The sequence below is a fragment of the Haliotis rubra genome, unplaced genomic scaffold, assembly GCF_003918875.1.
Source record: "Haliotis rubra isolate DU_JTF1 unplaced genomic scaffold, ASM391887v1 Scf240, whole genome shotgun sequence".
Classification (NCBI taxonomy): Eukaryota; Metazoa; Mollusca; class Gastropoda; order Lepetellida; family Haliotidae; genus Haliotis; species Haliotis rubra.
The window spans coordinates 403766-547944 of record NW_025766448.1 but is presented as its reverse complement, the minus strand read 5'-3'; the positions used below and the strand labels follow the sequence as shown (position 1 = coordinate 547944).

The 144179-nt window shown below is 40.5% G+C and overlaps 3 protein-coding genes and 1 long non-coding RNA gene across 6 annotated transcripts; 3 read left to right on the top strand and 1 right to left on the bottom strand.

Annotated features, from left to right (window-relative positions):
* Window positions 1-67398: 67398 nt before the first annotated feature.
* LOC124278688 lies at window positions 67399-82777 on the top strand. The gene is made up of 6 exons (XM_046714459.1): window positions 67399-67484; window positions 68402-68917; window positions 72485-72581; window positions 78083-78202; window positions 79921-80022; window positions 81699-82777. The coding sequence occupies exons 1-6, from the start codon at window positions 67421-67423 to the stop codon at window positions 81751-81753; spliced, it is 954 nt and encodes a 317-aa protein (XP_046570415.1). The 5' UTR covers window positions 67399-67420; the 3' UTR covers window positions 81754-82777.
* Window positions 82778-84446: 1669 nt separating this feature from the next.
* Window positions 84447-117592, bottom strand: LOC124278707. Of its 3 annotated transcripts, none has more exons than XM_046714480.1 (13): window positions 117218-117592; window positions 104723-104821; window positions 102195-102412; window positions 99787-99848; window positions 98290-98394; window positions 93971-94061; window positions 93489-93656; window positions 92932-93027; window positions 89894-90041; window positions 89138-89283; window positions 88245-88378; window positions 86621-86767; window positions 84447-86087 (listed from the first exon to the last, which is right to left on the bottom strand). In XM_046714480.1, the coding sequence occupies exons 1-13, from the start codon at window positions 117305-117307 to the stop codon at window positions 85699-85701; spliced, it is 1893 nt and encodes a 630-aa protein (XP_046570436.1). In that variant the 5' UTR covers window positions 117308-117592; the 3' UTR covers window positions 84447-85698. The 3 variants fall into 3 exon arrangements, with proteins under 3 accessions (XP_046570436.1, XP_046570435.1, XP_046570437.1); XM_046714479.1 differs by lacking the exon at window positions 117218-117592 and adding an exon at window positions 112915-114271; XM_046714481.1 differs by lacking the exons at window positions 104723-104821; window positions 117218-117592 and adding an exon at window positions 103499-103627.
* Window positions 102346-105170, top strand: LOC124278709. Its single transcript, XR_006899154.1, has 2 exons — window positions 102346-102484; window positions 104996-105170. It is a non-coding gene; the product is annotated as an uncharacterized LOC124278709 (long non-coding RNA).
* An 8702-nt stretch (window positions 117593-126294) lies between the features above and the next one.
* LOC124278708 (von Hippel-Lindau disease tumor suppressor-like) lies at window positions 126295-132035 on the top strand. The gene is made up of 3 exons (XM_046714482.1): window positions 126295-126394; window positions 128951-129295; window positions 131065-132035. The coding sequence occupies exons 2-3, from the start codon at window positions 128965-128967 to the stop codon at window positions 131187-131189; spliced, it is 456 nt and encodes a 151-aa protein (XP_046570438.1). The 5' UTR covers window positions 126295-126394; window positions 128951-128964; the 3' UTR covers window positions 131190-132035.
* Window positions 132036-144179: the final 12144 nt, after the last annotated feature.

Sequence of the window (144179 nt, the reverse complement as noted above, 5' to 3'; positions counted from 1 at the left end):
AATGCCGTTATCATGAACACAGACACCACATCGTGAACACAAACTGGAAAAAGACATCAGATCGTGAACACAAACTGGACGCAGACACCAGACCGTGAACACATACTGGACACAGACACCAGACTAAACCTTAGGACACATATTAAACGGACAAAATGTCACATAAGGGCTATTTCTTTCTTTTTCAGAAGACAAACATCTAATGTAGGGGTGAAGCTATATCTACGTTCCCGTCGCCGTAATAAACACGAAGAGCAATCCAGCCTTTCATCGACAGACATCATTGTAATGCACGGCCATCAGCACAAATTCAACAGTACCAAACCAAGTAATGAGCATCCATTCATTTCTTGAAAACACACTTAGAAACTGAATCCCTGTCTGTTACGACGATTGCTGACTCCCTACATGCCGAGACCCTGGGGCGTGGTGACATGCACGGGCACAAAAAGTTTATGTAATGTTTTCGTGGCCCCACAAAAATTCAGCCACAAAACCACAGCGCCATCTGGTGTCTCTGTATCCTTCCGCGTCGGAGCACGGCATGTCGTGCTGCGAGATAGATCCGACAACACAGATACCATACGCTCGCCTCAAATACTGGTGGTAAAGTACTTCTGTAGTTTTAATGTCTCGCAAAAGCCAGGGGACTTTGATGGAGAAAACTGTTCCAATATTATCCATGGAAAACAACTTAGGTATTCATTTCAATATTTATTTCAATATTTTGGGGGAAATGTTATTTGAATGACACATATATATAATATTGATATGTGACGTGATATTATGTAAATTCACATTAGGCGTTGACGTGACACACAAATACACAAAAAGATTCCTTATCTGGAGATGTAATCGGAATCAACGAACACAGTAAAGTTAGCGTGGGATTGAAATAGTTCCGTTAAAGGTACAGGATATTAATTCCAATTTTTAAATGTATTTCATTCAAGAAAACGCGCGTAAAATTATGCAATTTATTGTCTTGATTTATCGGGAAACAAACTAAAGACGTGAAACTTCAACAGCACTGTCGGCTAACACAACACAGACATGACATTAAGCTTGAACGTGACGGACCTGTCTGTGTAGAATTCGTAGTACTGCGGCATTCGTAAAATAATGGTAAACTATGGAGTTACGACAGGTCGTATCGTTACGAACGCTGTGTGGATCGCAACCCAGAATCTGTCAACACACATAAGAGTGACGTCACAAGGAAAATCGTATTTATGAGGAAACATAATTTCCGAACGCATTTAAAGTTATTAAACCTCGGAGTGAGTGAGGGAGTGAGTTTGATTTTACGCCGCTTTTAGCAATATTCCAGCAATATCACGGCGGGGGACACCAGAAATGGGCTTCACACCTTTTGCCCATGTGGGGAATCGAACCCGGGTCTTCGGCGTGACGAGCCAACGCTTTAACCATTAGGCTACCCCACCGCCCCCTTAAACCTCGGATGTCTCAGCAAAGGGCGGGTGATTTTCATTCGTGATAATTCGGATATACAGTTGAAGATAAAAGTGTCATCTTACTTCTTATCATCAGTATTGAAAAGTCTTTTGAAGAACCTTTGTTATCGTCACATAGTGTAAGTGTGCACTTGCTTTTCATCATCAGTATTTGAAAGATCTTTAAGGGAGTCTTTCTTATCGTCTTTCTTATCGTCTTCCTTATCGGTGTGAGTGGGCACTAGCTTCTCATCGTCAGTGTATGACATGTCGTTTGAAGAGCCGTTCTCATCTTTATGTCGATGACATCATTGTTTTCTATTCGACCCGAGTCATTTAAAGAACCACACCCTACCGTCTACCCCAGCCCTGAAGGACGAGCGTCGGATCTGGATTTCGTTTTACGATACAGAACCGACCTACATTTCACTGCCAACACTGCCAAAAAGTTATTTTCATTTTCGTTTTGAATAGTTTTTGCTAAAAAGTTTGGGCGTTTTCCGCTGGTATGGCAAGGTGAGGGACCTTTCGTTATTAACGTGTGCTGTTGGTAGTGATGATTTTACTGATGGCACCCCACATCCATTCCTCATCACTGTGCCCCAACCAGACCACCCTCGACATCCACAACCACATCCACAACCACATCCACAACTACATCAACAGCCACAGCCACATCCACAACTACATCCACATCCACATCCTCATCCACAACTACATCCACATCTACAACTACATCCACATCCACAACTACATCCACATCTACATCCACATCTACAACCACATCCACAACTACATCTACATCCATCCACACATCTACATCCACATCCACAACTACATCCACATCCACAACCACATCCACATCTACATCCACATCTACATCCACATCCATATCCACAACATACATCCACATCACAACATCCACATCCATCAACTACAACAACCACATCCACATCCACAACTACATCCACATCCACATCCACAACTACACATCCACAACTACATCCACATCCACACATCCACATACATCCATATCCACAACTACATCCACATCCACATCCACAACTACATCCACATCCACAACTATCCATATCCACATCCACAACTACACAATCCACAACTACATCCATATCCACAACTACATCCACATCCACAACTACCACATCCACATCCACATCCACATCCACAACCACATCCACATCCACAACTACATCCACAACCAACATCCACATCCACAACTACATCCACATCCACATCCACAACTACATCCACAACTACGTCCACATCCATCCACATCCACATCCTACATCCACAACTACATCCATCCACAACTACATCCACATCCACATCCACATCCACATCCACAACTACATCCACATCCCACATCCACAACTACATCCACATCCACAACCACATCCACATCCACATCATCACTACATCCACCACATCATCCACATCCACATCCACACATCCACCACATCCACAACAACATCCACATCATACAACTACATCCACAACCACTACATCCACAACTACATCCACATCATCCACAACCACATATCCACCATCCACAACCACCAACCACATCCACATCCACCTGATACAACTACATCCACAGTCGTACCACATCCAATCCGACAACTGTATCCACAATCTAGAGCGTTCATTAGAAATAAAATTTATTGACCCTTGAAAAAAACTCTTGAACAGAGTAAGTGGCTCTGCTGAAAATCGTCACTGCCACTCTAGCTAAAGACCGACGAAAGTTCACAAACTGAAGGACCCGAAGAACCCGAATTGCGAATTAAGGTTGTTTGAAAGTCCTATATTCATAACCGAAAGACATGGCCTTTCTTGTGTAGAAACCTGTAACCCGCTCCCTGACTACACCTCCACACACTCACCACAGCTCATGTCCCACAGAACATGTGGCCAAATCATGGCTGACCACATGTGCGCCCATTGGTATAAACCAAAGAATATTTCAACCGTTTCCACATGACGAATGTTAGAATTGTCAAGGGACTTCCCCTTTATTGCATTTGCACAATATTTACGAAGTTATGTATATAAAAACAAAATCAAAGTTCTTCGGTTCGAAAAAATACACGGTGCGAACATTTGGCGGCCATATGGTTTTAGTCATCCACACAAGTTTCGTATTAGTTCAACGTGGAGCTGATCAGCCGTTGTTTCGAAGCACGGGGGCCAACTGGAAGATGTTAGTTTTTAAACGCGCGACTCACTGCAGGAGGTGGGAGGAATAGAAAGAAGAAGGAAATAGACAGAAAGTGAAACTGTTTCATTATGAGGAATTAATTCGCTGAATGGGGGCGAAAAAACAATTATTGTAAAACAAACATGAGTCCATCGTAATCGCTTCCTTCAGGCAGGCGAGTACGGTCAGCAGGCCTCTGTTGATGGTTAGGCAACGTCTAGAACAGCCATGACTTGAGTCGAAATGTTAACCACTCTCTGTAATACAGGACCTCGTTAAACTGGTTTCCTTGAGTTTCATCACGTTTAATAGGCCTTTCTAAGAAAGTTATGACTTGTCAGTAGTGTGTATATTTCTGACACTCTTGTTACTCAGGACAGCTTAAGAAGAGTGAGTGAGTGAGTTTAGTTTTACGCCCCTTTTAGCAATATTCGTAAGTTCTCGGATGGGTGACCGTGTTTGGCAGTTGACTCCATACAACGATCTAGGACTTCAGTCCTGCCCCACAACGAAACACATGGAAGCAAGTGAGTTCTTTCAAAATTGCCTCTGTTCACCCAGCAGAAAATGGGTACCCGGTGGGGTTAGTCATGTACCATTAACCTTCTAGCCCTTAACAGGCAGCTTGGGTTATCCGGGGTAATAATAATATATTGTTTGGGCCCTTCGAACATGCATGGTACATGGGGAAATGCGCCTGATAAATGGACTATTATTATTATTACAGCAATATTACGTCGGGGGACACCAGAAATGGGGTTCACACATTGTGATCATGTTGGGAATCGAACCCGGGTCTTCGGTGTGACGAGCGAACGCTTAAACCACTAGGCTACGCCACCGCCCCGGACAGCCTAAGAGAAACTACTTGTCTAGGGTTATGGAGAGTTCGGGGCAGTGGTCTTAATACGCTGTAGTGTTCATGTTCCTTAGGGTTATACCAGAACCTGTTGGTACTGGGTTCGAATCACCGATTGACGATCCTTGGTTTCTTAGCACCAAGCTAGGTCGTGTCGATGTCATCAAAGTGCTACACATGTGGGCCTGCATCACGTTTCTCTCACATCAAGATGGCGAGCGCTTTGACTGAAATCATGTCCTCAGCGCCGTTCAACCAAACTCAATTACCGATGTTGGACGGGAGCTTTATGTTAATATGTCAGTCCTTTGGTGCAACTAGTGGAATAAATTAGGTTGCCGTAGGAAGTATGGTTCTCTAAACATGTTCTTCACCCTTGAGTGAAATGCACTGTAATTATTCTCAGGGAAAATGTTGATTATTTTGAAAACCGTCCTATCACTCTTGCTGACAGTTGGGATGGAAGGTTCAATGTCCTCGTTAGACTAACAGCTAGTCTCTGAAATTCGCATATTTTACAGAAAATAAAAGTTTTTAAATCAAAATTATAAATGCAATAAAAAGGATCCAAGCGATTTGCTTCAGGGTCTGTATGACAGACTAGTTCCTGGTGAACAATCAAATGAAAACTGGAATGTTTTTTCAAAAGCAATATTCAGTTATCGGTATGAAAAATAAGAAATTGGGAAATTAACGTCTACGATATGAAACGTTCTCGAGAGCGCATATTAGCGAAGTTCGACTTACTGCGACTCATTAAACCTTGTCTCTCGTGGAAACCATAATTTAAAAATGAAATGTCAGCGTTTTCAGTTCAGTGTGTCTCGGTTAGAACACCCGGTGCTTGGTGTCTCTAACACGTGCTAAAGCAGATAACATTTGTCTTGCAATCTAAACACACACAAGTCTATAGTTCATAGGCCCGAACCAAATGTAGTTTTTTTTCTTTTGTGGAAGTGTAGTAATTCCAAATGTTGTGAAAAACTTTTCTCCGTGCACCAGAGAACAATGGCTATTGTCAGCTGGGCTTGAACAACGGACGGGATTGCCGCAGCACGTACGGAGAATTTGGTGGATCCCCATCTGGAGAACACGGGACGCGGAAAAAAACATTAAATGCATCTCGTGAACTAACAAGTCAACATGCATCAAGTCTCACAACAAAACAAGGAAACACGATGTAGTGTTCGTAATAAATACCTACATTTCTGTTCTAAGGAGGGGCGGGGCTGGTACGTTGTAACAATTGTTTTACAGAATATGAAGGTGTGATTAATGCCAATAAATACTTTGCCATTGACAGCTGATATGTGTGACGCAACAATTTTCGTAGTTAAAAATATTGGAGTATTCTTGGCATAAACAATAAAAAATATCTTTTGGCATATTTTTTTCAGCATCTACCCCTTCGTAAGCTCTGTTTTATAAGAACCTGTTAAAGTATTTTCAACACGCACATTTACAGACAATACCATTTGTTGGATGCCATTTAAAAACTCCCATTAGATTAGTCCTAGCACTATTTGGATGCTGCTCTCATTCTCATAGACTTATGATCGAAGGAAGCAGACAGAAAAACACAGCTCGAAAATTTGTGAGCAATGTTATTTAAACGTGATTTGAGATGAGTTTTGCTTTCTTGTTTGTGTTGTTTTAAACATATTTTATTAATGAGAAGAGGATTGGGTACAAGTTATACAACTTAGAACAGCCTCTCCGTAGTATTTACATAATATTATTTACAATCATTCTACAAGATGGACAGAGAAGAACAGAAAGATGGGAAAGGAACAATAGCAAATTAAGAAAATCGTTTTGATTGAACAATTTTAAATGTGTTTTGATTTATGTGAACAGTCAGATCTGCATTGCCATGTAATAGTAACTCACAGTTTATATTCACATTGGTAACACTGCGTAAATTAGTCATCATGGTAGTTCTCTGTACCGTATATAATTGACACTCAAATAGGTAATGATAAGAATTTTCACAAACATTTCCACAAAAACAACTTGGGTAATCTCTCATACCCGCACGGAATAGATCGTAATTCAATTTACTACACATGCAACGTAGTTTTGTAAGGATGATATCAGTGTTTCTTGGTCCAAAATCAAAGTATTGAGGAGCAGTTTTATGTTTTATAACAATATTAGATTTAAAAGAATTCAATGACACGCTTTTTCTCACTTCAACTGGAAGTTCATTCCACATTCTAATTGTGGATGGAAAATACGAATCATACGAAAACTGTAATCGTGAGAAAGGAAGTGAGACATCATCAGAGTTGCTAAGCTTATAGTTACATTTAGATGCTACGTTCCCAGGAACAAGATCATAAAGATACGATGGTGCCTTATTATTCTGTATTTTGTAAAAAGACAAAGGTTGCGCTTTCTCCTACGTTCTGCTAAAGATTCCCAACCAGTTTCATAATACAGATGTTCATAATGAGTATATGTAGGTAAACCTGTTACAATTCTTGCTGCTTCTAATTGCAGTTGTTCTAATTTATTTGCTTGATATTGAGCACATCCATCCCACACTTCACACGCATACTTCACACGCATATTCCACACGCATATTCCAAATGGGGTCTTATGAACATTACGTAAATTCTATTCAATACAGAGCGCGGTTTCCCCCTGTGTCGGGTTTCTCAAGTTTGCACTTCCATAGAAAACAAACTCGGTATCGTTTCTTTTGCCCCTCAGTATAGTCACCAATATCTATAAACTTCGAATGGCAGTTGTCCATTAAACAGAGGTTCAAATCTATCAGATTATTTAATTCATGGAACTTTATTCTTGGGTGTACTGGGATAATTGAAAATATTGTTGCTGCATAAACAAACTACCAGGCAACATTATTGGTAACATGACAACGATTTAACTAATATCAAGAATACTCATACACTTAAATAGTGAAAACGGAAAACCTGTTTCACATACCTCACAAGAAGCTAATTAATTTTGTCATTGTACAGTTACCCTCTATAAATACGACAGAATTATACTTTGTTTAAAAATTGTATTATCTGTTGACAAGATATCACAAGACTGAAAAGATCAAATAGCTTTGAGCAACATCCAGTTGACGAGAAAAATAGGGAAGAGTTTTTTCGCAAAATATTATGCTGTATACCCTGCACTAAAATCGACAAACAAGCTGTGGTATTAGTCACGTGTTCCATGTCAACAAAGTACCCGGATGTGTCTGGAAGGCAAGACGTCGTGTGTGTTTGTTGGGGGAGAAGGAGTGGCGCCCGGGGGGTGGGGAGGCGTGGAAGGGATAGGGGAGGGGGCCCGGGGGTACCGTACAAGTGTACAGATCAGTTCCTCAGGGGTCAGAGGGCTTCCAAGGTTGATTTCCGACCCCCGGGGCCCTTAGTTGACCTTTGGTTAGGAGTCTATGGACCCTAGGGGTCTCCTTGTCGGCAGACATCAAAGGCCTGTTATCATTGTTTACAGCGATGAGAAGGGTTCGGCTTATCGATTAACAACGTTGGAAATGTTGTATTAGTTTAGTGTGTGAATGAAAATGACCACTTATCTCGAACATCCGATGTGTACTAATGTAGTCAAATACAAAAATATTCAAAAATAGGTTATTTCAGACGACACTGCTTTGGTGAATTGACACTGCCGAGAGATTTTAAAGCCCACCATTTCTCTGTAAAACGATACCCCTTTTTATGTTAGCTGTCAAAGCCATCGGTCCGCACTCTGTTTTCAACTTGGGCGCTCACTCAACCACGCAACCAAACCTCTCGCCCAATCAACCACCAACCAAAACCAACAACTAAAACAACAACTAAAACAACCCTCAACCAATCACTAAACAACAACTAAAACAACTACTCAACCAACCACTCAACCAGCCACTAAACAACTAAAACAACAACTAAAACAAATCCACTCAACCAACCACTAAACCAACTAAAACAACTCAATCACTAAACAAACAACTAAAACAGCAACAACCACTCAACCAACCACTCAAAATCCAACAACTAAAACAACAACTAAAACAACCACTCAACCTAAACAACTAAACCAACAACTAAAACCAAACCACTAACCAATCACTAAACAACAACTAAACCAACAACTAAAACAACCAACCACTCAACCAATCAACTAAACCAACAACTAAAACAACCACTCAACCAATCACTAAGAACTAACAACAACTAAACCAACAACCACTCAACCAACCACTCAACCAGCCACTAAACCAACAACTAAAACAACAACTAAAACAACCACTCAACCAGCCACTAAACCAACAACTAAAACAACCACTCAACCAATCACTAAACAACAACTAAACCAACAACTAAAACAACCACTCAACCAATCACTAAACAACAACTAAAACAACCACTCAACCAATCACTAAACAACAACTAAACCAACAACTCAACCAACCACTACCAACCAACCACTAAACCAACCAACTCAACCACTCAAAGCAGCCACTAAACCAATCACTAAAAACAACTAAAACATCAGCCACTAAAACAACAACTAAACCAACCACTAAAACAACCACTCACCAGCCAAAAACCAACTAACTAAAACAACCACTCAACCAACTAAACCAATCACTAAACAACAACTAAAACCAACAACACTAAACAACAACTAAAACAAATCCACTCAACCAATCACTAAACCACTAAACCAACCACTAAACCAACAACTAAACCAACAACTAACCACTAAAACAAACAACTAAAACAACCACTCAACCAGCCACTAAACCAATCACTAAACCAACAACTAAAACAACCACTCAACCAGCCACTAAACCAACAACTAAAACAACAACTAAAACAACCACTCAACCAGCCACTAAACCAATCACTAAACCAACAACTAAAACAACCACTCAACCAGCCACTAAACCAATCACTAAACCAACAACTAAAACAACCACTCAACCAGCCACTAAACCAATCACTAAACCAACAACTAAAACAACCACTCAACCAATCACTAAACAACAACTAAACCAACAACTAAAACAACCACTCAAACAACCACTAAACCAATCACTAAAACCAACAACTAAAACAACCACTCAACCAACACTAAACAACAACTAAAAACAACAACTAAAACAACCACTAAACAACCCAACAACTAAACCACTCAACCAGCCACTAAACCAATCACTAAACCACTCAACCAGCCACTAAAACAACCACTCAACCAATCACTAAACCAACCACTCAACCAACCACTAAAACTAAAACTAAAACAACCACTCAACCAGCCACTAAACCAACAACTAAACCAACAACTAAAACAACCACTCAACCAGCCAAACCAATAAAACCAACAACTAAAACAACCAACCAACTAAAACAACAACCAAAACTCAACCAACCAGCCACTAAACCAATCACTAAACCAACAACTAAAACAACCACTCAACCAGCCACTAAACCAATCACTAAACCAACAACTAAAACAACCACTCAACCAATCACTAAACAACAACTAAACCAACAACTAAAACAACCACTCAACCAGCCACTAAACCAATCACTAAACCAACAACTAAAACAACCACTCAACCAGCCACTAAACCAACAACTAAAACAACCACTCAACCAGCCAATAAACCAATCACTAAACCAACAACTAAAACAACCACTCAACCAGCCACTAAACCAATCAAGGCAACCAACCAACAACTAAACCAGCCCAACAACCCAGCCACTAAACCAATCAACTAAAACAACCACTCAACCAATCACTAAACAACAACTAAACCAACAACTAAAACAACCACTCAACCAGCCACTAAACCAACAACTAAAACAACAACTAAAACAACCACTCAACCAGCCACTAAACCAATCACTAAACCAACAACTAAAACAACCACTCAACCAGCCACTAAACCAATCACTAAACCAACAACTAAAACAACCACTCAACCAGCCACTAAACCAACAACTAAAACAACCACTCAACCAATCACTAAACAACAACTAAACCAACAACTAAAACAACCACACAACCAACCACTAAACCAATCACTAAACCAACAACTAAAATAACCACTCAACCAGCCAATAAACCAAGAACTAAAACAACCACTCAACCAGCCACTAAACCAACAACTAAAACAACCACTCAACCAATCACTAAACAACAACTAAACCAACAACTAAAGCAACCACTCAACCAATCGCTAAACAACAACTAAGCCAACAACCAATCAACCAACCACTCAACCAGCCACTAAACCAAGAACTAAAACAACCACTCAACCAGCCACTAAACCAACAACTAAAACAACCACTCAACCAATCACTACACAACAACTAAAATAACCACTCAACCAAACACTAAAACAACAATTAAAACAACCATTAAAAATCTGCATGCAAAATGTCAGGTCTGCAGAAAGCAGAATTTATCACTTCACAGGCTAGTGGCTAGTTTCTCTCACAGTCTCTGAACCGCATTATCTCCCCTTCCTCTCAGCCCTTTCTGCACTGGTTAAGTTTAAATGAAGCAAGTCTAGATTTCCTCAGGTTCAGGTTCTGATTCTCACCCCTCACTGGAGCTCCTTTGCAATTAAAAGTAATTAATTGTTTCTGTCAAAATTATATATATTCGTAGACTAAGCGTAAGTCTAGCTAGTGGCCACTCTCTCCCCCTGCACCATATTATATTCCCTTCCGCCCAGCTCTGTCTGTAATGCAATAGCCACAAATGAATTAAGTGTTGCAAGAGGTAATTGTTTCTATAAAACGTATACATATCTAGAGACTAAGTTTTAACCAGTGCCCAATACTCCGTTCCTGGTGGATTTCGATATAGATATAGACTGCACAGATATTGTCAAACTGGTACACATTGGAAAATTGGAAATATGTCTTCCGTGACTTCAAGGGGAGACGGTCTCCACAGGGGTGGAAATAACCCATTGCCCGACGCCCGAGTCCAGTGGTTTTTTCTGTTGGACAAGCAACACTGTACGGTGTCCAGTTGACTTTCCAGTATTAATTTGTTGTTTATTTAAAAAATCAACAAGAAAACGGCCGGTATAGTGGAAAAAGTATCAGGGCAAGTGATTTTACATGTGCCACTGTACCGGAGTACACTAGCAATTTTAAAGTTATTTCCACCCCTGCTCCATTGGGGGATCGGGGGAGTGGATTGGAACCCTTCCCCTCTCTCTCCTTTGAAAATGACTAAAGACCACATTGAGGTTTTAAGGTGGGGTACCTGGTTCCACCTATAGTCTCAAGTCAGTATCTTCCAAGATTATTCCTCAGACAGAATATACGGTAACTGCTGTCCTTCGTCGTATCAGTACCCTCAGAACATGAGCTAAACGTGAAGTTATGCCAGATTTACATACGGGACATTGATGCTGTAACAGGAAGGAAGAGCTATCACCCTCCACATGTACTGATGGAGGCCTTATCAGTACCCTCAGAACATGAGCTAAATATGAAGTTATGCCAGATTTACATACGGGACATTGATGCTGTAACAGGAAGGAAGAGCTATCACCCTTCACATGTACTGATGGAGGCCTTATCAGTTCCCTCAGAACATGAGCTAAATATGAAGTTATGCCAGATTTACATACGGGACATTGATGCTGTAACAGGAAGGGAGCTATCACCCTTCACATGTACTGATGCCGGCCTTATCAGTACCCTCAGAACATGAGCTAAACGTGAAGTTATGCCAGATTTACTTGATGCCAGGCCTTATCAGTACCCTCAGAACATGAGCTTAACGTGAAGTTATGCCAGATTTACATACGGGACATTGATGCTGTAACAGGAAGAAGCAGCTATCACCCTTCACATGTACTGATGCTGGCCTTATCAGTACCCTCAGAACATGAGTTAAATATGAAGTTATGCCAGATTTACATACGGGACATTGATGCTGTAACAAAAAGGAAGAGCTATCACCCTTCACATGTACTGATGGAGGCCTTATCAGTACCCTCAGAACATGAGCTATATATGAATTTATGCCAGATTTATATACGGGACATTGATGCTGTAACAGGAAGGAAGAGCTACCACCCTTCACATGTACTGATGCCGGCCTCTACGAAGCCCACAGACGAATTGTACAAACCTAATTACCTATTGCCATACAGACCCTGAAACAAACATATCCAAGAAAGCCCTTGCAAGTCTAGATTACGTGGCAAGTCTAGATTTCCACAGTTTCTGAAGAAAATCTCAGCGCCGCTTTTCAATATTTTTTTTTTTATATGTTCATTTCAGAGACTAGTTGTTAGTCTAAATTACCTACATCACTGGTTGAAGGAGACCTCCAAGGACAGAGGACGACGACCAAGAGCAACACTCCCTTCATGCTCATAAAGAAGGGACTGATGACAGACTGATTAAGTTTAAGATAACATAAGATAGAGGTCGAAACCAGAAGAAGGTAAGAGAGTATACAGACAGATGTACTCGAACCATGGTCGCCAGAAGGAACAACTGCTCTGAAGAAGGAAGACTCCAAACAGGTTCCTTGATGCAGTCAGCCAGTGGTTGAGTGAGTGAGTTTAGTTTTACGCCGCACTCAGCAATATTCCAGCTACACCCGAATACAAAAGTTGTTTAACAGACGAGGTGTGCGAGTTGTACGTGTGAAATTGAAATTACACTAAAGGCTTGTTGTGTATCTGGCTGGTCCCCTATCGTAAAAATAGAGAAAAGTGACAACAAAATAATGATCGTTTGTGAAACAACTTTTTTATTCGGGTGTCCAAAATTATGAGACTATTCATCAGAGTTGGTCTGTCGATTTCATGTGTCTGTGCAAAATTTGGTTTTGTTGCAGTTATTAGATTTTGTGTTCGTGAGCAATTCACCGGTCTCAAATGGAATCAAACGGACAATAAATATGTTTAATATATAACATAACACTTTCTCAGCTAAGTACAGCTTCTTCTACTTTCGTTAGGTTGAGTCCCTTGCGGGTGAGGCACCTAGTCGCCAAGACACAAAGTCAGCCATCTATCCCACTCACTAACCCTGCTGACTTGGTGTTAGTCGGTTTCTTTATTAAGGCAGAGTGTAAGGAGAAGTTGTGTAGGCAGATTGAGCTGTAGGCAGAATGAGCGCGCTTGTAGGCAGAATGAGAAGTCACCAGGTGAAACCACTTGACCCAGTTCCCATTAAACTCACTGGGAAGCCAATTTGGATTAATAGTTCAGCTAGTCGTTTATTAATATTTAATACCGTAAATTCGTAATCTGAATGATTTCAGTGGAAATGCAACACTGTGACGGGGTTTCTGTATATCCGATATATGTATTCAATATGGCCGGACAAACCACTAATTAGATAGAAGCGTGAGTGAGTGAGTTTAGTTTTACGCCGCACTCAGCAATATTCCAGCTATATGGCGGCGGGCTGTAAATAATCGAGTCTGGACCAGACAATCCAGTGATCAACAGCATCAGCATCGATCTACGCAATTTGGATACGATTACATGTGTCAACCAATTTTGCAAGTCAGCGAGCCTGACCACCCGATCACATTAGTCGCCTCTTACGACAAGCATGGGTTACTGAAGATCAATTCTAGTGAGTGAGTTTAGTTTTACGCCGCTTTTAGCAATATTAGAGCAATATCATGGCGGGGAACATCAAACATGGGCTTCACACGTTGTACCCATGTGGGGAATCAAACCCTGGTCTTCGGCGTGATGAGCGAAGAAGATCAATTCTAACCTGATCTTCACGAGCCCGACGATATACGATAAGTCAAACCTAACTGTCCTCCATTGTGGCCGACCATTTGGATCCGTTGTTCTTGTTCTTGTTCATTAAACAGGAACTTCTTACTAAATATGTGATTATTGTTTTTTGGGGTTTTTTTGCTTTACTACACTTATACATAGTATACTCCCATAGCAAAGCATCCTTATTCATCTAGTACTTATATCTCCATCCTAATGTAAAGAATAAGGCTGTTCTGTGTTGTTCTGTACCAAAGTATCCAGAGTGTATTTCAAGATATAATGAAAATATAATAAACTGGATTATAGAAGATGATATTAAACATACAACAAGTATCACTGTATGGAGCTGTTATCCTAGTTTTATATCTTCCTAACTTATCGTGTAATAATCCACAAATAAACATTTCAATGTGTTGAAACCTCGTAATAATAAAATATCCACGAGTCTGCTAATAGGCGATAAACTGTCACGGCACTTCTGTTTAGTGTAATCGAGGGGGGTCGTAAATATATCATAATTTTGCGCCTTAAATTTTGTTAATTTGAAAAATATGTCAAATGGGCAGACGCAGCTAAGATTTATTTTCGAAAAGCGCTAAAACCAGAAATACGAAACTTCAAAAGTGGAAGTAGCTTTGTCCTTTTCATATAAAAATGGCCGCCATTTTCTTCGGTTATACCTTGGGCGTTGAAAAACAGTTCTCTTGATTGATTTAAATGCACTGTAATTGAAAGAATATGCTTGATAATGAATTGCAATGCTTGTGGCTGTTAAATTTATTTATGAATGACTGAAAGCAGCAAAATAAAGACGCAAAGATGAAACAAATTCGGCTCGTCTAAATGATTAACATGTGTATTCATACGCGCAGTACGAAAATCAAATAATCAGTGCGGACCACGGACAAACAAGTCCATAATGTAAGATGTAAGGTGCAGTGAGAGTGTGAGGAATAGTCACCAATGGATATATGTATTTATTCTTAATATCCTAAAGGTCTTCATTAAACACGCTTGAGCCGCTATTTATATATCATATTCTCATTAATAATGTTCCCGATTGTTTTTTGTTCATTTTGTTCGTGTTTCTACAAATCTGTCTGTGATCTTTATTTTCAGCTTGCCATGACACCCCGTTTATGCAGATGGCACTGCCACTGAAATAACGGACAACTATATTACGGGTACATTGGTCCCGAATAATGTCACCTTGACTACACTTAAGTGGGGTTTCGGTTTAACAGTTTCCTGGCTGAAAAATAAATAACGAACCCGCTGCTAACATCAGGCTGCTTATATGTTCATTCGTCATTCATATATGTTGATACCTGTGTTGTATGTATGTCTGTCCAGGTGTGTCTCGTATCTGTCTCAGTCGTATGCCTGTGATGTCTGTCTGTCCGTTCGTCTTCCTTGCGTTTCTGTGTCGTATATGTACAGCTACCTGCCTCTCTGTCGCATGACAAATATGTATGTATGTATGTATGTATGTATGTATGTATGTATGTATGTATGTATGTATGTATGTATGTATGTATGTATGTATGTATGTATGTATGTATGTATGTATGTATGTATGTATGTATGTATGTATGTATGTGTGTCTGTCTCTCTGTCCATCTGGCAGTCACATTATTGTGTTGTCTGTTTGTCTGTCCACATGTGTCTTGCTCAGTGACATGTCCACCCGTCTGTCCACTTTTCTAACCCCCTGTCGTCAGGCTGCGTTATATCCCCTTCTCCATGTCGACCGTCCTCAATTTCTGTTTTCTGTCTCCCATCCTCACCCTCTGTTTATGTTTCCGCTGGTCATTATCCTAGGCACTGTCCACTCCGTCTGTAAACCAGTGTATATAATCCTTTTCGTATCTGGTCAAGATTAACCCCAAATATTTGTCACCTTCACAATCAGATTAGTAACTGGTATTTTGCCTTTATCTCGACAAAACCAGCTTCAAAGTAATTCAGACTAAGTTAAGACTATCGTGCCTTTTGAGTAGCATATCAAAGGCTAATGAGCGGATCCGTTTATACCATTTTCACATTGAGTCAAGGAGATATTAAAAACAACTTGTATACTGCACACAAAGACACAAATCCCTGAAAGGCCCCTGTGTTGATCCAGATTGGGATTAATTCACACAAGTTCCCCATCCTCACCACGACAGTGGCGGATACAGAAAGGAACTGAAGCAATGATTGGGAATCGATACAACTAGAAAACTGTTACGTGTTCATATCAAAGCGATCATCAAACGAGCCTGCTAAATCCATAGCAAAACGGACATCTTTGAAATTTGAAAAAAGGCTTTTGAAATAAAATCAAATGTTTTACAATGAGGAGCAACAGGTACAAGGAAAAAGAGATAAATCAGATTTTATCAAATTTCCTCTGAGTACATCTCAATCAAAGTTTCATTCTATAACGTGAAAGCTTCTTTTATCGTCAAAAGCTGGCCGTTTGGAATGGAAAATCGAATAATTTGTTTGAGAAAATCTATTGAATATTAGAAACACAGACATAAAAAGCCTCCAACCCATCTCTCCCGTGGAGAAACATGTGTCTTTATCGATTGGCCAAGACTTTCTCCATTGTCCAATCATCTTCACTCTCTTCGAGTACTCTCGAACCAGTTAGGATTCTGTGCAAAATGCGCCCTATCTCAGTCATTTACTGGTCGGGGAATGAAGCTCCGGAAAAATGTCACCACTCATGACGGTAATTAAGGGCTCTTACGACTTTCCGTCATTCGTCTTGCGCCTTCCGGTCGATGAAGGGCGACCGCTGCGCAGCGTGACTCACGGCTGGCGCATGCGCATTGACACCTCTGAGTGTCGGAGCTATAATTTATAAGTGACAGTCGGCGGAGCGTCCTGCGGTGAGAACAAATTGTGGCACTTAGCCTGTGAGAGGTGAACAACAGACACAGAAATGTCGTCGTGAAGTTTTGGGCCGGGGGGTGACGCTGAAGCGTGAGACGTAGATCCGACAATGAAGCACGAATATCCAGGCTGACACTGTCGACAGTTTGTAGTACATGTACGACATGCAGTTCTTTGGATTGAAATTTACACCAGAAATTTTAAGCTCAATTATCATAACGGGTAAACGTATTCCGTTCTGACTTCGATTCCAACTTTTTAATTTCCAGCTGGTGGCAATCTAATGCTCTTAAGGAGATTTTAACGCCGTGTCCTTGACCTTTAGACACGCGTCTGAGAATGAATACACCATGGGATAGCATGAAGTCGTGATCTAAAAGGGAGCACACAAAGGTTAGGACCCGGCCATTTGTAATTCGGGGGATGGGGAGGGGGTCGAGTGGTGCTGTGATTTTTTTAGACAATATAGGACCAAAATTATTTGACTTCACTTTGTTTCAAACAGAACAATAATTCAAGTGAAGACGTTACAGATGGATATTTTGGGGGATTGTTGTTCGGGTCAGCTTTAGAGGGTGAGCTAGTCGAGAAACAAGGGGGACTGGATCAGTGTTGCAGGTGGGATACAATGCTGGGGAGGAAATCTTGGCCATTGAGGGTAGGAACTATTTCGTCTTCATTCGCTGTTTCTTATCAATCAGCTTGCTCACGTCATATCATGTAACCATGGTAACAGAAGCTGAACATCCATCCCTTACAGCTAATTAAAGCGTCAGTCCTGTATATCTAATCTTTTCGGCAAACGTAAACAACAATATATGACACGTCACCTTTTCATAGGAAACGTAAAGACTTCCAAGTTTTCCGAATTAATGAAAAGAACTTACCTCAGACACGTCATGTTTTGCAACGCTGACGTAAACAGTTCCTGACAAGATGAAAATTGGCATTATTAAAGTTTGCTGTTATAAGAACTTTATACTGGCGCTATTTGTTTTCATTTCTATTTCACACAAACGCACGCAGGTGACATAATAATTATACGGTTTTACCCCGCATGCATTTTAAACGCAAACTGTTTTCAATTATTAAGAATGAATCATTCAGTTATTCCGAAAATTGCAAAAAATTGCACACAAGATGCGGGAAGAACCTATTTGAAGCGCGATGCCATTTACTGAAGACTTACACACTTTATAAGAATTGTAATATGTCTTGGATAAAATGTATTGGAATATATATATAGAGAGAGAAGTTTATTCAGTAGTATTTGGGCCATAAGGCCTATGATACATTTGAAAAATACAATTTAAATTACACGTGATCATAAACATTTGAGTTTCATACTGATCTTATTTTGAATATCTCATTGAGATAGATATAGCTGTTAGATGCTGTACATTACTATTTTGTGACATGAAAATTGCCTGAATGGTTAGTGGGCCTCTGTAGACTGATTTTAGGTTCTGTAGATAAGAGTTCTGGCTTGATTATACTTGTCACAAACAACAAATACATGGTTCTCATCTTCATTAAGGTTATGATTACAAAGTTCAAGAGTATTGGAATATAATCATATATCGACACTGATTTGAAAGACCAGAAAAGAAAATATTAATCGTAAACATTTCAGTTGTGTAACATTTAATAGTCTTCAAAACTACAGCTTATAAGAATATGATAACCACGATGACCGCAGTCCATCACATCATCACACATGAAAAGTAATGACTAATGTTGACGACGATGATGATGGTGTTGGTGATTGGTCGACGACGACAATGACGACATGGGATATGGATGAGGATTGTGTTGTTTTGACAACGAGGAGGAGGAAGAGGAAGAAAAAGAAGAGTGATTGAGTTTAGTTTTACACCGCTTTTAGCAATATTTCAGCAATATTACGGCAGGGGACACCAGGAGTGGGCTTCACACATTTTACCCATGTTGGACTCGAACCCGGGTTGTTAGCGTAACGAGCCAACGCGTTTGGAAAGGGAAAGAACATGTGACTTCTTGCCAATTCTCGTTAAAACTGCATCCAATTTCCTTTGTCAGGAAAATAGTTTCGTGTGACAAGTACATATACATGTAGTACATAAAGAACTATAGTCAATATCGTCAAAATTTAAATATTTTTTATAAAAGAATAATTCATATGAGCTCGTACTTTTGCCGCTGACTATATAATTTTTAAAGTCATAATAACTCTTATTATTTTCGCGAATATAACTATGAAAATAAATTCACAATTATCAGCCAAATAACCTCTTTATTCCTTATTTGAGCCGCTCTGTTTTAAGTATATCTCGGTGTGTCAGCTTGGTATAGAAGCTGCGTGAAGTGATGAGGTGTTAGACGTTCACCTTGGTGAAACCCACACTCACGGGTATGGTGATGTCTACCCGGGAAATATTATCAAAGCGAATTTGGGATCCGAACCCACGATCATATTTTTCTCGCTTGCCTAACTGACACAACTCAACGAATGACGGTACCTTAAGTAACTGGTCCACCCGTAGTCCTTCCTTGCTTGAATATAGGGTGTATGGCCACGCAGGATGACCACAGAAGTCATGCAATACGCTATCCATCTTATCAGACTTTCCCTCGTTCCTCCATTTTACTGTCCCCGCGGGCCGCCATTAATGAACCCGCCATGTTAATTGTAAAATAATTGGGGAGCTTGTCCGACTCGTAAACTCCATATCAGTCGTAACAGATACGAGTCTATGGGCAATAAAGTTTGAAAGCAGCCATCAAAACTTCCCGGCATGCTTTTCGTCACTCGGAAAAGGCTCGTTAACTTCCGAGAGCGCTCGTAAATTTCCGACATGTCGGTTCTCCTTTGATGATGAGAGTGGAGGTGTGGCGACTTATCTTTGTGATATGGAAATCCTGTCCACACATTGAGTAAATTGGACGTCCTCGCTGTTGGGTTCGTGTCCACCTTCGCCGTAAAGATTCCAGGTTAGGCGGCTCTCATGTTAAATCCTTGTGGTATCTTTAATGATACGAAATGGAAGAGCCTTGTAAGGAAGTGTTAATCGGACATACACTGTCGATCCTTCGGGATGTCGGAAAATATCAAAATGGAATCCTGGAATGGAATGGAATGGAGGGTGATCCTCTTTTGGTACTACTGTGGTGTTGCTGGAATACTTAATACTGAAAATATTTATAACGCGCCTTTTCCAGGCTAGATATCCTGCTCAAAGCGCGCAATCTGATCATTATTACCCCGGATAACCCAAGCTGCCTGTTAGGTGCTAGAAGGTTAATAGTCTCACGACTTATTTCACCGGGTACCCATTTTCTGCTGGGTGAACAGAGGCAATTTTGAACGAACTCACTAGCCTAAGGTGAGACCACATGTATCACATGTGCTTCGTTGTGGGGCAGGACTGGAGTCCTAGAAACTCTCAGGAGTCAAGCTGCCAAACACGGTCACCCATCCTTGGACTCTCCGCGCCCAACGTTGCTTAACTTCAACTGATTTGTGACCTGAGCTCTACGCACAGGACCAACACACCACCACTTTTATCATTAAACCGTCTCCACTCACTCACTCACTCACTCACCTCCACGCAATTAATATGATAAACGACTTTGACCCTTTCGCCATTAGTGATTCAATTTGAGCTTTCTGGAAAGTGAATCGATCCGAGGTATTTATTATAACTGAATGAAAATACAACGCTCTGGTTTATCGAGGATGGGTCCAGCGTAGTGTGTTATCATGTTACAATGAAAACATATAACTCTGGTTAATCGAGGGTACTGTATGTTGTATCGTGTGGATATCATAATGTGCAGGTATGTAGGTACGGGTGTGTACGTCACACTGGTCACCTGACTGATGGTGGGGGGGAGGGGGTGCTACTGCTACTGTTGATTACCACGATGACGAGACCAGACACAGACCAGGCAGACTTCCATACCGGTATTTCCGCACAACTATTTGTCATTAATGTCAGCCCGAGATAGGCGTTATCTGAATGACATAACACTGTCTCTCCGGGAGTACACCATGAAGTCTTGGCATCTCCGACGCTGGGGCAGATGGGCAGGGAGAGTGTGCAGATGGGTTCGGAGGGGGTCGGGCAGACTAACAACTAGTCTCTGAAATAAACATATTTTACAGACAAAAAACAACATTTCGTAATAATATATATATAATGAAAAGGATCCCTGAGACTTTCTTCATTTTCAGAAATTGAAACTGGAAATCTGGACTTACAACATATTCTAGACTTGCATGGGCTTTCTTAGATTTATTTGTTTCAGGGTCTGTACGACAGACAAGGGGTCGGGTTGGAAGACTAGCGTGGGGATTGGCAGGGTATATAGATGAGGCGGCAATGAGATGGGGTGGACACAGGTTAGACGCAGGGGTGGGGAAGGTGTTAGGGCTATGGTGCAGGAGAAGAGTCGACCCGAACGTTGGCTGGGTGGATGCAGCAATTTTGAGAAATCGGGTCAGATATTGGGATGGGGGCTGTAGATGGAGGAAGACTGGCGGGTCCTAGGACGTCGAAGGGCGCACCTGAGGCGTTTTGACTCTATATTGGTAAGAAGTATCAATAGCAATGTTTGCCTGTCGTTGTCAGCAATAGTACATCTACATCATGGCCTTTGCGAAATGATTTTTCATTTCTTTGTTGTTGTTGTTTATTTGTGTGTGTGTGTGTGTTTGTGTGTGTGTGTGTGTGTGTGTGTTGTAGGTGGGGGTGTTTTTGGTTTTTGTTGGATTTTGGTTTTTTTGTTTTTTTGTTGTTGGATTTTTGTTTTGTTTTTTTAAATTAGGATTTTGGGGGTTGTATTATTTGTCCCAACAGAATATTGACTGATTCAGGGTACGATTACATGCAGTTGCAGAGCCATTCTTCCAATACCAGTGCATTCATGGGCCCCTCCAGCATGAGGTCTTTAGGGCCACGGGAAATGAGGGTAGGTGTCTGTGTTGGGGACCGGAGACCCTGAGAAATGTGGGAAATAAAGGTGTGTGATGGAGAAACCACGAAAATCTGTTGATTCCGGAAGAAGAATCGACGAGCCTCGATCCCCGTAATATACCACCACAAACCACCTCACTGTACATGCGTTCTCTGTCACACTGCACGATGACCTTCCAGCATCAACTACAACAGAAACAAACGTTGTGTCATCATTATCGTATTGCAGATGTCTATTTGCATGCGAAACATAGGGTCAATTAGTGCTTTCCGTATAGTTGTACTGTACCCAGAATAATTTGAAAAATACCAAATCCCTGGCATCTAACAATGGTCCACTGTCAATAAATATATGTTTTATCAGGAACCTACCACGGGCTGAACAACGAAGACGTGGCATATGTTTAAGGAAGCTGTGTGCGATTGACAGAAGACAGGTGTTAGAGTGGACGTGATTTAAGGAACATCATTACACGCCTGTTCAGGCTATAAACATTTCGATAAACGGATAATTGGATGTAAAACACGGAAGCTCCCCAGCGAAAACGGAAGATATTACTTTTTACAACAAGCCACCAGGCCACGGGGGGCTCAGTGATCAGAAGCGGCTCGATATGCTGTGGAGAGTTGCATCTCCTTGTCGCATCAGGATCCGTTGTTTAAGGTATAAATGCCAAATTCGCATGGTCTTGTCTGTCACACCATATCCGATCCGGATTTGAGCGAGTCCTTTAATAAGTGAGTTACGCCATTTCATCAGTATTCCAACATTTTATATTCAAAATTGGCCTCCACACATTTTATCCATGTGAAGATTCGAACCTCCGGACTGCTTTCACCACTGGGCTGCTCCAACGCCCCCCGTCCAGGGGCTCCTTTCACGAAGCAACCTTTAATGAGGTTAACCCTAACTCGCATTCTTTCACATTGCACCAAGGTTACCTTAGTGAGTTACGATCACCTTAATTAGTGCTTTGTCAAAGGAGGCCCTGATATATATAGATAGTGCACTTGGAAAATGTTCCTGCGAGACATTTCGCACGCACGAAACTCACACACATACATAAACGGGGATATTCCCGTCAAATATAACAAGTACAACTGATAGATAGTTCAACCGGATTTACAATTTTGCCATGACGCCTGATAACAACAATAAATGTAGTCCCTCAATAATTCCTCCGCCAGTGTGACAGATCTGTATTTCCAGAAGCAGACGACAGGCTAAGTCACGTGGGTTGTGGCGCGTGCCCGTGAGACAGTGTTTGGTGGTGGGTGTACGGAGACAAGACAGAAAGTCCGTGATGCACGTGCGAGACAGATATAACTCGTTCATCATAAGCATCCAGGTATCGATGGCACCAGAGCGGATATCTCAGGTCATCGTTGACGAACTCCCAACAGCGCGGGTCTCTGTAATGAGTTCTTGGACATTGGGAATCGATATGTGGATTTTGAAGTAAAGAACGACATCGATATATTTCTGTTAGCGCAATTTGTGCAAGGGTATTATTTCCCCAAACTGCCTTGTTTACACATTAAATAACCACGAGCAGTTATATCAGAGATGAGTAGTTCATTTAATGTGTTATTGTTTTGGATAAAAAAAATGTTTTAAAGAGTTTTGTTGTTGGGGATGATGATATTTATTGTGTTTATTTCTGTGGTATTTTTCCGTGGATGTGGACGACATAACGAGCAGGGATTGAGGGGTGTTTTGTGTGCATGAGGCAATGGGAAAGTGGTGTGTCTGTTTGTGTCTGTGTGAGTGAGTGTGTTTAGTTTTACGCCGCGCTGAGCAATATTCCAGCTATATGTTTGTAAATAATCGAGTCTGGACCAGACAATCCAGTGATCAACAGCATCAGCATCGATCTACGCAATTGGGATACGATTAGGCTACATGTGTCAACCAAATGAGCGAGCCCGACCATCCGATCCCGTTAGTCGCCTTTTACGACAAGCCTGGGTTGCTGAAGATCAATTCTAACCCGGATCTTCACGGGTCCTGTGTGAGTGGGTACGTGGGTAGTATGTGCGCGCGTGCGTGTGTGCGTGTGTGTGTGTGTGTTTTCATGTGTTTGAGGCCATGTAGGTTGCCAACAGTTACAAGGTTCATGTTACAGTGATTGGTGTTCTCTGTAGGGACTTATACATCCGAATGTCGTGGGCTATATTTGGATGGACTTTCGTGAACCGACATGATGTGAAAGATAAATTTATTGATTGCCTGTCAGCTGAAGCTCTTCCTGATTTATATATATTGACCAAAAACTAGCTGGTGTCCAGAGTGTCTGCCGAGTATTGATTCCAGTACCCATCAACTATGTCACTAAGCATCGTTATGAGCATCAAGGACTTCACGACTGATTGTCAAAGGATGCAGAACTGTTGTCCTCATCTCCCTCTGAGAGGGTAGGCGATGGAACACCTGCAACCATAATATAACCGTCGTATACTACTCGGTACCCATTTACTGCTTGATCAACAGACTTGACCAGGTCAGGTATGTATATTCATGACTGTACGGTTTGGTAGGGCATCCAAAAATATTAACTGTTGAATCTTTGTACATTCGTCACACCTTGTGCTTTGCAAACATATCCTGATCTATTTATATATTAATTATATGCACTTACTTATCATTCACCCGACGAAAGAGCAGGAAGTAGCTCTGAAACGTCGTGATAAAGAATAGAAGAAATTGTTATTCACAAAAAGTGCAGTGCATTCCTGTTATAGATACCCAACAACTTCATTGCTTTCCACTTAATCACGACCGTGATAATACCGCAGTACAACCATGATAAAATCGTATTGTGACCGTGATATTACCGCAGTCAAACCAGGATAAAACCAAATTGTGACCGTAATGTTACCATAGCCGAGATATTACCGTAGTGCGACCGTGATAAAACTATATTGTGGCCGTGATATTACCGTAGTCAAACTAGGATAAAACCATATTGTGGCCGTGATATTACCGCAGTCAAACAAGGATAAAATCATATTGTGGCCGTGATATTACCATAGTCAAACCAGGATAAAATCATATTGTGACAGTGATATTACCGTAGTCAAACCAGGATTTAAAACCATACCGTGACAGTGATATTACCGTAGTGTGAACGTGATATTACCGTAGTCAAACCAGGATAAAATCATATTGTGACAGTGATATTACCGTAGTGTCAACGTGATATTACCGTAGTCAAACCAAGATAAAATCATATTGTGACAGTGATATTACCATAGTGTGACCGTGACATTACCAAAGTGCAACCAGGATAAAACCGTATTGTGGTCGAGATATTACCGTAGTGCAACCAGGATAAAACCATACTGTGACCGTGATATTACCTCAGTGCGACCATGATAAAAACATGTTGTGGTCGAGATATTACCGTAGTGCGACTGTGACATTCCCGTAGTGGAACCGGACCATATTGTAGTCGAGATATTACCGTAATGCAGCCATGATAAAACCATACTGTGGTCGAAATATTACCATAGTGCGAACATAATAAAACCATATTGTGGTCGAGATATTACCGTAGTGCTACCATGATAAAACCATATTGTGGTCGAAATATTACCGTAGTGCGACCGTGATAAAACCATATTGTGGTCGAAATATTACCTCAGTGCGACCATGATAAAACCATATTGTGGTCGAGATATTACCGCAGTGCGACCATGATAAAACCATATTGACATATTACCGTAGTGCGACCATGATAAAACCATATTGTGGTCGAAATATTACCTCAGTGCGACCATGATAAAACCATATTGTGGTCGAGATATTACCGTAGTGCGACCATGATAAAACCATATTGTGGTCGAAATATTACCGTCAGTGCGACCATGATAAAACCATATTGTGGTCGAAATATTACCTCAGTGCGACCATGATAAAACCATATTGTGGTCGAGATATTACCTCAGTGCGACCATGATAAAACCATATTGTGGTCGAGATATTACCTCAGTGCGACCATGATAAAACCATAAAACCATAAAACCATATTGTGGTCGAAATATTACCTCAGTGCGACCATGATAAAACCATATTGCCGAGATATTACCCATATTGCAGTGCGACCATGATAAAAACCATATTGTGGTCGAAATATTACCTCAGTGCGACCATGAGAAAACCACATTGTGGTCGAAATATTACCCAAGTGCGACCATGAAAAAACAATATTGTGGTCGAAATATTACCTCAGTGCGACCATGATAAAACCATATTGTGGTCGAGATATTACCTTAGTGCGACCATGATAAAACCATATTGTGGTCGAGATATTACCTCAGTGCGACCATGATAAAACCATATTGTGGCCGTGATATGACCATGACGTGAGGAGAGCGGAAGGTCGCGGGTTCGATCCCCAGCGGCGTCATACCAAAAGACGTTAAAGTATGGTACTTGGTGGTCCCTGCCTGGCGCTTGGCATTAACGGGTACAACAAGGACTGGTCGGCTTGGATGACTGGTCGGCTATAATGTGTCTGAGTGGGGCATTCATGCTTTACAGCGGCATGGTATCTCAGTGAACTAGCACTATATAGTATGACCAGAAATTATTGACAATTTTAGGAATATGTTTAATTGGATTTCTAGTATAAACAACCTTGACCAGCTATCAAGTGCTTGGTTTCATTCAAGAGAGACAACTCCGTTAGTCCTTTTTCATTACTTTGTGAAGAGTTATCCCCCTTTGTTTACTTGCTAGCAGACGACATTTTCAGTGATCCTCAGTATGGATGATTTAGAGAAGAGGAAGTTGATTTTAGAGTATTATAACAAGGACATCAGATCAGCTAAAGTGATTTCAAGTAGAACAGGCACCCCCTTTGTCCACTGCTTATCGTGTTTTGAAAAATATTGCAAATGGATATGGCATTGAGCACCAGGGAGGTTGCAGGTAGCCCCAGAAAATTGACTGTCGGTGACAGGAGGCGGCTTGGTGTTCTTGTTTCTAAAAACAAACGAAGGAGTTTAGAAAACTTAAGGCTGGATATGATTGATAGAGGAACTGTGGCTGTCTGTAAGGAGACAATTAGGACTGAGCTGCATGCAATGGGTTGGCAGAAAAGTCGAGGAATTCCATCACCGATCATGAAACCTGAACAAAAGGAGCGAAGGATCGAAGGTGCTTACAGCATAGACATTTTAACTGGGACAATGTGATTTTCACAGATGAAAGTTCTGTGTGGCTGTTTCCTAATACACTGAAATTCTGGACCAAACAAACTAAAAAACCTTTGTATCAGCGCCCAAAGTACAGTCCGAAATTTAACGTGCGGGGTGGCATATCTGTGTTAGGGGCAACGTCCCTCTGTGTATTTGAAGGGAATATGAACAGTGAGCGGTACACAGATATTCTCGAGGGACATTTACTTCCATCTGCTCACGTGTTCTATGGAAATATTTGGATTTTCCAGCAGGACAACGATCCAAAACATCGTTCAAAGCATTCACAGGCCTGGTTTCGGACACAAAATATGACATTATTAGATTGGCCAAGCTATAGCCCTCACCTAAATCCAATAGAAAATGTTTGGTGGTGATGGAATTGGGTTTAACGTCGTGCTTGAGAATATTTCGCTCATATGACGACGTGCATGCGAGTGTATGTGTATGTGCGGCAGCTTGTACTAGCCCAGACTGAAGCTGGTTTTATAGTGCTAGCCCACTGAGATACCATGCCGCAGTGAAGCATGAATACCCCACTCAGACACATTATACTGACTCCGAGCTGACCAGTCCTTGTTGTACCCATTAATGCCGAGCGCCAGGCAGAGACCAACAAGTACGTCTTTTGGTATGACGCGGTCGGGGATCGAACCCGCGACCTTCCGCACTCCGGGGGGACGCTCTAACCACTACACCATGGAGGCGGTCAGAAAATGTTTGGGGACTTATGAAGGAATGTGTCAATAAGAAAAATCTGACAAATATTGATGAAATGAAGGAAGAGGTGGTCCGATATTGGGACAGCATGGACCACGACTTTCTAACTTCTTTGATCAGTAGTATGCCCCGCCGCATTGAAGCCTGCATTGCTGCCCATGGTGACTTGACAAAATACTAACTGTTCACCTGTCTTTGAATCTGGAGTTATGTTCTGCTAATATTCACATTTAATACGTGAGTAATGAGTGAAAAAATAATAAAGATTACAATCTTAAACTCTCAATAATTTTTGGTTGTACTGTAAAACCAGCTTAAGTCTGGGCTAGTACAAGCAGCGACACACACACACGCATGTACGTCGTCATATGAGCGAAATATTCTTAAGTACGATGTTAAACCCCATTTCACCCCACCTTCACCGTGACGTGACGTCAGCGTGATATTACCATTGTGCAACTCTGACATGGCGTTAGTATACCGTGACATATTACCATGGTGCAACTCTGATATGCCGTTAGTATACCGTGACATATTACCATGGTGCAACTCGTTAGTATACCGTGACATATTACCATGGTGCAACCCGATATGACGTTAGTATACCGTGACATATTACCATGGTGCAACTCCGATATGACGTTAGTATACCGTGACATATTACCATGGTGCAACTCCGATGGACGCAATATACCATGGTGATATGACGTTAGTATACCGTGACATATAACCGTGATGCATGGTGCAACTCCGATATGACGTTAGTATACCGTGACATATTACCATGGTGCAACTCCGATATGACGTTAGTATACCGTGACATATTACCATGGTGCAACTCTGATATGACGTTAGTATACCGTGACATATTACCATGGTGCAACTCTGATATGACGTTAGTATACCGTGACATATTACCATGGTGCAACTCTGATATGACGTTAGTATACCGTGACATATTACCATGGTGCAACTCTGATATGACGTTAGTATACCGTGACATATTACCATGGTGCAACTCTGATATGACGTTAGTATACCGTGACATATTACCATGATATGCCCGTGCAATAACCACAGGGGGACTACAGGGGGACAGTGGCGTCATTGTACGTACTGGCGAAACAGAAGTGAGTGAGTTCAGCTTTACGCCGCTTTTAGCGATATTCCAGCAATATCACGGCGGGGGACACCAGAAATGGGCTTCACACATTGTACCCATGTGGGGAATCGAACCCGGGTCTTCGGCGTGATGAGTCAACGCTTTAGCCACAAGGCTACCCCACCGCCCAGCCTAACCAAAGCGTAGTTGCGATAATGTGACCGAATATTTGTTTATGGCAAAACAGTTGTGTTTGTGTGGTATAACAGGGGCTGTGATGCATCCGTGTTATAATCATTATGTAACTGTAACTGTTTTGACACGACGATAGTGCGCCCATGAACTATCCTTGAGCTACCATGCTATCATGTTTGTGTCACTTTTTAAACGTCATGAACTGTTAGATTTGCATTCTAGCCCAGATGTATTGACTATGGTTTGGGTACACACATATTGGCACAGTACAGCTGTGACACACCTAGCATGTCCTGACTGTGACACATCTAGGATGTACTGACTGTGACACACCTAGGATGTACTGACTGTGGCACTTCTAGGATGTACTGACTGTGACACATCTACGATGTACTGACTGTCACACATCTAGGATGTACAGACCGTGAGACATCTAGGATGTACTGACTGTCACACATCTAGGATGTACTGACTGTCACACATCTAGCACGTACTGAATGGCACACCTACGATGTACTGACTGAGACACATCTACGTTGTTCTGACTGTCACACATCTAGGATGTACTTACTGACACACATCTAGGATGTACCGAATGTCACACACCTAGGATGTACTGACTGTGGCACTTCTAGGATGTACTGACTGTGACACATCTACGATGTACTGACTGTCACACATCTAGGATGTACAGACCGTGAGACATCTAGGATGTACTGACTGTCACACATCTAGGATGTACTGACTGTCACACATGTATAGGATGTACTGACCGTGACACACCAACGATGTACTGACTGTCACACATCTAGGATGTACTGACTGTCACACATCTAGGATGTACTTACTGACACACATCTAGGATGTACTGACTGTCACACCTCTAGGATGTACTGAGTGTGACACATATAGGGTATACTGACTGTCACATCTAGGATGTACTGACTGTGACACATCTAGGATGTACTGACTGAGACACATCTAGGATGTACTGACTGCCACACATTTAGGATGTACTGACTGTCACACATCTAGGATGTACTGACTGAGACACATCTAGGATGTTCTGACTGTGACACATCTAGGATGTACTGACTGTGACACATCTAGGATGTACTGACTGAGACACATCTAGGATGTACTGTCTGTCACGCATCTAGGATGTACTGACTGAGACACATCTAGGATGTACTGACTGTCACACATCTAGGATGTACTGACGGTGGTTCGAGTACACACATATCGGCACAGTGCTACTGTGTTCTATCCCCGTGTACTGACTGTGACACATCTAAGATACCAGCACACATTCCAGCATCTGGAACACGCGTGTGGACTGGATCTTGTACAACCTGTTGCGTGTCTGACTTGGCTGGTGTTGGGAACACATAATCCTGCTGTAATCTGGCTGGTGTACAGTTACAATGTTGCACTGTGGGAACTGTGTTCAGGCACGCATGAAGGACATGCACGAAGGACGTGCAAAAGAAATGCACCAGTGTGCACGAGAAGTTGATTGATTTGAGGTAAAGTGTCCCCCGTCCTATCATACACAAACACTTCAATACACTTGTACCTGGACGTGATGAAACAGTTGACACTTACACTAACGCTTAGTCCTGAATATATATCATTTTGATAGTAACAAATACGCATTTAAATTGAAAAGGAGTCCCAGTGAGTTGGGTGGAATCTGGGGAAATCTAGACTTGCTGCATTTAGAGCATTAGCATTGCAGGTAGGGCTGGCTGTAGAGAAAATAATGTGGTTCAGGGACTGTGAGACAGACTAAATTGACACTGTGCGCATAAGTGTGCTTTTGGCACATGCTTGAAGTAAGTTGCCGCCTTTTAAGGGCTAGAAGACAGAGTGTGACTATTTTACGGCTTCAGGCAAATTGGCAATAAACATGTCCATAGATATGTGTAACAAGTTCGTTTTTAGCGTCTAATCTAATATAATCACTACACAAACCTCTAGGTCAGAATTGTTCACAAGCGACGGTTGAAACACCACCGCCACCGAGTCCTGAGTCCCGTTTCCCGTATCGTAGCTCTACGACTGTCGTACCTCCTATACTGTAACATAGACTTACGACAGTCGTAGCGCTACGACAGCTTTCTGAAACGCGGCCAAGAATTGTTCTGACCAACGCCACCGGTCCAAGAATTCCCGTTTCACAAGCGACGGTACGACTGTCGTAAACAGCATAGACTTACGACAGTCGTAGCGCTACGACAGCTTTGAAACGCGGCCAAGAATGCGACGGTTGAAACACTACCGCCACCTGCTGTGCTGGGTCAGGAAATAAACAGCCTTTTATGCACACTTTGTGGTGCTACCTACACGGCAGGACATGCTAACCCTTTTCGTGAACACCTGGTGTCACCACCGATTTTCAGTGCTTCGCTTATATATATTTCACCCAAAATTTTAGCACAATGAAGTCTCTTTCGGTAGACAGTCGAGATTAGTTATTCTCTGGCATTAGTGTACTGCTGTATATTGGTCCAAATAGCATTTTGATGTAGAAACATTTTGGGACGACACCATTCCTTAATCAAGAGTAGAAGGGACATTGCGTACACATGTGATATATTCGGTCTCTATGCAAGGTGCGATGCAAAATGGAGTTACAACGTTACATTCTTACAACGTCTGTCAATAAATAGTGACTTAAGCCAGAAATTCTATATATTGGAACATATCCATTAAATATTTCATACACTGAACTGATAACGACGACATTCCCCTTAAGGGAAACAATCTCCTTAATTTTATCAATATTCATACTTGAAATCCACACAATAAAGAAGCGGCAAAGACGCTTCGGTAACCAAACAACAGTTACATCCATAAACACCTGTATTCTGCTTGCAACGTGTTCACTTGGTTGTGATTTAAAGGATCGAGGTAGCCACCCTCCTTAGAGGGGGTACATCAATAGAAGAAGGGGTGGGAGTTTTTCACCTGATACTGTCTCCAGGTGCACCTGATTAATAGTGAGTGAGTGAGTTTAGTCCAATCCATACTAGAGTATTGCGTTACTCAAATGCAACATAACGTTAACGTTAACCTATACTAACTCACTGACGTTGTTCCATGCTAACCAACCGACGGTAATCAAATCTAATCCATTGACCTTACTCGATGCATGAGCATTGACGTTACTCAGATCTATCCCATTGACCTCTCTTAAATCATGAAAATTGACCTTCCTCAAATCTAACCCATTGGCCTTTCTCAAAGCAGGAACATTACCTTACTCAAATCAAGAAAATTGACCTTCCTCAAATCTAACCCATTGGCCTCACTCAAAGCAGGAACATAGACCTTACTCAAATCAAGAAAATTGACCTTCCTCAAATCTAACCCATTGGCCTCACTCAAAGCTGGAACGTTACCTTACTCAAATCAGGAAAATTGACTTTCCTCAAATCTAACCCATTGGCCTCACTCAAAGCAGGAACATTGACCTTACTCAAATCAAGAAAATTGACCTTCCTCAAATCTAACCCATTGGCCTCACTCAAAGCAGGAACATTACCTTACTCAAATCAAGAAAATTGACCTTCCTCAAATCTCACCCATTGGCCTCACTCAAAGCAGGAACATTGACCTTACTCAAAGCAGGAACATTGACTATACTCAAATCTAGCCCATACAGGGCTGCTGACTTTAATCCAAAATCCAGCCCTTTGAAGTTCAAATCTAGTCAGTTAATCTTAGCCCCTCCTATCCCAATCGTTGAGTCCGTTTACTTTAATCCATACTAGCTACTGGCGTTAATCAACTTTAGTTCATTGACGTATTTCCACATTGGCTCATTGACGTTCATCCATTCCAGGGCGGTGGAAGAACCATAGTGGTTAAAGCGTTGGCTCGTCACGCCGAAGGCCCGGGTTCGAATCCCGACATGGGTACAATGTGTGAAGCCAATTTCTGGTGTCCCCCGCCGTGATGTTGCTGGGATATTGCTAAAAGCGCGTAAAACCAAACTCAGTCAGTCAGTCATCCATTCCAGGGCGATGGAGGAACCATAGTGGTTAAAGCGTTCGCTCGTCACGCTGCGTTTGCTCAAACCTGTGTTCGATGCACATGGGTACAATGGTAGCCCCCCGTTTTCGTAATATTGCTGTAAACGGCGTAAAACTAAACTCACTCACACATCCATTCCAGTCAGACTAAAATTATACCAATGACACGACATGTATTTTGGTCGATTATCAAATATTATACCAAAATGAATTGACATGACACTCACATCACTTGCTTCGTTCTTTAGGCAACCCTGTAACTCTTTATCTGGCCAGGAATGTTAAACTGTATCTGCACTATATTCACACAGTGCATCTGCGCAATGTGCACATATATTGATGACGTAACCGGTGTTGTGTTTCTCTTCATGTTGAGCTCTCTGAGCCACATGTTGGTCTTCACCCAGCTGGCTTTAGCTGGTTTGTTTTGAGCTTCCTCCAGCAGTGAAAATCAGACATGACGTTTGCTCCGACAAGACTAGGCTCACCGCCATATAGCTGGAATATTGCTAAGTGCGGCCTAAAACTAAACTTACTCACTCACTCACTCCTTGAGAAGTGATATCAGTTTTAAGAGGTGGGTCTCTGCTCTTCAAAAATACGTCTTGAACTATATTTGTAATGAAAATGTACATCGTGCATACAACTCGAAGTACCTCGGTAACATGGACGGTTCTGAATATCCAGACTTTTGGTTTGGGTATATGGGGTATGGATGAACTTAGATATATATTAAACATTTCGAAAGATAAGATTACCATAGGGGCATGGTCATTATAACCACAACTACATACAGTGCATGGAAGTATTCGCAGAAAATTTGAACGACCACATTACAAAAGCTAGGTCGACAGCAAACGCCTATCACCTGTGTACAGGTGCGACGGGTGGTTGAATCATAGACTTACCAAACATGCTTAGGCATGGTGCTGACGAATCAAGAATTATGATTCGATTTCAAATTGGATTCGAACTCATGGTCGGTGAATGATTGTTACCCACTGTAGACTAGCCAATTCTGAGACGTGTCCCCATCTCCTTACAGTGAGTGAGTGAGTGTTTGGGTGAGTGAGTGAGTGAGTGAAGCACATAGGTAATCCACAGCACTCTCTGGACACGAACGACATAGCACTTGATTACATTCATATCTCTTTTGTCAGTGATAATACCAGTTGTATGACTTCGGAACATTCCATGGCGACGAAGAGATGAGGATGAGTTAGCTGTGCGGCCGTGAATCTCTCCATGTCATGATTAAACATATCGCATCATATTGGTTGTTTCTAAATACCATTATGACATCTTTCAACTCCACCTCGCCGACTTCCTTAAACAAACATGTTAAACTCCAAGCATGACCGCAGCGGTTTAAACTGAACTTACAAAATAAAGCGCCATTCTACATAATGAAAATATTTCTTCTGTGTGACGAGATGACATGGAACTCGCAGAGTGAAGCGTTCTCGGGTTTAACTGTTTCTGCACCAGTGGCAGGGAAAACAGACAAACCCTAGAGTCATTCCAGAAATGTTTTGCTAGAGCCTGCTATGAACACGAGATGTTTCAGGAAACGAGCTCACAAAGGTTTGGAGTCTCTTCGGACATGTTGTTGCACCTGCTGGGGGAACTCTGTCACGAGGGGGTGGGGGTTTGGGTTAAATGTTGACACCGGCGTTTCTAGATAGGTCAAATATTATAGTTTAGTGGGGATGATGTTCCCAAAGTGATGAATTTGATGGTGATGCTGGTGTTAAAACCGTTGACACTGTGTGTGGGATGTGAAGAAATAGGTTACGACAGTAACCGGAAGTTCCATTTTACAATATACGGCAATGAAATGTTATGGAAGTACAGTTAATTCAAAACCGCAATCAGTAACACACAAAATACATTCTCATTTTTTTAAATCACAACTGTCACAGCGGAAAGGCGACTTCTGATGGAGGCATATAGGTTGCTTCAAAAAATAAACCAGAGGGTAGGAAAATACAAACGAATGTGGATCGGATCCCCCAATTCACCTGCGTCTATCGTCCATGTGTCTGACAGTGCTAGAGAGGCAGGCCCGCACCAACTGTATCAACACTGCAACGTCAGGCCTGGCCGACACAACCACGACGAGATGGATGGAGGGAAACCCTATCTCTACTTGCTCTAGCGTTAGTGTTTTCATTAAAGAATTAAAGGATACGTTGCCGTGAAAGTGAACTTTGAGGCCTTTCTTAACGTTTGTAACATTCCTTCCTTTTAAACCAAGGAAATGGAGAAGTGAAAGTAAAAATTATTTTTTTTTTAATTTGAAACAATAAATTAATAGAATGAAAATAAAGAATAAATAACTGAATTAATTCATAAACTGTAAAAGTAGTTGAGCATGGTTTTACTACTAGCAAACCAAAGATCCTAATCGGGTGGAATCTGAGATTCGAACCGTCGGGTCCTGGTTAGGACACGCCGTTCCACAGTGAGTTGGGGAGTTTAAGATCTCTGTACTGGATCTGTCCATACAAATACTTTTTGTATTGCTCGCGACAACACCAGTCGGGGGGAAAACAGTACCACAATAACATGACAACATCCGGGTATGATACCCAGGACCACAATCAAACTATTATGGATCAGGTGGCCAGTTTAAACGTTTAGAGAAAGGGGTGGATTTGTAAATAAGTCCATGCCGCCCTGTTTGTTCTTGTGTCCCGCGCCGTGATACTGCTGGAATATTGCTGAAAAGGGCGTGAAACAAAAACTCACTCACTCACCCTGGATGTTACTTATTTTCTGTATTTTATTAAAGAATTATTGGAGACACTTTCCAATTGCTTCAAATAACTCACTCAGATGATGGTATCTTAACAGTGGTTTCAACAAACACTTACTTTTGACACAAATTGTGTGAGTGAGTGAGGTTTTAGCTTTTAACAATATTCCAGCAATTTTCAAGGCGGGGGACACCAGACATTGTACCCACGTGTGGAATCGAAACCGGATCTTTGGCGTGACGAGCGAACGCTTTAACCACCAGGCTACCCCACCGCCTCACGCAATTGTGTAAGTGGTGACTACCTCCAGAAGACGTCTTTTCCCATTTCACGAACACCTGATGTCACTACTGATTTTCAGTGATTTTTTCATTTAATTTTCACCGCTATTTAGTCTTTTACTCCCCAATGAGAAAACGTTTATAATTATGTATAGGCGGATAATCGAGACTGCTTTTTCTCATATATTGACTTATATATATTCACATTTCGTTTTTATTCACGTTTAACCTTTGGTATGTTAACATCTGACAAAGCGTTCCATAAAAATACTCACATATAAAACGAGAAATAATAGCACTCACAAATCATCACATGACGAATGAAACGGAAACGTGCAAAGTATGATTTCCATACACAACAGATTCCACGACACCTAAATGGTGCCAGGCTGTCAGCGTATAAAGAGTAACTGAAAAAGCATGCGTTTAACACGCTAAAACTAAACCGTTACTTATACACATGAAACGAAAAAAGATCCACATGATCTACAGCATTCCGCACATTCTGGGGCTATTAATCATAAGCACGGCGTGTATTCTCAAACTTGTAACTAGACATAAAAGCGTGACGGAAAATACATGCGGAATGGACAAAATAAATAAAAACATTCTTTTTTTATAAATATTTCGAAACAGACATTTATCATTTGATTATTCGCAACATTACAAACACAACGTGTTAGTTCATTATTTAACAATGAATGTCTTGCGGAGGCTAAAACAAAAATGGGAAATAATTATAGAACAATTATGCGATCAACAGTTCTGTTTCTAATAAGCGCTAAACATTTTTTATCGACGTCTCTCGTTTCTCGCATGGCTTTTAACATGGTGTATATATGTGCCTAGGGGTGTGTGTTTAGGAACTGAAAATTCGATCTTGGGTGGGCACGCCTTGTGTCAGGAACTTTGTTTGTACTTCCTCGTGTTTGCATTGTATTTTTCTATTTTAGAACATACATTTCAACACCAGGAACAACATGTCTGTCGAACCAGCTGGTTCCAAATTCGAGCTATATTTTATTTCACTTACAAATCCTGAAACAGTAAAAGAATCGTTGTGACGAACATTAACTGTCACCAACCGGAAGTGATCCTGCCAACATTAACATGTAAGATGGTATACTATTGGTTGAAAAAAAATACTAAGATCGCACAAGGGGGGCAGAATGGGGTGGTTTATGTTTAAAACGCTACGAATTTCGGCGCGGTTGGCGTACCACCATGACAATTGGAAACTAAATGTGTGTTTAGATAGACCTATGTACACACACGTCTCCCCAGGTGGAAAGCTGCAAACGAGGCTTCCGCTGGGTTGGTGTAAAAAGACAAACCAAGATTGGTGTGTTTGGGTGACCTTTTCCGGCTGAGGATTGACCTTTGGCGGGTAGTGTTGCGTTTGACAATATAAATCAAATATCGGTGTCATGACAAAGGATACAGCGCCAGGCAATTCAAACGTGTCGTCCTTAATTGAGGCTGTGCAAACTCTGCGTGTAAACGGGAAAACTGGCGATAGTTATTTCTTGATTTTACGTGTGTTCGTTTCGTACTGTTTTACCGAGTGGTCGAAAGTTAGTCTTTTGTAATCTTTTTTAATCAAAATTTAGAAATCGCAAGAATATTTTTCCAATAATATTTTCTATATTTCCCATAAATTGTCAAAAAGAACATTTTCTTTATCTTGTGATCTTAGCAGTTTTGAAACAAACGTGATGGTGGCCTTCACCTGGATGTAGCTGGGAGTATAAATGCTTTTATTTACAAAATAATCTGTAGTTTAGTTTTTAGGTCTTGTCTGGATTCCAGAAGTGTTTTAACTGAATGTTTGTTGTTTTTCATTTTTTAATATCCATGGCTTTTTCGGTGTTGTAGCTTGTTTCAGTTTCGCATTTAATGTTATTTCAGTATCAATGTTGCTTGTTGATGTTTATTTCCTTCCTTTTTCTTTACTTCGCGCAAACCTTTTTTGTCGCTTAAATGCAAATAATTCTGGTACAATTTCAAACTGCAAGCATGTCTTGCTAATATAACCTTTTAAATTGAGTTAAATTTCGTGAGGGTCGATACAAATGCGATTATGAGTTGTTCATAAGCAGATTGTAATTTGTTGACGAATATTCAATGCCTCTTGTAAACTGTTGAAGTTATGAAATGCAGTTGGGTTTTGTTTAATATCTTCTGTCGTAATTCGTTTTGTCTTCCAAACTGTCAAAATATTTGCCCTTTTTCTTAATGTGAATCCCTACCACTTTGCAGTATCAGATTTATTAAGTGACACGCTGCAATTAATCAAAATGTCAACGTCACGTCGCATGCGTCACGTGATCCTAAATGACCTTGACGAGAGGTCATTGCTAGTTACCGTAAAACGTAAGTGTCAGCCGCGCGGCCGTTGACGTAAGAGGCGGCGCACGTGCTGAGAACGTTCTGCCAGCTCGTGTCAGATCGCAGGATTGACAGCAACTGACAAGAAAACAACTGATGGCCGGCAGATATTGCAGCTTCTGCATGGGAACTTCGCGGTGGTTCTAAAAGTCGGAGTTGTAGAAAAGCGAAGTAAATCACCCAGAGATAGCACCGCATTGTGGAGGGGGGAACGTGATAGCGTTGTACTTTGACCAGTGATGGATGGTGGTCATGCGGCGTGGTGAATGGACATTGGTCAAGCAGACCACGTTGCTTCCGACTGAAGATTATTCGGGGATATAATGTTTGGGGAGAAGCACACTTTTCCTTTCTTGTTATTTGTTTTATGACCGCCTCCATGAGTGTAGTGGTTAGAGCGTCCGCCCGGAGAGCGGAAGGGCGCGGGTTCGATACCCGGCCGCGTCATACCAAAAGGCTTTAAAATATGGTACTTGTTGGTACCTGCCTGGCGTTCGGCATTAATGGGTACAACAAGGACTGGTCGGCTCGGAGTCAGTATAATGTGTCTGAGTGGGGTATTCAAGCTTAACTGCGGCACTGTGAGCTAGCACTTTAAAACAGCTAAAATCTGGGCTAGTACAAGCAACCACACATACACACGCATGCACTTCGTCATATGAGCGAAACAATCTTATATGCGACGTTAAACCCCATTTCACCTCACCTATATGTTTTATTTTTGAAAGTCCTTCCACGAGGGACTGCAAGTGTTTATGCTGTGTTTTATTCATCGATACGTATATACTATATATACTGTATGTACTTGCCGGGACTCAGAATGTAGTACGGATTATGGAGAAAACCGGATTACACAGAGTCCGGATTTGACAGATTCCACTGTATTTGCGACAGGTCTACGAACATACATACCTAGATAGGAAAGCACGAATAGTTATAACACCACATCAACGACGATATATGGCGATATGTTACCCAACAAATCGCGATAAATGGGAAGTTTAAATGGAAAAGTAAAACCATTAAGTGCAAAAACAATCAAACAAACCAGTGATAGATGTAAATATACTCATGCCAATAATGGTTGTCAGCCCCTCCCACCCCACCCAACCCCACACATCCCACCCAACATCCCCTCTCCAATAAAAAAAATTGAAGGGGGTGACAACCATTATTGGCATGAGTATATATGACACCAACGCAAGATAATAATCAGTCAGTGAGTGAGTCAATTTAGTTTTACGCCGCACTCAGCAATATTCCAGCTATATGGCGGCGGCCTGTAAATAATCGAGTCTGGACCAGACAATCCGGTCATCAACAGCATGAATATCGATCTACGCAACTGGGATACGATAACATGTGTCAACCAAGTCAGCGAGCCTGACCACCCGATCTCGTTAGTCGCCATTTCGACAAGAATGGGTTGCTGAAGACAAATTGTAACCCGTATCTTCAAGGGAAGATAATAATCAGTGACCTCTATATACCGAAAACATTCTGTTAAGCATAGAAGACAAAAGAAAATGGTGAAAGTATATGCAATGAGCACAGAAATCAAAGGGAACATGTCCTGTTCTACCGGTTGCACCCGTCACACTTAATTTGCATAAAACCATTATTCTTGGAATTAATTCCGCATATTTCCTTGTGTACCGAGCGAGCATTCCGTCTAGGAAATATTGTATTACACATTTCTTTACTCTAAATTTTGTTTTCAGTTTTGATTGCATGACATGATTATGCTGATGAAGATATGCACTGTTGTGCTCTGTGCGGTGGCAATTTGGACATCGGAAGGCATCGCTGAAGAGGTGCCATGGATTACAGCTGGAATTGTTGTTTCTAAATCAAGATTGGTTATATGATTGATTGATATGAACAGTGGAAGACTATTTTACTAATAATGAGAGCGGATGGTCGCGGGTTCGATCCCCGGCAGCGTCAGACGTTAAAATATGGTACTTGTTGGTCCCTGCCTGGCGCTCGGCATTAATGGGTACAACAAGTACTAGTCGGCTCGGAGTCAGTATAATGTGTCTGAGTGGGGTATTCATGCTTCACTGTGGCATGGTATCTGAGGGAGCTGGCACTATAAAACCAGCTTCAGTCTGGGTTAGCATATGCAGCTTCACATACACACTCATGCACTTCGTCATATGAGTGAAATATTCTTAAGTAGATATGATATTTTTTTCTTATATAGCGCACATATGCAGGCAACTAGTGCTTGCTCAAGGCGCTGGTATTTTTTCCCCTCGATCACTGGATGTCAGTCTCAACGGCACATCGTGTTATCAATCTCAACTCCCTGGGGATCATACAAAAGTACGACGTTAAACCCCATTTCACCTCACCTCACTTTGATAATAAGATGTGGATCCTTTTCATTTGTTGCTATATTCAGCTAAATGACGTCGGTCCTTAGATATGTTCCCTCAAGTAAGGTCTGAATTAATGTTACATATATGGCAATTCTGGATTTCATTTTAGCCAAGTCCATCGCAAAACAAAATCTGAAAGTAACATTATTGTCTATGGTTATAGAACGGAAACAATTAAATGAAATATTTTCTTCCGCCAACTAAACCAAACAAGCACAAGATACATTGTTGTCTATTGTTAGAGAGAAAAACATATCTAAAAAACGAGAATGAAAAAAGAACGGAAATTACAGCTTTTTCTTTGTAGATTGTTTATCACTGCTGATATTGATCAGCATGTACAATCAATTTTGCTCTTTCCGGTTGGGAATCGAGTGCATGTTTTGTACAATTTTGAACAATTCTAGATATGCAGTTGAAATCCGACGATCTTAGGTTTAATTGTTGATAGGAGGGAGTCATTAATTAACCACAAGGGCATTTCTGAGACACGCAGTAAGTTAAAACGTCTACTAAAATATTGCAAGTAATAAATCAGTTCCTTGTTTCAAAGACTCTTGTTATGTGAAGATATACATCACGCCAGTTTCACATTATCAGTACGTGATGTGACCATCTTGAACATGGCCACTGTCGGGAAATCTAAAACTGGGATCAAAGGTTCCAAAGAGTCTACAAAAACGGCTGGGCCGTAACTCAGAAAGAGCTCTCAGGCAGTACGATTTATTTACGACAGTCGGGTTTGTTTTGGTTGAGACATGTCACGTATATCGGCGAGAGCGCAGATAGCTTCATATTGCCGGCTGCTGGTGCGGAAAGATAAGTACTTACCATGTTAAAGTGAAAGTCGACAGTTTTAACCTATGTCGAATACCATATCAGTTGGTGGCGAGCACTTCACAATATTTATCCCCTGGTTGGCGATGATGGCTGTCATGATACAGCAGATACTCGGTGTATACTAAATAAACACGACAATATTGACTATCGGAGCACCGGCACTCGTAGAATGAGTGCGTAAGTGAATGAGCTTCAGTAATTACATCCATGCAAACATGGGCAATATATGGACATTGAGTGAATAAGTGAGTAAGGATTTACACCGCTTTTAGCAATATTCCAGCAATATCACGGCGGGGGCATCACCCATTGTACCCATGTCGGGGATCGAACCCGTGCCCATGTCGATTTCCCACATGGGCACAATGTGTGAATTAGCCCATTTCTGGTGTCACTCGAGACCCGTGAAGGTCCGGGTTAGAATGAATCTTCAGTAACCCATGCTTGTCGTAAGAGGTGACTAGCAGGTAGGGGGGTCAGGCTCGCTGGCTTTGTTGACACATGTCATCGGTTCCCAGTTGCGCAGATCGATACTCATGCTGTTGATCACTGGATTGTCTGGTCCAGACTCAATTATTTACAGACCGCCGCCATATAGCTGGAATATTGCTGCGTGCGGCGTAAAACTAAACTCACAAACTGGTGTCACTCGCCGTGATATTGCTGGAATATTGCTAAAAGCGGCGTAAAACCATACTCACTCACTCTTGATCCGCTCTGACTCTGATAATGTTGGGTTTTTTCATTTTGTTTGTATGATATTTGTGTTCGTGTTTTTAAGGAAATAGTAAACGTATTACTGTTACACTTCTAAACTTTACGCTAAATCCACCTGACCAGCAGTGATATAACTGGAAAAAGCTTCACAGAGACATTTAGCCAGACTCACTCACTCACTCCTTCCTGGCAGCTGTTAGTCTGTCTCTCTAGGGTTGTGTATTGGCAAATAAACTGTATTGCAATATATTGCGATTCAGGTACACGTATTGCAATAGGTACTGCGATATACTGGGAACTTAAGTGTTTGACAGTGAGTGACACTAATTGTGCATGTCAATACTATTTCTACGTTATAAGTCCCTAAACATATATGTTATGGTTCTGATAACAGCAATCTCAATATTAGGCTGCATAGTCATTGATTCTATTTTCTTTTATACAATTTACAGCATAACAGTATGCTGTTTTGTCAATGAACAACGAAGGAAATCATTTGTTGTGAATTTAAACCATAAAAATAAACACAAAAACTTCATATATGTTCTTTACCCAATATACCGGTTCTCAGAAAAACATATTGCAATATCGTTAGAAAAGCGTAGTGCGATATACCGATATACGGTAACACCGCGCAGTCCTGTGTCTCACCATCATTGGACCGCATTATTTCCCCCAGCCCTTTCTGCAATTCTAAAGCCTTAAATCAGAGATCGTGTAATAGGTAATCTATTATATGGTGTCTGCTAAAATGAAGCAAGTCTAGATTTCCTCAGGTTAAGACCTTGAATCTCTCATCCCGTTGTGGTTCCTTTTCTATTTAAAAGGACTGACTGACTGACTGAATTTGGTTTTACGCCGCTTTAAGCAATATTCCAGCAACATCACGGCGGGGGACACCAGAAATGGGCTTCACAAATTGTACCCATGTGGGGATTCGAACCCGGGTCTTCGGCGTGACGAGCCAACGCTTTAACCACTAGGCTACCCCACCACCCCTATTTAAAAGGAATTATTTGTTTCTGTCAGAACTGCATATATTCAGAGACTAAGCATTGGTCTAAGCTATCTACATAGTCAAGACCAAGATCATAACAAGACTGAATTTGAGATTCGATCCCCAGACAAAGAGCAACCAATGAGAGATCTGATGATTTTTTGGAATCGGACCCGTGAAGGTCCCGGGTTAGAATTGGTCTTCAGCAACCCATGCTTGTCGTAATAGGCGACTATGCTTGTCGTAAGAGGCGACTAACGGGATCGGGTGGTCAGGCTCGCTGACTTGGTTGACACATGTCGGTTCCCAATTGCGCAGATCGATGCTCATGCTGTTGATCACTGGATTGTCTGGTCCAGACTCGATTATTTACAGACCGCCGCCATATAGCTGGAATATTGCTGAGTGCGGCGTAAAACTAAACTCACTCACTCACACTTCTTGGAATCGAATTTTGAGAGTAAATTGCATGAATGTATAAGAAATTTAGGTTTTCAATAACACGGTAAGGCTACGTCCACCCAGGATTTCCTTCATGGTCTCATTCGTGTAACTATTTATGGAGAAAAAACGATTCACTTTCATGATCAAAACGACCCTGAACATGGATCACAGAAAACACAAATACAAACGCCACGAGACCTCAAAATGGAAAAGCGTATTACCGCTGCATTTTGAGAAGGAAATTTCGCAAATAATTCACCAGTTTGTCAAAAAGTAGTTTTGTCACAATGTAGATCTGCTGTCACTTCGTGCCTGTCCAAGTGTGTGTCGGTCTCTTGACGTCCCTCATTACTCAACATTACCCGGCCAAATATCTGTCTGCACCCCCGCGAATCTGGTTCTGGTAGGGGCGCACTTCGAGTAGAATCAAGTAACGCCTACCACACGTCGGTTGTCGGGTGTTTATATCACTGTGTAGACTAACAACTAGTCTCTGAAATGAACGCATTTTGCAGAAAAAAAGTTCATATGGTCATATTTACGGCCATTTTGCAAGATTCCTCTCATGTGAATGTTACTCCTTGAACCATCTAAAGTAAACCATATTGCTTGAATCGTATCACTTGAACGATATTGTCTGAACCATATACCGTGAACCACATCGCATGAATCATGTTGTATGAAGTATATCACATCAACCATATCACACGAATCATATCGCATGAACCATATCACATGAATCATATCGCATGAATCATATCACATGAACCATATCACATGAACCATATCACATGAATCATATCACATGAATCATATCACATGAGCCATATCGCATGAACCATATCACATGAATCATGTCAAATGAACCACATCGCATGAATCATGTAGTATGAATTATATCTTATGAACCATATCACATGAACCATATCGCATGAACCATATCACATGAACCATATCGCATGAACCATATCACATGAATCATATCGCATGAACCATATCGCATGAACCATATCGCATGAACCATATCGCATGAACCACACATGAATCATATCACATGAACCATATCACATGAATCATATCACATGAACCATATCACATGAATCATATCACTGAACCATATCGCATGAATCATGTAGTATGAACCGTCTCACATGAACCATATCGCATGAATCATGTAGTATGAACCATATCTTATGAACCATGTAGTATGAATCATATCTTATGAACCATATCGCATGAACCATATCACATGAACCATATCACATGAACCATATCACATGAACCATATCGCATGAACCATATCACATGAATCATATCGCATGAACCATATCACATGAATCATATCACATGAACCATATCGCATGAATCATGTAGTGTGAACCATATCACATGACTGACTGACTGACTGAGTTTGGTTTTACGCCGCTTTTAGCAATATTCCAGCAACATCACGGCGGGGAACACCAGAAATGGGCTTAACACATTGTGCCCATGTGGGGATTCGAACCCGGGTCTTCGGCGTGACGAGCCAACGCTTTAACCATTAGGCTACCCCACCGCCCCCATATCACATGAACCATATTGCATGAATCATGTAGTATGAACCATATCGCAGGAACCATGTACTGATGTAGTATGAATCATATCTTATGAACCATATCTTATGAACCATATCACATGAACCATATGCCATGAACCATATCGCACCCCCCTATCACATCATACCTCATGATCCTTTGAGAGCGTTTTTTGTTTTCAGTTTTTGGTTTTTGTTTTCAGTGAAAAGACCTGTGCTGAGGTAATGCCATTGCTCGTTATTACATATCGTCTACACGAACATTGTTAAAATGCTAAACGTACATGTATCTAAATCGAAAGTTTATTGATGTTTATCTTTTGACTGGGGTTAACAATTTTTAAACGAACTCCGCCCGGAGTCTCCAAGTGCAGTGCCAACCGTTGAGAAAGCATTCGCCACATTCTTGATGTTTATCGGGCGTAGTTCGCAAACGACCCGGAACGTTTCTGTTCAAATGCGATGAATTGCCCTCACGTTTAATATGAATCTGTAGAATTATGAAAAGTGAAAGTGACAACTTCCTCTGACTCAGCTTCCGGTAGAGCACGCGCAGAACGTGTTTTTCATGCAGAGCGAAGAGTACGCGTTAAGTGCTTCCGTTGCGGGAGAATTGAAAAAGTTATGCGCCTATTTCACGCGCGTTGGTATATACCTTGTTGACACCCACAGATGATATCATACAACAGCGACTGGGCTTACCACACACGCAAGTTCCTGCCAACTGATACCCGAGTTGGAGTGAGTGAGTGAGTATGGTTTGGCGCCGCTTTTTGCAATATTCCAGCAATGTCACGGCGGGGGACACCAGAAATGGGCTTCACACATTGTACCCATGTTAGGAATCGAACCCAGGTTGTCGGTGTGACGAGCGAACGCTTTAACCACTAAGTTACCCCACCGCCCCTATACCCGAGTTGGAAGTAAAGGCTGTTAGCCTAGTGGTTAAAGCGTTCGCTCTTCACGCGTAATAGCTGGTTCATTCCCACATGTTTAAATTTCATTTCTTGACTCCCTCGCCGTCCCGTTTTATCTATAACATTGAGTGCCTGCTAAATGTGGGAGAAAGGCCCGCAGTATCACATGTTATAGACACTTAGATTAACCTCACTTAAAACCACGGAGCAGACCTGGAACGGGTGGTCCAATCGTTATACTTCACGTTACAGAATTAGGGGTTCGAATCCCGATTGTTTTTCTAGAGGTTTCACCAAATTGGTGATCACTTTTGTTATCACTGTGACATCGTTCTAATACTGTTCAAACCGACGTTAAACTCAACTTCCTCACTCATTCCAAGGACTATAGACAAAGTACATTTGGGATTATGACTATGGGATCGTGGCAAGGTTAAGGGAAGCATCACTTCATAGCCAGCCAGGAAATATTTCAGTCTCAACCGACGATTGATTATCGACTATGCAAAACGTCAGTTCACTCGTTGGACAAACTAAGTTCCAAACTAAGTTTCGTAATACATCGACGACAATGGGTGAGGTGAGGTGAAAATGGGTTTAACGTCGTGCTTGAGAATATTTCGCTCATATGACGACATGCATGCGTGTGTATGTGCGGCTGCTTGTACTAGCCCAGACTAATCCTGGTTTTATAGTGCTAGCCCACTGAGATACCATGCCGCAGTGAAGCATGATTACCCCACTCAGACACATTATACTGACTCCGAGCCGACCAGTCCTTGTTGTACCCAGTAATGCCGAGCCCCAGGCAGGGACCAACAAGTACCATATTTTAACGTCTTTTGGCATGACGCGGTCGGGGATCGAACCCGCTCGGACACTCTAACCACTACACTACGGAGGCGGTCGACGACAATGGGAGATAATATGATCACAGGAACATGCAACCTATGCATTATCACGAAGCACCCATCCAAATCCCATTTCAGTTCATCTTCCGATAGGGGCGGTGGGGTAGCCTAGTGGTTAAAGCGTTCGCTCGTCACGCCGACGACCTGGGTTCGATTCCCCACATGGGTACAATGTGTGAAGCCCATTTCCGGTGTCTCCCGCCGTGATACTGCTGAAATATTAATAAAAGCGGCGTAAAACCATATTCACTCACTCAGTGACTCATCTTCCGATAAGCCATACCCTTCTTCATTTAGAGACCCATGAAGACCCAGGTTAGAATTGGTCTTCAGTAACCCGTGCTACTAGTAAGAGGCGACTGAGGGGATCGGGTGGTCAGGCTCGCTGACTTGGATTGCATGAGTATCGATCCACGCTACTAAAAGGCAGGACAACAAACATTATCTGACACCCGATCCTTGTTTCAGTCGACTCTCACAACTTGGCGGCCAGTCCAGACCAAACTCGCTTTTTCAAACGCGTGTATATATAGCACACATATATTTATTATCTTGATAATTCTTTACTTGTACAAGTATTAAAGACTAAATTGACCTACAGACTAATAACATCTTGGGCAAATATATTGAGGCAGCTGTATCCCACCTCAATATTGCACTGAGCATATATCAGGTGTAAGCTACGAAGTATAGATATGGCATTAATGAAATACCACCCACATCCTAGAGAACACATTCTCATGTCCTAAGATTCCCTTTGATGAAGTTTCGCTATCGCACCTGGGACATCGAACCTGCCCGAGATCGAAACTTGGACCTGCCCACATTAACGAGAGTTCCAAACGTGAGGGACAAAACCTGGTTGATTGGCGGTCCGACATGTTCGTTCTCCGGTCGCCGCGTTCTGTTCACAAATCTGGGTATGCTATTACAGAAATCTGAAACGAGCAACTTGTTGTTGTATCTCGGTCGACAGGTTCATAAGTTTGTATTTCTCGTTTTAAGGCCAATGGGAGCAGTGCTCACAGGGTGAAGTCCTCAGGGGTCGCTCATGCAAGAGTTGCCGCCAAGAGGTTCCTCTCTTCTGCCCTGACCGCCAGAGTGCAACGTCACGCTCTTTGCATGGAATGCACGTGCATCGAAGTCCCGCTCGTGCGAAGATGGGGAGGTTAAGTGCCCACATGGGTGTCAAGACAGGATAAAGATCGGGTGGTCGGTTTATATGAAAACATAATTATGGAATATTAATATCGCGTTATAGATAGCATCATGTTGACCACCGATCCTGCAGTTGTGAAAAAAACCCAGTAAAAATAAGATTTGTATGCTTTGGTAAAATGTGTATGTTTCTGACGGATCGAATCAACGGTATTGACTTGAATTAATAAACACATCAAGAAGCTGAAGATCATATTATGTTGCAACTGCTGCAATGTTCCATGATGTATTTTGATGTTTTTACGTTTTGTTGTAATTAATTGCTTTTAGTTGTTACGGTTTTGTAAGAGTTGGGTTTTTTTATTGCTTAGTTGTTGTTTGGTTTGGTTTTTTGTGTGTGTTTTGTTGTTGTTGTTTTGGGGGGTGGAAGTTTTTATGTGTTTTTTTTGTTTTGTTTTGTTTTGTTGTTTTGCTTTTTTGGGATGTTTGTTGGTTTGTGTGTTTTGTTGTTGTTTTCCTTTTTGGGGGGTGGGTGTTTGGGTTGTTTTGTTGTTGTTGTGTTTGAGGGGTTGTTTGTTTTATTGTGTTGTATTTTTGGGGTGGATGTTTTTTGTTTTGTTTTTGTTTTGTTTGTTTTTTTTTTTGGGGTCTTTTTTGGTGAGGAAGAGGAGAGGGAGCTTCTCGTTTACATTCCTCTCATTCACGGGCGAATTGTTTTGTCACTTATTTGGGGTTTCTTCATGTGTTTTTGTTGTGGCTGTTTTAGGTATGTTGTTTCTTGTGGTAGGAAACACCCTAGCGACGTCAAATCGTTCAAGCATAAAAAAGACTGCAACTGCATCAGTAACAAAACATTGTAGCCAAACTAATGTCTTAGCGCCATGATTGTCAATATTACCTCTGCTAAAGTGTGTGAGTAACGGAAGTCTTAGCCCCGGACTGTTTTTGTCAATGCTGAAGTGTGGCATCATAAAAAACTAAGCCCTTAATTTGCTTTTATGAGAGCGATGTGGTGGTCAGCCCTGAAATTCTTGAGCCCTCCCTTAGCTGTCACTACTCACCTAACGACTACAAGCATATGACCGGAGATGAACATGATGGCTTATCGAAGGGAGGTGTGGAGAGATTAGAAGAGCCAACTACTTTCCTAAAGACAAGTTTTAAGAGTTATTACTAACTTATGGACTCCAGCCGTTCTTGGTCAGATCATGGAACATTACACGCATATTTCCCCTGGGAACTGCCCACTCGGAAACTCCTCGTTGACAGAACTGAAACATATCAGTTTTAGCTGCGTCTACTGACCAGAATAGCGAGAAATGTATTTCCCAGTTTGCTCCTATTACAGAATTCCGGCCAACTGGGAACAAAACGAGTTATTCTGCTCACTCTTGAAATCTTATACAAATTTGAACAAATATTTTGACGCAGAACGTTGCGTTGCCGATATGAAACCAGCTCCATTTGCCCGAGCTGTGTTTATGGATGATAAAAAAACCATGTTGCTTTTTAAAGATGTTTGACCAGATCCGCCAAACGTTCAGGTATGTTTTAGTCATCAAATGATTAACGAGCATAAAAACCGAGTTGCATGAACATATAGACATGTCCGGATTTACGGTTGTTTAAAACTGCGGATCGGATTTTAAATTCCGGATCAGACCCCACCGAAGTCAAAACACCTCGTCCGTCAAAGCACTCTCTCTTGCATCATCCGTCAATGTGTCGAGGTATTTTGACACCCCTGTGAAATTCTACCGGCGGATCAACGGCACTGGGAAATTTTACCCGCCCGGTGCTGGGTGCGACAACACGCAACTGACAAGAACGATAGGTTCCTGGAGGAGTCAGACAGAAAATGTCCATCAAGTGACGTAAAAAGCGTACAAAAAGTAGCAATTGGGCCCAGGATGCTCCTGCATGTCGGTACGTATTGCCAGCCTCAACGTCTTGCCTCGTGCAGGTGTGCACGGCAAACATTTCCCAAGAAGATGTCTCAGCCAAAGGATAGTGCACAGCTGCCGGTTTTCAGGTCCAGGTTTTACAGGTGCTAGCGTGGAATCTGTAGAAAAATCGTTATACTTCATTGCTATAAGTGGAGCTTTGAATTCAAGCGCTTCATTTAAACCCACAGAATTTAGAGTAAATTGACTGTATTGATACATTTTTTTCAAAACAAGATACACGAGCCATTGTGTATCTAATTACCTGCCTTTACTATGATGAAAAAATACATGTCAGGATTTAAAAACGTCATGAACACATCTCTGTCGTAAAAGATGATTTTTAAAGTGTTTATACCACATTATAAAATATTCGATAGTTCATCCTTGCCAGGGGCGGTGGGATAGCCTAGTTCATAAAACGTCCGCTCGTCACGCCGAAGGCCCAGGTTCGATTCCCTACATGGTTGCAATGTGTGAAGCCCATTTCTGGTGTCCAACACCATGATATTGCTGGAATTTTGCTAAAAGCGGCGTAAAACTAAACTCACCAGAGATTCAGAACCTGAGGAAATCTAGACTTGCTTCATTTAGGGCTTTAGCATTGCAGAGAGGATTAGGCTTAAGGGAAAATAATGTGGCTCAGGGACTGTGAGACAGACTAGCTAAGATCCTACCCATGTTCGACTAGAACCGTCAGTGAAAAGGCGTATCACTTTAGTATGTTCACAGTGGCGGACACACACGAAGCTATCTGTGATGCTGTATACAATGTGTGGCATCTGCATGCAGCAGGTTTTTATCTTTAAAATCTAACGGTTTTCGCAGTGCATTTGTTTTGCAGTCAGCTGAACGTGTATTTCTTGTTCACCATCAAACGACACTGAAAAATGTCACACATGTTTACGTAACGAAGATCGGCGGGAGGTACCGGAAATCACCTATTCAAATTTGTGAGGGGGATTTGCGTTGCTGAAAGCTGATCCAAATTGCAGTTTACCCCCCGAAGAAGATCGATGATATGTCTAGTCATGGTTCTATTTTATTAAGTTCGTTTCTGGAAAATGTAGTCGAGTACAAACAGTGCCAATCTGTTCCGTAAGAGTCAATCTTATTAGTCATATGTGTTAGAGTCTGTGTGTTCATCAATGTCAGCGTCAATCCGTCCTGTCATATCTATGTCAGAGCACAGGCAAACTGTAGCGCAAATACGGTTGCGCAACACACACAAAATGACCAGTCTTCCTATTTGCGAGCGACTAGGAAGACTGGTCATTTTCTCTGTGTTGCGCAACCCTATTTGCTCTACAGTTTGCCTTTGGTCAGAGACAATCCGCTCAGTCATTTATATATGACAGTCAATTTGTTAAGTCATGTCACGTCTGTGAGTGTTGCACACATTTCTTATATACCTCCATGGGTATTCCTGGTTAGAACTTGACCCCCATGTGACTGTCGTCAGGGGTGAGAACATGGATCAGGTGGTAGGGAACGCTTCCTTAGTTGCATGTCATCATCTCATGACGGCGGTGATCGTCGATCAGAGTATCAATTACTGTATGTGTTGTCACATGCTCGTTTATAAAGGCCGCCGTCATACAGCTTCAGTGAGTGAGTGAGTTTAGTTGTACGCCGTTTTTAGGAATATTCCAGCAATATCACGGCGGGGGACACACCAGGGCTTCGCGCATTGTACCCATGTGGGGAATCGAACCCGGGTTTTCGGCGTGCCAACACGGCTACCCAATTGCCCTTATATGGAAACATTATAAACGTGATGAACATTCAGCTCAGAAATTGCTGACGGTGATTAGCAAATTGATATCTACAGCATTTAGATACACAAATAACTTACAGTCCCAATGATTTCTGTATTCTTCCCACAAAATACTAGTACCTGATTTTTTCCTGCTGTTAGTGTTGAAATCTTTGTGGGTTTTGTTGCTTTGTTGCGTCGCACAAACAAACAACAAACAAACAAAACCTAGCGATATTCCACTGTGATTACGATACGACCTGTCCTAATTTCTGTTAAGAATGATCAGCGTCTAACATGCCCCTTCATAATGTTGCAACTGACAACTCTTCTGTTGTTTTCCTTTCGTTTCAAGTAGATGTCAACAGATAAAGAGCAACAGCGGGGGAAAAACAAATAGAATAAAAACTTGGAGGGGTAGGTGTTTTCCCTTAGCTGACAGCTGCAATCATCGGGGGAACACCTGTCTCAAACACCCACTCTCCGCGCTGAAATATTTATTACAAGATGGTTGCCTCCAGCCCGAGCATCACGAGATCGAGATCGCTGAAATTCCGATCCATAATTTCTATGTTTTCTATCGCATTCCGGTTCCGGTAACCTGCTACGGACATGGAACAGTTGTTGATTGTCGTATTCGTGGTATAAGTGCGTCCAACTGCATTCCTGTGTTGATGTGTCAAAAACGTACATAAATAAAATTGAAATAAATTTGTTTCCAGGCGTTAATTCCGGGTGAGGGTTTAAATGGACTGGGTTGTCAGACCACTAGGTATGGCTGGTTCATTCTCGAATGCTTACAGGTCACCGTCATATAAACGTCGTACAAAAGCATTCACCCACGTTTTATGGTGTCAGAAACGAAAAGAAAACAAGGAATGGTTATTTGATGCTGGTGTATTAAATACGGGTACCATAGTTGTGTGTGAGAGGGGCGATGGGGTAGCCTTGAGGTTAAAGCGTTCGCTCGTCACGCTGAAGATTCGGGTTTGATTCCCCACATGGGCACAATGTGTGAAGCCCATTCCTGGTGTCTCCCGCCGTGATATTGCTGGAATATTGCTGAAAGCGGCGCAAACTATACTCACTCATTTACTCACTCACTCACTCACTCACCATAGTTGTGTTTTTTGTTCTTTTTCGGCCTAGTGACGTTTTAATAACGTTTGTAATTTTGCGGTTCAAATCCAAATTCGAAGTGTTCTTTCTTTACCCGGCAGATTGATTGGGATTATTTTTTTCTGTGTGAGGCAGCAAACAAACAAAACAAACCAGTGGTTGATATCATAAGCACTTGGCAGTAACCAAAGTCACCTATCCTAACCAACTGATCCATAAATCGCCTCGTACCATACACTGCTAGTATCCGTGAAGATTCGGATTAGAAATGGTCTTCAGTAACCCATGCTTGTCGCAAGAGGCGACTAACCGGAACGGATGCTTGACACATGTCATCTTATCCCAATTGCGCAGATCGATGTCCATGCTATTGATCACTGGATTGCTTGGTCCAGACTCGATTATTTACAGACTGACGCCCTATAACTGGATTATTGCTCAGTGCGGCGTAAAACTAAACTCACTCATTCATGCACTGCTGGGGATAAAGTTCTCACCCGGAATCCTAGCCGGGATTTAACCCCTCCAAAAATTCGACTTTGTGCTGTGGTTACTGTTATTTGGTTTCAACTAAGAGCGATGATGAAGCTACACAGGTACGTGTGTACATAATATAAAAAAAGGCCTAACGAAAAAAGATACCAGAGTGTCTGAAGACTCGGATCCGTTTCAGCATGTCCGTCATGAAGCAACATCTCTCCTCCCGTGTTTTGAGAAAGTGAGAATTCCGAGGCATGGTTTGTTCCGTATTCCGCATCATGGGGTGTTGACATCTAGTTCATAATTTTGTGTCAGCCGCAAGGGTCTTGACAAGTCTCGACACGACTTAACGCAACACGCGAGATTATGGCAAGATAACGTCGCTCACAAGTTCTGACGTTGAAGCCTCGATGTCGTTTTTCCTCCAATCTGATTGGCGTTCCTCCATTAATCACGTGATAAGATGTTACGTCTCGAAGACCACTTGTTTCGATGACATCAGTGATGTCAGAATAATCACATTCCCCAACCAGTTGTTTCCCTTTGATTAAAGAATCAAATGTAGATTGTGTTTTTAACATCTTGCTTGTGTTGTGATCATACGGGTTTGTGCAGTGGACTATGGGTGAGCGGGGTACGTTTGTGTCAAATCTCGTGGAATCTCAAAACCCCGAGATTTCGTTTCGGATCATGTGATAAGACAGAGTTTCAATTTGTTGTACACATTCAATCTATCAATGCGGGGATATCTTTATAAAATTTTGAGGCTGTGGAAGTGTGTTGTGTTCTACCATGTATTTCATTCTGTGTTTGTTGTCGTCCAGGATGCCGTTGTTCAAAGCGATCTTAGCGCTAAGGTAACCGTAACTCAACAGTTTAACACAGGCTTACACCGGCTTAGATCTAGACTAACGCTTAGTCTCTGAATATATATAAAATTTTGATTGTAACAAATAAACTCTTTTACATTGAAAAGGAGCCCCAGGGAGACATGAACCTGGGGAAATCTAGACTTGCTTCATTTAGGGCTTTAGCATTGCAATGAGGGCTGTAGGGAAACTAATATGGTTCAGGGACTGTGAGACAGACTAGCTGTTCCCATGTTCGTGGGATTCATTAAAGTGGTTGACATCTAATCATTGCACTTAGGGCTTTCTTCGTTTTTATCATGATTTATCATGAAATGTGCATTACGGAATGGTCTGTGCTGACATAAAAGGATAATGCCTTTGACGAATTGAAGAAATACGGCAATGCTTCACAATCGTTCGTGTCTCATCGAAAAATTCTTACAGGAGTAAAACTTTCTCAAATTGTACATGCAACATAGCGTACATGTTTAAGATTCAAACACATGTCTAGATATAACAAAAGGTTTATTCGTTTGTGAAACACTCACTAGACTAACAACTAGTCTCAGAAATGAACATATTTTACAGAAGAAAGACTCATAGTAAAAAGAAATAAAATATACTGAAAAGAAGATCTGAGACTTTCTTCATTTTCAGAAGCCGTGGAAATCTAGATTTGCCACATTTTCTAGACTTGCTTGGGCTTTCTTGGATATGTTTGCTTCAGGGCCTGTATGACACACTAAACACTTACCTGCTATAGTCCTTGTTTTGTTAACAGTCATTGGCGCTAAATAAAACATTTTCTAAACAAACCAATACATTCCCTTATTTATTTGATTGCAGCACCGTGTAAGCTGACTTAAAAAGAGAAAACATCATGCGGTGTCGCTATTTCAGACATTCGTGTGACGTGTGGGAATTCGTCACTAACAGCTGTTCTGACTGAAACAGTACAAATAATATTGTCAACATATTATAGTTATGAAGAAATAAAGAACATGGTATAAAATACGTGAAAGCATTATGATTTTCCTGTTTTACCGATATATATGATTTTGTTTTAAAGGGGAAAGATAGTTCTGTATATGCGGTGACATACATCCCACACCTTGTGCATTTATAAAAACATCGATGTTCTCTCGTTTTGTTCAAAACAAAGTTACAGTTTTCGAAAAAGCGCCTGCACATTTCATTAATAACAGAGAAAAAAATATTACAGAAATGTCTTTCCCAAAAGAGGTTAAAGAACCCCTTTTTTCTGAACTTTCTGCCAGTAGTATCTATTATTCACTCTTTTTTCGATTTTAGTTTGCCATTGTCTGAGACTAAACATTGATATTGTCTGGTTGAGAAGACACTGGCTTTAGCCGGGGAAGGCTTTGGAGGCTGTCGTAGATTGTATCATACTGTGTAGGACAACATATGCATATGTATGAACAGGCTAAGGGTCCTTATCGAACCGAATCATGGATTCGAACCACGGACAGCTGATCCTGGTACAAACAAATTAATTCAACTTTATACCAGTACATTGGCTATTTCAACGTTTAGACTTTCTTGTTTTGGTGCAATCGTAGAGACAAAAAGAACCATCATGCCCCGGCAACCAACAAGTGCACTTTCTTAAATCCGCCCCCTGTCTCGTCTTCCTTCCTCACCCCCTAAATCTCACCCCTTCTCTCCGCCCAGGAATAAAGTTCAAAAGAGACATTCCCATATTTTCCCTCCCAAATCCATTTCGTGATAAACCACGTCCCGTTCGCCATTTTCCGTCATAACTTTCTCGGCGCTATCAGAAAAAGCCCGGTCTCGTGCACGTGTTCACGTTAAGCCTCGCCAAATCTCCCGTTAATCTCGCTCAACATAGATTTAGGAGCGCGTCAAAACCTGGATAGAGAATTCGTACTGAAAGTGGTCTGGACAAGAGATTCGTTACCAATTGGAACCTACATCTTTATTCTGGAGACATTTTGTGATAAAAATTTTATATCATTGTAAAATATTCTCGCAGGTGTACTTCCGGTTCAGAGCAAAGTATTTACAAAGTAACCTTCAGGTCTGGGGTGACTTTCAACCTGGTATGATATAGGAATGCGTATTTTTTATAGTCTCCGTGTATTTTATGAAAAATTCACAACAATCTAAACCAACTCAACTTGAAATGCGTTCTGCTCACATTTCGAAATACAATTCCAAAGGAGTAGCTGAAATAAGACAACGAGATGACTTTACAGAGCTACATGATTTTATTTTTATACAACTTTAAGATATTTTCAATGAATTTGGAAATAAGAAATTTGATTGATCATTTACAGGTTTTAATTCACATTAACCTCCTGTGATTAAAATATTCGGTTCCTAATTCAATTTAGCGCTTTGAAACTCTGCAGGTAACAGATTGGTCACAATGAATTCTCATTAATTATGTTTATCTACTGTATTGATTAATAATTCATTATTTACTTATGGAGGACATTTTGAAATATTTGCAAAGTAAAAGAGGGTTTAGTGAGTATGGTTTTACGCCACTTTTAACAATATTCCAGATTATGACAGCGATAGAAACCAGAAATGGGCTTCATACATTGTACCCGTGCGGGGAATCGAACCTGGGTGTTCGGCGTGACGAGCGAACGCTTTAACCACTAGGCTACCCCATCACCCCTCAAAGGGCGTTAAAGAGACATCAGCTTGGTAGGAACATCTACATGACATAACACGTGGCTTGATACACGTAAATATAAAATGTTAACGATGCCGATGCAGAAATAGAAACATTGCATCACGGGGTTGTTATAGGAAATAGTAAACAGAAACTACCCAGGGTTAGATGGATTGCGGGGAGGTTGGGTAGCCGAGGGGAGGTTGGGCTCTCGTAAGCCTTAGCTCGAGCTTTTTCTCGTAGCATTCGTAACATAGCCGAATGCTACGACAACACTCGGGTATGTACGGCAACAGCACTCGGGTATGGCAACAGCACTTGGTACAAACAAACTCGTAGGAGGAGATAACAATAAGAAGCGAGAACTCTTGAAAGGGCGATGATAACATCCGGGGAGGGAGGTGATAACACTCGGGAATCGAGATGATAACAGTCGGGGAGGGAGTTGATAACACTCGGAAGGGAGATAATAACATCATGATGGGGAGGTGATAACACTCGGAAGGGAGATAATAACATCATGAAGGGGAGGTGATAACACTCGGAAGGGAGATAATAACATCATGATGGGGAGGTAATAACACTCGGAAGGGAGATAATAACATCACTCGGGAATCGAGATGATAACAGTCATGGGAGGGAGGTATAACACTCGGAAGGGAGATAATAACATCATGAAGGGGAGGTGATAACACTCGGAAGGGAGATAATAACATCATGATGGGGAGGTGATAACACTCGGAAGGGAGATAATAACATCATGATGGGGAGGTGATAACACTCGGAAGGAAACATCATGAGATGAGGTAACAGTCGGGGAGGGAGATAATAACACTCATGGAATCGAGATGATAACAGTCGGGAGGGAGGTAATAACACTCAAGGAATCATCATGAGATGATAACAGTCATCATGAAGGGAGGTGATAACACTCGGAGGGGAGGTAATAACACTCGGAATCGAGAGATAATAACAGTCACTGGGAGGGAGGTGATAACACACTCGGGAATCGGAGATAATAACAGTCATGGAGGGAGGTGATAACACTCGGAAGAATAATAGATAATAACAGTCGGGGAGGGAGGTGATAACACTCGGGGGAGGTGGTAATCGAAGGGAGATGATAACATCATGATGGGGTGGGAAGTAATAACACTCGGGAATCGAGATGATAATGGGGAGTCACACTCGGAGGGAGATGTTAACACTCGGGAATCGAGATGATAACACTCGGGGGAGATAATAACATCATGATGGGAGGTGATAACACTGGGGAGGTGATAACACTCGGAAGGGAGATAATAACATCATGATGGGGAGGTGATAACACTCGGGGGAATAACATCCGGGATGATGATAACGCTCGGGAATCGAGATGATAACAGTCGGGGAGGAGGTAATAACACTCGGGAATCGAGATGATAACACTCGGGGGAGGTGATAACACTCGGAGGTGATAACACTCATGATGGGGGAGGTGATAACATGATAACAACATCGGGGGTGGGGGTGGTGATAACACTCAGGAATCGAGATGATAACAGTCGGGGAGGGAGGTGATAACACTCGGAATTGAATGATAACGAGATGATAACAGTCATCATGGGGAGGGAGGTGATAACACTCGGGAATCGAGATGATAACAGTCGGGGTGGGAGGTAATAACACTCGGGAATCGAGATGATAACAGTCGGGGAGGGAGGTAATAACACTCGGGAATCGAGATGATAACAGTCGGGGAGGGAGGTGATAACACTCGGGAATCGAGATGATAACAGTCGGGGAGGGAGGTAATAACACTCGGAAGGGAGATAATAACATCATGGTGGGGAGGTGATAACACTCGGAAGGGAGATAATAACATCCGGGAAGGGAGGTGATAACACTCGGGAAGGAGATGATAACAGTCGGGGAGGAGGGGAGGGAGGTGATAACACTCGGGAAAAGCTTAAGACTGAAAAACAGCGTGATAACCTCCGGTCTGTCATAACAAGGCGATAAATTTGCGTGGAAGGAAGTGATAACATTCGGGTTGTGGGGTAGGTAGGCGGCTCAGGGAGAGGGGAGATAACATTCGGGTAGTTGGCGATGATACATAGATAGATACACAACACTCGGAATGAGGCGGCGGGTAACGAAACAACATTCCCATACAGTATCAGTATCAGTGCTGATACAAACGTGACTATGATACAGTGGGGCGTGGTCTTTAGTTTGTCTCACAGTCCCCGAACCACATTATTTTCCCTGCTGCCTCGCCCTCTCTGCAATGGTAAAGCTCTAAATGAAGCAAGACCAGGGTGCCGTTGTACAAAGCGATCTTAGCGCAAAGGTGACCGTAACTCCCATACCTTGGCACAGACTTAAGGTAGTCTTAGCGCTAAGGTGGTTTTGTACAACGACACCCAGATTTCCCCAGGTTCTGAATCTCTCTTGAGCTCATTTTAAATGGGTTTGCTTGTTACTGTCTAAATTTTATATATTCAGAGACCAAGCGTTAGTCTATCCAGTCGTAGGTAGCGCTAAGATGATCGTCGTAGAGTTAAGTTTGTTTAATTTTGTGGAACAATTAATGCATTAATCTGGTTTTGTTAAAATGAAAATTTACGGACCAAATACGACATGCTGCTTTCCCAATTATAATCGTCGCAGATAAATGTCACCCATGTGTATAAACAAAAAGATTGTTGCCAAAGACATACATACATGGAAAAAGAATCTTTAACAAAAAAATTATATTTTTCTTCTTATATCGTTTTCATGAATTACGTCAACCTAATTCATATTTTGCAAACAACCTCTGAAATACATGATCATATGGTATGTACTAGACTAACGCTTAGTCCCTGAATATATATTATTTTGATAGTAAAAATAAATAAATTAAAATTGAAAAGGAGCCCCACTGTAACCTAATGAAATCTAGACTTGCTTCATTTAGGGCTTTAGCATTGCAGGGAGGGCTAGGCATTGGGGGAAAAAATGTGGTTCAGGGACTGTGAGACAGACTAGGTGTGTACGAAAAGAGAGGGTATGGTCAAATAATCAGCACAGATATTTCAGTGAAAATATTATTTGAATGTTTATATATATTATTGTCCGAAGAGAACGCAAGTGTGATCAGTCTGGTGTGCTAGTGTCAGCCTGCTCCGACAGACCCGGGTTCGATTCTCACATGGGTACAATGTGTGAAGCCCATTTCTGGTATTCCCCTCCGTGATATTGCTGGAATATTGCTTAAAGCGGCGTAAAATTAAACTCACTCACTCACTACCAATCACTCACTCACAGTGTGGGACGTTGCCATCATCATCAACCGCTGGAGTATCTTATCCAGATCTGATTATTTTACAGACTGCTGACATATACATGCAGCTGCAATATTGGTAAGTGATGTGTTTAACGGTAACAAACAAAATCCCCAAAATTATTCCAATACGGATCGTGCTGACTCCATTGTACCTGAAATAGACGCTAAAATAAAAACAATTTTCGACACAAAGCCAACACATCACATCCGTTTGCTCCTATTTCCCAAAGCCATCATTTATCATTAGGAAAATTATTTTATATAACATAGGACAAATTAACGAGCTCCCGCATGATGGAAAGCGTCAAAACATTTTATCACACACGCCATCTGTACAACATGTGTGTTAATTTACTCCGATACAAGTCGTATGAAAGATCTTCACTTGAGATCTTCCTTATCATTAAAGTACCTACTTCAGTCATATTATCGTGAACTGATACAATCAAATTCAACAGAGAAGATCGGAACCTAACGCGAAGCACCTGTCGAAAAATTTAGCAACGGCCATATTGTGATATAAGGGAGGTAACTCCTGTTGGCCTTTTCATATGGGCTGCTTTAGCCACGTTCCCATTGCGATGTCAAAGTGACGATTTTATGCGTTACTCATGTCATGATTTGACAAGATGTGAACTTTGTTGACAACATTAAACCATCGATGTAAGTTTCTGTCGACAGTGTTAATTGGCAATGTAAATGCTACCACGTGAAACGATTTGATAAAGAGCCACTGCAATTATATCTGCGATTCATCATTTGTAAATATGGGTGTATGTTTGTGCATCATGCTAATGTATTTATCGAAATCAAGATTAGCATGTTAGCAGCTGTGGGCGTCATTTTTATACGAAACAAATGAGTACATTTGCTTGATTTGGGTTAATGTTGACTTCTCGAGTTTGTAACATCTTCGTAGAACAAGGCTCTGATACAACAACCGGTTGTTGTTCAGCTCTGATGATGATGATTATGACGCTGATTATTGGTTGTTGTTAAAAACATATGTTCAATATTCCGGCTATATTGCCGTGGTCGTAAATAATCAAGTCAGGACCAGACGACCCAGTGATCAACAGCATGAGTATCGATCTATACAATTGAGTCACGATGGCATGGGTCAGCGAGCCTGACCACTCTATGGGTTTATGTCGCCTTTTTTGACAAGTATGTCTATGTGTGTGCGTGCGTGCGTGTGTGTGTGAAGACCAATTCTAAACCGGATCTTCACAGGTGCCAATTATAATATAGGATCATGACAGTTACGAGTACTTTAGAATGCAAACGTTTGATTTTCAATGGCGTAGGAGTTGGTGATCATCTTCCGATAAATGCAAAACCATGTAAAACAACCCTTCAGTAAATAACACTTTGGTATACAAGTTGTAGGAGTGAATGAATGTTTAGAGTGGACAGCCTCGGTGACTTGACTGGTTTTGTTATCACAATGCACCCGTGAAGGTCCGGGTTAGAATGAACCTTCAGTAACCCATGCTTGTCGTAAGAGGCGACTAACGGGATCGGGTGGTCAGGAAGTGAGTTTTGGTACACCCAAAGAGGAGAAACCTATATACATCAAACTATCACAACTACATCGACCTAAACGTAGCCCCAACTATGTCGTCACAGTGTAAGTAATTGACCGTTCTTCCATTATCCGGACCCGTGAAGGTCCGGGTTAGAATATTGGCCTTCAGTAACCCATGCTTGTCGTAAGAGGCGACTAACGGGATCGGGTGGTCAAGCTCGCTGACTTGGTTGACACATGTCATCGGTTCCCATGATCGATGCTCATGCTGCTGATCACTGGATTGTCTGGTCCAGACTCGATTATTTACAGACCGCCGCCATATAGCTGGAATATTGCTGAGTGCGGCGTAAACTCACTCACTCACTCACTATCACAATGCATCGACGCTTTGATTGTTGCTCATGTTTTCAATCACAGGTTTGCCTGGTCCAGATTTAATTATTTCCGCCGAGGCAGCTGGAAAGTCAACGACTGTGAGTAAAACGTCATTCACGCACTCCATCACGTTCTAATTCGTACTGGGGCGGTGGGGTAGCCTAATGGTTAAAGCGTTGGCTCGTCACGCCGAAGACCCGGGTTCGAATCCCCACATGGGCACAATGTGTGAAGCCCATTTCTGGTGTCCCCCGCCGTGATGTTGCTGGAATATTGCTAAAAGCGGCGCAAAACCAAACTCAGTCAGTCAGTCTAATTCGTACTTCCATGGACGTGAAACAAAAAGCACAAATTAGACTACCTCACAAACTATCTTAAAAATAATCATTTATTCCCAAACATTGTGTTAATAATTTGCAATTATGTTTTTTTTCCCGAATGAACTTTTCCTCATTCCTGTCAGCTGCGTCTATTTCAACTGGCTAACAGCTAACAGCATGGACCACAGGACTCTGCACGTGCGTTAGCGCGCGTGCAAGAATCTGACGTCTGCCACCGTGTCAGAGATTTACAATGGCAGACGGAAAAACTTCCCACCAAACTTGGAGATTTCCTTCGATAAAGTCGCGTTGCTTCAATGTCACAGGCGATAGTAGTTTTGAGTATTTTTAGCAAATACAGTTATCAACACTTTATCTTTCAAAGGTTTTATAATGTTTTATTGAACGGAATGTGGACAGTCGGGTTAGTGCAGCTTGTTTTTAGCGCACCAACTGACCTCAAAGAAAATCCATATTGCAAGAGTTGTTCATATAGCAAATATATTCACTGAGCAAAACAATGTTCAAAGGTATGCCTGGAGACAGTGATTCCCGAGCTATGTCAGGAAGCCATGTGAATCATCAAATCTGACCAAACAAACCATTGATCGGTATTATAAGCAATAACGAGCCATTCTGGTATTACTATTATATGGGTATATATATAGCGCTATAGTCCATTCTATGTCCATGCTCAAAGCGCTTTGCTTTTTTCCCTCGATCATTTTGTGTCAATCTCAACTCCCTGAGGATCATAAAACTCGTGCAGCCACTAGGCGCACCAAGTTATTGCGGCTTTCCTATCCTAACGAGGTACCCATTCACAGCTGGGTGGACTGGGACACATAGTCACAGCACTTTGTCCAAGTTTACTGCACGTTGCTGTACCCCAACTAGGTGTTTGCACGTATTCATGTGGCCACCATCTGGTCATTTACCAACGGACTCGTGGGTTCTTTTAAGTGCACAGTGGTATGTTGACGAACATCTTGATCAGACCTTGTTACCCGCTAAAATCTAACCCGTTCTGCTCGTGTGTGAGTGAGTTTAGCTTTACGCCGCACTCAGCAATATTCCAGCTATATGGTGGCGGTCTGTAAATAATCGAATCTGGACCAGACAGTCCAGTGATCAACAGCATGAGCATCGATCTACGCAATTGGGATACGGTTGACATTTGTCAACCAAGTCAGCGAGCCTGACCACCCGATCCCGTTAGTCGCCTCTTAAAAGCATGGGTTGCTGAAGACCAACTCTAACCCGTACCTTCACGGGTACTACATGAACACGAATAGAACTATATCGAACAAAGGACACAGACGAAAACGCAGTACACGTAACTAATCAGTGTATTCGAACATATATCTGTGCACTGTCAGGTCCAATACATACCGATTTCTTGCTACCCTTACCTGGAACGAGGGTTACGGGTGTCCAAGTTGTGTGAGGCGCCGCAATACGCTGTGTAGAGTTGCGTCCCTTTGGGCATGCCAGAAACCTTTGGTTGTAGGTGGAATCCCAGTTCACACCAGTTATGTTTCTGAGTTTTGTCAAAACCTAGTCTGTCTCACATCCCCGAACCACATTATTTTCCCTAAATGAGGCAAGTCTAGATTTCACCAGATTCAGGCCTGAATCTCCCAACTCACTGGGGCTCCTTTTCATTTTAAATGGGTTTATTTGTTACTATCAAAATTATATATATATTCAGGGACTAAGCGTTAGTCTAGTCAAAACCATGGTCGTGCTCACCGAACTGTAAGGCATTAATCCGGCATTCAGCCCCATCAGGCTGACACATCGCGTACGCGTGTTATAACTGGAATATTGTTCCAAGCCGCCACTCACTTGAACCGAATATCTGTCACACATTGACGGCTAGACTAACGCTTAGTCTCTGAATACAATTTTGATTGTAACAAATAAACCCATTTAAATTGAAAAGGAGCCCCAGGGAGACCAGAGATTCAGACCTAAACCTGGAGAAATCTAGACTTGCTTCATTTAGGGCTTTAGCACTGCAGGGAGGGCTAGGTTGTAGGGAAAATAATATGGTTCAGGGATGTAAGACAGACTAATTGGCGGCAACTAACTACGCCTGACGATTACTCAATGCATCTGATGCATCACGATGCATCACACTAAAAATCTAAACTTGAAGATAACGATAAACCAAATGATTGTTTGATATTCGTTTGACATTACTCTACGGCATGGCTACGTATGTAGTACGGTGGGGGTCTCGAGTCAAGTTCATACGTATGTCTTATTCTCAGCGATTCGATTCGCAGAGCCCCGTCCCAAAGACGCATCAAAAACTCTGGCCCTGGCAACATACCCCTGCTCGTGTGTATCAGAAATATTACCCGTGAAGATCCGGGTTAGAACTGATCTTCAGTAACCCATGCTCGTCGTAAATTGTGACTGACGGGATCGGGTGGTCAGGCTCGCTGACACATGGCGTAGATCGATGCTCATGTTGATCACTTGATATAGCTGGAATTAGTTGGGAATTGGAAACTAAATCCACTATCGATTATCGGAGGATTGTGGTGAACGATTATCGATTATAATCGAAAAATATACATTTTTAATGTAATCACCAATTTTAACGGGTTTTCCCATTTTTCTTCTAATTAATGGGTTTTTTATAACTAATGCTGCCATGCAATGAAATGCTTGCATGCAAGAACGACAATGGAATTGTAATTAACAATAAAAGTGGTTAAAATTTTACAATATGCATAGCTTTTCGCTGTTGAGCGCATGTTTGTTCGTGAATATTCGTCAAATTTGATGGTTAGTTTACTTCATTCAAGGGTGTTATACAAAAACAACAAAATTCCGATTAATCGAAAATATGTTTTTAACAATCGATAATCATTTTTAATCCTTCTTTCGATCGATTTTCGATTATTTTCGATCATCGGAACACCACTAGCTGGAATATTGCTGAGTGGCGTAAAACTAAGCCCACTCACTCACTCAGTGATGTTACAAATCCCCAACATACCTCTCACATCAATCTGGCAAACCGTGATGTTGCCAACTACTGCTTATAAATAGCGGCGTAAAACTTATCGTTGATCCAAATTTCATTCACTCAAAATATGGAAACATTTACATGGCTCATTTAAAGAACAAAAATACGTAATGAAATAATGAGTAACCTTTCCAAAAATCCGTACAAGTGTAAAGTGAAAGATGACACGCACTTGTTTCCCCTGCGTAATGTCAAACCGAAGCGGAAGCGGCAAAAAGGCTGTCTGAATCACGTGACCATATAAATTACTATTTATAAGTGTCGCTGTTGATGAGGAGTGACATTGAGAAACAAACTGTCTTACTTTGAGACCAAACATGGCGGAGCGAATGCTGGTGGTCTAGTCTTCAACTGGCAGAGCTGAGGAAGGTCACGTACACTTAATCCTCATGCCAGTAAACTTTTCGGTTTACCTACTTGACTCGCAGGAACCAAAAATCACAATCATGAATTTAAACTTTTTAAAATATACTATATTTTTCCGATCGCTTTAATAGAGGCTTTTTCTGTTCATTTTGTCATTTCTTTTTATTTCATTTTTCAAAATAATTTTGTACAAAAAAATAAATGATGTTTATGCACTGACATTCGATAGATAATCTCTGGCAACTCCAAACAAAAATAACTTGATGATTTCATCAATATTCCAGCTCTAAGACGGCGGTCTGAAAATATTCGAAGCCTTGGCTAGACAATCCAGTGATTGACATCATGAGAATCGGACCAAAAGTAGTAACCATTCTTCCTTTCAAACGGATTTAGCAAGACTCATTTTCCCTCTAATCCATCGGATATCAAATCAAAATACTGAGCTTCACTAGCTTATTTTGTTTCACCTTTCTCAAGATACAGAGTACGAAATCATGAAACCATGAAGGTGTATCCAGACAAAAACTCTCGGATTAAAGAATGTATACAATTAAGAATTGGATATGGTCAAAATAAACATAAACACTCTGAAAATGTTACTGCTGATAAATAAAGTCGCCGAAACTCTGCCTACTTACGTCACCATCGAATAATAATTTTCTCTTTGTTTCATTTTAGTCACCATCTAACATACCTTCTTTTTTTATTTTTGCAATTAATTGTGAAAATGACAAGTAGATCTAATACTAAAAGTAGTTGTTGCCTATTGTTGGAATTTATAGCTGACCGCGGCGTGAAAAAAAGGTCATAGTGACCGCTCGTGTTTTCGTTGACGTCTGTACTTTTGATAATGACGTCATTCTATGACGTCACATAACTTCCGGTAGAATGAGTATACACATTCGGCATTATGCAAATCTTTCGCTTCGTGTGGAGTTTTGGCCCCTTAAGTGTTATCTATGTATTCCTTGTAGGTAGGTAATGAGATAGTGCTAGATATGTATGACTGTACATGTAACTAGGGTGCTTTACTGTATTTTAATTGTATCCAAACTATCTAGATCTACTGTTAGCGATTTTGGAAAAGATATTGATCTACCCAAAATGGCGACTTGGTCATTGTTTTGAATTCAGCTGAGGTTATGATATCGCCCTGCATGTTGAAACATATACAGAGCCTTTCGACAGTGTATATATTTCGTTGTGTGTATGAGTCGGCATTTAATATGTTGAACGTACAGTTTAAGCTTATTCCGAATTATTTTCAATCACGCATATCTCTCACCTGTTGTGGTCGATCATCCACAGTTATCTCGCTTCAGGTTTGTTCCCAAAACCTGTTTTCTTTGTCCAGTTCAAATGGTTTATAGCACTTCTTTCTGTTCCGAACCATCTGCCTTTTAGTCCCCGGAACGACTCCCTCGTGTACGGGAAGAGTTATCTCCCTTTAATTATCCTCATCAGAATGTTCTTTCACTGTAGTCATCCGTTACCTGCAGTCATTATTAAAAACTGTGGTTTCTACTAGGGAGATAGTCTGTCTCACTGTCCCTGAGCCACATTATTTCCCCTACTGCCAAGCCCTATCTAAATAAAGCAAGTCTACTCTAGATTTCCCCAGGTTCTGAATCTCTGGTCTCCTTGGGTCTCCTTTTCAATTTAAATGGGCTTGTTTGTTACTATCAAAATTATATATATTCAGACACTAAGCGTTAGTCTATTAGTGAGAGAGTGTGGTTTTAGACTATGTGTCATTCATCAGATACCATATGATAGAATGGTGTATAAACTACTGAATGATTGTAAATTTGTAATTCTTAAATTGATTTGATTATTTTTAGCTTTTGAGTTTTTCATATTCGTTGTCAAATGTTTATGAAAATTGTTTCAGTTGTCAAACGTGTTAGCACAGACTCTTCTCATGGTCTTAATGAAAACAAGCCTGAACTATCGCAAGTGGTGCACGATCTAGGTAAGCCGTCACGTTACCATGGGAAATCCTACAAAGAACTTCTTATCATATTTGGGATGGATAAAAATAAAAAGGGTGACCCAACACCGAAGGCGTCTCTCAAACAAGTGCACAATGGAGCGGATATCACAAAAGATCTTGCAGACAAAGATTATGATAGAGAGGATGGAAACAAGGTTAGGAGTCTTGGACAAGCTCAGCTGCCCAGAAAGTCACAGGAGGTCGTCAAGGCAAATTCGAACGAAATTGACGGTGTTAATGGCAAAAGACAGTTTCACGATGGACATGTTGACTTGGCGACTGGTCGGGAGTATACTGGTTTTTCTACAGTTAAAACTACAGACATGTTTGCTGGAAGCAGAAATGTTTCTCAGATTACGAAGGGAATGTCGTGGAAAGAAATTGAGAGACAGAAGTTTTCTCGCATGGTCAGAGGTGAGTACATGTATTTAAATGTTCTTTGTAGGTGAGTATATATAATGAGATATACTGTACAGGTGAATACGTGTATTGAAGTGTACTGTACAAGTGAGTACATGTATTAAAGTGTATTGTACAGGTGAGTACATGTATTGAAGTGTACTGTACTGTACAGGTGAGTACATGTATTAAAGGGAATTGTACAGGTGAGTACATGTATTGAAGTGTACTATACAGTGAGTACATCTATTGAAGTGTACTGTACAGGTGAGTACATGTATTGAAGTGTACTGTACAGTGAGTACATGTATTGAAGTGCACCGCACAGTGAGTACATGTATTGAAGTGTACTGTACAGGTGAGTACATGTATGGAAGTGCACCGTACAGTGAGTACATGTATTGAAGTGTACTGTACAGGTGAGTACATGTATTGAAGTGCACCGTACAGTGAGTACATGTATTGAAGTGTACTGTACAGGTGAGTACATGTATTGAAGTGCACCATACAGTGAGTACATGTATTAAACTAAAGTGTACTGTACAGTGAGTACATGTATTGAAGTGTACTGTACACTGAGAACATGTATTGAAGTGCACCATACAGTGAGTACATGTATTAAACTAAAGTGTACTGTACAGTGAGTACATGTATTGAAGTGCTCTGTACAGTGAGTACATGTATTGAAGTGCACCGTACAGTGAGTACATGTATTGAAGTGCTCTGTACAGTGAGTACATGTATTGAAGTGTACTGTACAGTGAGTACATGTATTGAAGTGTACTGTACAGGTGAGTACATGTATTGAAGTGTACACACTGTACTGTACAGTGAGAACATGTATTGAAGTGTACTGTACAGGTGAGTACATGTATTGAAGTGTACTGTACAGATGAGTACATGTATTGAAGTGCTTTGTACAGTGAGTACATGTATTGAAGTGCACCGTACAGTGAGTACATGTATGGAAGTGCACCATACAGTGAGTACATGTATTGAAGTGCACCATACAGTGAGTACATGTATTAAACTAAAGTGTACTGTACAGTGAGTACATGTATTGAAGTGTACTGTACAGGTGAGTACATGTATTGAAGTGCACCATACAGTGAGTACATGTATTAAACTAAAGTGTACTGTACAGTGAGTACATGTATTGAAGTGCTCTGTACACTGAGAACATGTATTGAAGTGCACCGTACAGTGAGTACATGTATTGAAGTGCTCTGTACAGTGAGTACATGTATTGAAGTGCTCTGTACAGTGAGTACATGTATTGAAGTGCACCGTACAGTGAGTACATGTATTGAAGTGCTCTGTACAGTGAGTACATGTATTGAAGTGCACTGTACAGGTGAGTATATGTATTGAAGTGCTCTGTACAGTGAGTACATGTATTGAAGTGCTCTGTACAGTGAGTAAATGTATTGAAGTGTACTGCACATGTGAGTATATGTATTGAAGTGCTCTGTACAGTGAGAACATGTATTGAAGTGATCTGTACAGTGAGTACATGTATTGAAGTGTACTGTACAGATGAGTACATGTATTGAAGTGCTCTGTAAAGTGAGAACATGTATTGAAGTGCACCATACAGTGAGTACATGTATTGAAGTGCACCGTACAGTGAGTACATGTATTGAAGTGCACCATACAGTGAGTACATGTATTGAAGTGTACTGTACATGTGAGTATATGTATTGAAGTGCTCTGTACAGTGAGAACATGTATTGAAGTGCTCTGTACAGTGAGTACATGTATTGAAGTGTACTGTACAGATGAGTACATGTATTGAAGTGCTCTGTACAGTGAGTACATGTATTGAAGTGCACCGTACAGTGAGTACATATATTGAAGTGCTCTGTACAGTGAGTACATGTATTGAAGTGCACTGTACAGTGAGAGTACATGTATTGAAGTGTACTGTACAGATGAGTACATGTATTGAAGTACATGAGTACATGTATTGAGGTGCACCGTAAAGTGAGTACATGTATTGAAGTGCACCATACAGTGAGTACATGTATTTAACTAAAGTGTACTGTACAGTGAGTACATGTATTGAAGTGCTCTGTACAGTCAGTACATGTATTAATTGAAGTGCTCTGTACACTGAGTACATGTATTGAAGTGCACCGTACAGTGAGTACATGTATTAATTGAAGTGCTCTGTACACTGAGTACATGTATTGAAGTGCACCGTACAGTGAGTACATGTATTGAAGTGCTCTGTACACTGAGTACATGTATTGAAGTGCTCTGTACAGTGAGAACATGTATTAAAGTGCTCTGTACAGTGAGTACATGTATTGAAGTGTACTGTACAGGTGAGTACATGTATTGAAGTGCTCTGTCCAGATGAGTACCTGTATTAATGTGTACTGTAAGTTTTGAAGTTTACAAGTGATTACATGTATTTTCTTTTGTCATTATACACGTTTTTTGAAATACCAAAGTGTCTGGGTGTGAAATCATGTGTAATAACTTAGTGACACTATGCAACATGAATAGAACCAATGACAGTTCTTCATCCTCAGGTTAAATCTAGGCATAGGGACATATATGAACATAATATTATTAAACCGTTTGTTACACAGTGTGATTAACAAAAAAGACCAAGAAATAAGAAATTTATATTACCAGATAAATCCATTTTTGTTGACACCTTAATGTGTTTCATTCTTTCTTGACCATGCAAAATTCCATGTTACCAGCGAACGTGTTAGCCTGATGTTTTATATGTAATAATTGGAGGTGTGTAACATTGTCAATACAGTTCAACCCCTTCAGAGCAATAACAATTACCTGTATTCAAACCACTGAACCATCCATCGTTACATGTTGCTGTTAGTTGGTTTCTGTGAACAATATATACCCTGAGTTCTCCGAACAGTACCGCAAATACACTAACAACTAGACTAATCCTCTCACAAATGTTTATGGGGTCCGAATTTTGTTGTTTGGGGTATATTTTTTATTCTTTGGGTTTGTATTTTAGTAGTAGTTGTTGTTGTAGTTGTTGTTGTATTTTAGTAGTAGTAGTTGTTGTTGTAGTTGTTGTATTTTAGTAGTAGTTGTTGTATTTTAGTAGTAGTTGTTGTAGTTGTATTTTAGTAGTAGTTGTATTTTAGTTGTAGTTGTTGTATTTTAGTAGTAGTAGTAGTTGTTGTATTTTAGTAGTAGTAGTAGTTATTGTATTTTAGTAGTAGTTGTTGTATTTTAGTAGTAGTTGTTGTATTTTAGTAGTAGTTGTTGTTGTAGTTGTATTTTAGTAGTAGTTGTATTTTAGTAGTAGTTGTTGTAGTTGTATTTAAGTAGTAGTTGTAGTTGTATTTTAGTAGTAGTAGTTGTTGTTGTTGTTGTTGTGAATCCACACTTACTCATCAGAAGAAGCGATTTAGGAATATGAAACATGTCTGATTGTACACGACTATGTCTAAACCGACCCCATACTGCCTGAGTACTGCTATTTCGTTTCAAAAGCGAACAGGCCTTACGGAAAACTATTTGAAGCGACGTAAAATCAGGTTTTAACTGCAGTGAGATGCTTGTTACAAGTTACATTGCACTTTTAATTTCCAGAGTCGCCGATGTTGCTTGGAGCAGGAGTTGGAGTATCAGGGAGTTTGATAGTCGCACTGATTGTGACCGCTATCTACTTGGTTCTCAAACGACGCAGGTAATTAAGAATAAGACAAGTTGTGCGGTGTGAGTTTGACATTATTTGTCAAGTTTTTGTGATTGTGAGAGGTGAGGTGAAGTGAGGTGAAATTGGGCTTAACGTCGCGCTGGAGAATATTTCGCTCATATGACGACGTGCATGCGTGTGTATGTGTAGGATTGTGAGAGGAAGGTAATCACGAATAAAGAGACGTTCAGCACGAGTATTGTGTGGACACAATACTGTGGACAGGAGATGCGTCATAGTCATTACATTTCCCAATGGAGGTTCGTTCTGATCACAAAATGTTGGTTTTGTGTTATCTCGAATTTACAGCTGATCAGTAATCTATCCAAGGCCTAAACGCCGACTAAATGAGGACTGGATGATTATGATGTGTCTTGGCTGATTGTATGACATCGTACCTAGTTAATATGGGTTGCCATCTAGTGAACCCCAAGTTTTATTGGCACTGACAAAACACATATAGCTGTAACATTGCTGGTTGCGGCGTAAAACAATACTCAGTCACTAAAATCGAATTGTCCAATGAAATATGAGTATATTGTAGACTGTTGTGAATTTCAAGGAGAACAGAACGGATCATCTCAGTTCGTTATATATCCTCGAGCAGTCTTGTTACCTGAGATGACATGTCGATAAATTTGGCACTGGCGTTAGGTAACTGAACAGAGACGATTGAATAATACAATGACGCGAGGTGTTTGTTATAAGAGTATAGATGTTAGCTACCATAACAACTTGTAAACGTTGGCACCAGTTGTGAAATGTTGCACTGGAGAAGATTATTAAGGGACCTTCTGCCTTCACGGTGTCTTTCCAAAAGTTAGACGTCCTAAAAGTTAGACGCGTTAAAACAACAAAGGTTATGGCTGGTTGCACTGAGGTTCACTACACTGTTACCTTCGTTAATTAATGGACTGGTCCAAATGTTCTAATCCAAACACAAAGAGAAGAGATTATGGATAATGACAATGACTTTATTTTATATTGTTTATGTTGGAAAAACAATGTTAGGAAGGAAGTAACTCCATTAGATTGTGTAAACACACTGTGCACGAAGGCAAGGTCACTAAGGGAAGGTCAAGGTAACCCACTAGAGGTTGTGAATGAAATAGCTCATGAGGTCGCGCACGTGCTAATTGATTCTGCACGAAAAACATTTGGCGATATTCCTTATAAGGCTAATACCACTACTCGTAGTAAAACGAATGCTTTCTATAAGCCATGGTTTGGATCAGATTGTAAGAAGAAACGCAAGTCATTTTTCAAAGCAAAATATGTCTATTATAAGAACAAAACCGATCATAATAAAACTCTTTTCCGTAAAGCAAGTAAAGAGTATAAGAAAACAATGAATAAGTATATAAAGAAAGAAAATAATTTTATTAGAAAACAGTTACGCGAAACTCAGCATTTATCTCCAAAACACTATTGGAGATTATTGAAAGGAAAACAGAAAGAAGACAGTTGCCCTATCTCATTAGATGAATTCTATGATTATTTTAAAATGTTAACGAAAGTACCATTAACGATGATGTGGACAGGGATGGAATGTCAGACCCCCCAAATTATGATGTTAGTGTACTCAATGATGAAATAACCTCAAATGAAATCGTCGTTGCCCTTCAAAAACTGAAGAAAAACAAGACGCCTGGCTTAGACTTAATTTCAAATGAGCACTTATCTTCAGCCTTACCAAAACTGCTACCATTTTATGTTGAATATTTTAACGCTGTACTTCAGACTGGAATTTTGCCCGAAGCATGGCTTACTGGTACTATCAAACCTATCTATAAGAAAACTGGTAATCGTACGGACCCGGCTTCATATAGACCAATCTCTATCTTAAGCTGCTTTGGTAAACTTTTTACTAGCATCCTAAACGAGAGATTAAATAAATTTTGTGATGATAACGATATAATATCGCATGTCCAATCCGGTTTCCGAAAAGGCTTCTCCACAACAGATAATGTGTTTATTATTCATAATTTGTTAAATCATTTGAAGAAATGTAAAAAGAAACTCTTTTGTGCCTTTATTGATTTTTCTAAAGCATTTGATAAGGTTTGGAGAACTGGACTGTGGACCAAATTAAGACAAACTGGTATCAAGGGTAAAATACTGACTTTAATACAAAATATGTATAATGATATAAAATCTTGCGTTATGGTAGAATCTGCAAGATCAGATTTCTTTTATTGTCTTTCAGGAGTTAGACAAGGAGAAAACTTGTCCCCTCTTTTATTTTCTTTATTTCTAAATGACTTAGAATCCCATTTAGAAGAACAAGCATGTGTCGGTATTGAATTAAAACAAATAATGATGAGTTTATTATTTATCTAAAATTGCTAGTTCTACTTTACGCTGACGATACAGTCCTCTTAGCTGAAACTCATGATGATTTACAACATACACTGAATAAATTCGCTGTATATTGCGACATATGGAAACTTAAAGTAAATATTAGTAAAACTAATATTATTGTTTTTGGTTCCGGACCTGCAGCTAGTTATAAGAAATCGTTTACACTATATGATGATAGAATAGAAGTTGTAGACACTTATAAATATCTGGGAACTCTACTACACAGAAATGGTTGTATGAATTTTGCTGTTAAACACATAGCCGATCTTGGTATGAAGGCATCAATAGCGTTACTAAAACGTGCCAGAAATGTTAAGTTACCACTGGACCTGCTCCTTTCTGCATTTGATAGATTAGTATTACCAATATTGATGTATGGATGTGAAATATGGGGACATGAGAAGACTGACATGATAGAAAGAGTACATCTAAAATTTCTTAAATTAGCAATTGGTTTAAAATATAACACCCCTAATTTCATGGTGTACGGGGGAGCTTGGTAGGGAACCTATTCAGCTTCAAATTTCGAAACGACTAATCTCGTACTGGTGTAAATTGACATTATCACATCCAAATAACAAAATAGCAACTTTCATTCTTCAATATATTACTAAACAAAACAAAACATCGAATAACTATGTCTGGCTAAGTCATATTAAACATATTCTCTGTAGGTGCGGATTGCCTGACGTTTTTGACAACCCTCATCTATACTCAAATTCATGGATCATTTCAAATGTTGAATCTATCTTAAAGGACCAATTTTACAATCATGGACGAGCGATATGCAAAACTCCTCTAAAGGAATATACTATAAAGTTCTGAAGCGCTCTCCAAACTTCGAACAATACCTACTTCTCTCAGATGCTATTTCTAAACCGATCCTAAAATTTAGAACATGCAACCATAAACTCCCCATAGAAACAGAGAGATGGCAAAATATACCAAAAGAACACAGAGTTTGTAACTTATGTGACTCACATTTGATCGGAGATGAGTTCCACTATTTGTTTAAATGTAATTATTTTGCAGACATACGTAAATCGTTGTTAAAAGAACCTTATAGTTCCTGGCCAAATTTATCGAAATTCCGTCAACTGTTTTCAAGTAAAATTTCTACCCTTAAAAATGTATCCAAGTTCATCAAGATTGTTTGCAAACACTTTAATTGATGCATCATTTAGTCATCTTGTTGTACATATTGTATGTAACATACCTCTTTGTTATACTCATGTACCACCGATGGTGGATTATTTTGAGTAATAAACGTGTGATGATGATGATGTTAATGTAAACTCAAAAACATAAAAAACATATAATCCTGTTTTGATCAAGGTGAACATCGTAAAAAACAAGCATGCAAAATCTCTGATCCTAGTAAGAATATTTTTGTGTTTCTTATTTGCTAACATATTTATTTTCTGGCTCTAAAATGCTTTTAAATTGTCTGTACAGCTTATACCTTAAACTTTCTTCAATTATACTATTACATGACTGTATATGCATGTCAACTGCAACTTGTTTAACCATTTGAAGAAACTGGGATTCATTACCAACACCTTGAAAAAAAAAAACATAACCAACTCCATATGAAAACAATAAATTACGCACAGATGAAACATAGTTATCATAACCACAATTATCGTAATACATTAGCATATCATGAGATTCTTTTTGGAATTCTTTGTTGATGCATATTTACAAGTTTAAGCCAGTATTTTATGAAACGCCGTTGTGCATTTATATACATTGGGTAACGTCCACATTCACCATAAACAATTACATTTGGTGTTTGGGGACCAACATTTAAGGACTTGTTACATGCAGATAAATGTACATTTTCAATCTTATAAAATTTATTGATACCCCATACTTCGGCGCCATACAAAAGGATTGGTTGAATTTGGGTATCAAATATTTTGAAAAATACAGAATAGTCAACATTATCTAATTTATATAAGTGGTGTAGTACTTCTAGAAGTGCCCTTTTACCCTGAGATGATAAATCTAATATACATTTATTGAAATAACTTACAAGAAAATGAAAAAGGAATACCTAGATATCTATATGAATCAACTGTTAAAGACACGTTCACCTTTATAAAACCATTTCTCGCTAAGGGTATACCTCTTCTAAAAACAACAATTTGAGTTTTCTCTAGATTAACTGTCAACATTAGTATTCTGATCAAAGTATTTCTGTACAAATATGAAAACCATCTCGTTAGTGTATGGGACAGGTTCATTATATCAGTGGGTAAGACTAGGTTGTAATCACAGTCACGCCTGATTGATTTGTCTGACAATTGGGATGTATGACTTTTGGGACGTCTAACTTTTGGGAGTAAACCATACTCAGTCCAGGGTAGGGGGAGGTACGAGGTTTTGGTGTGATTTTCAACATAATGATTTATTAATTTTTGCCTGGCGCAAATTCTTACCCTGACTATGTCAAAACAGGTTTATTTTATGAGTGAGCCCTTTCCCATATAGCTGTGCAACCCGTTGTTTTCCTAAAAGCCCTTTGTCTCTCATTTTCGAAAAAGATTTGCGTCCCCTTCTTTCCAGATAGCTGTGTGTACCCATTTTCCAGATAGCTCAATGTCCCTGTTTTTTTCCCAAATATCTGTCAGGGCTCGATTTAAGAGATGTCAACCTACTTGCACCAGGTGCAACCTAAGATAAAAACCTAGTTGCACCAGCCAAATTCCAGTTGCACTGCTTTAATTGCAATATGTAATGTAAGAAATATGGTATTGAATTATGTAGATGTTTTATTGAGAGTTTACCCACTCAAAACTTGAGTTGCACCAGGTGCAAGTTCAGCTAATAGCTAGATTGCACTTTGTAATATTGGGTTGCACCAAATACTAAATCGAGCCCTGTCTGTGCGTTCCCCTTTGCCAGATTGCTGTGCGTTCATCTTTTACAAATACTTGTGTGTCCTTAAGCTTACAGTTTGTCGATCATTTGTGAATCTGTATGCCAGTGCAGATTCCGGAATGGTTTTAAATTAATCAGGATCCCCATCCACAAATGTTACGAGCTATCGTAACTGTAGTTTGACATAGACTTACGAATGACGTAGAGATACGACCGCTTTGTAGCACCTTGAATGTTTTCTGTTGAAGGACTCGATGTACGAAGCTACAGGAAGTGAGTTTTGGTACACCCAAAGAGGAGAAACCTATATACATCAAACTATCACAACTACATCGACCTAAACGTAGCCCCAACTATGTCGTCACAGTGTAAGTAATTGACCGTTCTTCCATGATCCGGACCCGTGAAGGTCCGGGTTAGAATATTGGCCTTCAGTTACCCATGCTTGTCGTAAGAGGCGACTAACGGGATCGGTAGGTCAAGCTCGCTGGCTTGGTTGACACATGTCATCGGTTCCCAATTGCGCAGATCGATGCTCATGCTGTTGACCACTGGATTGCTGGTCCAGACTCGATTATTTACAGACTCGATTTATTCTCAGAATATTGCTGAGTGCGGCGTAAAACTAAACTCACTCACTCTCCCATGATCCGGGATTTGAATAGGTATTCAGCCAATTATGCTGGTCGTGAAAGGCCGCTAAATGGATCGGGTTCAGGTTCTGTTACTTTGTTAATTGGGGACAGAGAGGTAGCCTTGTGGTTAAAGCGTTCGCTCGTCTGGGTTCGATTCTCCACATGGGCACAATGTGTGAAGCCCATTTCTGGTGCCCCCGCCGTGATATTGCTGGAATATTGCTAAAAGCGGCGTAAAATCAAACTCACTCAGTCAGTACTTTGTTAATTGCTTGTCATCGTTATCCGACGGCATGGAACGTTGCGTACGATCGTACATACACATGTATATGGATTTAGTATTTACACGAGTGAGAGAACGTTGTTTTACGCCGCAGTCAGCAATGATGAAGGCCTGTGAATTATGTGCTTGACAGCGTGACAAACGACGTGTACGTGACATATGATGAGAAGGGCACAGATACATGTTGTTTCATTCCCTACTCAACTATGATCATATGACAGCTGACTGTTTCTGCCTGAACCATGACACACAAGATAAATTATATCATTCGTCTCTTACAAACCGAAACATGAGTCTCATTAACCTATTCAGACAATGACCTACTTCTCAGCGGATCCGAATTTACTCGTGTGAAATTGAAAATAGACATCACAAACAACTATGGTTACACTGAATTCCAATTCCTTGTTTCAAAAGAAAATGGCATTTACAAATGAAGTTTAATTCTAAACTTTAATTACATCGTATTTCTATATTTTATTGCGAGGTTTAGGCAGCATGACCTTAACTAAGACGTCACAGACTGTCCCTGTTTGATGAGGTCATAAAATGATTCACAATGCATCTGGCTCACTGGTTACACCTGTTATGTGTTTTTTTGCGTTTATTCAGTGTAGTTCTGTAACGCACAATGTGATTGATATAATATCAAGTCCGTACCAGACCGCCCAACTTTTCTAGCGGCCCAGCCTCGTTTTGAGATTTCCACGATTTCCAGGGCTCCGTTTGTCAGAGCTCGCTGTACGACAGAGCACGCTGCACGACGTGTTTGCAAGGATTAGAAGGAGCGTAGTGTTGCAATACAAAGGTGCTTAGATGTATCCAATAATAATCATTAATAATTATGTATCCAGTTAAATGAATTGGTCTCATAATTCTGGACTGGTTATTGTACTAAGTTGCGCAACAGGACGGGACCCAGTTAACAGGAAACGAGACTGTTGTGTAATCAATGTTTTGACTTGGTCAGTGGGGCTGCCCCCGGAATCCCCACGACGTGGTGTTTTGGCAAATCATGATAAAAAACGATCAACTGTAACAGCGAAAGATTTTCATGATGACATCGACATTGTGATGAGGTATGGTGTAACACATTTTCTAATATACTTCATGCTGAGAAAATGAGCTGAAACTGAAGTTTTATATTCTCACCTTTTCGTGGTTTCAGATTGGATGAGTCCAACTTCTCTGTCGACAGTGACGTCAGTTCCGAGGAAGAACTGTTTGATCTGTCAGCTGTCGCGGGTGGGAGTCCATGCAAGAAAAACAAGTGGGTGTTTCTCCTATTGTGTAGACTAAAGTTTATTCTTTGAATATATATAATTTTGATAATCTAGACTTGCTTCATTTAGGGCTTTAGTTTGTGGGGAGGGCTAGGCAGTAGAGAAAATAATCTGGTTCAGGGACTGTGAGACAGACTACTTGTGGTGCATTTAGATTTGGAATCCGAACATACACTACTCACATACACAAAAATTCACAACTTTACTTAAACGTAGATTTATAATTTGAAATTGTATCCATTTAAAACTGGATAGATAATAATATGGTAACCCCTCATTAGGCAAACAGTCACTTTAATCTAACCTTATGCACCTGATACATGAGTAACCATAAAAATGGTTTTCATGGCACCAATCAACCATTTTGCAAATCATGGAACGAGTCAGTGACAAGTACACAACACCTGTCAAAAGCAGGTATGGGTTCCATAAGATGAAATGACATACTGAAGCCTAGGATCCATGCTTCCAATAAACTTAGATATTTAAACCAAATTTGACCCCACATCATAGTTTTCTTTTGAATCCATAATTTGATCCTTAGCAAAGTGTGAATACTATATTTAGCACCAGTGTGGATGAATGGAACTTCAAATTTGAAAACTTTGTAAAACGGGCATTTGAGATAAACACGGTTATATCCCATGATAATTTTGTTTGGGCACGAAAATATTCTTGTTTCTCATAACCGCCCGACCCAAAAACATCGATCCTACCCTAAGTGAGTGAGTATGGTTTTACGCCGCTTTTTAGCAATATCATGGCGGGGGACACCAAAAATGGGCTTCACGCATTGTACCCATGTGGGGAATCGGACACGGGTTTTCGGCATGACGAGCGAACGCTCTAACCACTTGGATACCATACCGCCCCGACCCTAACTTTTTTATATTTTCTACACTAGAAAAAATGCAACTTTGACTCTCAAAATGTGCATAAATTTTCACACTTCTAAGTTTTGGACATTAAATAAAATGTACAAATAAAATCCGCCCGCACGACCCATATTTTTTGGAAAAAGTGATGAGAAACAAGAATATTTGTTTATGTGGCCTAAACTGCCGGGCAATGGAAAGTGTACAGCCATATTTGATGGTGGCTAAAAATGACACAGAAAGGGTTATTCAATGGTGGTATGGGTACCATAGCTGTATTTGATGCAGGTACCAAAGCTCTGGCCAGTTTGAAAGTTATTTTAGCAAATGATGTCAGTCTAGTAACGCTTTGATAACACTTGTAATAATTTAGTTTCTTTTGCCAGGCAAACTATATAAGCCTTAATATGCAAGATACCTTAAATTAGGCGATTAAGTTACGTGGGTTACGTCACGGTAGGATGTCGTAAATATTCCTTCAAAAAGGTTTATGATAATCTCGTAACCGAAATACTCGAGTTGGATTTATGTCATATGGTGCTAGATAGCCCTTTTCATGTTCGTGTCGACCAATCTAGCAGGGAGATACAGGTGCAGAATTAGTCCCCACTAGCTTACGTTTATCGTAACGCTGACTATAACTCATCTGTCAGTGTCACCATGACATCAGCCTTTAGTTTGCCTCCCCAAGTTTTGATCGGTGGCCGCGATATAGCTGAATATTGTTGACTGCAGGGTTTACCAGATTACGTTCAATATTTTCTCACAATCGTATCTCATCTTTACAGTTTGAATACGTTCAACATGACGTCAACGCCGAAGAAAGACAACCGCTTCACGTGATGACGAATGTTCCGGTGGCGCTGATGCATATGAGATTTTTTCAGATAACAGGAACAGTTAGCCCATTGTTAATAGGATGATCACAGTGTATAAAGTTTTAAAGACAGAACGGAGATACGGACTGAACCAGTTAGTGCTTAATGAGAGTAGCATCATCGGTTACGGCTTTTCTGGGAAGACATTTTCCACCCGGGCCCTCTCTGCAACGTCCATGTTATACGTGTTTGCCCACTCTATATACAGCTACGTTCGTCCACCTGTGAACAAACCACCTGTTGATGTTCATGGGTAACGGGGGAGATAGTGCGCACATTGATGGTGGCGGTACACGCAGACCCGTATCCCTTTACTTTAAAGTCATGAAAAGAGATTAAGAGTGAATTGGTTCAGTTATTTTAACAAAAGAGAACATGTTATCGTGATGCGATCATTTACTCAAAATGCCCGCTGCCCAGTCTACTTGCTAAACAACCACGATTAACGGTACCTTCCCATTAAGACTACTCCCAGTTTGACTACTCATGAACATAAACATATAATGGAGCACCCCTACACTTAATAATGTACTCTACCTGTATAGGGGATTACTCCCAGGTTGTCTTCTCTTTGAAATAAGGGAGACTCCCAGGACCTACCTATAATGATTAGAAGCCAAGTGAATCGGGGATCTTGTGATCATTCATTGTTTGTTTTGATATTTGGAGATAACTCCTCTACTCGGATTAAAACTTTGTAAACTTATAGTACAGGTTGTTTGTGTTGAAAATTGGACATAATCACTCCAACTTCCATTCAAACTATTAACTGTAGAACGCAAAGATATTCTCAATCATTTTACCGGTCATTATAACGAAGACGTTATTCACTACCTTTTTACATGTCGGAACTATCAAAATTTAAGAACTGTGTATTTGTATATTCAACGATACGAAGTAAAAACTACTTTATACGGTAACGGCGCATTGAATAACTCAACAAATAGTAGCATTCTCAACTCATTACACCAGTTCATTTCTAAAAGTAACCGCTTCCAATGATTATCATCTCTACATATATATACTCAATGTAAGACAAGTTTTATATAACTTGATTCTCTGCGGCAGCTCATTTCGTTGCTAGACATAACCAACATATTTATTATTTATCTGTTATTATTATCTCAGTATTATTCTTTTGTTGTCAAATTGTTCCAATTATATATCCTGCTATTGGAACAATGTGCCGGAGCGGCGTTTATATAAGCCACTGGGCTTGTTCGCCTATCCAGGCTTCTGCTTTAACGGAATAAAAATGTGTTTAAACCATATTAAAGTACCAGAGTTTAATTGAGCTGTCAACGGCGGACCTATCACAGTGTTTACAAAGTCCGTGTTGCTTGTGCTGCCCATAGTTCCAAATATTATACAGCACAATAACTATGTAGTGCATATGATATATAGTGTAACTCAGTATAATATTATGAGTATACTTGAACTCTTCCACAACAATGACCTATATAATTAGTTGAATAAATATTGTATGAAACTGGTACAAATATAATCGCTGGTGGAACAGTCTACCTGGGGGGGGGGAGAGAGCTTGTAATTAAAAAACAATCGACTGGAACAGGTTGTGTATTGGGTAGTCAAACTGGGAGTAGATCTAGTCATAATGGTAATAAACCCGATTAACCAGTGTATATATCCTGGATCAGTAGCCTCGTTTGGAGTCCAATTCAAATAGCACAACGCCAAATATAGCTGTCCAATATATTTACTCTCGCCAGCGAGAGACGTCCTGTGATGTGTTGGAGCTGATGTCGTCACTTCTGACACGTTGTTGTGGTGGGGAATGGGTCCAGTGTAATAGCAAAATAGAAACGAGGTCTAAGATGCTTTGTAATTTCAGGATATCTCGTCTCCGGTTTTGATCATAAAAGTGTGTTAAGTTTATTGATAAGTGAGAATAATCTTGACTGAGTTGAGTCACTTCGAATATGAAGCATATAGTATTGTAAATAGGATCGACTTGGGTAGCCTAGTAGTTAAAGCGTTCTCTCGTCACGCCGAAGACCCGGGTTCGATTCCCCACATGAGTACAATGTGAGAAGCGCATTTCTGGTGTCCCCGCCGTGATATTGCTGGATTATTGGTAATACAGCGGTAATACTAAACTCACTCACGCCGTGACGGCGGCGTACAGCTGTGGTATTTATACATACAAAAGTACAGGCCTTCTTTGTGTTAAGATGTTCTATAGTACAGGCGTTTGAACTTCAAGATAAATAGAATAAGGCTGATCTGCGGGGAAATAATTACATCACGGCATGGCATATTATGGTGTTGGGGGTGGTGAATGGCATGACTGAGATACCATGCCGCAGTTTAACATGGATACTCATAGAAAGCACCGACCGACCCATCCTTCACCCCCGAACGCCAGGCAAGGTAACAGAGAGTGTTAAGTTCTTTTTACATGGCTACTTCAGCTCTCAAGACAAAAAGGCAATATCCACTTGACCGCTGGGGTGTTAAGTGTGGAAGGCACATGATACCTCCTTTGTCAAACACACGAGCATAGGTATGGTGACAACAAACTCAGGAGAGAGATTCGAACCCAGGATAATAAATTTCCGTTACAAGAAAGGGATGCAACCAGCTTTATATATTTCAAAGAGATGTGTACATAATCTAGCACAAACCAAGTGCATGATATATGCAGCAAATGAAAGACTTTATTTCCAAGTAAAATACCAAGTAAAGAATGTTTTCAATATAAAATCAGAATTAGAGATGACTTTAGGAATGTAATGAAACTTATATAGGAATGTTTATTTACCAATATCTTTTTGATTTAAGAACTTTGTAGAAAGCAATTCAGTTAAAGTTCTCTAAAACAAGAATGTTTTACTCTTTTTAACATCACAGAGTGGGTAAAAAATCTTAGATTACAAGTATATAATCGTATTACAAATAAATATGTAATAATTATTTTATGAATTACTGAAACTATTACCATCTATTTCAACATGAAAATCGATAATAAATAAGGAAAATTTAGCAAAAATTAAATAATGAGCCATAAAAGACAGAGGCAGAAAGCCAAGATGAATGAATGATTAAATAAATAGTACCTTAAGACCTTTAGGATATCACTGTTAAGGAAAATCGAAGATTCTGTTACGTATTCATCAAAGCAAAGAATACTTTGTATCAAACTAGTATTCAAACAAAAACATAACAAGGAATACGTAACTCGAAAATCAAAACTGTCAACTTTCCGCATCGATTCCTCTGACATTGAGCCACCCGATCCACTGTCCTTTCAAATATCAACTCGCTTGGTTTGCAAAAGACAAAACCAACGTAAACTCCATTCGTGTCAATATAAACCGTTCTCCCAGTTCTAAAAACCAAAACAAACTTTAACGTTAGTTTTGCCGAAGACAACGCCATGTCCTTTCAAAGTTCCACAAAATTGAATTAGTTAAGTTTCCAATCGAAAATCTCAAGCCTCGTCCCTAGTATCTCTGGGGTACAACCAAATTTTTCAGTTCTCAGTAACACACGAAACAGGATTTAACTTCATTCCTGTAAACAACATCAAGTCCAGGTTGGCAATATTTGCACAGCCTCCACACAAACTGTAATTAAAACAATATGTCCACGTGTCGTTCGGTGCACGTGAATCTATCAGACACCTGTTCTATTGTCACATATGGCACACATTTGACGTCACACAATTATTACGTCACAACCTCCACTTTGTCCTGAATCGTCATCTCAACATAAGTATCTTGCATCAAGGCATATACTACATACCTTCCATGTGATCCGACACAAAAGTTCGTTTGAACTCAAAATAGAACTATTCAACCAGGGCCTTATCGGCTGTACTCCGTTCTCGAGCGACCTGTGCGACCATCTGTCATTAATAAAACATATCACAGCCTTGGACGTCACTATTCTAAATGTTCTCATTTCCAGAAACACCAGAAAAGCGTTCTTGATCCTCGTATTTTCTGTTCCCGACCATCCTGGCCGAGTAGGCGACCGGAAGTACAGCATTTGGGTTCACGTAGTCCGAAAGAGTGTTTGCATTGTAGTTTGCGGTCGAGGTTGGTTGGCCGTAGTACTGGTAAAAGGCATTCTCCACATACATTCCGTAGGCATCTCGCTCCAGATTCGACATCCTGGCTGCTGCGGTGCCCACGGGGGTGGAGATGGGGTAGTTGTCGGGAGAAAGGAAGGTGTTGGGGTACATACGGTTAGCGTTATTATCCAGGTCGCCGTAAATGTGAGACTGTATGTGCACCCCTTGTAGATGCAGTGGAGAGCTCGTGTCGCGGTTCGGATCTGGAAGGATGAATCAAACGATTCAATATGGCCATCGTCAAGAATACCAGGCACAGATACTGATATTAAGTGCGTACTATTGATGTAACAAACATATTTACATTATCTAACTTGCAATACAATACTCTTTCTGAATGGTTACTTTGTGGGATATTGTTACCCATATGTACCACTGACATGGAAGATACAAATTACCAACGCGCGTACAATGGTATGAAAATGAACACCTAATGACTTAAATTTAGCGAATTCAACAGCGCGCATTCAGTTATACTGCAACGGTTTGCTATTCATAATATGTACATACCGCATACAACCTTTCTAAACTAAAATTATACCTTGTACACATTCTGCTTGATCTGCAACTGTCAGTGTTTAAACAGTATGGTTTACAGACGAATTCTCTTTTCTGTTGGATCTAATTGATTTCAACATATCAAAGCAATATGTATACAGCTCTGTACCTATTTGTTGAAGTATTTACAGTGAAAAGCCAATCACCCGGAAAAAGGATACATTTATTGAACTGTTACCGTTGGCATCTGCCCTTCCATCCATGTCTGACTGCATGTAGATGAGCCCCTGGCCAGACTGGGTGGTTGTGGGGGAGGTGATGGGGAGGGGGGAGATGTGCATTCGCTTATTTCCAGGCTTTATATCTTTGAAACTGTCCGTTGATTCTGCAAAGATAACAGAAACATAATATCAATTGACCTTGCCTGGCAATGGTGAGGGAGATGGTTAACAACTTAACATGGCTTTCAACAGTACTTCACTTATATTATGGTGTATCGGCATGTTTGCTGTTTAACGCGACAACCAGCAATACCACAACTATATAACGATTGGTTGTTAATAATAGACACTTGATTAGACGGTCTAGTGACATGAGCATACATCTACGCAACTCGATGGCATGCATCAACAAGTCGGCGAGTCTGATCACCCGATCCCGTAAGTGGGTTCCGGAAGATCATCTCAAACAAAATCTTCTGTCAGCATGACATGTCAGGTGAGCCTGAGGTGGCGAATGTGGGAGACATTTACTAATCGAGTAAAATAAAGGACAAAGGGGAAATAAAACGAACAAACAAGGGGGTATCTTGGATGTAGAAACACAGTGATTCACAATGGATCATAGTCAGTTTCGTAAGAACAAGAGGCCCGTCTGACCTTTTTAAACAATTGAGTACATGTATATAATTTACCAAAACACGACATGGAGTAAGTGTGTTAAGGTTTTATAGTGACAGATAAGGCTAACTGCAATAGCTAGATATTCACTAATAAAATATGTGATCACCATTTATGGGGACAATACACGTTCTCCGTGCAAGAAAGAATCCGCGTTGACACTTCGTTTGTCAACAATCCTTAGCTCCGAGCGTCGAACTCCGATACCTTTCAGCCTTATTGCTCACCGCTAGCTGTACGCTGTATGGGTGTCATGTCCGGTATATAATAACTGACCAAATATATTGCTGTATTCCACGTTTGGAATGGAGAAATGACCACAGACAAAAGTGACACAATGGGATGACTGCTGTCCATGGTTCCACTAGGTCTATCGAAATATGTAGTCGCCATTCGAAAATAACGGAAATGGTACATTCGTCACCGTTCGTCTCTTTCCGTAACCTGATCGCTATTCGACTTGGACTGGAAAACCACGAGTTGATCACAATTGGAAAATGGTATTCATGATACCATTTCTTGAACCAGATTCATTTTGTGCCGGAGAGCCTCGCGTCGGCGTAGTATTGAACGAAGGTATGATGACATGTTTTATCAGATTCTGTATTTGCACCACAATCGCACCCATCATACAACTTCGCTGTGTCTGTATCCGTTTCTCAGTCACTGTGGGGAGTATTCATAGATAGCGCGTTTGCGATGAAAGTTCGGCAGTATCTCTCAACGCACCTCGACTTGTTGCTTGCTACTCCCGAAGTATAATGGACAGAAGACTGTGGTTATGTTGGGCTGTGCACGTGCCCTTATGCTGTTACTATATCCGTCAGTGTAAAGGACAGGCACACGAGCAGTTAACCTTCTTGTCATCGAATGAGCGGGTTGTGCAGATCAGCGCACTCTGGTGTCAGATCGTGATGTTGCTACATGTTTTTATGGTACATCAATACTTTCACGAAGAGTTACCTCTCTTGCCTCCTGCCATCGTCATCTGCGCCTGCGAACCCCTAGTGGGAGTGGACATTGGGCTGTGACTATGTGGTATGCCCATGTCAAACATGCTCGAACCAGAGGCCATATTGTTACTTTCACTTCGACCACTGCAAACACAAACATGTAAAGTCTGGAATAAAGCAACGAATATTACATGACTTCGTTCACACAAAACAAATATATTAATTTTCAATTCTCTTGCCTGCCTATGTATCGTTTTTCTACAAATACTAAAATGGTGACATTCTTTAAAGTGTTTTATTTGTTTATTTTTCCATATTATCACTTAGCACGTGTTCACAAGCTTCGGTATGAAAACAGTAAAGCGTGGTCATATTTCCCCCCTGAAGTTAAACAGAGGCGGGTTGGAACAGTATTCAGTTTTTGTTGGACAAGCTCAGATACAGCATTATTGAAAGGGGTGGGGTGCAGAGTAGTTTGTACAGGGGCGTCGGCGTTCCAGATTACCCGGATATGTTGTAACACTTACAATATTGATACAAATACTGTCAGAAATTCATTGTTTTATGCACATGGAAAAATACTACGGACAAAAGTTGTAAAACAATTGAAACAACTACATTTCCATAATGTTTAAATATACAAACACAACATAATCAAGGTCAATAAGTGATTTCAATTCGCGGCTGGATTCAGGCGTGAGTCCGGTGTGACAGTCTGTCTCACAGTCCCTGAACCTCATCCTTTTCCCTCTGCCTAACCCTCCCAGCAATACTAAAGCCCTCAATAAATAAACATACACGCACGCACACAGAGCGTTAGTCTACATGTGGATGAGAAGCGTCATATAACGTATAACATATACAGTTCACAAAACTGCCCCTTGCGGCATGGACAACACGTACCTGGCGTCCATGGTTGAAGATACTCGAGTGGTGGATGGAGATTCTGGGGGGTCCGGCTCTCTCCTACCTGACCGTCTCGTCGAACCCCGTCCTCCATCGGTTTTTATCTTGGGCAGTACAGCACCCTTACTCATGAGCGTTATGACCTGAAACCATAAGCATGGACAATCCCAGGTGAAAGGAGTTTTTGTATAGGCACCAGTCACTAACATTCCAGCCATATGACGGCGTGTTGTAAATAAGCGATTCTCCACAATCAGGTGGTTGATAGAACAATACAGTGACGAGAAAAAACAAAACAACCCTCATGACATGCCCCAGTGAGCCCCTTTTTCAATAAGCAGCCATATTAGGACGGGGGACACAAGAAATTAATTGGCTTCACACATTGTGTCCACGTGGGGAATCGAACCAACATGCTTTTGTATCCCTTTCAAAATTTTGTCCCGTTACTTTACTTGTAATGTTGCTGTAATTACCTTGCAGTAACTTCAACGAACTAATTTGTAAACCTAGTTTGAAAAACAACTAAATGGTAATTGTATAACATTTCTTTCTTGTTTGTTGTTTTTTTTAACTGAATTCTCTTACTACAGATTTTCATGTCAACTAAATGTATCAGCTTGGATACACTGTTTTCTAGTTCATGACAATAGTTTGTAACCTTTCTATTTCAGTTGAGGTGTTCCTTCTGCTAGATCTGGAATTTTCCCTTTTAAATTCTCATGAATTTTTCGCACAAAAACAAGAACATACCTGGTTCTGAAAATCTGCCGGTATAGCAGCATTGACTATCTTCAGATAGTCAACGGTCATTTCCAATATGGATGCCATGTCCGTCTTCCTGCCCCTGATGTAGGGTAGGAGGACCCGCAGCTGGTCGCAGCTGTCCTTGATCCTCTCTCTAGACGACATAGTGAGTGAGTTAGTATGGTTTCACGCCGCTAAACAATATTCTAGTTATGTCATTCCCGGGAAGAGAAGAGAGAGAGGGCTTCGCAGCTTGTACAAATGTGGGAATAGAACCTATAGGTATTTGGCTGATTCCTGATTTAGGAGGGAAAACGGAGTTATCTGCTTTAAGGCTGTTTTGAACAATCTGTGTCAGTACTGAGTGAGTGAGTATGGTTTTACGCCGCTTTTAGCATTATTCCAGCAATATCACGGCGGGAGACACCACAAAAGGGCATCACACATTGTACCCATGTGGTGAATGGAACCCGGTCTTCAGCTTGACGGGCGGACGCTTTAACCGCTAGGCTACCCCACCGCTCCCTGTCAGTAATGACAACACAACAGCAGAGTATCAGTGCCATGCTACACAAAGAATCGAATTTATGAAGGCATCTTTTGAGAGCTTGCAATTGATCATATTAGTGATTTCAGTTTTAGGCCGCTCTGACGAGTATTCCTGTTGTGTCAGAGGCAACATGACGATGGGGGAAAGCTCAAAGTGATGCAGGTGTTAGAGGTTTAACACCTTCTGAAACCTACCAGCTGGCAACGCTAGAAAACAAGAATTCGAAACCACATTTTTTTTTTTATGTGCTCAAATGATGGAAAGGGCGAATTGCGTCGCCATACATACCCTGTGTAATCACAGACATTCAACAATGCAATAATAATCAGCACGTTCTTCTCTCAGCGTAATACTCCAAATTTGGTAGGGATGCCTTTTATTTATCACTATACACAAATACGATTCTCAAAATATTCAACTGTATATTTATATAGAAAAGTATATCTGATTATCCCTATCAAACTTTGATGAGTATGTTTCAACTGTTAAAGCTTAACGAGTGGAGTAGCCCTAGGTGTCGCTGTTCACTGACAGCAACAATTACCTAATTACCTGCACAGGTATTAGAGCTGTGACAATATATCGTAGTATCGATAATCGTGATACTTTATCTGACGATAAATATACTCACCAACATTGGAAACGCACCAGTCTAAAATTGTCCAAATTTTCATCAAGATGGATTTCAGCATGCCAGTGATCAACGAATATCACTAACATGAAGTCGAAGGGCGTGTCTAGTTGAAAAAATGCTTTAGAAACAAATTCCTGTTTACCGTATGAGTCATAATTCCAAAACGCATCAACATGCAGCCACGCCATGAAAAAAGCGCGGATTTCATTCTGAAATCATTCTGACTGCGACATTAAAAGCAGGTGTATGAGAAACGATTCTCATAGCTTCACTAACGATTGTGAAACGAGGACAGAGATGCCGAGGTTACCACCTCACGAAAAGAACGTGCACTAGGCGTGATTCAGGTTGGCACCAGCAGCAGGGATATTGCTCGACAACTTGGACTTGGCCACTCCACCATCGTTAGGCTTCATAGACGACGTCAGCAGACAGGCAACACCCGTGACCCTCCACGACCTTGGCAACAACGTGTCACGACGCCCCGTCAGGATCGCCATATTGACCTTGACCATATCCGTGATCGAATACTGCCGACTGCCAGGACTGCTGCACTAGTTCAAGGTCGACGTGGGGTCGTCAGCGCTGACACCCTGCGACGCCGTCTACATGTTACAGGGCTCCATGCTCGACGTCCTTACGTTGGACCAAATCTGACCGACAAACACCGTAATGAGCGTATACAATGGGTTAACAGGCATGTTCAATGAAGGTTACAACAATGGCATGGTATGGTAGTCACTGACGAGTCACGTCTTCATCTACGTAATGCTGACGGCCGATTACGTGTTTGGCGTAGACGTGGTGAACGGTTTGATGAGTGTGTAGTTCAGACAGACCGTTGGGGTGGTGGGAGTGCCATGGTCTGGGGTGGAATAAGTTACAATCACAGGACTGCCTTCATGTCTGTCAAGGGAGAGTTAATACCCTTTACTACCGTGACCAGAATCTTCAGAATCACGTCGTATCATTCTGCAATCACTACCAAGATGTCCATACTTTTCAACAGGACAACGCACGGGCACACACAGCTAACTTTCCATGCTGCAACACATCCAGGGAATTCATTGGTCAGTACTACCGCCAGATGTATCCCCCATTGAGCACTTGTGTGACGAAATTGATCAATGTCTTTCGCGGCGACAACATATGCGAAACATCCGGGAATTTGAGGCTACACTACTGCAGAAGTGGAATGCCATCCTCCAGAACTCTATTCGGAGGCTTATTGACTCAATGAGAAGGCGTTGCACTGCATGTGCCAATGCAAATGGCGGTTACACGTGATATTGACTTTTCGATTTGACCCCACGTGTGTTTGATCCTTTCTGACTGTGGAACAATTAAATGAATGACGGTTTTTTCTGTGTTGTTGTTTTTGTCAGTCGTCAATCTGTTATTATCCACTAAAAAATATAAATTCCTTACAGGTGCTTTTAGTAATCTAAACTTTTGTAAGTGGTGCGTTTTCAATGTTGGTGAGTATATATCGATACGTTTTATTCATATCGTGATATGTATCGTTGACCTGAAAATTGTTAATTTTCATTAGATATTGAAGGTTATGTTAAAATTTCTTGCTATTAAAATATAATTTTTTAAGAAAATAACTAAAGAAAGCATACCGTAATATGCATCGAATCGAATCGTATCGTTTCAAGATATCGCGATACATATTGTATCGTGATATTTCTGCATCGTCACACCTCTAACAGGTATGGTGCTGAATAGCAGGATATCTTTTCCGAGTGAAAACAAACAGGACAAATGTTCAGGTGTGTTATAAACAAAGGAAGGCTCCTGACAAGACATCGTTTTGCAGCGTGCACTATTTTGCCATGGACACTAATGTATGCATACCTGCGTAATTTCTCCTTCGTGGTGTGATCAGCAGATGACGCCATTGTCGGACGTGCGGGACGGGGCTGATAGGTGACAGACTGCAAGTTGAAATTCCTGCAAATACGTGTATTAAAGAATCCTATTTTTTTCATGACAAAACATCCTGGTGTGGTGAAAAGAGAGAACGAAAAATGACACATAAGAGCAGAGAGGCTTCTTGGTAATCGCATGACAGAGTCTCAGAAAAGATGAGTTTGTGTTTGATATTTACTACCAGTTTACGGTTTGACAACGGTAACAGGTTCTATTTCCAATCGAATATATGATCATATATGGCTTTACAAATAGTTAGTCTCTCTCCCTGGCCCAAACGTACAAACTGAAAAAAGTATGACTCAAAAATACTTGGGCTAGTCTACTCTCTCTACTGTAAAGATTTACAAGGTTCTTTTTTTTGGTTTTAATATTCTTTAAACATAAACAATGTATAACAATGTATTTCTGGGACTTAATGTTTTGTTATAGTGTGCCTACCAAATTATCTTTTCCCCATATGATAACACGTCACCAAGTACCTGAGCGACGAAAGGACGGTACTGGGGTTGCCGGGAGACCCGTGTTTGGAGGTGGGCGTGGCGTTGGTCGTCACACTGGGAAGGTTACTGGACATCTCACTCCCAGAGGAAGACTGTGCTGTGGCATGTGGCTCCGGCGTCGTCGACAAATTCAGGTCTTGGCTCGCACTGGAAATGTATACACATCATAGGTGGCATTCAGCGAAAAATGTTTTCGTTTTTAATTGTAGTGAGTGAGTGAGTTCAGTTTTACGCCGCTTTCAGCAATATTCGAACAATATCAAGGCGGGGAACACCAGAAAAGGGCTCCACACAGTGTACCCATGTGGGGAATGGAATCCGGGTTTTCAGCGTGACGATCGAACGCTTTAACCACTAGGCTACCCCACTGCCCTGCTTTTGGAAGATATTAGTGTTTTGTTAATCTTGCGACTTAGAAAAGTCCCACATCCCTTCACGTGGTGCACCCGGCATGCACATACTTCAGGTTTGAGGTAACGGTGTCGCTGCAGGCAGAAGAGGGCGTGGTCGGGGTCTTGGGACACTCCGGTGTCAACAAATTCGGGTCGTCCACTGAAGCAAAGGAGCAAATGGATGTTTTGTATCACCATTACAAGACAAGCCAACATTTAGTGATATTCAAAATGTTTGTTGTTGAACACCACACTCAGCAAAGTTTCAGCTACGTGTCGGTGGTCTGTAAATAATCGAGTCTTGACCAGACAGTCCAGTACACGTGGTTCCTGAATTATAAGTTTGTTCATGTTAATCGTTTTATACTGTCGATGCTTATTTGTCCTCTGTTGCACGTGAGATATCAAGACCGACTATTTCCGGAAGATAGAAATATTAGAACATTGTATACAAAATATATATATATATTTACCTGTGTATAAATTTCATATTTTTCAGAAGTCGAGAAGCGACTCTATTATGGCCATCATGGTGCCATACAAGCTTCTTGATGTAAGAGGGTAAAAACCGTAACTCGATATAAACATCTGTCAGATAAACCCAGCCTGCTTCAAAATAATTATATTCTATTGATCAGTAGTATCTCCGCATAATAAAGGCAACTTTTTGTTGTTTAACGCCGCACTATACCAGCTATATGACGACAGAATGTAAATATTCGTGGACCAGACAAACCAGTGACTGATATAATGAGTAACATGCCACGCCATCAGAGTACTGTATGACATGCTAGCAACTGCTAGGTCATTGAGCCGACAACCATTTCTGTTTAGCCACCTCGTGGGTACATGTACTATCCAAGGGCAATCAAGAGCTATAACGCGCAAGTACGATTGGTTGGGGATCGTTGACGTGTACCTTATATTTACTCACGTAACTGAGACCGGTTATGAAACACGTGTGAACAGGGGTATCTTGATAGCATCCGTATTGGTTTGGGGTAGGCAAAACCATTTTTCATCAAACTTCGGTTTTGTTCGTTTAGAAACGTCTCTTATCAACTCAAACAATATGATGCAACCTGGCCACATACAAAGTAACTAATGTTGTGAGTGACGACCCACGCTTTTGGGGCAAGAGCACAGGTAAGTGTGAGTGAGTTGGGCTTAACGCCGCTTTTAGCAATATTCCAGCAATATAACGGCTGGGGACACCAGAAATGGGCTTCACGCATTGTACCCATGTGGGGAATTGAACCCCGGTCTTCGTCGTGACGAGCGAACGCCTTAAACACAAGACTATCCCACCGCCCCGGACAAGTAGGGACCACTGGCAAGGAAACCCGATCCATTTAGTCGCCTCGTACTGTAACGCCGACGTTTTAAGATACAATTTTGATGAAATAGTACGTACGTTTCTACGGCGTTAAAAAATTAAACAAACTGAGAAACCAAGAGTCGTCATTTGCGTTCATGTTGGTTTCGAAGCCACAAAACAGCGGATCCAGGCAATTGTATGGGACACAAATCTGCTTTCTCGTATAGACGTATCATGGTTTCTTTGTCGTTTAATGCCACAAATTCAAGCGGTCTGTAAATAATTCAAACTGGACTAGACAATCCATTGATCAATGATGAGAGCAACAATCCACGCCGTCGGGTTACCATAATATGCCATCAACCAACTCACTAAGCCTGACCACGCCGACCAGCGTATGTTGCCGGACACATAATCTATCCCAGAATTTACTTCGGGTAGATCGTCACGTATGATTGGTTGGTTGTTGTTTAACGCCGCACTGAGCAATATTCCAGTGGTCTGTAAATAATCGAGTCTGTACTAATCAATCAACAGCATAAGCATCGATCTACGCAATTGGGATACGATGACGTGTCAACCAAGTCAGCGAGCCTGACCACCCGATCCCGGCAGACACCTCTTACAACCATGGGTTGCTGAAGATCAATTCTAAATCGGATCTTCACGGGTCTCGTCACGTATGAAATACGTGTGAACAAGCGCATTTTGATAGCATCCGTATTCGTTTCGGCCTATACAGAATAAAGAAGTTGTATATCCATAAAAATAGTTCTCATCCTTCGTTTAAAGAATCTTTAAATATTTCAGATATACAAAGTGTGTAAGAAAGGTTGAATCCGGCATATTTACACTGTTGTTGAGCCACACAGATTAGTATTGACATATGCTAGAGTCCTTTTCAGTCAGGCGCCTCAACTCCTAAGGCTAAGCATAGAAATGAGGTAAAAGAGGGTCAAACGCAGTCATTTATTGTTTTAGCTAGAATATCAAAGAAAGGATGCCTACTGTCTCAGGGGATGGCTGCACCATCATATGACACAGCAATACGCAGGGTGAAGGAAGAGAGGGTTTTTCACGATGGTCTAGCTCAGTTCGACCCATAACCAACATCACAAAGAGACTTTGATGCCTCCAACGACTGAATATTGAACACTAGATGCATTACACTCCATGGTTTAACACCACAGCATTTTAGTGAGTGAATGACTTTAGTTTACGCCGCTGTTAGCAATATTCCAGCAATATCACGGCGGGGGACACCAGAAACGGGCTTCACACATTGTGCCCATGTGGGGAATCGAACCGGGTCTTCGGCGTGACGAGTGAACACCTTAACCATTAGGCTACCCCACCGCCCCAGCATTTTAGACATACCACGACATATAATCTTAATATAGTAGAAAGCCAAAGTGGAACCCACGAGCACGGGAATGGTGCTAAGAAACCAACAATCTGTGCGAACCGTATTCGATCCCATAACCATAGGTCCCTGGTGTGACATGGGACGCAATTCTGCACAGCGCAGTGCCTTTGACGACGTGGCCACATGCATGTGACCGCGAGGGCTAGAGAACCACACGCTTCGCAAACATCTATATCTACTAGAGGTTCCTATCCGATGGGTACCAAAAGCCATCATATGTATACTAGGCTCAAAATATCCCCCAGCGTCATCGATGAATCGGGCAGAATCTATATAGTTGAAGGACACACCTTCGACCGTTGGACCAATTATGTGCTCTTTTCGTGAAAGTACAAACCATCCTAACGTCTCCAAACGATAAAAGTAAGTTTTAACACAGCTTCATTTGAAAAGAAAGCCCTTCACGTGTTGTTTCCTCAGAGGTGATTGAGTGAGTGAGTGAATTGGGTTTTATACGCTGCTTTTGGCAAGGTTCCAGCAATGGGTTTCACACATTGTGCCTATGTGGGGAATCGAACCCGGGCCTTCGGCGTGACGAGCGAACGCTTTAACCACTAGGCTACCCCACCGACCAAGATGAGTGAGTGAGTAAGTATGGTTTTACGCCGCTTTTAGCAATATTCCAGCAATATCACGGCCATAGAGATGATTGAAACCGGGAGTCAGTGTGACCAGCAAACGCTTACCTAAAGTACGATCCACACGCACTTCTGATGTTAACAGGTATAACGATCCCCATCCCCACCCACTGTAATAATAAAAATATAAATTAAAAATGAATTCTTAATTCGGACCTAATGAAGAAAACTTCAAAATTAATGGCAGTGTAACATACATGAAAAGTGGAAAAACATATTACTAATAATTAGTGTTGGGAATTGGTTAAAATCTCATAATTGATGATTGGTTCATTACTACCGATCAATCATCGAAAATAATTGGTTAGCGTCATTTATGAAATAAAAAAAAAACACATGTAGTTCTTTTGGGGTTTTTTGGCAAAATTTCATATCTTTAAAGGATGACTAGTATGTTAGGAACATAAATTTCTTGGAATCTTTAAGATAAATTCAATCATGACTTGAAACGAGCTTCTAGTGCTTACGAAATATAACAGACAAAACCAACCATGTGAAAAATATTGTTAATGAAAACAAGTGTTCCAGAATTGTTTGTGTTCGATTATGAGAAAACATGATCGATTGCTTGGTCGTTTAGTCACTACGACCAATCTTCGATTATTTCAATTAATCGGACCACCACTACTAATAATACCATTTCACATTTTTCCTACAAAGATAAGGTATAATAATAGCCTATATTCAATGTAAGTGTCCGATTATAACTAGTAGGCAATGATATCTTGCTAAATTCCTAAAAGTTTAATAGACTTATCGGGCCAATCTACACCACATTGGAAGTTGAACGGTACGTCACGACCAGCTGACGTTTAAACGCGCAGCCTACCCGAGCTCTTCCGGCTCTACGCGTATAATTTCAACAAGTGTGAAAGCACACACGGGTTGACAGTGTCAACCTTTACTGTAGAATTAAGCTATCCATGAACCGCCCAGGTGCAGAGTTCGTCTGTCACTAGCGTTCCGAACACGTGCGTGCGCGTACAGTGCACGCCAGGCGTCTCACCATGCACGGTCTGCACGGACGTCCATTTCATGTACTTCTGTCTCACTATGGACTTCGTCAAAGGCCCCACTAGCACCTCGTCAATCCCATGCAGTCGTAAGTCAACTGAAACAGAGTGTCAGAATCAAACTGGGCTCTGTCTCGCACACATGCTTGTCTTTAATCTGTCTTACTGCGACATTTCACCAACTGTCAAATTCATTTACATTAATACAAATTTATAATCAGACTATTTAGTTGTCTGAAAGATTTTAATCAAGCTTGCCTGGACTGTCAATATGCCAAAATCGCCGCTCCGTAACAAAGCCATCTGTTATGAGTGAGTGAGTGAATTGGGTTTCACGCCGCTTTTAGCAATATGACAGCAACATCACGGCGGGGGGACACCGGAAATGGCTTTCACACATTGTACCCATGTGGGGTATTGAAACCAGGTCAAAAGCGTGACGAGCGGACGCTTTAACCATTAGGCTACCCCGCCGCTCAGTGCCTGCCGGACAGAGGATCACGACAGTCCGTTTGAGACAAAATGATACCCTTGAATTGCAATCTAACACAAAACCAAATCGACATAAAAAGAATCAAACCAACGCGGACTGCAATAAAACAACAGACCAACTCTAGAAAAAAACTGCAGAATTTGTGTCACAAAAATAAAAAAGTTGTTTAAGAAACTGTCATAATTTATTTAAGCGTTTTCCCAGTTTGTTACAAGGGCACATTGGCAACTAAAGGAACAGCGCGAAAAGCGAGATGCACGTGCGTTAACGGGTCCTCAAACAAACTTTTGAGGCAGTGCGCTGTATGTACATAGTTATTGCATACTTGGGTCACCCCCTGTCATTTTCATCCTTGAAGAAATCATAGACTTTGTAAATTATGGACTATCATTTTCTCTCACTTTGTCACTCAGCGGTAATCACATCATGTCTCTGACGTCACTAATGCACATGCATTTAGCTTTTGGCGCTGTTCCTTTAGTTTGCCACTGCGCCCTTGTAAAAACACTTGGAAAACGCACAAATAAATGATGACAGTTTCTTAAACAACGTTTTTATGTTTATAACAAAAATTCTGCAATTTTTTTCTAGAGTTGGTCTGTTGTTTATATTGCACTCCGCGTTGGTTTGATTCTTTTATGTCTATTTGTTTTTGTGTTAGATTGCAATTCATCGGTATCATTTTGTCTCAAAAGGACTGTAGTTTGATCGTCTGGGCGTCGCATACTGTGATTCTTAACATAATTGTACTTCTTGTTATACTGCAGGGTGATAGAGTAAGTGACTGAGTGGTGTTTTACGCCGCAATAACAATTTTCCAGCAACATCACGGCGGGAGACACCAGAAATGGGAAATATTGATCATGGCGAATATTTGATTCTAAACCACTGCTGTCTGGCACAAGCTTCCACCCAACTAATATTGATATCTGGCGGTATGCTTGAATTTGCAGATAATGTTAAGCCTGAACCCAGCCACGAACATAACGGACATTACCATCGGGTTGAATGTCTGCTATTCCAAGAATGATGGTCCCACGATTAGACTTGCTGGCGTACCTGTAATAAAGACAATATGGATTGACATAGCTTCAGCACAGTGATTAGGGGAGTTAAAATGTATTGTGGCATCGGTATTATTTCAGCCACTTAGCGACGAGGCTATCACGTAACACCGTTAGGAAAATATCTCTGGAGGAACGGTTTGTTTCGTTCAAAAATGAGTGAGTGAGTTTAGTTTTTACGCCTCTTTCAGCAATATTCCAGCAATACACCAGAGATGGGCTTCACACATCGTACCCATGTGGGGAATCGAAACCGGGTCTGCGGCGTGACAATCGAACGCTTTAACCACTAGGCTACCCAACCGCCCCTCGTTGTCAAAGACCACAATCAGCTGTATATTCTATAGTACTGTCGGAAATAGAAAAAAACTGTTTTGAGGCTGTTAATCTGTATCCCTAAAATTTACACAATTGCAAATAGCATATGTCGAAATAACCCACTTCGGCCTAACTGGGCGTTCAGTGGGATGCGTAATACGATATCCAGAAAAGCATGTTTACTCGTAAAATCGGGCAAAACTTAGAAAAAATACGAATAGCTGCTTAAAACAATAGATCAGACTATAGATGGCAATTAGGTCGCTCAGCCAGGTATGACGACGGACCGTCGACTCACCTGGCATGAAATGCACGTGCTGCCTACAGGCACAAGGGGTCATCTCAAAGATATTTTGTGCTTTGTCCATGTGTTTTGACTATGTCTCATCTACTGATTAACATCTTACGTGTCTTTCTTTCATAAAGTTTATGTTGAGATATGTAAGAGAGTATGATACCCGAAAACCATAGAAACGCATCGTAGTATATAGGTGGCATGACCACCCGAAGATCGACAGGACTGGATATTATTTGTAAATTGTTATGACGTGCCGTATACCTCCCCAGTATAATTGCCCTAAAGGATTATCTTATCTTAGCTGATATCTCTATCCCCAAGCCCGACCCCAGGTTTTGTTTTTGAGGCGACCCCTCCTATCTGTTTCTTTTTATAGTGACAGTGAGACTGCGTGGTAGCTACATCCTTAATAGTTTCGGCATAAAAGTTATTATTTTTTACGTCAGCTATCGTTTATAATGAATCTACGTCTAATTTCAAATTGGGCATTTAAAAAGTGTCCCTTGTAATACAATATCGTCGCACACTAATTTCAATAAAGCCATGGTCGGTTCCAAATACGTCTTTTTGGACTTAGAAAAAACCGCATTGCTCATTTCTGCACTAATTTCCCCTCAGTAAAGTCCTTTTTCTCCGTTTCCTATCTCTCTACCAATGAGACTGTAGTTAGGCCGAACTCAGTTTAACAGATATTTCACACTTTCACATATCAACTACATAAATTGTAGAGATAAATGAGAAAATACAGTTTTTTTTCTATTTCCGACAGTACTATAGTTATAACATGGTTGTAAATCACTGAGTCTGTGCAAAAGAAACTATTAGTTGAAACTATGAGACAAGACCCTCGCCATTCCCAGTCAAGTCACCGACCCCGATCATCTAATCCAAATTTGTCGATGCTCACTACTGCAGTGAGTGATTTGAGTTTTAATCCGCTTTTAGCAATATTCCAGCAATATCAGGGCGTGGCACACAAAAAATGCGCTTCACAGTGTACCCATATGAGGAATCGAACCAGGGTCTTCGGCGTGACGAGCGAACGCTTTATCCACTAGGTTACCCCCACCACCCCGGTATGTCGGAACTCGTCGCTACATGGCTGAACTAAAGCTGATGCGACGTTAATTAATAACTCACTCACCCGGGTTCCCTTAGGGTTACGCATGGCGCTTGGTTTATATTCAATTTACTTTGAGTATTGATAGGTTTTGATGGCTATATTCGATAATTTTTATTCAGAGTCTATTAGATATTTTTAATCCATTGAGTGAACTGTCTTAAATGCTTTAATCAGGGGCTTCTAATTTGCACCTGCCCATGTCCTTGTGAGTGAGTGAGTGATTATGGTTTTACGCTGCTGTGTTCAAGCAATCTGACGGCGGGGGACACCAGTAATGGGCTTCACACATTATACCCATGTGGGAAATCGAACCCGAGTCTTCAAGGTGACGAGCGAACGCTTTAACCATTAGGCTGCCCTACCGCCCCCATGTCATGTGACATAAGATCAACTGTGATACAGATCCAAGTTACAATAAGCAAGACCATGAACACAATTTCTCGGCAACAGAGTTCGTGTATTGTTTACATCATCAAAATTGTTTTAAAGGAAACAATATTTACAATACAAAGCACAGGCCGATATATCCTTTCACAGCACTGCCCGACGTTTCAACCAATCAGATCGAAGCTTGGATGTCTAATCTTCACGACGCGTTTTACCTTATGGACGTGGAGAGACTCAATGTCTCTTGGTTGGCTGGCACGGTCATTTTCATCCATATCAGCTGATACAAGTTGTTGTTGCAAGCATCGAATGTCTCCTCGTGCCTGTATGCGTGGACTTCGTGCTCCAGCACAACCTGGCTGATGAGCTCGCGCAGTCTGGCGCTCTCCTGGCCATCCGCCACAACCAGTGACTTGAGCTCAGATTCTGTGGTCTGGGAACAAATTTATGGTCTGTGCATTTCAGGAATATCATCATAGTACGTATCTTACAAGTTTCAAAGCAAGTGAGTAACATCTTTTGTTTAATACTGTAATTGCAGAGTTATTTCTGTGGTGTTTTTATCGATGTGGACTAGGTTAAATGGGTGCTTCGCTTTCGTTCATTATTTAGACTTGATTACACCCCTTGTGAGACATTCTCCTGGCCTAGCTTTATTTACAATTTAGTAGAAGCAAAATATTAACGCTATCTTCAAGCTGATAGCAACTGCTTCTACTGACTGACTGAGTTTGGTTTTACGCCGCTTTTAGCAATATTCCAGCGACATCGGGGCGGGGGACACCAGAAATGGGCTTCACACATTGTGCCCATGTGGGGATTCGAACCCGGTCTTCGGCGTGACGAGCCAACGCTTTAACCATTAGGCTACCCCACCGCCCCGCAACTGCTTCTAAAGTCCCATACATGTAACGTTTAATCAACGTATTTGTGATGTATATATTTTTCGACAGTAACTGGTTATATTTCATACCATGCTCGTGTCAAAATGTTCTTATTCTCATTTCGGCATGTCCCGAAACATGAACGTTATTCTGTTTGCAGTTCTTATGCCACAAATATCAATACTTACTAAGGTAACATTATGTCGCCAACAACACACGTAATATCAAGCAACATTTGGAGAACAAGAAGGCGCCAGTTTAAGAGTTGATAAACAAGGGTGTCAAAAATGACATGCGGGAGTTACCAGTCGCATGAGCGGGGATGTTATATTGACAAACTTTACAACATTGTAACGATTTAGTGCAGGATGTGAACCGAGCACCTGTCAGTCGGCTGGGAATAATGACGATAATGTACATCAGTGTGGTACATACAATCAAGTATAATCCATTTAGCAATTCCAACAATGTTTGCAGACTTACGTTTCCAAACTTCCGTGGATTGCATATAAATTGAACAGCCATCCCGCAGTTCAAATTCATTCTTAAATAAAAATTTGTATGGCATGCATATCTTCACAGGATGCTGAAGGATTTAGACAATGACACGATAGAAAGTTAACGATCACACCTACTTCAAAGTTCATTTGATTTTCCGCTGAAGCATCAGGTTGCCACATTGTTCGTATCACGAGCAACTGCCTGTGCACTGCTGTGCGAACTTGTAACACTTTTCTGACATCCCTGCACGTGTTCGTTGACGCGCCTGTACGAACATGTACGGCACGTGCAAATGAAATGCAGGCGTATTCTAACGGTGAACCCGGTGAGTGCTTCCGCAGTTTTGTGTCTATGGTATCGAAACCCTGAATAAGTCGTAATCTGTAATATTAATGAAGCAAACCAGAGACCGCCGAACGGAGGACATAGTAAACCAGAATAGGCACCAACGCATATCGGTTCAACTATTACTTGAGAAATAGTGAGTATGGTTTTATCGCTTTAAGCAATATTCCAGCAATATTCCAGCAATATCACGGCGGGGGACACCAGAAATGGGCTTCACACATTGTACCCATGTGGGGAATCGAACCCGGGTCTTCGGCGTGACGAGCGAACGTTTTAACCACTAGGCCACCGCCCACTTGAGAAATAAACAATTATAGCAACGTGTAATGATTTGAGGGTTTACACAACACGGGATTGGGTTTGAACCAAAGACAGCTCTCACGCGATTCGTAACTCACATACTTTGACATAGACTTACAGAGAGCTTTGTGGAAAAGGAGCCTTACTAAAGGTTTCATTATATCCAGGTGAGGTGGACCGTAAGAATCACGGAAAGACCAGATTTTAAGATAGTGAAAATTGTAAAAATTTGGTGGCGTTGTAAAAAGAGACGTCAGCGCGGGCGTGATCGTTACTCCTTAGCTTACGACAGTCGTAACGCGAAGGGTTGCTTTGTACATCGGCATCATCGGATTTAAGGTTGCGTTCAAGCCAGCCACTGACAAGAAATAACATGCTGGAGTATAAAACGGTTACCTACTCAGATTCATGATACACTCTCCCCAGGCGGCTACTCCCTGCCTGATCCGACGATGCCGAACGTCAGGCAGGGTGAAAAGAAGTACCATATTTTGACGTAATTTGGTCTGACGCGGCCTTCCGTTTTCCGGACACTCTTATTACAACTGCACCACGGCGGCGATACAAAATATGTAATTTCAGCAGGAACTTTGAAGTGGATGGGTATTGATAGGGTACAGCATGAACGGAGCTTCCATACAATGAACGGATTCTTAAGGTTTTATGCTATGAAAAGTGTGCACTGTAAAAACTCTCATTAGTAAATCTACCTTCAAGTCCGGAGTATCCCGGCCAGGTGGGATAGCTCGGCTGTTGACTGTGGCGGGTACTCCGGAGTAACCATTCGTAAAGCCAGGTGCTTGTTCAGCCTGAAGCAAACAAACCATAGATGAATGATAGGCATGACAAGAGGTGTAACGATATGGTACTTGGGGCGGGATACGATTCGTATCCCAAAATAGTACCTTTATATCATAATTTAATACCATTTCTTTTTGTAGGTGATAGATTCACAACCCTGAATCGTTTGTTATTAATTTCAGAGATCAAAGATGGGTTTTTGTCGGACGAGAACTGGAGGCCACCAAGAACGTGTATGCTTCAACAGGGACCACTACAGAGTCTGCATAAGGAGGTCATGGAAATGTTTATGTTATTATTTCTATGTTTTTACATCAGCATAAGTACATAATGCAATAAATCGTATTTATATCGATACAGGGTTGCCATGCGATATATGCTGTATCGTGGGCCTCGTATAGCTGGAATATTGCACAGTGTGGCGTAAAACTAAACTCACTCACTCATATTGGAATACAGTACTGTATCGCCGAATACAGTATACACCGAGAAAGGATGAAGACGGCACAACACAGGTAAATGAATCAATAACTTTGTCGGCACTTGTGCACGTGCTTGGCGTACAGCTGGTTGTTCCTCTCTTTGCACTCCTCCCTCTTAACAAATAGTGAACTGTGTCAAAAATTTATGAGTTTGTTAAACAACTTTCTCATTTTTAGGACATAATTTCTGCAAAAAAAACCTCACAGAGTTGGTCTGATGTTTAGATTATGATGAGCGTTTCATTGAGTGTTATATGTTTATTAGTTTTCGAGTTAGATTGCAATTCCTCGGTCCGCTTTTGAGCCAAACGGACTACAACAGCAAGTACCGAGGACCCCGAATGCTGCGTAAACCACACTGCGCTAACAATAATTAACCAATACCCCCACCAACACCAAAAATGGGCTTCATACATTGCATCTGTGTGAAGAATCGAACTGGGTTTTCGGCGGGACGAGTTAACGATTTAATCCACAGGGCGACCCCACCGTCCCAAACATCAGTTGATGTTTCTTAACGCAGTAATTAGAAAACAAAGTTCAACGATGGTAATATTTACCAGACAACTGGATTAAGATTACGAATCCCGTATTGACGCAGTGAGTGAGTTCAGTTTCACGCCGCTTTTTAACAATATTCCAGCTATATCACGGCGGGGGACACCAGGGGCGGTGGGGTAGCCTTGTGGTTAAAGCGTTGGCTCGTCACGCCGAAGACCCGGGTTCGAATCCCCACATGGGTACAATGTGTGAAGCCCATTTCTGGTGTCCCCCGCCGTGATGTTGCTGGAATATTGCTAAAAGCGGCGTAAAACCAAACTCAGTCAGTCAGTCAGTCGGGGGACACCAGAAATGGGCTTCACACATTGTACCCATGTGGGGAATCGAACCCGGGTCTTCGGCGTGACGAGCGAACGCTTTAACCACTAGGCTACCCCACCGCCCCCTATTGACGCAGTGAACCAGAGCACGTACGTTAAGTTAGGTTTGTGGCTTATGGAACCGTATCAATATGAAACGAACGCCATAAAAAGCTGGATTCCGAGATTTAAGTGAAAGGGAATGCGTGACTTAACTGATGCCAGAGCCAGCATCACAATCGTCTCGTGAAAGACCCTGGGACAAACATCGCCATACAGACTGAATCGATGCACCTGCATCGAAGATGAAATGATTGTTTGAGATGGTGCTCAGAACATATATGGTTTGCTGGTAAAAAGTCTGTCCTCACAAACAAACTATTCATGTAGAAATTCTTCATCTTCAGCAATGCTGCTGTCGGTTGTCAACGCCTCAGTTATTGATGGGCGACTTATGGCATAAATAAAACAATTATAGTTAAAGTGAGTAAGTGGATGATTTTAGTTTTACCAATATTCCAGCAATATCATGGGCGGGGACACCATAAATGGTCTCTTCCCCATGTGGGTACAACCGCCCGTTTTTTGTTAAATCACAATCCGGATATAAAGCATTAATTACTCATATCACGGAGGACAATCAGCGGCCAAATCTGGCACTGACACAGTCGATGGTGTGAGCAAAAATGGTCACAAGAAACCAATTACATTTTGTGTATTTGTTGGCATCCAACAATATTCCAGCTAAATGACAGCTATATGCAATATGATTGAATACTGCACCCCTTAACCTCTTTTGAGTAGTATATTAAATCTACTAACAAAATGAAGATACATTGTCTTTGCTAATCGAGAATGATACTTTGTGAGACATCCACCTAAGTGGGAAATGGGCCATGAAGAATGAGCGAGTGAGTTGTGTTTTACGCCGCTTTTAGCACTATTCCAGCAATATCACGCCGGCGACACCAGAAATGGGCTTCGCACATTCTACCTGTGTGGGGAATCGAACCCGGTACGAGCGAACGCTTTAACCACAATGCTAACACACACACACACACACATGAAGAATGAGAAATGTACATTAATTCTGTGTGACTGAGCCAGTGATGAACGTTTTGTACTATGTCGGCGGATTTTTTCTACAAATAGTGAGTGGGTGAATATCTTATGCCAGGTTAGCTATTCTCGAAACGTTCGTAGCCCTACGAACTTCTTAAGCCCATTCTTAACACATTAGCCACGATCAAATTTAAGAATTCTTAGGGCTACGAACGTTTCGAGAATAAGGGTCCAGGGCCTAGATTTTCGAAGCTCTCTTAGCGCTAAGATAGTCGTAAGTTAATGTTAAGGTAAGGCACTTACGACTATCTTAGCGCTAAGAGAGCTTCGAAAATCTCGGCCCTGGTCATCATCGAAGAACAGTTCCCCGCTGTACCTCAGCTGATTCTCTACTTTACTTGGTGTTGGTATATCTCGGTGGACAAGCCAGATTAACTCAGGAGCACCCATACACAGTCTTTGAGTTCACTTTTGTGAAAACAACCAGGGCTAATCTACAACAACAAACATGGATATGGTGCTAACAAACCAGGAACCATATCAAGGGTTGGTTTGGTACCATGTTTCCCTTGCAGACAGAATCCAAGGGCCTTGGCCAAAAACTATCACCGGTACCCCTTGTTTCAGTCTCATATGAAACACTAGTGCTGGGAACGACTTCTTCTCTTCTAGTAGTCCTGAATCCTCACGGGAAATTCGGGCGTGAAGAGCGAACGCTTTGACAACTGACCTACCCCATCGCACCTTTACGGATTGACACGTAGTTCTGTTTAGGAAACCATACTATAAATCTCTTAAGAAGGTAGAAAAGTTTTGTCAACTGACTGACTGAAATTCACGATGTCCCCACACACTGCCAAGAGTGAGTGAGTTTAGTGTGACGCTGCTTTTAGCAATATTCCAGCAATTTGACACCATAATGTTAAGAAGGCCAGGTGCATGATCCTGAGTTTGCAAACTGTGTGTGAATGTAAAGTTAGTGACGAAGACCAAAAAATAACCTTTATTAGCATAAGGCACCAGTTCACTACATGGCAGTCACATGGAGAAGTATTGAAGGGGTAAGTTAGGTTCTGCACTAGTCCAGCATATAACTAGACGACTTTGCACTATACCAAAAGTAGGCCTTGGGCTGGAATACGAGTTTATTCATATGAACTAAGTTCTGCAACAGCTACGTACCCTAAGTTTTAGAATGAGCGAGTATGGTTTTACGCCGCATTTAACAATATGTCATCTGTCAAGGGGAGGGCACCAGAAATGGACAAATCAGGTTGTTAGATGTTGAGATCCGCACCCAGATCTTCGGCGCGACGAGCATGCATATACAACTTTGGCACATATCCCCGATCAGCCGAGCGGACACATCATCACGAAATACCTACATGCGTATCTGAGTGACACGAAATCTGCATGCACCTCAACACTGCGTGCTGCAGATTGATTCACTGAACGTAGGTAAGGAGATTTAAGGTAAATGAACAGTATTTTAGTTATGTCACGGCGTGGCAGGTTGAGTGTGAGGAGAGCTTGAAATCATGGAGATCATGGTTTAAAACCCAGAATGTTGATAACGGACTAACTGTCATGATCCACATGATCCTGGCAGTGATAAGGGGCGTAACTGTGTAAGTTATATTTAGGCCAAGGAACCGCTCGGCCTAGTAGAATAAGACTCCAAACTATATTAGTAAAAATCCCGGAAACATGAGACATTTTTCTCCAATACGATACCCTTATGTGATTTAACACTACCCTTTACTAGGTGTTGGGGTAGCACAATGGCTAAGGTGCTCGCCCTACCTGAAGCCCAGGGTGCTGTTGTACAAAACAACCTGAGCGCTAAGATCGCTTTTTACAACGGCCCCCAGGGCCTCCTATAAAGCACTAAGGTGATCGAAAGTCACTAAGGTAACTTTAGTGCAATGTTAAAGAATGGGAGTTTAGGTTAAACTTAGTAAAGGTTGCTTCGTGAAAGGACCCCGAGTTACTGCATGGGTACCGTCATAAACTGGAATATTGCTGAGTGCGGCGTAAAACTAAACTCACTACTTAATGGGTACACTTCTGGTATCATCGTGATATGGAGAATATTGCAAAAAGCGGCTTAAAACCATCCTCATTCACCCACAGAAGCAAAAGTGAGTGAGTTTAGTTTTACGCCGCACTCAGCAATATTCCAGCTATATGGCGGCGGAAACAAACTATTAACATTCATTTCTCAGCACTCACCTACAGATTCTACTAATTTAGTAAGTGAGTGAGTTAAATTATACGCCGCTTTTAGCAATAGTCCAGCAATATCACATCGGGGAACACCAGAAATGGTCTTCACACATTGTACCCATGTGGGGAATTGAACCCGGGTCTTCATCATGACGAACAGGCGTTTTAACCATTAGGCTACCCCACCGCCCCTTGCCTGCCAGGCGGAGGGTCAGTGTTTTGATCCTCTGGCCGCCGCATACTATAATACTTAATGGCAAGTTTACACGAAAATTAACCTATTTCTCTTGCACTTTTTCATCTAAAAAGTGTTTGTCAAGTAGTTTTAGAGCCAAAACAATACAGATATCAGAAGTAACTAACATATTTTTTGCGTTATATCGATTCAAATTTCCACATGGTGTATGCTGCTGGGTGTTAGACGTATACCTGTTTGGTGAAACGTGACGGGTGAACGCTAGCCACCGACCCTCTACTTATTTAGGTAATGAAGGTTTTGAATTGAGAGAGAAAGATAAACAAATATATTTATATGTATCTATTTACATATTTCGTCCACATTAGTTTTTCTGTTTCAGAAATGTATGCCTGTATGCAGGTTAGTAGATAGTTTCATCAATAGAATAATGGTGTTTAAAGCCGCGGCGGGATGGCAGGAATCAGTACGTAGTTGAGACCACACAAACCCGTGATTGAAGCTATGAGCACTCTCCCATGCTGTACAGGCATGAGTGCAAACTATTGGTGGTGGAATTGGGTTAACGTCGTGCTTGAGAATATTTTGCTCATATGACGACGTGCATGCATGTGTATGTATGTGCGGCTGCTTGTGCTAGCCCAGACTGAAGCTGGTTTTGTAGTGCTAGCCCACCGAGATACCATGCCGCAGTGAAGCATGAATACCCCACTCAGACACATTATACTGACTCCGAGTCGACAAGTCCTTGATGTACCCATTAATGCCGAGCGCCAGACAGGGACCAAGTACCATATTTTAACGTCTTTTTGGTATGACGCGGTCGGAGATCGAACCCGCGACCTTCCGCTCTCCGGGCGGACGCTCTAACCACTACACCATGGACGCAGTCGTGTGCAAACTATTTGTGATGTAACTATGTGGAAATACAGTATTGTATCTAAATACGAGGAACACTACAAAACGTCGATTTACAACTCGCAATACTTACGATACAATACATTACAGGTTACACCAATGTAAAAACATATGAGTGAGTGAGTGAGTTTGGTTTTACGCCGCTTTTAGCAATATTCCAGCAATATCACGGCGGGGGGACACCAGAAATGGGCTTCACACATGTAAAAACATATGAATAATAACAGGTACAATAAAAGAATTTAAAAAACAAAACAAAAAAAACTCTTCAAGAACCAGTTTATGCAGATTCTTTAGCATTGTTAGTCGGCTGTGAACAGCAGAATCTTTACAGTGCCCTCAAACTTAAATGTTTCACCCTTGCAATATTCCATCCCTGGCGTTTGAGGTTTAAACACAAATGATTCAGGATTGCAAATCACCTGCAACAAGGGAGAGAATATGGACCTATGGAATATACTTTATCGGCCGGGATACGAACCGTATCGCACCCTTATTATCGGAATATATCATTAAGCGGCCTCATATCGTATCCTTACGCCTCCACAAACTATCGACCATCGATCCACTGTTTCGCCTCTTACGACTGACTGACTGACTGAGTTTGGTTTTACGCCGCTTTTAGCAATATTCCAGCAACATCACGGCGGGGGACACCAGAAATGGGCTTCACACATTGTGCCCATGTGGGGATTCGAACCCGGGTCTTCGGCGTGACGAGCCAACGCTTTAACCATTAGGCTACCCCACCGCCCCTCGCCTCTTACGACATCCCGGGGACAGTTTTGATTTGGAGGATTGTCACATACGAGGATTGATTGATAGAGGGAATTACGTAATAGCGAAGTCTTTTGTTGTGGACATTGAGGGTCAGAGAGGTATGTCCTCACACACATTTACTTACCTAATTGTTTCCCTGTAATAGGTTAATGATCTAACGTGAGGAACATGTTATCAAATACTTGAAGAAAATGGCATAACAGCAAAAGTCATCCAAGAATAGTGAGTTTAGTTTTACGCCGCTTTTAGCAATATTCCAGCAATATCAGGGTGGGGCGAATTGAAATTGTGTCTTTGGAGTGACCACGGGGAGAAGTGAATTATTTTCCGCAAAATTTCTCGTGGACTGCTTTTGCCACATACTGGATCTACTTATTAATTTAGGGAATAAAAAAGCTCAATCGAGATGAGAGCTCGAGAGAGACTGAATGGGAGCATACCGTGACCAATTCATCAACTGAAGGGTGGGGCGCTTTTCAGCAAATTCTTACTTTTAGGTTACCAAGCCTGCAAATCATCCACGTAATCCAAGTCAAGAAATAACAGCTCTGAAAACAGTCAAGTCTGGACTCGACAATCCAATGATTGATACAGTAATCGACTTCAGTGAGAGTGAATTAATGAGTTTAGTTTTACGCCGCACTCAGCAATATTCCAGTTATGTGGCGTCGGTCTGTAAATAATCGAGCCTGGACCAGACAATCCAGTGATCAACAACATGAGCATCGATCCACACAAATGGGATACGATCTTCAGCCATACCACCGAATCGGACTTGTTCCCTTCTTTAAATACCTAACTCGACCAGCATAGGTCGCTGGGAAATATTTTATAACGGACAGGATTTGGCGGTGATGAAAATGAATGCACTCGGCCAAGAAGAGTCCCTTTCGGACACAATGAACGTGCCCTGATCTCAGTGTGTATGTTTTATCTATTTGCTTACGTTTCACTCATTTATAATTTGATCAACTAACAATGTAACACATCAGGTCTCTATATACATTATCATATGACACTCCCAACTCAGATGATCCCATGTTTGTGTAGCGGTCATAAAATGTCTGAGTCCAGTCCTGGGATTCGAACCACGGACCTTCCGATCGGAAGACGGACGCCGTGTCCACATGACCAAGAGGTAAACATCAAGCTGACACGGTTAGGATGTCATCTGTGGGATGACTCCATGCTCTGCTACATTTGCACCTAAGGTGTGATATTTGATATATCAGCTCATGGCATACAGTCTGTGGTGTGATATTTGATGTATCAGCTCATGGCATATTCTGTGTTATTGAATACGAACCATACCACAAATAATAATAAGCAACGACATTCAGGTTAGTACAAGTTGTATTGACCTCAAGTTTAAAGAAATGCATCAATTCGTCCATCGGCAGTAGCGATCTTAAAAACAGGGTACTAGTATGTCCTACATTGTGGACCCGGCGCGATTTGACAACATGCGTCATGTATCGAAGATTGTATGGGCGAGCCCTACGGGACACATTAGTAGCCGAATGTGATACAACTGTGAAAGGTCTGTTTACATTATATACTTTATTTTGTCAACTCACCCATGGATCTGAGGGGCTCAAAGCTTGTGGGGTGCTTGTGCTTGGGTTGTAATAAACTTCTTCAAGAAATAGTCCCTCACTGCAAATACTTGTCGCATCGTCAGTGCTTTCGTGGCAGGAATTATTGTCTAACATGGACGGTATTCGCATGTCTTTACCATCGCCCGCTTCGTTTGTTGAAGTCGAGCTGTTTTCATCAACAGTCCTGTCATTCGCGTTGTCCGACTTGGACGACATAGCCGGTAACGAGTTGAATAACAGCGTCTGTTATCTGACTTGGAACGCTGGGTATAAAGTTACCCGGATTAGTGCAAACTACTTTCCAACCCGATGGCCAATCGATGTCGATTTCAGAGCGTGGCCAGGTAAACGACATGCCACTCACCAATGAAGAAGACCGTTTTGGCTCGCGAAAAGCATGCGCGTAGTAATTTGCATATGAATGGCATGTTCAATTGACAAGGATAGTTTGGGGTCAGCCTCGGTAATAAATGGAATCAATTGTTACATATCAAAGATTCGAATTTTTGTACATGAAGCAATTCAATACCCGAGAAATGAATATTTTGCTGGTTTCTGACATATATTTTCAGTGGATCTACATCTTGTTCAGAATTAACACGGTCGCTTTCAGAGTTTTGGATAGATCAACAATCTGCGGCACTTTTATCTACAGTATCGATGCTGTCATAATAATATCAATATTTACACCATCGGGGATGGCAGGTGACTTTGTACCTGAACCAATAACATTCTGTTTTGTGTAAAATCAATCGTTTGGTTTGTTGTGTGATTCGTGTGAACACGTTTTTAATGTATTATATTTTTTCATTCTTACCAAGTTCTATAAACGTATTGCCCTCAGTAACCAGTTTTTAGATCGACCAAGACCAGTGTACTCTCAATATATATGCATGCAGAGATTTGTTTGTTCATTCCCAAGATAACCGTCAGAAACAATCCTGATTAGTAAATATCTCAAATGACTAAGAACAATGTTCCGCTTCAGGCTCTTAAAAGGGCAAACCCTTACAACAGATACGTTCAATCATTGGCATCCCGTCACATGATAAAATGACAGGATTGTGATGTTGTCATTTAGAACAATATATCCCCATCTACGGGTGATCGGGTACGAGAACGCAGATATACTGGTAAACATATTTTTAAACATGACGGCACCGATTTCAATAAAAATAATCCGGATTGTCATATTCTGACTGACAAATCGAGATCATTTACCTTTTTATACTTTCGCAAGGACTTTCCGCAAAGGCAGGTTTCCGCGGTTTCACGATACTATCGCAATAACTAGTAGGAGATTTTTTTATAATGGACCATTCATAATTATTGGCTGGGGGAGGGTGATGATGATTATTATGGAGAAGCATGTACAAAGTTTACTCCACACACTCCACCCCAACCCCTGGTGGAAAACACACACACACAACCCATAAAATCATCATGAACCAACACCCCCCACCCCACCCACAAGCTATAAGTTATGAACGGTCCCTAATAATCATTGCCTACGTGATTAATAATCGCGAACAAACACCGAAGGTTCTCTTTAAGGGTATCAAACTCATCAACGCTGAAAATCGACAGCTGGCGGTTTACTTTTTTTAAGTTTGTTTTGCACAGGTCTCGTGCTTGCAGCTATCGTTTTTGTGCGGTCACGATATGGCTGAAATATTGCTGATGCGACTTTAAATCTTAACTCACTCACTCATTTTTGTGCGATTTAAGGATATTCTTTTACACATTTACATATTAGCTCAAATAATTATCGCGAAATGGGAAATTAAATATAGTTTAGGCGCCAACGAAATGCATACAGCAATCATATAGCAGTACATGTTTGTACTATTCTGAAACTATCTTACCTCCTGTCTTTAATATGTGCTATAGACTAGGGCGAAGTTTCTGCTGTTTAACTGAAGTCCTCGAGTTCAATCATAAGATCTGTAGCAATTATCAATTATGCGGTGTCAGTTATAAATGAAATGTTTGGGTCTGTCCCATCCCCACCACGTATAAATTAGATAATGTTGACTATTCTGTATTTTTCTAAATATTTTATACCCAAATTCAACCAATCCGTTTGTATGGTGCCTACGTATGGGGTATTAAGAAAATTTTATCAGATTGAAAATGTACATTTAACTGCATGTAAGAAGTTCTTAAATGTTGGTCCCCAAACACCAAATGTAATTGTTTATGGTGAATGTGGACGTTACCCAATGTATATAAATACACAACGGCGTTTCATAAAATACTGGCTTAAACTTGTAAAATTACATCAACAAAGAATTCCCCAAAAAGCTTATGATATACGATAATTGTGGTTATGATAACTATGTTTCATCTGTGCGTAATTTATTGTTTTCATGTGGATTTGATTATGTTTGGTTATTTCAAGGTGTTGGTAATGAATCCCAGTTTCTTCAAATGTAAAGTTTCAGTTGACATGTATATACAGTTATGGAATAGTATAATTGAAAGGTCAAGGTATAAGCTGTAGAGACAATTTAAAACCCTTTTAGAGTCAGAAAAATATTAAGATATGTTAACAAATAAGAAACACAGAAATATTCTTACTAGGATCAGAGATTTTGCATGCATGTTTTTACGATGTTCACCTTGATCAAAACAGGATTATAGTTTTTTTATATTTTTCAGTTTTCATTAACCTAATGGAGTTACTTCCTTCCTAACATTGTTTTTACAACATAAACAATATAAAATAAAGTCATTGTCATTATCCATAATCTCTTCGCTTTTGGGTTTGGATTAGTACATTTGGACTGGTCCATTAATTAACGAAGGTAACAGTGTAGTGAACCTCAGTGCAACCAACCATAACCTTTGTTGTTTTAACGTGTCTAACTTTTGGGACGTCTAACTTTTGGGAGGACACCCCACCACGCACGCACGCATACACAGTTGCAAATTGCACAGGGGCTTGTAACGCTAAAAACTCCTATCAATGTATGTACCGTCACTAACGGAATCTTAGGAAAGGAAAGCTAAAGCTAAAAGGAATGCTTTCTTTTTAAATATTGCTAAGTACATGCCCGGGCCTTCGGTGTGAGAGCGAACGCTTTAACCACTGGGCTACCCCACCGCTCCTTGTACGTTTTAAGCGGAGAATTATTCATGAGGTTAAAAGTTAAACACAAACCTTCAACCAAATCCACATTCCCCATTTTAAGCGTTCTGCTCCAGAAGCAAAACGAAACAAACTAACACTCATTTTGTTGCCTTGGAATTGCAAATAGTATCCGTGGAAATGCAAATAGTATCCGTGGAAAAACAAAACAAATACAATAATAGTTACACAAATGCAGTTGTGGTGAATGTATGTTTCAAGTACCGCAAATGTCTCACGTTTTCGGGCTTTGTTCGGAAAAGAAGTTGGGAAACCTTGACGGAATCCCTTTCAGTACTAACAAACTTCGTTGTGGCGAGGGGTACTAATATCAACAATTATGACAACAAACAGCGCCCCAGAGACAAGTCAACATAAATATATTATGTGGTTTTTTTTTACATCCTGGTGTTAGTCCATCGCATGTATGACGTGCTGTGATAGTGTGAAATAAGGCAGTCTTAGAAATTCCCGTTGTTAGTTAAAGAGGACATTTATAAATGATTCTTCAGAGTTTGTAGCTTGTTCCGCTTTGACATGTTTATTTGTTTACATTTTATTTCAGTTTTGTACAGTTCTAATTTGAAGAAAAGTTAAAGCATGGTTCGGAATTATAGCGCTACCATCATTAGATGATGACTGGTCCACGGCCCATTCACTAGTTAGGCTTGCGGACCAGTGTGAATCTCGAAGGCTGGCTTATCGTTTCTGCTACCAATCAACAATATATCAAATATCAGTATTAAACATTTTTAATCATGTTTTTACAAAAAAAAGTTTTTCAACCAACGACACATCGACGTCTAAAATAGTATCGACTTGCTATTTACATCGAATCTTTAATGACTCTATACGCTACACTCCATGACAAAGCGTTCATCAGTATGGATAAATATGACTTGGGTAATTCACTCGTCACGCCGAAGGCCCGGGTTCGATCCTCACACTGGTACTTTGTGCGAAGACAGTGATATTGTTGGAATATTGCCAAAGGAGACCTAAAACCACACTGTTTGCCCATACGCAATATGCGAATCTTGTGAGGTGTCAACAGCCTTGAGACTACGTAATTAGTGGAAAACGGTAATGGCGGCCATTTAATTATCAACAATTAATGAAAATCATGGAGATTGGAAGAAATGAAGTACTTACAAATAGTCGGGTGATGGACTGAAACCATTGCCACTGAAGCAGCAATTCATTCTTCATCAAGTTACTTTCAAACAGCTGCCAGTTTGCCATTCATAACTTTCAATCGAGAGATATATTTGGCATCGCAAGCTGTGTGTTTATCGAGATTGCATATCGTCTGCTACGCTGCCGTGACGCGACAGTCAAAACATCATGTATCAACCAATGAAATTTCAGACCTCACTCTGACTTCGCCTCAAATGCATATTCATGAGAATCCCGTGCTTAGCGTGACGACAATAAGGGACCGTTCATAATTTATGGCTGTGTGAGTGTGTGTGTGTGTGCGCGCACGCGCATCTGTTCGTGCGTACGTGTGTGTGTGTGTGATATGATTTTAAGGGGGTACCCATTTTGTTCTGGGGAGCAAGGGGTGGTCAGCAGTTTTGTACACACGTACTGTGTGTGTGTGTGTGTGTCAGCAATTTTATACATAAAATCATGTTTAAAATTATGCTTAGAAATTATGAGAAGGGAGGGGGTCATTGATTTTGTACATGACATGCAAGGGGGCACTTAAACATAACGTTTAGAGGGGGTCATCACTCACATTGTACATGCTTCTCCATAAAAATCAGCACCCCTCCCCACCACCCCTAGCCATAAATTATGAACGGTCACTAAATTCCAATATACATCCTACGAGTAATCAACATTAAAGTAGTATTGTGAAACCGTCATTGGCTCAATTATGAGCTGTTTCAAGATTAAGTCCGTTTGTTTCAATGCCGCTTTGAACATTACCTCAGTTAAATCACGGAGATCCTACTGTGGGCGGATTCCTCGGTCTGATAGTGCTAAAATATTGCTAAAAGCGGTATAAAACCACTCGCACACACGCATTCCAGAAAAACAACTGACGGGCCTCGGGTCTATAAGTAATCAGTAGCATATTAATATCATGTTGATCAGTATGACGACAACAATACAACATTTACAACTGAAACTGTTATATATTACAATCAATGCAACGGTTTGGATATGTTTTTGACAAAGCTATTTTACATCATTATTTTTGCATTATGGTGATTCCAGGTTGAGCGTTTTAGGTCCACCACAGAGTTAACCTTGAACAGTCAATCTCTGGACGTTGTGTCTTTGGATTGTACTCAGCAGCACTACAGCCAAATGGCGGATTCAGTCTTAATCAGACAATCTAGTAATTAACATCATGAGCAACGATCTGCGTTAAAGTAGCATTGAGATACGATAACATGCAACAACCAAGTCACAATGGGTGACCATCCGATCCCGTTAGTCGCCTCTTACGAAGAGCATCGGTTCATTTTCTGGAACATTGATTGTCATGCAAAATGTCCCGAACACGTGTTTCAAATTTGGTAAATATAATATACGGAAGACTATCCTAACAAATTTGATCATTTGAAAATGGCCTGTGGCATTTGTTTCAAGGACAACCACTGACTCTCTATTCTGCATGTCTGCAGGGTGACGGAATTCGAGTTCACGTACACTAATGCGTAGTCTCTGAATATATGTAATTTGTATAAAAACAAATAAGAGGTTCAGAGGAAATCTAGACTTGCTTCATTTGGAGCTTTAGCATTGCAGAAAGGGCCTGGGAATGGAAAATAATGCGGTTCAGGGAGACAGAACAGATTGAATTTCTTGGCTTTTTTCAAAAGATTGAGACATCACTCGTCAGGCTTTACGTTTGCACCCTGCAAACATGCCCTGCTATAAAAGAAATGCTTTTGAAAGTGTTAAACCTTATCAAAACATAAAATTAACAGTAGATTCAACTTTGTGCATATATTGTAGGCAATACACGCTACAACAAATCAGGTGTGGAACTTCCGAGGTAGGTCTTCAAATCACTGATTGTTGATTTGAAAAGTTTACATGGAATAGTGTCCTTCTGCAGTCTTTTGTATGCTTCGTATCTATGACAACCACCAAATGAGTAGTAGTAGTCTCCCCCTTGTCGCCCTGTGATCCATAGCACGTCAATCGGAGGAACATCATCACTGGTTTCCGGGTTCTGAACACAGAAGGAATGAAAGCATTTTCGATTATCATGATTTTACACGTAACGTATGTTATATTTGTGATTACACTTTTCTTAGAAAAGTTTTACACGGTTTTCTATCTCTACTGTCATGGTAATCACTATGGAGATTATCACTACGATAACTTCGTTTCAACCACGATTTGAAAAATAAAACCGTCCAATCAAATTATTCCCATGAGCGAGAGAAATGTTGTGCTACGTTTGAGATAGAGAAAAAGAGGAATGACCTTCATCCAAATTTACGTCACCATTAACAACAATATAACCAACCTTAATTGTCTCCATCAGCGACAACACTTTCTTCTCGTCCAAAATGGAAGGGATTGGCCTTATAAGTATGTTGAAGGGAACGTTGTGAATCTCATCTATATGAGCCGCGTGTATCGTCTTGTCCGCGGGTAGGCCTGAACAGCCAGGCTCCATTCTTACGTCTGACGCTTTTGTTTGACCTGATATAAAACTTGCTCCCTGACAAGTAGTATGTCCACCTACAGAATGAATATGCTGCAGATACGCGCAAAATAGTGTGTATGATATCGGCGTAATCTGAGAGATCCGGTTAAGACATTTCGTCATATAACAGATCCGTCTCGACAGCATTCTAACCTCAATAAAGTAGCTAAGTCATCGTGAAAGTGAACCAGGAAGTACACCGGAAGTACTTCCAAATAAATTCCGGACAGATCTACATCAGGTTGACATGAAGTTGAAAACAATATATGAAGCTGTTGAATAAAATTTATTATGTTTTTTTTATCATGAGGTACCCATGTGGTGAAAGTTACTCGTCACACGGAAAACACAGGTTGAGTTCCCCAAATGTGTGAAGTGCACTTGTGATGTTCCCCGAGCTTCAATAATACTTCGTTGTGGCATATAACGGATATAGCTTTCTCTCTGTTTTATTTGAACAATCGCAGCTAAAATATCAACCAAATACTGACAGACAGATTGTTTATTAAGTAGATTTCTACAGCTCCACGTAAGAATCATGCAAAATCGAGAATACTGGATAAGTCAAAAATCCAGAATTTGGTATAAAATTTCAGAATGTGATGACACCACTATATTAAACATCGTTGTGGATTTTTTTCTAAAATATGTGCGCTAGTTGTCGCGATACGCTAATATTTCCCCAAGATCAATGGGAGGTAGACGAGCAACGATCTCCATTGGTTTGCATAGTAAAGTACTGTTACTTTGAAACCAGATTTTGAATAACAGCAAATGTGTGGCATATAACAAAGTATATGTACATATAAAAGAAGCTGTAATCTAACCTTTTCCGTCATAAAAAGTACGTAAAGTTCTAATTTGTGATGAAAATGTTAATCTAAACGTGAGCGACAATTCACCATTTAGTTGTCGTTCTTGGCAACTTATGTTCCTCATTACCGCTAGATGGCGTGTTGTTGCTAGGGTGTTGCTAGAGAAGCCACCCCACGGCGGATGCGGAAGCGAATTGTCTGCTCCGCTGCAGTGTTGGCCTGACAGCAGATGGTACTTGCGGAGTATATAGAGCATATCCCAAAGAAAACGGTTTAGAAACCCTAGGATCATGCTGGGTGCCAGTCAAATCGCCCCAGCTACAAAACGCCCCAGCCAATTTGGTCAAAATGCCCCAGAGTTTTGGTCAAATCGCCCCAGGTTTGGTCAAATTGCCCCAGGGGGTAGTCAAAATGCCCCAATGTATTTAAATTGGTTAAATATATGCCACAAGTGCATAGTTTTTGTCAACTTCCATATTATATTCCATATATAATATTATATAGTAATATTTCTGATAAATTTTCTATTACTAAACTGATAAGACCAAAAGTAATATTCATGTATAGACAACACTGTAATACCAATTATTTGTGGTAAAGAATTACAAGAGTAAAATGAAAGATTTCTATAATATGTTTATTGGCTGTAAATAGTTTTTGGTCAACAAATGGCATTATGTAATCATAACAAGTATGGTATAATATTTATTATTTAAACATATTTATTTCCAAAGAAAGGAACCGGATTGGTAAACAAGCATAAGCTTATATGAATACCCCTCTGGGATACAATGGAAGGAAGAATAAACTCGTCATGACGAATGTACAATGTGAATGATATATAAATGTTGCAAAAACGAGAAATAACACCAATCATTGTTAAAAGGTATATGTCATATAAACAAAATATTTTGGTTCAAATCTGCCTGTTAAATCTATAAAAGAGTGCACTGAAATTAAAAGTTCAATTGTTTACTATTGAGGAGCAGCGTTGGTTTCCAAACAAATTGATTTTAGGTGAAATCCTTTGGTAAAAAATACATAATTTGACGTATATCGTTGTAAAGAGTACATGAAAAGAAATGGTGAGCAGAGTCTTCATAGTTATGGCCACAAGAGCAGGATGATGTCGGAGATATAAATCTTTCATATTTGTGCGCATTAAGGTCACTACATTCAAGTTGGAGACGAGGATGTATGATTAGACAAAATCTGCTACAGAAATTTAAGTCAAAATGACTGTAGATATTACAATCGTTCAATAGGTGATGGTCAGTTAGTGAATTTTTTTATAGCCTGAAATGCTCAACATTTCCTTTAACTAAACACAGCATTGAATGTCAATTAGTGAACATGTTTTAATAGCCTGTTTTTATCCACACCTTTTGACAAGATTAATTAACAAAAGCTCTAGATTGTTTTGATAATCATTATACCATACTTGTTGAGAAAACCTATGCATTTACCGCCTCACCTTTTGACAACCACAGCTGTAGATTGTTTTGATAAGTATTATACCATACTTGCTGACAAAAACTATGCATTTATGGCCAATAAACATTTTATACAAACATTTCATTTTATTCTTGTAATTCTTTACAAAAGCATTAATAACATGCAAATAATTGGTATTATAGTGTTGTTTATACATGAATATTACTTTCGCTCTTATCAGTTTACTAATAGAAAATCTATCAGAAATATTTCTATATAATATTATCCGAAGTATATAATATGGAAGTTGACAAAAACTATGCATTTATGGCATATATTTAACCAATTTAAATACATTGGGGCATTTTGACTACCCCCCTGGGGCAATTTGACCAAACCTGGGGCGATTTGACCAAAACTCTGGGGCATTTTGACCAAATTGGCTGGGGCGTTTTGTAGCTGGGGCGATTTGACTGGCACCCATCATGCTGCCGGGATATTTCTTCGCATCTGCGGGAGGTGAATTTATGTGGTGGTCGGCAGACGACAAGAGCCCCCGCAGCAGACAGCGAGGGAAGTTTGATTTCCTACCGAATCGGCCTTTTCAGGTATGTTTGTAGAAATCACACTGGTAAGTCATTTATGATGAGAAATAAAAATGAAAAATAAGCATTGCATATATTTATATCGACAGATCTACACTATCCGAAATCGTGTATCGCTCTATGATATCTTGTCTAACAGTTGCACCAACAGGGATCCATGTTGCGATTGAATCAGATATGGTCGCATTTACGAGTAAAATTTGTAAACATGCAACCGAATATTTCAAAACACTGAGCATCAGGCGAACTTTAATGAAAATGCAGATGTTACTGTAGTTTTTGTGATATTGTTATCAGTCACATGTCGTATTTTGTCCAAATTGTAAGCACTTGGTGGCTGTTTAATTTTCAGTAGTGGTAAAATTCTGTAAAGTTTAAATGGAATTGGTTTTAAAAGTTTTAAAGTAAAAGCTACAAGAAATGGTATGTTTTAGTACATACATTAGTTTTTCTTTCAAAACTATAGATTATAGAATTGTATTTATTTTATCATTTTAGGTGTTACAGGATGTCAAGTTGCTGTAGTAACAATGGACACTGACAAACAAATTGTCAAGTCTCACAGACTGAAACAAATAAATTGTTTCAATGAAGTAGTATTCCAAGACAATGGAATACTTCTGAGAAAAGCCTATGCCATTGGAGATGGAAAATTCATTTCAAATGATGAATTGCTAAAATCTGGGAATGGACTCCAAATGTCTCATCAATCAGAATGCAAGACACTTGAGGGTTTTACTTTACCCACAGTATGTGAAGGTAAAATCAGTCGTCCACAACCTACACAAACAGATCTTGATACAGTGTACTGTTGTCCAGAGCCGGGTTGTACCAACACCTTTCCCTGTTACAGGGATGCAGAAGATCATCGATCTTGCTCTTGGCACCCACAACTGTCAACTTGTGAAGGAGTCAACGTATGACAACATAAAGCGACAGTGGGCCCGTCTCTGCAATGAAGTTGTCATTACCTACAAGGTCCGCACAACCTCACGAGTATTAGCTGCCTCAAGCTATCTACCTTATTCGATTCAAATATTTATTTCATTACTTGGCTTTGACAATATATATTTCTTTAAGTCATTTCACAAAATGAGGTGACAAAGTCCTGTTGTTAAAGAACTATTACTGGGTGACAAACGTGCAAATACAGCGGAGGATATTTGTGAACTCTGGGGTGATTACTTTGTTGATCTAGCTAAGCCTCACTGCTCTTCATCATCTAACAACTTCAAAATATCAGTTGACAGAAAGTTTACACATAATATTAAGCCAGTCTCCTCAGAATTTCATCCCAAAGATGTTCAATTGGGTTTAAATCAGGACTAAGGGCTGGCCACTGCACAATGTTGACACCTTTCTGCTGTAAGAAGTCCCGTGTAGCTCTGGAAGTATGGGCACGGGCATTATCATGCTAGAAAATGTGGTTCCGGTGACATGCGAAAAGTGGTATGGCTGAGAGCTTGGTCGATGTAGGGCACCGCTGTGATGCCGGCTCCTCTCCCTGGACCAAGGTTCTGGAACACCACAGGACCCACTCTCTGGGTCAGGCCTATTCCTCCCCATACCATGATGCTTGCACCTCCCCATGAGTCTCTTTCTTAACACATTGGTCTGAGTAACGCTGGCCACATTGTCGCCATATTCTTGTTCTGCCATCTGCAGTTGATACGCAGTACCGACTCTCATCTGTGAACAGAACAGTTCTCCATTGCCTGTATCTCCAGTTTTGGTGTTGTATGGCAAACTGTAGACGTTCACGCCGATGATGACGAGGGGTGAGGATAGGTCCATGGTGATGGTCTACGGCAATGGAGGTTCCCGATGTTAAGACGTGGGCATACTGTATCAGTACTGATTGGTCTTCCGTGTTTCCACTGTCTTGTCGTCTTCCAAACTGACGTTTCTTTTGCTGCTTAGTATATATGGCCATATGCTGTTTGTGTGAGCAGGGTTAGTGTATGAAAGAATGGGTGATAGAGATTCTGTTTGACAATGATACATATGAGTTTGAATGAGTGAATGATTTGTGTGAATGGCTTTTAGTTAATGTATATGTATATGTTGTTTGTCTGAGTAGGATTGGTGTATGGAAGGTAGTATGACAGATTATGAATCGATAATATATGGGATGTATGACAAACTGACAGGATTTTTTTATTTATATACTTATTTATTTAACTATTTATTTAACTTAGTAACTAAACTAACTAACTAACCGACTTACCCACTAACCAACTAACTCACTAATACACTAACCCACTAATACACTAACCAACTAACTCACTTGATCATTAACTCACTCACTCTATCGAGAATGAATGAAAGCTTTGAACGGATGACAAATGTAAGAATGCCAGTATGAATGTATTATTGAGTACATGTAATACCTTATTTTTAAGTGTACATGTATTATTAAAGTGTCTCATGGCCCTATGGCCGGGCATTATTTGTATTTATTTACATGCATGACACTATGTAATAAACATTTCTTCTTCCCCTCCTCCTCCTCTTCTTCTTATTCTTAAAAGTATGGTTCATACTTCAAATAAGGTGTCTGTGTTATGTTTGTGATGAGGAATATTCCATCCATGCTTTAATAAAAGTATAGAAAGCCAACACTGAAGACGTAAGTATGTGACATCTTCACTTTCTCACTGTATTTTCCATTTTGAGAAAGGTAATCTCACATTTCCTGAAAATAATAATTTTGATGACTCAGCATATTTTACTTAAGTACTTAAGAAAAAGAACTATAACAGGATTTAGTACTTGAAAATCGGTTAGCTTTTAAGTAATTTGTTAGTAATTTAGGCATGCACAGAGGGTCTACTATACTTAGCATTTTTCTTCAAAACGTCCACTTCTTAGCTAGGTTGACATTGCAAATCCCTCTGCTATTTTTTTCAGATAATGTTCCTAACAGTCCTCTTAAATACTTAAATAATACTTTCTTGTGGAATATTCAATAAATAGCTGATTTCTTTTGGTAAATGTACCAAATTGTATTCTGTCAAAATTTTGACAATATATATATATTTTTGAACTTTCAACGTTTAATAAAATAAAAAATTCAAAACTTTGCAAACTTTTTATGTCTTGCTATCACAATTTCATAATTGTATTAAGCAAAGTAATAGCAATTACAACATCAAACGTTTGCTGTTCTGAGATAAATGTCCTTAAAAATCATCAATTTTGAGTAATTTTGTTATAGGTTAAAATACCCGTGACCTTGACAACGGTTGCTATGGAGCGGTCCTCATCAACTCTTCAAAAATATAACTGAAGTGAAAGTTGTATATGTAATCTTTCAATACAAAGTAAAAGAATTCTGACTGCACGAATAGTTTTAACAATATTGTCAACGTAAAAATAGCATTTTCGTACATTTTCACATGCTATTCTGGGTCAATTTCGTAGAATAATAATTAGTGGCTAATTAATGAAAAATATTGATAGCAGAAACAATTCTGAGTGACATGACATTTTACAAGGCCAAATAAAGAGAATGACAAAATTTCAAGTGAATATGAAATTTTTGACTTATCCACCTGTGCATGATTCTTAGGTGGAATGCTACTTAAAGTCTCACCTCAACATAAAATAGAGTAGATACTGACTGCGGCGGGATGGCCTGCACATCTACAGTGTGTCTGTCATTTATTCGGGATCCGACCGGTAAAGATCATGCTGGTTGTTATTTGTTTTAGGGAATACAGTATCTAACTAAATCAACATGGCCGCCGAACCTTGATTTGACAGATGAAGTTTTGATTCAGTTTGTCGCATGTCAAGAGTAAGATATTTATTAAGAGGACTATAGTCATATCATGGTAGAATATACAATATACATGTTTACATATTTGGATCAAATGTCATCACATTAGAGCATACGGAACTAGTGTTTCAAAACGTACGTACACACAGCCAAAGTCAAGAAATCTGTTTTGCTGTAAACAAGAAGTCATACAACTCTGCAAGAGGCAAATGGTATTGTAATCACAGCTAGTTGTCACTACCGGGGTCATAGCGTTGTTTCAATGGTTCCATGTTCATAGTGTTCCAGGGCTCCAGATAAGGGCCGTATCGGCGTATGTACGGATAAAAAATATGCACGATACGATTGGAAATAATTTAGAAACGTAGCAGATACGCACCACAGCAATGGTGTACGGTCTTTGAATCATTTACAGACGTATGTATCTGAAAAAAGTATTGTTTATTGACCTGTTTACACAAGAGTAGCAATGTTGTGGTGCATATATGAAACGAAACACAAGATTACTGATAGTCCATTAACTTCCATTCAGTACTCTAAATGTACTCTTGAGGTTTTCCAGTACTCAGTATTGAACAAATAAGTAGTACGTACTCCTGATGTTGAAAAATTATCTGGATCCCTGGTGTTCAGACCCCTTAGTGATAATACACACCTAGATGTAATTGTTTGTTTCACATGCCACTGTGATTGTTATAATGAAACCACCACCAAAACAGATGTGTATTGGACAGTCATTTATTTTGCTGATGCTAACAAATAAAATTGTTAATAATGCAGGAAATTTCCAGAATTTCAGAAAACAACACAACAGGTTTTGCCATAATGACCAGTTACATATATTGAAGACTGTTGGGGGGTAGGTGTATTTGACAAAGGATACTAAAGTTTTGAAAATACTGAACCTCCCGAAATGCTTGTCATATTGTTTTTATGAACCTCCCTGAAAAGAGAAAAACACCATTGTGACATGATTACCCCAAATAGATGTACAATTTGTTAGGACCTTTCATAGAGATTGACATGCTTTGGTGACCTTCCTCTGATTCCATCCAAACACATATGTAGGTCAACTTCACATGGCAAATAGCATTAACTAAAACATAACACATGTTTAATAACATCATATTTAGTACTCTGTATTGTCAGCAGTAAATGTAAAAAATCTGTCAAAATGTATATTTGTCTCAGTACAGAAATGCAATAATATGCATGACTTCTATATCATGAATGGCTAGTCAGGATCTGTCATTCCAAAGTCAGTGGTTCCATGTGGCAGCCTGGAATGTATTCTATTTCAAATAGATCTACCGGTACTGTACTCAGGTTTGAGTGGAGTTTCTCCCAACCCATTGTCATTACTGGCCTTCTTGAAGCCCTTCAGCAAAAGCTCTAAAATGTATAGAAAAGTACTTCATTCTCAGTCATTGTCAGTTGACATTTTGAAATGATGTTTACAATAATAGGTTGCAAAATACAAAGAAACTGTTACTTCTATATCCAAAGTATGTGTGACCAAGTGGGGTTTGCTCTACCAACATAACACACAAGAGAGTATCCAGTTCATTCTGTATTCAGTAATGTTCTGTGTGATCAAGCACATGGAGCAGCCTCTCAGTTTAGCTCTCTCTCTCTGCTCTCACACCCACACTGTCTTTGTCTTAAACTCTCACACTCGCTCCAAAACAGAGGTAAAATATTAGTGCAATTTTTATTGATGGCAAAGAGCTTGAAAATTGACACTTTTCTAATTTCTAAATGGGACATCCTATCTTTTCAAACACAGTTATACTGGTGTGGTGAAATTTGCATGGCTTAATGATCTAAAGACTGCCCATTTCGTGTGGTCAGACTACGTAGCTCTTCTAAGCTTCTTCAAATGCCTGTTATGCATTTTGGTAAACTATAATTATGTTTTACATTTATATACTACTCTTATCCATACATCTATGGTTGAGTGTAGTTTATAATGGTCTACAAAACTGATTCTGTGTTTAAAGGCCATTATTCCTGTTTCCTTGATTCAGATTGACAGCCCTTTCAAAACACTAACCTAGTGGCACATTTTCAATATCATCACTGACACCAAGGAGTTATGAGATGAATTTTAACATGGTAGAACTTGATTACACAGTGAAATTAAAAAGTGGTCAAATGTAACATTTATATATTTGGGATTACACTTTCTCAGTACAGTAAGTACAGATGCCAGTACTTTTGTTGGGTTGAGTCCCATCCAGATTCGAACCCACACCCTCAGAGTCAGGCACCTAATTGCAAGCACACAAAGTCAGCCACCTAACCCGCTCAGCCACCACGACTTCCACAGATGGGACTCAACCCTCAAACATACTAGAATTTGTATTTATTAAGAAAGTGTAATCCCACATATAACATATGTTACATGGTAGGAAGTTTTCTGTGTTGTCAGTCACAGGCTGGTTTACCAGTAGATTTAACCACTCTGAATTACACCTTTTAATCATCATGTTGGATGAATTCCAAATTCAGTTTAATGAGGCTGTCTTCTAACCAGCTGCAATGATTACTCAAAACACAAACTTCTTGTTACAGATTACTCAGTAACCATGACTGGCAATGAAGGAAATGCACCAGGGTCTGGCCGGGTGAAATCTGGAAAATCAACCGCTCATTCATTTGTTAGGTTTGTGAATAACACAAAGAGAAGAGTGGACATTATCTGGCTCAACTATGAAGGTGCTCGAATCAAATATCGGACATTGCTGCCTCAGCAGTTTGTGGATGTCAACACATTTGTTGGACATCCTTGGGTTTTCCGTGATTCTGAATCCGGTGATCGCCTGGTGGTGCAGCTGAAGGAGATATATGAACCAGTTGGCTGGACACAACATGATGGTTGGCCCCCGTGTAGAAAAGTTGTACATATTTCCATTCCAGGTACTTGTAAAAGTCAAATGAATTTTGTTCCAGAACACTACATACCACAAGTAGAATGGGTCTTTTTGTGTTTCTCTTGTATTTATCAATTCATTGTTTCAAAGAGATATAAAGCACAATGAAAAGCATTTTGAGTGTTAAATGTCTGTATATCTATTTTTTGTGTCAGTGAAAATTAATCTCATCAGTTCATCTTGACATCGTCACAGAGAGCTGATGGCATGGCTGTTCATCTTTTATGCAGCCAATCATCAGCGAACATATATGTAGTGTTCCTCCATATCCATGCATGTATTTCTCAGTGTTTAAGAGACCCGGGAAAATCCGGGTTAGAATTGATCTTCAGTAACCCATGCTTGTCGTAAGAAACGACTAACGGGGCGGGCAGTCAGACTCGCTGACTTGGTTAATACATGTCATCGTATCCCAACTGCGTAGATCGATGCTTAGGCTGTTGATCACTGGATTGTATGGTCCAGACTCAATTATTTACAGATCACCGCCATATAGCTTGAATATTGCTGAGTGCGGTGTTAAACTAAACTCACTCATGTATCCATGTTAAGCTGTAACATGGTACCTCTCTAGGCAAGAACACTAACTTAGCATTAGTCTGGACATTCCGATGCAGATACCTCACCACTTTACATTACAATAATGAAAATGGCTGCACCTGTGTAACAGCAAACCCATGGAAACTTACATTTCATCTTGACTGTTATTGGGGCGGTGTGCTAGCCTCATGGTTCGTAATGCTGAAGGCCCGGGTTCAGTTTCCCACATGGGTACAATGTGTGAGGCCCATTTCTGGTATCCCAAGCCGTGATATTGCTGGAATATTGCTAAAAGCGGCGTAAACGATACTTACTCACTCACTTGACTGTTATCTTGCGTCCCAGTTGTGTAGATCAATCTTCATGTTGTCAGTAACTAGATTGTCTGATCAAGAGACTTCGATCGTTAAATTGTCATATAGGTGGAATATTGCTGAGTGTCATGTTAAACAACATCCATACAACATAATTCAGCTGATCTGCGAGCCTTTGTGTTATATACTAAGGGAGATAATTGTCCCCCCGCCGCAACGCGGAACGGGTGACTATGTATTCAGCAGCGTCCATGCGTATGTAGTGTTGTACCCAATGTCTTCAAATTTGGTGACAACCTACATTGGGGTATTACGCAGACACCAGTTGATATGGGTGACCTTAACCTTATGTTCAATGTCACCACCACACTTTGACCACTTTTAAATTTTATGTAAACGCAGTAAATATGTTATAAATATTTCATTCTTCTCTAGCGGCAGGGGAGATCGCCATATTAGTGGCAAACACTTGTTGTGTTTATCGGTTTCAGGACATTACACTAAAGTTATGTCCCTCACATCACTGTCATTCATGATGTGAATGAGTGTAGTTTTACGCCGCACTCAGCAATATTCCAGCTATATGGCGGCGGTCTGTAAATAATCGAGTCTGGACCAGACAATCCAGTAATCAACAGCATGAGCATCGATCTACACAATTGGGAACCAATGACATGCGTCAACCAAGTCAGCAAGCCTGACCACCCGATCCCGTTAATCGCCTCTTACGACAAGCATGGGGTACTGAAGATCAATTCTAACCCGGATCTTCACGGGTCCATTCATGTTGTAGGTAGTTTGTAAAGTTGTTGTTGTTCCTTGTTTATTATCCAATTTGTTAAGGGTACAATGATTTTCCTTTTTATGTAATTTATTTAGCAATGTCAATTTTGTTTTTCAGTGTACTCCCTAAAGGAAAGATGTATGCAGGTGGTTCGCAAGTATGTTCCACGAGACCAAATATGTCATCTTGAAGTGCCAACAACATTGAAACTTGCTTTAAAAGATACTGTTGTTATTGGTTGAAAGAAATGGTGCTACATTTCATCTGGTGCCATACCAGATCAGTTGGAGCAAGCGCCTTCAAGCATGGTCAGTGTCTTGGTAGAAACCTCTACAAACTGTGTGTCCTGTGACCATGGGATACGTTATGTAGAAGGGAATTCTGGGAAATGTTGTTCAGGGAGGAAAATGTGGAATAGATTGTTTCTGAGAGGAATCATGGGATTTGTTGTTTAGAAGAGAATTGTGGAATCGTTGTTTCAGAAAAGAAAATCTGGAATAAGTTGTTTCAGAATGCAATTTCAAGATGTTTCAGAAAGCAGTCATGCATTGTGTTAGCAGGGAGTCTTTTCTCTGCATACTTATCGTTCGAATTAGAATTCCAAAGAAACATATTTATTGGCATTAAATAACATATCTACTTGGATACATTTTCTTTTTTACATTTACTTTGTAAGTAAGTTTGTCGAAGTATGAAGAAACATCCTAATCAAATGCTGTTGGATGAATAAATCGGAAGCTAATTTTTAAAGTATTATTTCACATTCAGTATTCAGTCAAAGTTATTTGATACAGGTTTTCACCAAGGGCAATCTGTCTTTTTCTCATTTTTTGGTCAGAAAACAATCATTGAGAATAAGATGTGTTCATATATTATATGTTAATGATAAATCAGGTCATTCAGAATTTGCATAATTCAAATTCATCTGAACATGGGGACCAAGTAAAGCCGTATCCATGTATTTCCAAGGATGTGTTATAACGACTTACCGTAACCTTTTATGTTTATCAATATGTCCCAGACCCAGCTGTGAATGTGTTCACAAAGACATGCTAGACAGTCACTGAATAAACACGGTGTATTGACTTGTAAGGTTTTAAGATGAATGAATGCTTCTTGAAAAATATTTTTTTAAAACAGAAAATACATGGCATTTTGGATGTTTATGGATGTGATTACTGTTTCTAAGGACGGTTTGCTATAGCAGGGCTTGATTTAAGCATGTAGAACTTGCACTGGTGCAACCTGAAACTGCTAAATGCAACCTCTCATGTATATCAAATTGAGCCAGTGCATGTTAATATTTTGTGTTCAAAGTACTCAGACCTCAGCTGGAAAACAGAATGATGAGGAACTCACTTGGAACAGTGACTCTGATTATTGTATGAACAGTGACTGAAGGACTTGCTGTTCATGAAAGTTTAGGAAGTAAGATAACTACAGATTTCTTTTGTTATAATACTGTTCTAAACCGTCTTTACAAAAACTCAAGCATTATATAAGATTTTATATTAAGCTGCAGGTGCGATCTGTTTTTGTTTGGTGCAACAAGGTAATTGCTTTAGGTTGCACTGGGTGCAAGTAGGCTTCATGTCCTTAAATCGACCCCTGTATAGGTCCTGAGTGGACCAGATTTACCAGGGTGCCCTTCCACTAACCGATCTTATCTAAGATCAATCTTAGCAAGTTACGTCTATTTTACCATCGTCTAAGCTAAAAGTTATACCCATTCCGCTAACCGATCTTAGGCCGATCGTAACCGGTCCCAATCCTACAATCCGATCTAAGCTTAGATCGAGACTCTTTCGTGCGAGAGATAGAGAAATGTGTGGAAGTAGTTTTAGAACCAAGTTTAAACGTGGAGAAAAAACCTCGAGCAAAATATTAGGGTAGTGAGCAGCTTGATTTCAGGGGCAAGTGCGTGTGAACGCCGAGAACTACCTCGTCACAAGCACATCATCTGATAACGTATCTAGAATCTGTCAGTGGTCTTGAAAAACACGCGGCCTGCCTTAAAATTTAGAATCCCCTACCAAATAAGAGCAGGTGAAATCAAACATATTTGTATCTTTTTGTTTCAGAACATTGTTCACTTCCGACCCTCCCTGTTCTTAACCATGACGTTGCAATATTGTAGTACAAATGTATTACACCGACTCGCTCAGTTGTGTTCCCATGACGACAGTGGTCAGACTGGCCTCGCATTTGTAAGGCTTCAGTGCAGTGTTTGTTTACATCACAGAAGTAAACAAATTCATTTCATGGGGGTTTTAGGGGACGCTCATGGTGAAATGCTCGCTTCTTCTTCTTCACATAGACTATGAAAGCCACCACTTTGGTTTCTCTACGATTGATTTTAGCTTTCCTAAGTTGGTCATGAGCAACTTAGACCTTGGATCTTAACTTTACGATTGACTTGGGTAAGATTGGTTAATGGAACGGTAAGCCGATCGTAACGTCACGCTAAGATTGGCATTTTAGGGGTTTACGATTGGCGTAGGGCTAAGATCGGTTAGTGGAACGGCACCCAGGCTGTCAGACTTGAGTGATTGCTTGTCATAGTAAACTAATGATGTGGATCATAGCTCACTATATCTGTCTCTGGAGTTTCAGGATTGTATATGATTATCTACAGGCTGACATCATGGAGCTGGAATATTACTAATTGTTCCCTGACAAACTGAAGAACATTTTCCGAAACTGCAAACCTAATGGGTTTGTCATGCAGGCATGATGCATGTATAAAATCATGATTGACATCGGTCTGGGAATGATGAAATTACTGTTTTTTCAATGACAAGCTATGTTATGTATAGTTCACACCATGCCAAATTACATTCTGAGTCAATAGTGGAATGTTCTTACTTTGGTTCATGCCTAATGGAATATTTACACTTGCGTAATTTTGATTTGTGGATATAAGGTAACTGCTGTGAAAATCATATTTTAAATGCACGATTTTGTTTTGTGTACTCACTGATTATTTTATTCATTAATTCAACAGATTGAAAATGCCTAATATTCGACTTCTGAATGAATCGTTTGTTTACCGAAGTCATTTGTAATAACACCAATTTGTGTGCACACAAAATGTGACGTCACCTTGATTCGTGGATTACGTAGCTGGTTACTTTATATCACTATGTACGACAGCCCATTGCTGTAAGTATTGACACCTAGGAAAGCAGACAACGAGATGTGAGAAGGTTGCTTTGTGCTAACACAAGTAACAGTATCTTTTTACTTGACATTTTGTAAACATAATTGGTTTTTGGGGTTTTTTTTTCAATTTGCTTTATTTGCTGTTGAATACATGAACTTAAAAACTGTACAACAGTATGAGATATCTTGGTACACAAGCTGTGGTGAATTCGTGATACTCATGATCACCTCAATGGACACACACTGTGCAAAGATGGCATTGGTAATTGGTAAAAATATAATTTGGTATTTGTGGCATTAGTGATCTTGGGCTATTTATCTCAGTGCTGGACAATTAGATTTAGTACCGTATATGACCGTCTATAAGCCGACCCCATGGATAAGCCGACCCCCAAACTTGACCCTCAAAATCAGTGTCAAAATCATATCTCTCATGGATAGGCCGCCCTCCAGCGATGGGTCGCGGCCAACAGAGACCAGAGTACCCGGTAAGTATGTTCCATCAACGACGAGACACCATTCTGTTGTTTGTTCACGCGAGGTGATACGATGTTGTTTTCTTACCCCTGGAAAAAAGTTTGACGAAAGTGTAACTCATGGATAAGACGACCCCCTTCTACAGACTGCTTTTTTTGGTCCTCAAAATTCGGCTTATAGACGGTCATATACGGTACATTTAAGTGTAATGCAGAGATTCAGAACATATTTGTCAGCGAGGCGTGGCAATGTATGTACATCAAAAGTACTGCTTTGTGACATCATATGAGACTTAATTTTTTAGATAGCATGATAATTACCACGATCCACCAATCAAGGTTATCCACAAATTTAGGCTACTGTTCTGTACAGGAATGTCTCTATAACATGAAAATAATCTGGACCCAGTTTGGAAATATATTACTTCCACTCTTGATTCGAATTTGACACATGTGAGTTTGCATTTAATAAAAGAAAACAGTTCTTTCTGATTTAGTATTTTTACACTTTTCTCAGTTTTAGATTTGACGTAATACCTGAATCAATTTGACCCCAAAGATGTATATAGCAGCTTAAGAAGTTGTTGCTTTGTCAGTGTGTATTTAGTGATGGTTTCCAATGGTAATGCAGTCATGAGACATATTTTATGTCTTGTTTCAACAGATTTCGAAACCATAGTTTACTTAATTTGAAACTTGCTTATTCGCATAAGCACTGGCAACTATTGGCACATGTATCAGTCTGCTTACTCTTGTACATCCTCAGTTATTGAGTAAACCAAGCCATCGCAACTGTAAATACCTGTGAAGATCAGGGTTAGAATTGATCTTCAGTAACCCATGCTTGTCGTAAGAGGCGACTAACGGGATCGGGTGGTCAGGCTCGCTGACTTGGTTGACACATGTCATCGGTTCCCAATTGCATAGATTGATGCTCTTGCTGTTGATCACTGGATTGTCTGGTCCAGACTAAATTATTTACAGACCGCTGCCATATAGCTGGAATATTGCTGAGTGCGGCGTAAAACTAAACTCACTCACTCAGTTATTCAGTGGTATTTTGACTCCATGCTATAATGATAATGCCCTCAACCAATTCAGTATGAAAGCTGTGTTTTGAAACAATACTAAATATTATACTGTGTAATGAAGTTATAAAAAGATTGTGTCATGAACCCAGCTTTGATTTATCTGTTATCAGTTTGGTGCCTGGAATGTGCTGACATGAGGGGTTCCATCTCCAGATGTTGGTAATTCTGACAAAACAGATTTCAGTCAAGAAATTCACATTTGTGTCTTTTGAGATTCAGAAAATATTATCAGGTCATTGAAAAAACACTCAGTCATAAAGTTTATGGCATGAAATGAAACTTTGCTGTGAATGGTTCCTGGGTATTTTATCAGAATAGAACGGAGAAATACTCTTGAGAACTAAGGATCAGTTTTGTGTGATAAATATATCATCAAATTAGACATTTTTTTGTCAGGGAAGATTTTCAAAATGTTGTCATACATTTCCTACAATGTCCATTACCTCCCAAAGACCAGTGTCCTAGAATGTTGTAGTCTTCATTTGTATTGTCCTACAACAAGGAAGATGAAAATAATAATCTGAATGTGTTGGTGAAATAACTTGTGATATGTCTACTAAATCAGGTGTCAAAGAGTCACAAGTGTCACATAAAATCCTGAATCAGCATAGGGCTTACCTTTACAACCTTATACTTTATGACTGTTTCTCCACAAAATGCACAATAATATTAAAATACATCCCACAGGGCTCCAGATAAGGGCAGTATCGGCTTATGTACGGATAAAAAATATGCACAACACGGTAGGAAATCAGTTAGAAAACTGAGAATCGGTTACAGGCGTATTTATCTGAAAAAGTACTGTTTTATTGTTTATTGACCTGTTTACAGAAGAGTAGCAATGTTGTGGTGCATATATGAAACAAAACACAAGATTACTGATACTCCATTAATTTCCATTCAATACTCTAAATGTACACTTAAAGTTTTCCAGTACTCCTATATTGAACAAATAAGGAGTACTTATGTACTCCTGATGTTGAAAAACTATCTGGAGCCCTGCATCGCAGGTTTGTGTAAATGTGCAATAACAGCCATGCACACAGCATTATGCTTTAGTTATTTAAGCACTTATGTTTCATGTAGGTTTTTATGTACCAAATTTCTGGGCTCAGTGGTCATGTGATGTACTTACCGCTTTATGATCTTTTAAAGTAAATAAAGTAAATACTTTGGTCTATGAGGTGAGGTGAGATGAAATGAGGTTTAACGTTGTACTTAAGATTATTTCGCTCATATGACGACGTGCATGCATGTATGTGTGGCTGCTTGTACTAGCCCAGACTTAAGGTAGTTTTATAGTGCTAGCTCACCGAGATACCATGCCGCAGTTAAGCATGAATACCCCACTCAGACACATTATACTCTGAGTTGACCAGTCCTTGTTGTACCCATTAATGCCGAGCACCAGACAGGGACCAACAAGTACCATATTTTAACTTCTTTTGGTATGACGCGGTCGAGGATCGAACCCGCGACCTTCCGCTCTCTGGGCGGACGCTCTAACCACTACACCACGGAGGCGGTCTCGGTGAAATGTAAATTTATACTGCACTCTCGAAAAACTCCAAATTTGACAGAATTTCCCCATGTACTATTATGATAGTTCTATTTTGTTAAATGATCCACTTACAACTACTCTTTTTAAAGGGGCGGTGGGGTATCCTAGTGGTTAAAGCGTTGGCTCGTCACGCTGAAGACCCGGGTTCGAATCCCCACATGGGTACAATGTGTGAAGCCCATTTCTGGTGTCCCCTGCCGAGGTATTGCTGGAATATTGCTTGAAGCGGCATAAAACCAAACTCACTCAGTCAGTCAGTCAGTACTCTTTTTCGAACATAAAGCTAACACTATTAGGTCTTATCTGAGTTCTCAATGTCACTTTCGCCTTTATGATAATAAGTTCACAGTTCAACAGTAAATGATTACATAAGTTCTGTTTTATTCACTATATTTAATAACTGACTTAAGATAAATCTACAAATGTTTTTGAGAAAATGTGTACAAAAAAAAGGTTTTTGGGTGAATGTGTCAGATACAACTATTTAATTCCGCAACATTGACTTGTTAATTTGTTTAATCACCCGTGTTATTATGAAAATATGTTCTGTTTCCAAAGTCAGCCAAAGAATGTATAATAAGTGCACACCTTATGTCACAGTATATATTGCCATGTTTTATTGCATACTCTATATCTTCAGAGTTACATTTTTCTAAACCTACTCTATAGTCTGTTTGCAGTGAAAACATACCGATGAATTTCACTTTAAACAAAAAAGTAAATCAAATAAAGTGAAATTAAGATTGCGAATTCTCATAGTCATACCTTGCCAAATGAACTTTTAAATCTCAGAACTTTAATCAACTTAGGATAAAAGTTGTTTAACAAACTATCATAGTTTCAAATTGCTATTATTGTTTTGTATTACAAGGGGGTACGTGCAGTAGTTGGAACAGTGAAACAAATGCACATGCGTTAAAATGATGAGCGTTAAAATAGACTACTGTAGAAACCAACCCTTCTTGTTCTCAGAGTTTCATGTAATGTGCATACACCCTTGTAATACAAATTTGATTTACTTTTTTTTGTTTAAAGTGAAATTCATCGGTATGTTTTCAATGCACACAGACTATAGCCCTGGATCCACTCCCAGTCCTCAGAACCTTGAGTTATCTACCCTTGATTTTCATTAACAGTTTGTTTGAAAAATAAACGACCATATCCAGATGAGGAGAAAAGAAATTGGTAATGTAGGACCTGTCACCCTCAGTTTTAATGGACATCTCGAAATCCTGTCCATCAAATTAATTTTAGAGGGTTTTCGTTTTGCTTGTCAGTCAGTTTTTCAATGTTTTCTCACAAACTGGCTATGTTGTTGGTGTTGTCACCCAACATAGAGGCTGATTATTTACTCACATTCAGACTCGTCCAGTGGACTGAATAGCTCAGTGGGTGGTGAGGTAACCCAGTGGTTAAAGCATTCGCTTGTCACACCGAAGACCCAGGTTTGATTCCCCACTTAGGTACAATGTGTGAAGCCCATTTCTGGTGTCCCCCGCCATGATGTTGCTGGAATATTGCTAAAAGCAGCATAAAACCATACTCATTCACACTCACTGAGTAGCTAAGCAAATCAAACTGGGTAATGCAAATCAAGGGCAGGTAACTGATCAAAATTTGAGCCTGGAGATACAGAGCATGGTTTCATGACAACAAATCAGATTTATCAATCATTCAATGACTTTTCGAGACATGTATCTATACCTTTGACTGCATATTGTATATTTATCTCACAAATCATCAGTTTGAACAGTCTAACTCATGCATGGTTACTAGATTTACTGATTTTACTAGAAATACATGTAAATCCACAAATGCTGGTTATGACCAATACCACTTTTTACAATAACATTCAAGTACCAAAGTTTCAGAATCTTATAGGGCGGTGGGGTAGCCTAGTGGTTAAAGCGTTGGCTCGTCACGCCGAAGACCCTGGTTCGATTCCCCACATGGGCACAATGTGTGAAGCCCATTTCTGGTGTCCCCCGCCGTGATATTGCTGGAATATTGCTAAAAGCGGCGTAAAACTAAACTCAGTCAGTCAGTCAGAATCTTATAGAGTTGAGTTGTCATTTGTGGTAGGAAACACAAGAAATATGTTTTAACAATACTTAATATTTAATTAAAAGACGAGAAAGAAATTTTGCAATAAAAGTTATGAGAAAAGTACTTTAATGGTTTAGATATATGTTTGTCCATAAAACAAACAAAAAATAATCTTTCATCTTTCATTGAAACAAGGATAACGTTTGTTCCATGATTTTGCAAAAATATGCAAAAGAGTTCCTGAGGGAAAATCTTTTAGTTAATGTTGCAATCCTGTTATGATCCAATTAGAATTGGTATTCAGCAACCCATGCCTGTCATTAGAGATTAACTAAATCAGTTGGTCAGCCTCACGGACTTGGTTGATGCATGTTATTATATCCCAATTGTATTGATCAATGACGCCACTCAAGGGATTGTCTGGTCCAGGCTTGATTATTTACAGACCGCTATCTTGGAATATTGTGTATTGAGTGTGGAGTTACACAACAAACCAATACATCATGTTGTAATATTTCATATGACAATGATTTTGAAAATCAGCATGCATGTTTTGTACTTTAGCCATATATCCACTATCATGTGTAAGTGATCAGGTAGATACACTTCATAACATCCAGTATCACCCACCATTGTCCAGCGTATATCCTCTTCATTCTGTGAAGATCCAGGTTGCAGTCTTCACCAACACATCCTTGTCAGTGTTGGTGATGTAAGGTGCAATACAATTAACTGTACTTGAATCAGCTTGTGTTTTCAAATCTAAAATCTGATTGATTTTATTCCCTGGCTTTCAGATTCCATTGTTTAAAGAGTTTGTGATTTTCTGACAGTTGTATATTCCAGGCATGTAAGAGAACAGTCCTCAGCTGTGATAGTTAATCTTGGTATGCCTGATTGAGATCGTTCTTTGATTTCTCCATGGGTCTGGAACCTGTGTCTTTTGGAGCCATTGGCAATTCTCTGATGGCAGTTCCATCTTGTAGCAGTACGGTGTCCTTTCTGCTTTATGGTCTTTGTGTCAAGGTGGATAAACCAATGACAGGGATGAGAAGTGTCATACTAAATACCCTGGAATAAAACATATTCCATAGACATCATTGAAGGCATGTGCGTTCATGCATATAGGTGATAGTTTGGATATTGATTGTGCTTTCCTCCTTATCCTGACAACTGACTTTATATTTGGCAAATTTTAACCAAAAATTGTTCTGGGAACCTGCCCCCAAAACACCAAAAGTCTTGGTTAGTCAAAAATCATTTTGGATCTTGATATGGGGATGTCCAGTATTGGAGATATTGAACATTTAAGTATCTAATTGTGTATTTGATTCAAGAAATACTGCAAGTTGAATATAGTCCAGTATGTTTGTGTTCTGATATTTGTTTGAATGAGTTTATTAACAATGTCAAAAACAGGAAACTTGTCTGTTTTATAGGCATGTAGTCTGTAATGAAATGGTTTCAAGATACAAAAGAATTAATTGTTATGAACAAATATATCTCTATGCTAATATTTCCTTCTGTGTGTGTGTATGCAGGCTAAGACCAAAACCTTTGAGGCTACCAAACTTGGCATGTTGCGTTATATTCAGCATGTTTTTGTATTATTGTATGATATGATAACTTTTCTGAGCTTACTAGACCAAACAGAATGTACCTAGATCCCAGCTTCAGAAAAGTTGTTGAAGTGACAGACTGTATGTACTTTGAAGCCAGTGTTGGATAATAAGATTTGAAGCTCATTTACCATGTGATCTCGATCCCCTTGAAACAAAGCCATCTTGGCATCACTACTGTCGTCAGTCTTGGTTCAAGAACACTGTTACTTGTTTTAAGAGATAATTGATTGGATGGTGCCTTAGTGGATCTGTCATGACCTGACACTGCACGGTGTTGCTCATGACATCAGTCTCCGGTTTGACTGCTCCAGACTCGATCATCTGAAGGATATTAAATGGGGTTGAATGCACCTGGCTATGGCATTACACAACACTCACCCATTGTCCCATGTATTATGTTCATGAAATGTATATGAATATTACTGTAATAAACTTGTTCTTGTTATTGTCATGTTGTGCCTTCTTTGGAGAAAAACACATAAGATACATGTAATGAGTGTAGCGGTAGAATTTTCTAAAAAATTCATTTCTTCACCAATTACATTCAAATTTGGAATATATGTTAATCATAATTTGCAAAAGTCGGTTCTTTTTCTTTTTTTAAATGTCCAAACAGTGATTTGAACCGCTGTGGTTAACACCATTATGTGGACAGATACAGGTGTATACTGTTATTAGGCCACACTTCATGACATTGATGTTATGTCTTCCTATATTGTAGGTCCTGCTGCTCACAGTGGTTAATGTGTTGGCTCGTCACAAGGAAGACCTGGGTTTGATTCCCAACATGGGTACAATGTGTGAAGCCCGTTTCCGGTCTCCCCCTGCCGTGATATTGCTGGAATATTGCTAAAGGCAGTGTAAAACCAAACTCACTCACTCACTCATACACTCTGCTCACAAGCCCCACTTCCTGCCTCCTGTGGGTGAGGTGGGGTAGCACTGTGTGTACGCGGCGGCTTATCACAAACAAGGCCAGGGTTCGATTCCGTACATGGTTAGAATGAACTAAGCCTGCTTCGAAAGTGTTTTCATAGTATTACTACTGAAACAGTGCTAAACTGATTTAAAACCTCACACACTAACCCCAAGTTAATCATTTTGTTGTAATATGTTAAAAGGTGAGATCATATCAGCACCTACATTTGTATATTGCAGTATACTATGTAGTTATGTCAAAACTGGCGTACTTCTGTTAAACTTTGGCCATATGTATCAATAAGAAAGGAAACCGGGTGTAGTTATAACACTTTAGACTGATTCAGTATCAAGGGAATTGATATAACAAACTTAGTATGGAGTATAACCTTTAGATTGAATACACAATACTATTTAGAAAGTGGTCAAATGTTATATTTGGGATTACACTTTCTCAGTAAAGTAAAGATTCTAGGACTTTTGTTGGGAGCACACAAAGTCACCACAGCTTCCATAATGGAAGTGGAAGCCACGGAAGCTGAGTGGGATCCATGGCTGACTTTGTTTACTGGCAATTAGGTGCCTGACTCTTGAGGGTGTGGGTTCAAATAGATGGAACTCAACCCCCAAAAGGACTAGAATCTGTACTTTACAAAGAAAGTGTAATCCCAAATATAACATGTTACAACCTTTAGATTGTTACTGTATATATATTTCTGTGAGTTCTTTTACATGATTTGGGATATAATTACATTGAGGTTGACATTTTAAAATAGTGCTATCCCTTTGTGACCAAGTAATGATTAATACATTTTGAACAATTTACTTTTTCAAGCCTACCAACAAAATGTTTCACCTTTGACTATTTAAAAAAAATGTCTGTCCTGAAGGTCAACCTGATATGGGAGGAAACTTGAAGTATAACAGAACATAAACCTGCTCTTATGTGAAACTCATAAGTTGACAAACCAGTTCCCATAGCCTGATCCAATCTTGATTCGAACCAGCACTGGCTAAACAACAGGGCCTAGATTTTCGAAGCTCTCTTAGCGCTAAGGTAGTCGTAAGTGCCATACATTAACATCAACTTATTACTATCTTAGTGCTAAGAGAGCTTCGAAAGTCTAGGCCCAGGGCCCCGTTCCTCAAAGCGATCGTAGCGCTAAGGTGATCGTAACTCCCATACTTTGACATAGACTTACGACTGTCGTAGCGCTACGATCGCTTTGAGGAACGGGGCCCAGGGCTCCACAAAGCGTTTGTAAAGCGACCTGTCGTAACTCCATAGTTTATTACAGGCTTACGAATGTCACATGGAGCAGATCATACCTGCTAAACAACAGGGTCCCGAATCACAAAGCTTTCTTAACGAATGTCATGTACCAGCTAAACGACAGGGTCCCGAATTACAAAGCGTTCTTAACGAATGTCATGTACCAGCTAAACAACAGGGTCCTGAATCAATCAAAACAACAGGGTCCAACTAAAATCACACAAAGCGTTCTTAACGAATGTCATGTACCAGCTAAACAACAGGGTCCCGAATCACAAAGTGTTCTTAACGAATGTCATGTACCAGCTAAACGACAGGGTCCCGAATCACAAAGTGTTCTTAACGAATGTCATGTACCAACTAAACGACAGGGTCCCGAATCACAAAGCGTTCTTAACGAATGTCATGTACCAGCTAAACAACAGGGTCCCGAATCACAAAGCGTTCTTAACGAATGTCATGTACCAACTAAACAACAGGGTCCCGAATCACAAAGCGTTCTTAACGAATGTCATGTACCAACTAAACGACAGGGTCCCGAATCACAAAGCGTTCTTAACGAATGTCATGTACCAACTAAACAACAGGGTCCCGAATCACAAAGCGTTCTTAACGAATGTCATGTACCAACTAAACGACAGGGTCCCGAATCACAAAGCGTTCTTAACGAATGTCATGTACCAACTAAACGACAGGGTCCCGAATCACAAAGCGTTCTTAACGAATGTCATGTACCAGCTAAACAACAGGGTCCCGAATCACAAAGCTTTCTTAACGAATGTCATGTACCAGCTAAACAACAGGGTCCCGAATCACAAAGCGTTCTTAACGAATGTCATGTACCAGCTAAACGACACAAAGGTTCGTCCCGAATCACAAAGCGTTCTTAACGAATGTCATGTACCAGCTAAACGACAGGGTCCCGAATCACAAAGCGTTCTTAACGAATGTCATGTACCAACTAAACGACAGGGTCCCGAATCACAAAGCGTTCTTAACGAATGTCATGTACCAAAGCGTTCACAAAGCAGATTCTTAACAATGTCGCTGAATCACAAAGCGTTCTTAACGAATGTCATGTAC

Coding starts and splice junctions, on each gene's coding strand:
- LOC124278688 (XM_046714459.1), top strand. CDS start 67,421: ATGCAAATCTTTCGCTTCGTGTGGAGTTTTGGCCCCTTAAGTGTTATC. Junction 68,918..72,484: donor GTTTTCTCGCATGGTCAGAG/GTGAGTACATGT, acceptor TTTAATTTCCAG/AGTCGCCGATGTTGCTTGGA. Junction 78,203..79,920: donor CCCAACTATGTCGTCACAGT/GTAAGTAATTGA, acceptor TCGTGGTTTCAG/ATTGGATGAGTCCAACTTCT.
- LOC124278707 (XM_046714479.1), bottom strand. CDS start 113,151: ATGTCGTCCAAGTCGGACAACGCGAATGACAGGACTGTTGATGAAAAC. Junction 90,042..92,931: donor ACGAAGGAGAAATTACGCAG/GTATGCATACAT, acceptor TATGTCGTCTAG/AGAGAGGATCAAGGACAGCT. Junction 86,088..86,620: donor TGGAAGGGCAGATGCCAACG/GTAACAGTTCAA, acceptor TCATCCTTCCAG/ATCCGAACCGCGACACGAGC.
- LOC124278708 (XM_046714482.1), top strand. CDS start 128,965: ATGACTGGCAATGAAGGAAATGCACCAGGGTCTGGCCGGGTGAAATCT. Junction 129,296..131,064: donor TGTACATATTTCCATTCCAG/GTACTTGTAAAA, acceptor TTTGTTTTTCAG/TGTACTCCCTAAAGGAAAGA.